Here is a 144,179-nt window from a genome sequence, read left to right on the forward strand (position 1 = left end):
ATGTATTCACCTTTTTGAGACCTTGAATGCATTTTATAGGCCAGTTTCACAATGCTTGAAAATAATGATCTCGCGTTATCTCGCAAAATCTCGAAACTCCAAAACGAGTTGCTCACTCCTGGGAGATTGATATTATATTCTGGCCTTATTTATGCTAGGAAAAAATATACATGTATGCATCAAGCATGTCTTTATATATGTCATATATCTAGTGAAAACACAAAGCATACAGCTTCAAATTTTGGAAGGCTATATATACAGTGCAAAAACCTAGAAAGTTTTGTGAAAATCATTTCATATTCAGCCTTTATTTTAAAGCATCTAAATAGTGTCACGACAATGAATTATTTGTAATAAGAGCAGGTTTTTAATGTATAATGTGGTTTATTTTAAGAAATGGAGCTAAAAAGAACAGCTTTTTGCAAAACGGAATTATTTCCCATTTTTATTACATTTGCGAAATAACTCTTAATTCAGAATTATTGAACATAATTTTCTTGAATTATTTATCTTTTTTTAAAAAAGAAACATTAAAAATATTGTGACCTTTCATGATATATAGATTATAAATACATTTTGTGCAAAATATAAATGCCTTGTATATGAGTTGCTATCAAAACTCTAGAGAAAAAATTAAATAAAAGAATGTATTGCCTAAATTTAAATGAAAGAATGTATTGTTTATTAAAATAATGCTAGATATTTTTTTTTAAATTTATACTTTTTTCATGTAATGTTTTTACGCAAAATTGGAAATCGCTATGCGAGATGGGATCGTAAAATATACATTTTTTTTCAAAAATTATTCCTACTATTTAATGTTATGTTACCTAAAACTTGATGCAAATAATAGTTACGTAATTGTAAATTTAAAAGAGCAAACAGTCATGAATTTCAATCCTGTTGTACATTATTATGTTCAGCAAACTGGAAAATTGGTATGAAAAATGACACTTTAGTGATGGTAGTTTATGATATTTTTACTTAAGAAATCAGTAAAATCGTAAACTTAAAGAATATGTTTGTTATTTAAGTTTAAAGTATACATCTTTTGTTTCAAAATTTTCCTAATTGTTACAAATGTAAATTCGTAATTTGAAATGGAATTTTATGCAGACTAAACAAAGACGAAAATAAGAAAACTGTGCACTGGTTGAGGTCGAGAAAATATTCATATTTATTTTCCAAGTCAGCCCTGGTTTTGGAGCATGTGGAGATAGAAAAGTATTTGATGTTGATGACAGTAGTTAAGAGTGGTTAGAAGTTAAGTCTCCAGAGTAGGAATGTTTATTAAAGAGTAGTTTCTGTTTTAAAGGTTAGTATAGTTTAACTATTTCTTGCGGATTGTGGCAGATTGTTGCATGAGTTGAAACGTTTTTGGAAATGAGATTTTATTTAAAGAAAGAGCTTTTACATTGTTATTGAGTTTCTCCGATTATAAGGCACTGTGTCTCGTGAACAAGTTGGGTGTAAATCAATCACATAATCCAGAGACTGGTTGCTGATAAGTTTTATAAAAAGTGCAGAGATTTTTTTGTGTTTTGTCTCTCTGCTAGAGTAGGCCATGCAGTTTCAACATAAAGTTGTTCTCTTCTGGCAAATCTTGTTTGCCTAGAAACTATTTATTTGATTAAAATTATCGATGGCACAGTTCATTTAAATAGGAAACACCCATTTCTCTCAAACTTGAACAACTACTTCCAACGCCAGTCTTCACTTCATGGTCAACGTAAACAACCTACACCCAGCAGTGAAAGTTACGTGTTGATTTTAAGTGACTAATATCGGGAATGGCAACTCGTCTAACAAACAAATTGTAAAATGGGTCTATTTTCAGATTTCTACTTTATCATGTAGAAATGTATTGTCGATTGATTGCCCATCATGCTAACTTTTATTTGCAAAGTATAATTTTATGAAGAACTTTTGAATGCCAGTTAAATGTATTATTGACCTTTTTATTGATACAACCTTGACTATACTGGATTTCCAGCACTCAACTCCATGATTAGGATGACATAAGGGCTATTAATACCCATTTTGTCTTACGTTATCCGAAAAAGGCTCTCCAGCTTAATTGATTATCGTATGTACTCGCTTATAAATCGAGTCAGATTGCAAAGGTCCTGATTCGATATATCATATAGCTCCTGCAGATGAGGGTTTATGTTGTTTGTTTTAATGATTACTCCTAACAAACAGCACAGAACCAGATCTGCTGGCACATTATGCGACGGCAGATCTGTGTCTCAGTGGTTTTCAGTTGGACTAGTCTTGTAAGCGAGTACATACGGTTCTAACAGTCTTTTACCATTTGTTTATAAGAAGTTATATCTTCTGGTGCTGATTTTATTGATTTTACATTTGATTTTGGATTACTATATAACACATAACTGTTGTGAATACTTCACATTATTTTCATTAGTTCTTTCTACTTCTTATATTTGAACTGATACACCAGTGTCATGGACACATTGATCAACTATAAAACCTCTGACTTTGTTTCCTTCATAAAAGACAAAAAATAATGCAACTGTTGAATTCATGTTTTTATCTGCTTTGATTATTGTACACAGATATATAACCACGATAGATGCCCCCGGCTGGTCTGTACAGGAATTGGATCCTCAACCCACTGGTTGTAAGTTGGGCAGGATAATTGTATTTGACAATTATCTGAAAAGTTATTGTAACATGTAAAGACATTGACAAACAAATTCATCATTGCTGCAGGTGAGTCGCAAATTTTGTCATTTTCCTTTCACCTGTTTTACATGTACTGTGGTAAATTATGATCTCATTTATTGCAAATTAATGCCTTTCTTGTACCAGTTGTCATTTGTTACATGTTATTTCCAAAACCAGACCTCTTTCAGCGAGTGCACACTTTAAATCAACTGCATTAGTTTTAAACAGTCCTGGAGTGGAATTTTACTGCTACTTTTTATGATGTCATTCACGAGTAATTAATACAGTAATGATAGAGTGGAGGGAATGTAGATGGATACGATACGTATCTATCATTTTGATGAGGTTGGTTTTATTCATTTATCATATTTAGGTTTTGTTTTTGCTGACTTGCAGTGCAATATAAACCTTCTGTCACGACATTTATCAGCATTCGTTCCCTTTATTCTCATAAGAAATAATATATGAAACTAAACAACAACAAAAAACAAAACAAAAAACAAAACAAAACACAAACGCAGCCTCGATGTAGCATCGGTTAAAATAGACCAGGAGTGGGCAAACCAAGGTCTGAAATAGACCCATATGTGTTTGTGTGTGTTTATAGATATATATATATATATATATATATATATATATATATATATATATATATATATATATATATATATATATATAGTGAAGCAAATAGTAAACAAATTCCTTGCATGATACACCACATTATTATACTTACTCAAACTTTTTAAAATACATGCGCGTTTTTGGCTCATTCTAATTATATCCTGAAAAATTTTAAATACACCTGTTTACTTTGGAAATGAGTGGATGTACGTGGGTAACGTTCACTCATTTCTTTTCCCTACAACAAACATTGGGTGCTGGGTAGCTTTGTTAACCAACTTAAAAAAGTATCACGAATCGCACAAGTTTGACCGCTCGAAAAATATTAGTATCATCAAAATTTTCAAAAATTCTGACATTTTTAATTAACATATGTAAAAAGTCCTAAATTAAAAATAGGGACAGAAAATCAATTTAATTTAATTTAAAGTCGTGAGTTTCTCTATTTATCTGTATAGCGTTGGTGCAGTGGTACGTACGAACTTGTCAGCGTCGTGTTTTTGTTTTTTGTAAGAATATATGACGTAAAATGATGAGTATTTCTTCATCCCATCCCAAATTTTCGAAACTCTCTGTCAAACAGTCAATGTCTACATCTAAGAATTTGATTATAATACTGGGGAAAAGATCAAGAGAACCAAATTCGCTTAACATTAGCAAACCTATAAATCCTTATGTTAAAATTTATACATTTCAGAAATTATTGACGGTTCGCCTGCAAGGCCAGAACGTATCATTCGTTTAGTTCCCAATCTTGTACACACAATAGACTTTTTTCAGGATATGCAATCATAGTATCCTCGGTCATGTCTCCTGCGCTCGAAACGTATCGAAAACGAAGCTGAGATTGTAACGTCGTTGCCCAAAAGGTGTAGAATGCAAAAAACACGGTGAAACATTGCGTGTTGATTCATATATTTGAGTATTAAAAAAACTTTAGATGATGATCCATTAGTCCATTGGGTCCAATTTTCATTTTATTTTATTTTTTTCCATTTTTTTTTACGTCTTTGTCGACAAACTTGTACTATATATATATATATATATATATATATATATATATATATATATATATATATATATATATATATATATATATATATATAACATGCCCCCCCCCCCTTCACACAGCCGCCATCCATTGCATCATATAGGATATTTGGGTGTTTTTTCCCTGCCCACCCGCAGTCATTGCATCATATATGACATTTATTTAATTTTCCCCTACCCACCCAAAGTCATTGCATCATATATGATATTTATTTATCCCCCCCCCCATTTTCTTATACCGTATAGGATATTTATTACTCCCCCCGCCCATCCCCAGGTTATTGTATCCTAAATTATATTTATTATTTTTCATTGATATGTTGGATATACAGTATATACACTGCATATTTTACTTATTTTGATAATATCCGTGTCATTACTTTGCATTAAAGTCAATCAAGCATTCCCACCAGAATCCATAAAATCTTGCAAGTCACAAAGACAAATGATTGCTCAAAATTCCTCGCGTTTACGTGAAGCAATTACTTTTCCTTTAAAATAATTTATTTCATCATCCTTTCTTTATTCAATGCCAGCTGATAGATATTCTTTATGTTAACAGGTCTCTTAAAATTAACTTTTCTTAATTTCTTCTGTTTCGAGTTTTAATTACTTTTCTATTTTTAGCCCAGCATGAAAAATTGAAGGTTTTGTTTCCAAACAACACTTTTCTTCAAGAGTTCTTGTCTTGAGAGATAGTGCAATAGTTTCGATGTTGACATTTTATAAACAAAACAGAAATAAAATCGAATCCTGGACTACTGTCAGTGGCTGAGACCTCTGTAGTAAATGATTATTATGGATTCACAGCCAGGTTCACGATTCAGTCACAAACTTTAAGTAAAGCTTCCATGTCATTATGTCCCATCGCCCAAGGGGAGATAGCTCCGAGTAATTATTGGAATTGAAATCTCTATCAGATACACCTTGCATTATTTTGACAACTATTCCATTATACATTCATTGGGAGTAAATGTGCAGAACGTGTCATGCATTTTTATTTAATATATATATATATATATATATATATATATATATATATATATATATATATATATATATATATATATATATATATATAGAGAGAGAGAGAGAGAGAGAGAGAGAGAGAGAGAGGTAGAACGAGAATTACAGATTGTTGCTACGCTCCGAAATTCTCAGCGTATCAACAATTTTGTAGTGATTCACATCTAAAAAGCAAATCCATCTGTCTAGAATCCACTGACAGTTGCAATTTAACAGGTAGTTCTTAAGCGTTACAGATAGTTTGTGCAGTTTAATATGTTTGATATATCAACATGTTAAGATATTACTTTATGTGAATCTGATTGGTCCAAATAAGCCCGCGCAATTTTGCGCAATATCCTGATTGGCTGCGATAGTGGACATTTTCCTTGCCGAACCTTCTGGAACTTTCATTTTACTATTACTATCAACATTTATCGGCCTTCTTTTGAACCGATTGCACAAGTAGCATTGGTGGAAGAAAAAGGCTACGTCTGTCGGAATATGGCCAGTATATCTCAAAGGAGGTCGTTACAAACGAAATTAAGGGTATCGTTCACTGAAAAGAGTACGGGGATGGGAGCAAACCTGTAACAGGCACTCCACATCTTTGACAAGCGTAGTTTAAAAGTTAATCTACAGGAGTAAATAAACTCACTTCTGTTTCGTGAAGAATGTCGACAAATGCCAGTCTCTCCACTGACAGAAAGTTATCTAACCACAGCATTCTTCCAAATCGATGTAAATATCTGGTCACAAATCTATAATTATTGCTCTCAACAATTTCAGTCAAGATCTAATATAATTTCTGCATGCATTACTCATCCCATCCCCTTTATATGGATATCCAACAACTGGAATGCAACGTTTTCTACCATATACAATACTGCATCAATAGTAGTGGAAATATCACACTCTATGTGGAAACATTGTAAACATTCTCATCGAACTCGATGGAAATGGCGCGTCTAACCTGATCTGATTGAATCATGTGACATAACACAGGAACTTCCATCAGAGATCCAGTGTTGATAAATTACGTCTATGTTAAATTTCTGTCGATTTGAAAGGTCAGTTGCACTTTGAATTATAATTTGTAAAAATATATATTTTTAAATTTTACTGGTTATATACTGCGCATTATATATTCAGCTAGCATCTGGGACTATTCTTTTCACGGGTAACAATTGAAAGTTGCAGCGTCGACAAGAATAAACAAAATTATTTCTGCTGCTCTTTAAACTATTTCCATGACAATAAAACCTATGTGACAGATATAATCTTAAATAGGTAATGGTTTAATAATGAATTTATGAAATTCGTTGAATACTGTCCAGCTTTTGCGAGCTAATGCTGGCAAAATTTGAAAATTATTAACTTGTTTCAGATATTCAGTATTAAATCATTACTCATTTGAGATCCTCTATATATTTCCGTAGTGGCCAAGTGGTTAGAGTGTCCGCCTCTGATGCGGAAGGCCGCGGGTTCGAACCCCGGCCGAGTCATACCAAAAACTTCTACAAATGGTACTAACAACTGCCTCGCTAGGCGCCCAGCCTTAAGAGGTTAGTGTTAGGAATTGTCGGCCTGCTGTCAGGATGTGACTAGGTGGAACATGATGCTACATGTCTGCAGCATGATGCCCCAGTGCTAGACATCACTAAAAACTGACCGAAAAATTGTTGAAACTACGTTAAAAATCCAAATCTCTCTCTCTCTCTCTCTCTCTCTCTCTCACACACACACACGTTTATTCATCACGTCATCAGCTCATAGCCACATCATATTTAGATAATGAACGCATGCATTATGAGGAAACCAAGAAAGAAAACATCAAGTTGTAACAGATATCTCCCCTTCCCTCTATTTTATGCGAATCCAAGAAAGAAGACATCAAGTTGTAACATAAATCTCTCCTCTCCGTTTTTTTCTAAAATGAGAATTTAAGAAAGAAGACTCCAAGTTATAACTGGGATCATTTTGCTTCAACAACAATCGCTCTGCAGACGAACGAACCTTCCTTTCGTATTGTCAGTGTCGGATATGTTAAGATCAAAATCAAGTTAATAATTAAAATGGACTAATTTATAAGTTATACAAGCAATGTTTGATGTTAAAGTGGAAATATAAAAATAAAGAAGTGGCAGTTACCAGGACTTTTGTATCAAATACGAATACTTCAATAGACACCAATCTCTAATATCAAAGATTACTCGTTAATTTTATCCTCACCTGTTTATTGCTGGTGTTTAATTAACGTCTTTCCTGCAATCTAATTAGCTATATATATATATATATATATATATATATATATATATATATATATATATATATATATATATATATATATGTCCAAATTCAATAACTTTTGCAATAGGAAAGAAAACGACAGTTAGACGGTGCATTTAATGCTACTTTATTTTGCAAAACGTGTATCACAGGTTTAATTACTATGGTCGTAAAAAAGTTAATTGCAAGGTTTTGCCTTTATGGTCCTGAAAAAGGCTGTTGCAAGTTTAACTACTATGGTACAAAAAAGTCCATTACAAGTTTAAGTATTGTGGTCCTTAAAAAGACCATTACAAGTTGAACTGCTATTGTCCTGAAACGCCTAAGAAGCCACATGCATTATAGCATTGCCAACTGGACTGAAAATTGTTGTCGTTGCCTGCGCACCCTCCATACAAGAACTGCTCACATCTGCCTGTAAGGGAGTTGTAATACCAACGCTAGAAAGCAGCACGACACGGCCCAGTAACTGGTGGCTTGAAACATCCTGTAGGAAAATAGATGGAGTTACAACAGCACGAATTTACAAAGATATGTTCAGTAATACAGTATCTAGACAGTTGCTCTATTAGTAGTCAGCTCGTGATAAATTACTACCCAAACGTATCCTCACGGGTTAATTTTTGGCAGACATATTGTGAATTAGCATGAGAAATGAATATATAATATGAAATCCAATCCACGAAATAGCAAGGAACCAAATGGATTTGCACATGAAAACAGATTAAGCTATTAGAGCGTAGTACCTTTATGTTTTCAAGGGTATCGTGCATAGTAACATCATCTCAATGCAGTTTACAATTACCAATGCTTGTAAGTGTATACAATGCAACTGAATGGTCTGCATCAGTTAGTACGATGATAAGTTGACAATATTATTTCATGCTATCTCTGAGACATTGTAGGGCTCACTGAAAATACCATCCAAAGTGATTTATACAGATGAAGCAACAGAAAGATGTAATAGAGATTGGATTTCTCAGTATGTAACTTTAAGGACGCGATGTATTACGGGTTTGAAGTTTTAAATGTGTAAGTTTAAGGAAGCGATGTAATATGAATTTGGAGTTCTCAATGTGTAACTTAATGGACATAATGCAATACCAGTTTGGATTTGCAAATCTTTAACTTAAAGGACATAATCTAATCCGAGCTTATAGTTCTCAATGTGTAACTTTAAAGATATGATTTTGACACGGGTTTGGAGTTCTCAATCTGTAACTTTAAAGATATGATTTTGACACGAGTTTGGAGTTCTCAATCTGTAACTTTAAAGATATGATTTTGACACGAGTTTGGAATTCTCAATCTGTAACTTTAAAGATATGATTTTGACATGAGTTTGGAGTTCTCAGTGAATACCTTTAAGGATATGATCAAGAAAATCACCTGTCACACACACACAGATATATATATATATATATATATATATATATATATATATATATATATATATATATATATATATATATATATATATATATATATATATATAAGATACAATATTAAAGTATGCGAAAACTTCTCACCGGAAAACAGCAAATAACATGAAGTCTTCTCTTTAAATACAGACGTTTGCTAGCAATACCACTCATATCTGAAGGCAGTCATTTTATATCAGTGACTCGGAGATCTCTTTCAAGATAATGCTGTCGATGAAAATCACAATAAAGTTTATTAGCACTGACATGTAGATTATTTAGTTAATAAACTATAAAAATGGTTTATTTGCAGCGTTCACCTCCAACCCCAAAATCCTTTAGGTTTAGACTTCAACTTTACACAGGCTGCTAAAATTTTACTTGGTCAATACCCAATCCGTATTTTTTGCTTTTATTTTTATTTTATTCTTCCAAGATCGATCGCCTCCAATTGGTATGGACTTTTAATTCAGGACATGTTTTGTTTGTGCTTTGTCCTGGTACATGTTTCAATTTAGTCATTGGTCAAACGTTTAGATCACCTTGGTTGTTGGCCTGTGATACTGACCAAAGTGTAAACAAGGGTTTTCCCGACGCAATAGAAGTAAGGAGGTTAGATGGTCGCAATCTTTATTTCTATTTCACCATATTCATTCGTGAACAAGAGGTACTTCTAGTTGACTAATTCTTGTACGATACTGACACATTTGATGAGAACATCAAAGACAACCCTGCTGTTGCACAAAATTCAGTGATCGGAGAGATTTACTTGAAAAAGTATATAGAAACAATTAATTTGCCCTGTTCTCAAGTAGTGACTCAACAATAATTAATTTAACACAAGAATATAGTACATATATTATGAAACTTTTTATTTCAACAAAATATAGAACGGTTAAGGATGAACGTTCTATACTGCCTTGAGAGTCATAGAAATCACGGTTAATATTTGATTTAGTTAACATTGTTAGCTTTGTTCGTTGTCGTCTACCTTAAGGCCGAGTAAAGAGTACCACCTTAAGGCAGAGGGAAGAGTATCACCTTAAGGCTGAGTGAAGAGTACCACCTTAAGGCTGAGGGAAGAGTACCACCTTAAGGCCGAGTGAAGAGTACCACCTTAAGGCTGAATGAAGAGTACCACCTTAAGGCTGAGGGAAGAGTACCACCTTAAGGCCGAGTGAAGAGTATCACCTTAAGGCTGAGGGAAGAGTACCACCTTAAGGCTGAGGGAAGAGTACCACCTTAAGGCCGAGTGAAAACTACAAGTGTAAAATCAGATGCTTACTCTTGATACTTGGTGGGTACCAAGGACGAACAGCTTGTGAAAACTCCATGCAGAGTATCAGGAAGCACAAAATGGATAAAGCTTGGTATTTCATGGCAGGCTATTTCCTAATCTGTAAATAGAGGCAAATAATTAAAAAAAAATGAAGTAAAAAGATACGCAAGCTTGTTACGCTTACATATGTCGCAAGTAAAGAAAAGAATTCTACGAATGACTTTCCGTTGTATATCTAAAGAGGATGTCGGGCAATATACTTGCACAGAAAGATTATATAAGACAATATAGATACAGGTAAAGGCTATATCTGGAAAGACACGTACACAGAAAGAGCATGTAGAGCAATATATGTACAAAGAAAGCGTATGTCGGGCAATATAGGCATAACACAAAGAGTATATCACATTTATAGGTACAAAGAAAGCATATGTCGCGCAGTATGATCCTCAACACTGCAACCTTCCATAATTGAAATGCTCTGGTAATGATTCGTTGTTCTTTTAAGAGTATAATTATCATTACATTTCAGGTCTCAGTAGATCTTATAAATTCGTGGAACAAAAAGAAAAGGAAAATATCAAATCTGTTAAAGATGCTTGCTAATTTATTATAAGAAAACGATTTTTAACATATTTCAGTTCAATTGTTATAATATTATTTGCTTTTTGTGTTTATTTATTCTAAGATGTCTTCATATGAAGGGCATTTCGGTTTTCTTACAACTGTCAACACAGTTTACCATATGAAAGATGCACCTCATATTTTACTCAGAACACATTGCCCATCTTATTCAAATGTAGTTATAGGAAATACGGATCAATATGATGGACCATGCTCGTCCTTCCCAAATATCTTGTAGTAACATTTACTTCCTTCCACTCCAGGCCGCCAGATAAAAGAAAAGATCTTAACATTTTTTTCTCAGATTCAATGGGCACTACATGAGAACGTAATGATGTGTTTCTTGTGTTTTTGTTTTTAAACAATTCTCTTGGTACTAGACTTGCAAGTTTAAGACTGTGTCACTTAAAAGCATCATGCAATTTCATTTGATCGGAATACACAATAACTAATTAAGTGAAAAATAAATCAATAATTATATTTCGTATCCATTTTGGCGATGAAAATAAAAAGAACCATAGTACTTACGTACTGGTATCGAAACAAAGTTCAGTAACCAATGTACAGCGTGTGACGCTCTTTTAATATAGCCCGAACTTTATCTTTGTTCTGCTTCTGAGCAATTAATCATTGAGGCGATTGATATAAAGCAGTTGCGAGGTTGATAGACCATGACCTCTGGAAAACTAGGAACATAAAAAATGACTTTTCTTTAACGTCATACTATTCCAGATGACAGATCATGTTCGAATGACGTATTTGCATACATAAGTACATTTACCAGTGAAACAATCAAAATAGACATATTGTATAGTCTTTATGCGCGATCATGCGTTTCAAATGCAAACTCGATAAAAATCTACTTCTATGAACACTATAATCCATATCGTAGACCTATCCAATCAGCATTTACTTTTACCGTGGATATGTTGATTGATTATAATATGACAAACCGAACTTGATATATTTCTTGTTTACTAGCTTGCTTTTTTTGCAATTTTCATTGTAAATAAAATCTGATAAACTGGTTTATGGGATTCTCTTAAGACTTGTTTACATCATGTCTGAAGAAAATGGTATACAGATAAAAGATTCCTTTGAATTTCGCAAAGCATGAAATTTGGAAAACAGTAATTAAGAAAATGATTTTCAATATTCCATTTGTCAGTAAATACCCATAATATTCAGATTATTTCTACCATAATTAAACACCAAATGAATTTAATGAGTGTCCACTATAATTTAACACCAAATGAATTTAATGAGCATCCATTATAATTTAACACCAAATGAATTTAATGGGTATCCACTATAATTTAAACCAAATGAATTTAAAGGGAATCTAGTATAATTAAAGACCAAATGAACTTTCCAAGTATAGTTTATAGTTGCCTTTTAAATGAAATTAAAATCATTCCTAGCCTAGGCTGCCTCAACGTGTTCTTGGTAAAGGCACTTAAATCCTATTACGTCTGCAACAAATGGTCAAATAAAGTGATAAAAATGCCGTTGAAAACATGCCAAGACAACCAATGTATTTGGACTGCAGTTCTAATGTCGGACCGACCAGATGTATGGATGTTTCCGCATTATTCAATTACGGGTGTACAGGTAGATAATCCCAAAAGAACATATACATTTTTCTAATATTTAATATCACAGTTTTAGTGCCACATTTTTTCATTGTGGATTTCTACATTTACTGCTGAGTTTTGAAATTAAAAAATCATGATAACTGAGAGATAGATAAGGGAAAATAAAAAACCAAAAGTATCTGCCATTAGATTTTTGTCTGTTTCTATCGATTTCTTTATTGATTTCATCTAAATGCAAATTGTCTTTGATAAATACAGACTAATGTAAGATTTCTTTGCAAAATCGGCCAGGCAGCTCTGCGGTGTGCTTTATTCTTTCTCTCCATATTTCAAGAAGTTCCTTTTAAAAGTTTCCAATGTCGCACACCGCGCACATTGATAACAGCTTCGTTCTGTATATTAGACTAGTAATTTAATATTTGAAAGGCAACATTACAGTTTTTTAAAAATGTCCTCATCTTAATTACTGCTACTCTATTTATATGAAATGATCACAACTGTACCTTCTTTGAGTTCTTCAAAATAACCATATTTGTATCCGCTTTGAGTTATAAAAAATTATGCCATTTATATCCTTTTTTAGTTATTAGGAATGATCACATTTATATCCTTTTCGAGTTAGCAGAAATGATCACATATGTATCCAGTTCGAGTTATCCGAACTGTACAAAATAAAACCTATCCTTTCAGAAGAAACATGGTCACCTTCGTTTGTAATAAGTTTCATCTAAAAATTATCCTGGTTGTAACCTACGTGTAAACTAGGATCTGGTTTCACTAAAAGTCTCAAAGGAAAGGTGCACAAATTGTTTTTTAATTAAAAAATTTAACACATGAAAATCTTTTTATTCTTGACAAGAAATGTTTGAGAAATTCCTCAAATTTAAGAAAATTATTAAAATCTCCTCAAAGATGAGGCAAGACCCTTTTAAGGAGATTTCAGTTTTATATCTGGGGTTTATTCCCTGGAGTTCGTCAAATATTATGTAAAAATAATAGCAATACAAATAAGAAAGATATTCAAAACTGTATTTGAGGAAGAAATTAGTGGAATTAGGGGTTGAACATTATGATAGACAGACAGACGGAAAGAGAGAGAAGGAGATAGAGTTGATTGGAGACTAACTTCATGTACTCTCATATGTATACATTAATCGAAGACTAAATAAAAGATACATTAACCACTCTATATATAGCTGTCAGAGACGTTTATGTCAAAATATGTATCTACATAAAAAGCAATAAATGTACATTTTAATACACACCATATCTAACATCTCATAGACACATGTAACATGCTCATATATGAATTAAAATGACAATATCATCTGCTATAATAATAATGATAATAATAATAATAATGATAATAATTGATAATAATAATAATAATAATAATAATAATAATTTATAATAATAATAATAATAATAATAATAATTTATAATAATAATAATAATAATAATAATAATAATAATTTATAATAATAATAATAATAATAATAATAATAATAATAATAATAATAATTTATAATAATAATAATAATAATAATAATAATAATAATTTATAATAATAATGATAATAATAGAGACAAAGAAGACGAAGAATAATCGCTGAGACTTAATTCTCCTTTGGTTTGGTGTTTGACCGTACATCAACACAGGTAAGAAGTTGATTAATTAGTACCGAAGCAATTAGATTACATTGTTTTCCAAATGATGCACCATGGTGGGCGACTCAGGATGATCGAATGGTAGGATTCAAATCCGCACCCTTTCGGTCGGAGTCCGGCACGCTAACCATTCAACCAAAGCGGTTTCTATATCAGGCGCCTCTTGCGATACATACAATGGTGCATAACGCCTGTTTTACATCGCCGAGCGCATATAATACACATAATTGAAAGATAGGAGAATCAGTCATTATTATTGATTTATAACATCGAAACATCAACTTTTCGTTTGAATGATGGATCTACCTTTTCTAAATATATACGCACCAATGATCACAGAAACAATTAGTTAGAATTTATTGTAGTATGGAGTGAAAAGTGACAGCGAAGATATATATGGTTAGAACAGTATTGCGAAATCTCGTATGACTGAGCATCAAAGATTATGAAACCTTCGACTTTTTGAAAAACATAGCTTTTTAATGCGACAGATGTAGTAAACACAATGCATTGGAATGACTTCAAACATGCACGTCATGAGAATTTGTTTTGATCACGAGATCAGAGGGAAACAACTACATCCAAAAAACAGAAAAAATGGTACACATAAAAAATTTGATAAGGCGACTAAACTGTTAGCTGGGTAATACATGACATTTCAAAAGTAAACGAAAAGAATTAAAATGGAAACATATGAGGCTGTTTCAAATAACATTAGCAAGAAACAGTCAAAGTAGTGCTAAAGCCTAAAAATTGGTGTGCAAGAATGCGAACAAAATAAATGGCTATGAAAATCGCATAGATACTGGCGCAGTCACGAGGACATTTATCTGCTTTAAATTTCATTCAAAGACCAAGTCACACAAACAAAGAGTCCACTATGCAATCACAAAGAAGTACGATAAAATTAATAAAAAAATCAGCTAATTTGAGACATTTCTTGTACATGATTTGGATGAATGGAAGCTCAGTTACAGATGACAAGACTCTTTATCCTAGAATAAATGGAGTCCAGATTGAAAGTACTTACTAGTTCAGTACCATACACATGTCCTGCAACACATTTTAATGTACCTAATTGCTTAACTCACCTTCACGATGTAAACATAGGAAATGAGTTTAATGAGATAAACGTTTTCTACACTGGAAATTGAACAGTTTTCAAAAGTACACTATAAAATTTGACGGCGATGAGGCAGTGAAAAGCAACAGAACACTGTGTGACATGACATGTTGTCAAAGTCAACTAAACTGATTGTGTAGATGGCGGCATCTAGTTGTGGGATTTCATACATGTAAGTGACATAAATGTTTTTGAGTTGGTCATTTCAGTTTACAAATTTCACGTTTACTTCCAAATGCGAAAAATGTTGTCTGAATGCAAAATATCCTTATCTGATGAGGATGCATTAAAATTTATTAACAATAACTTCGATTTAAAACAAATTAATTTGATACGCAACAATTTTGAAATTCCACCACTTAATTTTGCTGAAATCCAGTAGGTCGTTTAAATCGGAATATAACCCTACCATTAATATTGTGAATACCAAAGGAGGTATTATAAAAGCTGATCAACAATTAATAACAGTAAAACACTATACTGTATAGGACAAACATGAAGACAAAGTGGGTAACACTTATGTATATAAATGACTATGATGATGATATTTCTACTACCAGGTCTATTACAAATGTTCCACATTCATAAGTTGTCTCGGACTCGATGACCCATGGCGAATTAAAGACTCCGCCAAAAGAAGAGTCTCATAAAATAAATTCATAAAATAAACAAGCTATCATTAATGTTGATGGTCACGGTTGATGGAACTGATATAGTCTGCTATTCGAAATAATTGAATTACCTCTAAATCTTGTACTTGCTTTGTTTGCACCTTTTGCCAAATATGAGAGTAACAAACCCACTGATGACAAAAGAAGTAATGTATTCAGCGAGCAAATGAAACAATTTGTCCAGCAATATTGAATAGCCAGTCTATCACACTACCATCAATTCCAGGAAACACTGATGCTGCTTTCTTTGCCAACTCAAAAAATAATTGGCTAAATTGTTAGATCCCTTTTAGATCATGTCAAAATATGATTTATCTGGAAAAGGTTGGGTTGGTGGGTATGGCTGAACATGGAAGCAGATATCGTTGCACCCATTTCTTTCAATACCTATTCAGCCGATCGCCTGGTGGTATTTTATTCATACCTCCTGAATTGATTTTCCAGCAGTTTGTCCGAAATTGCTCTACATTTGCTTTAAATGTCCAGCTAATTGGGCCTTTGCGTTTCCAACTCTTTACAATTATTCATGTAATGAGCCACATAGTTAGGGTCTGTTTCCTCCCTGTCGTTTATACCAAATTTTTCAGTGTGTTTTTCATACGTTTGAACACCAAGTTTCATAAACTCTACTTCAGAGTTGACCACTTATACAGTATTTGCATTACCTCTTATGTCTCTTTGCTTCTGAGTACAGAATGATCCTATTCACTTCTTTAAGTAAAGCTGGTTTCTGCCTCCCTGGCCTGTTTATCAAATGGTTCGTTTTTGTCATCTGTTCACATCACGATGATCTCAGGCACCTCTGTTTGTTGCCTGATGGAAACTGATGAGTTCAGTAGTATATTTTGATTGTGTCTCATTATCAACAGATTCCTCACTGGGTGACGTCAATTTCTTATCCCACCTTGTCCAACACGATATTGTTAAACAAAACCCTATCTTTATGTTATCGGACATGGTTCTAGGAGCCAACATTTCTCTAATGTCACCTTTCCATGCAACTTGAAATCAGGATTACATAATACCGAGTTCTTGCATATATTTTCCCATAACTGTTAATATATTCTTACTGATCATTATTTATTTTAAGTCCCACTTTTATCCGTTCCTTTTAGTCATCGATGAGTCTCAGTTAAACGATTTGCAAACTTCCATTTAATTGAAATACTGCTGCACTAAAAGTACTAGACTGTCAGTAAAATCCACATTTATAGCCACCACATTATCTTCATTCACAGGATTTTCAAACTTCTTGCAGTTCAACGTGGTAACCACCTACATCCATATTTAAGTTATTTCAGTACCAAAAAATAGATAAGTCACAAAAGTATAAGAATGGGATTGATTGCAGATAAATAAGAGAAAACTTTAAACAGGAATTGATCTCAGCAATAGTAAATGTGAGTTAAAAAGAAATAACCAGTAGACTTATGCATTTGACCGGATGCTTGTCATTCAAACTACGCTTGCCTCTACCTGCCATAAGCACTAATTGATTAAAGTGTGAACATATTCACTTGAACAAATCAACAGTTAATGATGTGGAAATAAATAAATTGATAATGAATAGCTTTTTTAAGATGATCATTCCAAATCCTTTTGTCAAATTCACCATAGACTACCTGATAGCCAATGGACATTTACCTGACAATATTATAGATTTTGTTATTAGATAAATAGCGTGTAAGATGAACAAAAGAGCAACACAGGATCATTGCATTTCTGGAGCAGGCCTTGCCACAGAGCGTTTATGCTTGCAAACAGTAACATAGATGAAAAAGATTTTCTTAAGGACATAAACAGTACAGAATCTTTTGTAAAATATCCTCCCCCCAATAAATACCCAACACACAATCGTTATACAAAGCTTTCAAATGGTTAGAAGCAGACATGGAACAGCTAAGGCTGTTTAGGTGTTTCAACAGCTATATGTTGTTTCTTTGGATTAGCTACTGGTAAAGTTGCCCCACTAAACTTCACCGAATTGGGCACAACAGTCATCATAATTTTTCAAAAGCTGCCAAGAAAACATTGATTCATAAAAAGATTTTGAAATATGATGAAATATTCAAATCATCCATCGTAAGGTTAAAACGTGTAAATGGAGTTGTCACTTTACTTTGTTTCATACTAATATTATTGGTTATTATAAACAATTCATGAGGGATTCGATTAACAGACTGAGTATTTAAATCAGGGATAAAGGGATAATGGCAACATAATGATTTTTACATGTTTGTAACGTGTGAATTCTCTGTGAAGTGAAACAATGTTTACAAAGATAATATGGTTAGGTCCAAGTGAACTTTTAAGTATAGAGAAAAATGGAAAAAGATACAACACTAAGTCAACAATTAACATTTTTCAGACCTCAACAAACTCAACGAATGCAATATTTTATGGCATACAAAGATTTATGGTTGCCTGCATCGTTGAGAAAAAAACAGGATTGAACAAGGGCATCATGAATAAAAAAAATTCGGAAAGTTGAGTACAGAGGTTGCTGAAGCTGTACAATATATTGTATAATGAATGAAGTCTAGAATACCACTTGAATTTCAGATGCAAACAGTTCATTGCACATTGTATATATGTTGTCTCACAAGATTTCAGATTTAATATTAAACTCACCAAAGAGGATGAAGTGACAGAAGATGGTAACCGGGACAATGGACTTGAAAATGTTTGTTTGTGGTAGTATACCGTTACCTCTTAATCAACTGTATATCGGCCAATGACATGTACAGGAATGGAATTAAAGACATAACAGCTATTACATCTTTAACTAGCCTCAACCTTGATTCTCTCAAAATTAATCTAATTGGAGTTTTGATACGGTGAAGAAAGAATGGAGAAAATTATCCTGAAACGTTGTTCAGCTCAGCAATAGAAACAACGTTGTGACAATAAAAGTTTATATAATGTTTATTCCCAGAGTTTACAGATTAGGTAACAGTTGACTGAAGCAACTAAATAGTGTTTGTTTTTATGAGCTACAGAAACACATAAATGAGAAACGTCAGTGTTAAAACTTGGTACACTGATATTGGTCGCATTTGGATTCATTCGAAAAGTACTCACAATAACAGATTACATGGCACTGTTCGTAAACTTGCTAATGTGTAACAGGGTATTCACTCTCAAGTCGACGAAAAAGCAAGTACAGATGACCAGAAAATGTACATGTATTTAATTGTTGATGGAAAATTAACCATTCACAACAATCAATTGAAATCAATTGATTCTCTTTTAAGACGTCCAAGTTCTACAAAGCTGAATCAACGCCGTTGTGGAAGACAGCGGAAATGTATATGAAAGAACTCCATAACATGCTCATTTGTGGTGTGACTTATTGTGGTAAGATGTTTACAATAAATCTAATCGTGACTACAACGATGTCTTTATTCTGCAGTTATCACCCGTCCAAAGTTTATGTTGATGAAGACCTACAATAAAAACTAGATATTCAATGATAGACCTGTAATCGTGATAGACCCCGATGATGAAATGGATAAGTGCTTGAAGTTACTAGTTGATGTTTATCAATGGACCAATACTTTGTTTACGATTTATATTTGTGGGAATCGTAATGTCGTCCAAAAGAAAGTAATCAATTAATCCAAACTATATTTTAGTAGTAGACATTTTGAAGAATCAGTATCAGAGATCTGTCACGAATCTATGGTCTTAAACAAACTAACAGAAAGAAGCTCGACAAATTATTTAATGAAGAATATAAGACTTAAACTTAAAGTATTATGAATTAAATCCAAAGTAAGTCGAAAAGAATAGTGAATACCAGGCCTTGAATGTGCTGATATACCAATAACTTTGAATGTGTTGTCTTGCTGTATCACAACGATGTAATCCAGAGTGTCTTTGAATAAAGGCACAATAATCCCACAATATTTATTAGTCTAAACAGTCATATGAGCACATTGTATTTCTAATAAATTATTTAAATAAAAAGTTCCACTCAAATTAAATCGAAACATAACATTAACTATTTCTGTTGACTGAAATGAAAATAAAAACAGTAATATGAATATCAATAATTGTTCACTTCTCTCTTCACATACATATCCACAATTCTATGACGCAAAACAACCCCAAACTGTACACATATTACTTGTCAAGGCTGTACACAACCTATTTATTGCATCGCTATCCCAAAATAGAACCTACGATCATGGACAAAAATTAGCTATGTAATATGTTGTTTATAAACGATCTTTACACAGAATATAAATATATTTCATAGATCGTTCAGAAGTACAATTCTGTAATCAAAGATGTTAGGAAGAATACGTGTTTTTGATTGTAGTTTACATATATAACAGGAAGGCAATGGAAAAAGTCTTTCATAAAAACCACTTGATGATAGATGAAATGACATCAGATATTGCAGATACTTTGAAACATAACAAAAAATAAACAAAGTTTAATATGGCTACAGTTTCCCTTACAGTTCAAGGTAATGATATGATATTGAAGTAATGTCTTTACGTTATCAACCAAAAAATCTTGTCATCTTAGGAGCTGAGTGGAATTTTGTTAATTTTGATGTTGTGCATCTGGTGAGTGATTGCATGACTTCAATAATTTTGTGTAGTGGTTTACATCTGTTGATTGTTTGACACGAGTAAAGTAATTTCATGGTAATTTTCCTTGTGATTGAAAAGCAACCATTGTGCATGTAAAATTAAGAAATTTGTTTTGAAAACAAAGTTTTGAAAATTCATTTGCAAACTTTCTTTTCATCGTTATTAGTCTTGCATAAATGGATTTTTGCCCTCAAGACATAAAGGTATCTAATTGGTACACCAGGTAGTTCATCTTTGAATATTTCTCTTTCTTTTTCTGTGTACATATTTTGTTTTCGTACAGTGGTGTAATACCCTTCTAAACATTTACCAGTTTTTGTATCGATTAAGACAAATCATTCTCGTCCGCAACAATCTTCTCGGTAGTTCTTGAAATGTCCGTGTAACTGGGATGGTATCTTCAAACCGACCTAAAAATCTACCATGTGGCACTAACATCGTGGATATTTAGCAAGTTTGTTTAATATACAAATGTAATTTGTTTATCATTTTCTCATCTGTAGTTTTAAACCGGCATGTATCGACTCACTGCCCATTCATATGAATTGTTGAAAGTTTGATACATGATATGTGACATTGACCTTGGCATTTCATAGTTACCACCAAATTTTATATTTCTATTAACATCAACATGTGGGATCATACTAAAACCATCTCTTTTCCGCTTTGAATAATCAGGAATATGTCACTGCCTGTTAATAGTTTCAGTTCAACACCTGATATTGTTAAATTGGCATAAACAGTTAAACCGGGTGCACTGTAATAGCATACTGGGTAGAGTTTGTGTTAATTTATACATTCATTGCTGAACTCTTAAAATGTCCTAATGTAATCGTTTAGATCTTTGCCAGATTTTCTAATGACTGACATATGAATTGAAAACTTTCTTCTCAACTATTTGACTTTTTAACGGTTATTACTTTGTTATCCATCATGATGAAGAGATAACTATCATAATCTGTCAGGATATCAATGAATAGTGTGATGTGTTTTGGAATATATTAAATTCAAATTGCGGTCTCTATGAGTAGGGCCTCTGTAAATGTCATTCAAGTGATCAAAGTAACGAACGTTGTCTTTGAAAAGTATTCTGTCACAGATATTACATAGACTTTGCGAGTTAAAATGTTTCTCGTATTCATTTGTTATGACCACAGGGTATACAGTTTTCAAGGTGATGTAGATTAGTCTCGCTATCCTACCTAGCCAACTGTAACACACCTGAATGTAATCAGTACTTCTCTAAACTGTTGGTATCTAACATATGTGAATTGAATTCCCGCACAAGTACAAAACGATGGTGGGTTGTGATTAGCTGCTTTGATTGTCCAAATTTGTGTCGATGATAATACATGTGCTTCATCTGTTTCAACGTGTATACTTCAAAGTTGCATTAAAGACATATGGGATTTTGAAAAGTCGTTGATAGATTTTAAATTGGACAACTGATACTCTTGAGTTGTCTCACTGCAACATAGCCCTTTATGATCTGGTAACATTTCTAATTCACTTTACAAAAAACTGAAAGCAATTACTGCATATATTTTTTCGCCAATTATATTTGCTTATTTCTTGAATACTAATTTGGGAATGTTTTTATTCTGACAGAATATTTTAGTAGTTTTTATTCCATCTAATAGACAAAGTATTTGCCCGACATTTCAGTCTCAATCAGTCACTGCCCTCACATAAGACAAAATGGTATTGGTTTTCTTTCGTCACTTACTTTCCATTCCTTTCAATTGAATAATTTCTCCTATTAGTCCATCTTTTGTGGGTTTTACCTTTTAAAATCTAACTGAAATTTTCTCTTTTCTTTAAAAGCCATATCTCATCTTGGAAATCCGTTCTTTTACGCCCCACTAACTCGTACTATTCATTGTTGGCTAGGATTGTATTTTCGCCCCACCCACTGTTCACAGCTAGATAGTATTGCTTTTAAGCACAACAAATACTGTTCACTGCTGGCTATCATCGTAGGCTAGGACTGTCTTTTATACAGAACTCACTTATACTGTTTACTGTATACGAATATTTTCCAGTATCAGCAACAAGCTGAAATAAACTAGTTGACACATACTAGAGTTAAAAGGTTGAATTCCTGTAGAAACAGCCATGTAAAGTTTCGCAAACATAACCGCTTTTCTGTTTTATTTGTTTCTCTTGCCTATGTTTTGTATTTGCCTTTGAAAAAGACTCATTACAGAGTCGAAAGCGCTCAGTTAGCTAGGAACTAGTTTCGCACTCTTCGTTGTCAGTTTATTGCAAATATATATATATATATATATATATATATATATATATATATATATATATATATATATATATATATATATATATATATATATACTAGTTATTGTTCTGCAAAAGTTACTAGATGTACTTCAATAAGTGTAGGGTATCAATTAACTTTTCTCCCCAGAAAAAAGTATTTAAAACACGACATTTTGACTTACACCCTCACATTTCGTTCTGTTTGGTGATCCAACCATTCCTTGTGATGCTTTTCAAGACTTAATTTATCTTCTATTTCTCACGATAAAAGAGTTCATTTCGTCTCATACAGCACCTACTATTCATGTATATATATATATATATATATATATATATATATATATATATATATATATATATATATATATATATATATATATATATATATATATATATATATATATATTCTTATGTTACGTGTTTCGGCTCGAATAAACAGTAACACAAGAAAGAGTGAAAACAACAAGCCTTTGAAAAATTTAACAAATAATAGATTTCAGTGGAAAAATACTGTAAAATATTAAAATAAAATGACCTACGGTTTCCTGAATCAAATCCAAAAATAATCCAAGAATTATCCACAAAATAAAATATTAGAAGTCCTAATAATGATATGTTCTAAAGATTACAAGTTCGAGTCTCGACGAAGAATCCAAGATGGAAGGCGATGACGTATGCTGTAATTTGTACTGTGTTGAAGTCTACAGTTCCTTGTAGAAACACAATAATTAATCCTCCGGTCTTGGAAATCCAACTAAAATTTTCAAAAAATATCTCTATTCAAGAATTCTTTATGAGCACAAAATATTTTCTGAGAAACGAATTAATTTTTTAAGGATCCGAAAACTTGAAATGAAAATCAAAACTAGTCACAACAGAAAAAAACAGTTTGACATCAAGTGTTTAAAAGCCCCAAAACTCTCTGAGATCTCTCTCTCTCTAAACGTCACTATTAATACTAAGTATTTCGCAATTTTGGAAATGCCTAATTGCGAAATAGAGGATCAAGTGATCATGTTTACAACTCCGAGAATAAAAGATGTTTACTTGACCCTCAATCAAGGCCAGGAACTAAGTCAAAAATAGAAACAAGTGTTTCTGTTATTAGGTATTTATGGAAAGATTCAGGTCAAACTGAATTTTCTGAAAAATATCAAATTCCTTTTAAACAAAATTACATTACATTGAGATGTAAAGAAAAGAAAATAAAAAGATTCCGAAGCCCACAAACAATCAATTGCAATCGAACACAAATTGATTCAAATATAAATTAAATCAAATATACGTAAGACTTCCCCGATAAAGAAAAAGAAAGATTTATATAATAAAGCTTTCTTTTTACCACAGACTAATTATTCATGAGGTTAAAAAGAACTCATAAAGTACACAGTGTATATAAAATAATAAATTGTTATACACGGGAAAGTGCGTCTGCTATTAAATTATCTTTTCTCTTGATGTGCCTGATGTCAAGATTATATTCCTGTAACAAGAAACTCTACCCTAGCAGTCTTTGATTTTTTATTTTTATCTTGCCGATGAAACTAAGCGGGTTGTTGTCACTAAACACAATAATCGAAGAAGGAACTGAACTAAGGTAAACTTCAAAATGTTGTAATGCCAATATCAAAACCAAACATTCCTTCTCGATTGTTGAATAATTTCTTTGGTGCTTATTTAATTTCTTAGAAAAATAGCACAATGGATGATCAATACCATTTTCATCTTCTTGAATCAAAACTGTTCCAACCCCAACATCACTTGCATCAACAGACAATTTAAATGATTGGCTGAAATTTGGAGCTGTAAGAACTGGCGCACTTGTAAGTATGGCTTTCAACTTATCAAAAGCCTCCTGACATTTTTCAGTCCAAAGGAATTTGTTTTTCTTACTCAATAAATTTGTCAGGGGTTCAGCAATTATAGAAAAATTGGACCAAAACTTTCGATAGTATCCGGCCATATCCAAAAATCGCATCAATTGCTTTTTATTTACAGGCACAGGGAATTCAGATATAGCCTTGACCTTAGCATCTATAGGTTTAACTTATCCATGTCCCACGATATGTCCTAGTAAAGTTACACTAGCACGGCAGAACTCACTTTTAGATAAATTAATTGTCAAACATGCATCAGTGAGTTTGTCAAAGAATTTCCGAATTGTTGCTAAATGTTCTTTCCAGGTGTCGTTGTAGATGCAAGCATCACAATTGTCTAGACCAGAGGTAATCATATTCATGAGACGTTGAAATGTACTTGGCGACCCTTTCATCCCAAACGGCTTTACTTTATATTGGTAAATTCCATCTGGATTCACGAATGCCGAAATTTCCTTTGCTCTTTCCGTCAGTGGAATTTGCCAAAATCATTTCAGAAGGTCAAATTAAGAGACATACTTGGCTTTCCCGATCTTATCAATATAGTCATCGATTCGTGGTAATGGGAATGAATCTGTTTTTGTCACACTATTCACCTTCCTATAATCAGTACACATATGGAAAGTTTTATCTGGTTTTGGAACAAGTATGTATGGTGAACTCGAGTCACTTTTACTGGGCTCTATAAAATCATTCTCCAGCAAATACTGAATTTCTTTTTTCAAGTATACCTGTTTGTGAGGTTCATCATGTACGGGTGTTGTTTAACAGGTTTGGAATTTACGATTTCAACGTCATGAAAAATTTTGTTCGTTATTGTAGGAACGTCTGGAAATAAGTGCTCTTACTCAAATAATAACTGTTTAAGTTCATTTCTTTCCTGCTGTTGCAAATGTAAAAGTTTCTTGTCCAGATTTGTCATAATTTCATATTTTAGAAGATTTGTCACTTCAATATCAGTAGAATCCGATGCTATTCCTTCACTTAAATCTTATTGTGTGGGACAGGTACAACTAAATTAATTGCGTGTTTAACCTGGCTATCTCTTTCAACAAATTCGTACTGCTATAATCTTTAAGATCTCAGGAGCACTAATATTATAATTAACTCATTCATTTTCTTCTTAACTTTATAAGGCCCGTAATATCTAAACTGAAGAAAAATTTTAAGAATGAGCAAGAGAGACAGAACTCCATTATTAAAAAACTCAAAAGTTCTCTCCACTGAGGTTCTGTTTTGACGTTAATTGCGGAATGTTAAATTCAAGCATAATAGGCTGGAAAGTTCCAGACCTAAAATTGGACCCTTGACCCGATTGGACAGAGTTGGGAATGCCAAACTGAGTAAAAAAACTTTATCAAAGTTTTAATATTCCTCAAAGGAATTGCTTTTGGAAACCTTGTTGACGCACACATAATGGTCAACATGTATTGTTTACCTGACTTGGTCTTAGGTAATGGGCCAACACAATCTACCTTAATTCTACTAAATGGTTCGTCAAAGGCAGGAATTGGTGATAGATGAGCCTTAGGTATTCTCTGATTGGGTTTTCCTACCAATTGACAGGTATGACAAGATATACAGTATTCACCAACATCACTTTTGATTTTCGGTCAGTAGAAGCGAGTTAAGATCTTGTGATAAGTTTTATTGATCCCTAAATGACCAGCCAGTGGAGTTTCATGGGCCAGACTAAGTATTTCCTGTCTGTAAGGTTTTGGAACTACAATTTGATAGTTCACTGACCATTCATCATCAGCAGGTGCCTCAGGAGGTCTCCATTTTCTCATCAGAAATCCATTTTTAATGAAATAACAGACAGGAACTTCAGTAGCTTCATTTACACTAATGGCTTTTTGAAACAAACAGGATATCTTAGGATCTTTTTCCTGTTCAACGACAAGTGATTGTCGTTTATCACCCTGCTTAGAATAAGGAGAATGAGTCGTTAAAAGAGGATCACTATGATCAATACCTTCTGATTAATTCAAACAAGGAGTGAAAGTGACCTTATCAAAAGCCTGACCAATACATATGTCAGCTAAAGGAATAATTTCCTTATCAAGATCATTCTCAAGAGCTTTCTTTGCCATAGCTCTGGTAACTGTACAAACTGGGAAAAAATCAGGGAATTCTTTTTCAACTGGATCTACTTTCTGATCCAAGCAAGGCTTGTCAGTTACAAGTGGATTAACCACAACCTTGTATCCAGCTAGGTCGTTGCCTAGCAATACAAGAATGACCTCAACGGGTAAAACAGAGACTGTTCCGACTCTCACGGGTCCTGAGACTAAGTCTGATGACAAATTTACACAATGGAGAGGAACATTAACAAAGCCGCGCTCTAATCCCTGAATAAGAACACTCTCATTAGAAGAAGACTTCTCAGAAAAAGGCAAAGTACCTGAAAATAAAAGACTCTGATTGTCCGAATCATCCAAGAGTGATATATAACCCTTCCATATGAAGGGTTCATAATTCTCCATAACAAAATGAGACTTGGGTGTATTAGACTGAACAAATGTATTGCTTTCAATACATGACCGTGACCTTGACCTCTTAGAAATAAGTGCATTTGGAATAGGTCTGTCTTGATTCAGATGCCTATTTTTCAATTTGTAGCAATCAGAAATAACGTGTCCTTTTTTCTTGCAATAGATATACGTAGGAAGAGACAATGATCTTGAATCAAGCTTATCAGAAGCTTGATTTTTAGAATTGTGCCAGTTTGAGTTTTAGAAGGGCTTGTATTAGACTGAAATACTTTTCTGCCAGCAGACTGTTGAGAAGAGGTCTTATTTACAAAAGGAACTTTACGAGTTAAAGAATACTCATCAGCAGCTCGAGCAGCATTTTCCAATGTTTCAATCTGATTCTCGACCTAATGTTACTATGGACACAGTTTTTGAACTCTTCAAATAATATAAGTTGTTTGAGACTTTGATAATCTTTTTCAACTTTCTTGGAAACGCACCTTCTATCAAATAACTGCTCATTTTCTCTAGCAAATTCGACATGAGTCTGTCCAGCTTCTTTTCTATAGTTTCTGAATTGTTGCCGATAAACCTCAGGGACTAATTCATAACCCATTAAGATGTATTCTTTAACCGTATCATAGTCACCACTTTGTTGAAGTGACAGTGAATTGTAAATATCACTAGCGTTACCAGTGAGTACACATTGTAATAATTGAGTCCAATGCTCCCTTGGCCATTTCAATTTTTCAGCAAGTTTTCAAAATAAGGAAAATATTTGTCTATTTCTTTTTCTCTAAAAGAGGCACTAATCTAATATTCTTTGCAAGATCAAAACTTAAATTTGTATTTGAAGTATGAATATGTGCTTTTCACTTGCCAGTTCCATTTCTTTCATTCTAAATTGATATTCCATTTCTTCCTTCTCTGTTTGCATTTGCATTTACATCTCCCTCTTTCTTCCTTTTGCATTTGTTCTTTTTGTAACTGCATTTGTCTTTCTTTCTCTCTTTCTTCCTTATCTAACTGTAGTTGCATCTGTTTTTCTTTCTCTCTTTCCTGTCTCTCTCTCCTCTTTCCCAAATTGTAACTTTCTTTGTTCTTTTTGTAATTACATTTGTTTCTTTTTTCTTTTTCCAATTGAAATTGCATTTGCTTTTCTTCTCTTTCTTTCTGAAGTTCCAGCTTCCTCAACTCCAATTCCATCTTGTATTTTAATTCTAATTCCTTCATTTTCATGTCAGAGTCTGATACAGACTGACTGATCGAAACCAAAACACTTTTATCCAAAACATTCCTTTCTACCAAATGCTGAACTAAAATATTTCTTATTTCTTGTTTCGTTAAGGAAGCCTTTACGTCAGAAAGATCGTATTTTCTGGCAACTTGAATCATTTCATCTTTTTGAAAAGATCTAATTGTTCCTGGGTAGATTTGAAAGAAAGATTTTTTACTTTTGATGACATTTTAGGAAAAGCTTGCCGATTTCCCTAAAGATTTCAAAATCTCGGGGAATTCAAATTTCCAAAAACAAAGTTTTCTGAAATATTCTATCAAAATTCAAAATTATCCCTGACGAGCCCCCAGTTCTTATGTTACGTGTTTAGGCTCGAAGAAACAGTAACACAAGAAAGAGTGAAAACAACAAGCTTTGAAACAAGTGTTTCTATTATTAGGTATTTATGGAAAGATTCAGGTCAAACTGAATTTTCTGGAAAATATCAAATTCCTTGTAAACAAAATTACATTACATTGAGATGTAAAGAAAATAAAAGGCAGCAAAAGTGGTGATCAGGACAAGAGGTGGGTGTCACAGATATCGCCAGTGGTTGAACAGGGAAAGGAAATATATGCCTTGTGCAGTGCCAATGGTTATGAGAGAGCCAACATATCATATCAGCATTTGTTACTTCTCATGGTGCCTCTGGTTGGGAAAGGTGTGTCAAAGAAGAGAAAGTGGATTGTGCATCATGCAAACATTCCATCAGCTATACACCCAGTACCCAACGGAGAAGGACTGCCTGTCTCTGATGCACCAGAATCATTCTCACTTGAGTCAGACGAGAAAGAGGAAGAGTGTGAAACTTCTAGTCCTGAACCATCAATATATCATGACCCATATTTTCTCCAATTCCTACTACTCTGAACCACACCTCATAACACAAAGTGAACTGAATGACTTTGTCATGGATTTGGAACTATTCAATAGTAAGACAGAGCTGTTGGGTTCCAGAGTACAGCAGTGGAATCTCCTGGCAGGTGATATTAGGATTTCCATGTTGAGTGACCGTCAAAAGGATCTTGTTCCATTCTTCTTCATGGCAGGTGATCTTGTAGCTTGCAACAGCATCTATCTCGTGATGACATCCGTCAACATCATTCATGATCCAGATGGGTGGAGACTGTTCAATGATTTATCGAAGACGAGTATTAAGTTTATTTTACTGCTCAACGACAATGTTTTGCCATCAATTCCAGTTGGTCATGCAGTCCATATGAAGAAAACCTATGAGAACATGAAACAATTTTTTGAGGTGCATAAACTATGATCAACATCAGTGGCAGCTTAGTGGCGATTGCAAGGTTCTTACTCTCTTGCTTGGTCTGCAGACTGGATACACAAAATACTGCTGTTTTCTCTGCGAATGGGATATTCGTGCGAGAGATTACCGCTACATCAAGAAAGATTGGCCACTTCGACAGTCATTGGAGCCTGGGAGGAAAAGTGTTCAACATCCACCACTTGTTGAATCAAGGAAGCTTTTATTACCACCCCTGCACATCAAGCTGGGTATGATGAAGAACTTTGTCAAGGCCATGGACAAAACACAAATAGCTTTCATGTACCTCCGTGGAAAATTTCCAAGTGTAAGTGAAGCTAAGATAAAAGAAGGTGTCTTTGTTGGTCCTCAGATTCGTGAAAGCCTTCGAGATGATGCATTTGGCCGTGTACTGCGTGGCAGGGAAAAAACGCATGGAAAGCCTTCCAGTTAGTGGCAACGAATTTTCTCGGAAAAAAACAAGGCATACAACTACAGGGAGTTGGTGAAAAAAGCTCATCAAGGCAGCGAAAAGCAGCATGTCACTAAAATACATTTTCTGCATTCTTGTTTGGTTTTTTCCACCGAACTTCGGAGCAGTGAGTGACGAGCTCGGCGAGCGATTTCACCAGGACATTTCAACAATGGAGAAACGCTATCAGGGCGAATGGATCCCATCAATGCTTGTAGAATATAGCTGGACAGTGACAAGAGATGCCCCATTTAAGGAATGCAAGAGACAAGCCAAGTAGTGCCGAGCAGACACTGAATAAGGACTAAACTACACACACACACACACACACACACACACATATATATATATATATATATATATATATATATATATATATATATATATATATATATATATATATATATATATATATATATATATATTTGTGCTTTTTTGTTTCATAATAAATTTTATTTAAATAACCCTTTTGCTGTTTTTTAAAGTGTTACATAAGCAGGAAATATTATCATGTAAAGCAACCATAAACACACGAAAAGACCTTGGTTTACAATTTATGATTAAAACTCTACTATATACATAACATACAAAGACGTAAAATGTAAAAGCTTAAATATCTTGGAAACAGTAGCCAGTCTGTTGTTTTAATTGTCTTATTTGAATTCATAATAAATAGCACATTTTATCTCTGAAACAGACGACGTCTAAAAAATTGTTGACCACTGAAATATTAATTTTATTACCTGCAGTACAACTTCGACCATTACGGTGGCCTAGTGGTTAGAGCGTCCGCCTAGAATGCGGGAGGTCGTGGGTTCGATCCCCGGCCGAGTCATACCAACGACTTGCAAAAATGGTACTAAGAGCTGCCTCGCTTGGCGCTCAGCATTAAGAGGTTAGTGTTAGGACTGGTCGGCCTGGTGTTAGGATAATGTGACTGGGTGGGATATCATGCTACATGTCTGCGGCATGATGCCCCAGTGCTAGACATCACTATAAACTGCCACATTGCAGACATCGTAGCGATATGACTGAAAAATTGTTAAAGCTACGTTAAAAATCCAAATCACACTTCGTGCATAGTTTTGCATGACAGCCAATTTCACAAGAAAATCATCCAATGTAAGAACTCCAACATCATTTAGTGCACTTATATCTTTCCATGTAAATTTGTATTTAACACATTCATAGCTTTGTATACCATTGTTATAACGAACACTAGCATTGTAAGTTTTCTAAACAACCAAACTCAAAACGTGATGAACAATAAAAAAAAAATAATCCAATATTCTGTGACGCTTATGAAAGGATATTTCAACTGAACTTCTACAACTGACAACTCCCCCAACCCCAACCCCCCAAAAAAGAAAACACAAACAAACAGACAAAGCGTTTACTAAGAGGTGATATTTCTTGGCTAAAAGCAATTGATGTTTTTATTGATTGTCAGTAAGCCTTATTGACCAGGTGCTAATCTTATTTAAAAGAAGCCATTTCATTTTCCTTCGAACCAGGATTTTTTTTATATTTCTTTTACCTCAAGATAATTAATTTTGTTCAACTAATATGGAAATAAATTATAAGAAGAATATTTGTGTCAATCAAGAAATCCCAGGATTCACACCCCGAACTACCACCGGAAGAAAACAAACAAGAAATAAATAATGGTTGGACACTAATCATCTGCTAGATGTCCATTCTACTCGTCACTCTCTAATACGGCCGGCATAAATGTTTTAATGAGATAAAACTATGTTTACCCTGACTGAGGCCGGCAAGAGATAAAACTGTTGTCATATAGTTGACAACATGAGTGTACAAGTAATTGTTTTACGAAAAAACTTGCTACATCAATTAATGTAAGATGATAGTAATTAAAAATGTTATATGTACATGTATGAAAACTTGTGTGAAATTGAAGTATATTTCCTTACTGTAGACATTTTGCTTAATTGAAGTTACTGATTCAAATCGACAGTGAGATTTTATTTTTCTTTATTATGGCAAATAAAGATATAATCATTGTACATATAAAGTAATAAAGCACTCCAACGTATGGTGACTTACACGTGTCCTTCCGTACAATGAAATCTAACACTCCTACTTATTTTGACTCAGATATGTCCCTCCTTATGATGAAAATAGTAAATCATGACAACAAATTGACAGAGGGCGTGCGGTGAAAAGGTCATTATACTTGGTATACAATATAATTATTTAAGACTTAGTCTTATTTCGTTTTCTTTTGTAGAAAGTGATTACAAAATATGTGTTTAAAATATGAAGCACCAATGCTCTGATTAAATTTTAAACTGTTTCACTTTCACGATTTATGTTTTGATGTTAAATTGTTTTTATATGAAATTAAATATTATAGTGTCTTACTATTTTGTTTGCGTATTCCTTTTTCACGTTAAGTTTATATAAAATAAACTTATATTTTGTTTTACACAATAGCGTAAGTTTTGTTTTGAAACAATACGTTCTGTTTATTGTTGTTATAATGGTGTAAATATTATTAACATTGATTACGTGAGTAATGAAACTTGAGTGAAATATTTAAAAAATATGTTCGAGGTTGTTATTTTATTTATTCATGCTAGCTTCTGTTTTTGCTGTTTCTAAGTTTTTTTCGTGGATTTTAAACAACTTCGCAGTTTTCGAACCGACCTTTGTGATCTATGTGGCGTTTGTTTCCTCTGTAATGGTCCTTTAATATATTATTATATAACTATTATATCATGTATGCATATTTCAATATATGTTTGAGGTCACATCACTGTATCTGTAATGTTAACTGCATTCTAATTATATCATATTATGCAAGTTACGTGAATAACCCTAAGGGTTGACGTTCTTTATGATCTAAACCAATTCTGAATTAGATCTGTTTGAATCTTGAATAATGAATATCTGTGTATACAGAGTATATGAATTGCAGTCATGAATACAACGGGGCTGTTCAGAAATCAGGTGATTTATAGCTGCCCTTGGCTTGTCAATCTTAATTATGCTAATTTTCTCAAACTGTCCGCTTTCTCAAGATTTTGTGCACAGTTGCATTGCCTAACAAATAAAATTTTAAAAAAATACCTGAGGCAATGCAATTTAAGTAACTTCTACTGACTTGTCACATATACGGACTAATCGGGAAAAGAAACAAACAAAACAAGGCAGAAAATGATACCCACACTTATTACAGTCATTATTCTTACATTAGTATTCTCTCTTTAAAAACATCATGGTGACTGACAAAGTCTGTTAAGTATATCGTTAAAATTTCATGAAAATTGCATGAAAAATATCTAAGTTAGTAATATTTTAAAGTTACCACAAAACATAACGGTGACTGTCAATGAATAATCACATAACACATATTTTTGAAACAGAATATTCAGACGGAAATAGGAACAAGTTAATTACACAGCTATGTGTTAATGTTTACCTCACCTTATTTTTTTCTGTTGGTTTGGTAGGTCAAGCGTTCAGTCAGGATACGATTGCGTCACCTATGCACTAAATAATATTTAGTTTTCAAATCTCTGTAATTTTAACATCCATATCCCAATTTTTATAACATGTGTACCATATAGTTACAAATTATGTTAATCTCTGTGATTTTATTACCTTTGAGACAGACGGAGATTTAAAAGAAGGTATAATAATTAGAGGAACTTATCTGCGAGGTAAACGGTAAATGGTTTAATATATATGACTCCTGTCTGAACTAATTAGCTTTTCTGCTGGGTCAGTTGTTTATGGTATATTTTGTTAAAACTACATCGACTCATGTCTTTGTTAATTAGTGAGCTGAGCATCTTTGCATTTTCTCTTATATAATGATATCACCATGAGCACCTGATCGACCTGTAAATATGCACACCAGGATTATTAGATTGGCATGTGTCAGTCCAAATATTTTTATGATGATAGCTGATTGATCTCTCTCGCGCTCAGCAAAAATGATCAATTAGGACAGAACCGTGTTTAAATTGATACAGCAATTTTCCTGCTTTTGAAAAGTGTTTATATGAACTGATGATTGGGCAAAAGCTTACTAATCGTTTCGTTCTTTAATGTTTTTTATTGTGATTTCCTTGTAACAATTTGGAATCGACTCAGTGTTACCTTGTCTGACATTGCGTAGGTTGTTTCTTGATTTATTGTGATGTATTAGTCTGCCAGTACCATTCAATAAATCATTTTTCAAACTCTATAAAACTATATAAAATGTGAAATCCAAATGAATAATACCGGTAGATTCAGATCATCTACTGTTCATAGCAAAACTATCGGAGAGGTTAAGAACGACATTTATCAATGGATAAACTCACACACACACACACTGCAAGTCAACACACTGCATTCGAGCTAATATACAAGAATACCATTAATGTACTTTCACTATCGCCTTCAAGATATGTGATATTTACTTTGATCTCGATTCTTTGTGGCACATGCTTTAGTAAATATCAAGTAATCACCAACAATACTCCAACCAATGACTTTTGTTTTATTTTCTTTTACTTCAGAGTTGTGCAATGATGGTCCATGTGTCCAGGTCCATCACGACGTTACCTAGTTCTACAATGTCCAGACAGCATCTAGTGTTATCATGAAAATAAACAATTGAATCCATGGCTGACTTTGAATATTTTATTGCTACACACACACACACACACACACACACACACACACACACACACACATATATATATATATATATATATATATATATATATATATATATATATATATATATATATAGAGAGAGAGAGAGAGAGAGAGAGAGAGAGAGAGAGAGAGAGAGAATTACAGATTGTTGCTACGTTCCGAAATTTCGGCGTATCAACAATTTTATAATGATTCACATCTACAAATCCATCTGTCTATGATCCACTGACATTTGCAATTTATCAGATAGTTCTTACGCGTTACATTTAGTTTGTGAAGTTTAATATGTTTGATATATTAACATGTTAAGATATAACTTTATGTGAATTTGATTTTACATATAAGCCCGCGCAATTTTTGCTATAGGGGATATTTTCCTTGCCGAACCTTCGGGAACTTTCGTTTTACTATTACTATCAACATTTATAGGCCTTGTATTGAACCGATTGCACAAGTGGCATTGGGAATAAAAAGGCTACGTCTGTCAGAATATGGCCGGTTTAGCTCAAAGGAGCTCGTTACAAATGAAATTAAGGTACCGTTCACTGAAAAGAGTGCGGGGATGGGCGCAAACCTATAACAGGCACTCCACATCTTTGACAAGCGTAGTTTAAACGTTAATCTATAGGAGTAAATAAACTCACTTCTGTTTCGTGAAGAATGTCGACAAATGCCAGTCTCTCCACTGACAGAAAGTTATCTAGCCACATCATTCTTCCAAATCGATGTAAATATCCTGGTAACAAATCTACAATTATTGTTCTCAACATTTTCAGTCAAGATATAATTTCTGCATGCATTACTCATCCCATCCCCTTTATATGGATATCCAACAACTGGAATGCAACGTTTTCTACCATATACAATACTGCATCAGTAGTAGTGGAAATGTCACACTCTATGTGGAAACATTGTAAAAATTCTCATCGAACTCGATGGAAATGGCGCGTCTAACCTGATCTGATTGAACCATGTGGCATAACACAGGAACTTCCATCATATATCCAGTGGTTAAAAATTACGTCTATGTTAATTTTCTGTCGATTTGAAAGGTCAGTTACACTTTGAATTATAATTTGTAAAAATATATATTTTTAAATTTTACTGGTTATATACTGTGCATTGTATATGCAGCTAGCGTCTGGGACTATTCTTTTCACGGGCAACAATTGAAAGTTGCAGCGTGGACATGAATAAACAAAATTATTTCTTCTTCTCTTTAAACTATTTCCATGACGATAAAACCTATGTGACAGATATAATCTTAAATGGGTTATGGTTTAACACTGAATTTATGAAATTCGTTGAATAATGCCCAGCTTTTGCGAGCCAATGCTGGCAAAATTTAAAAATTATTAACTTATTTCACATATTCAGTATTAAATCGTTACTCGTTTGAGATCCTCTTTATATTTCCCTAGTGGCCTAGTGGTTAGAGTGTCCGCCTCGGATGCGGAAGGTCGCGGGTTCGAACCCCGACCGAGTCTTACTAAAAACTTATACAAATGGTACTAACAACTGCCTCGGTATGCGGTCAAACTTAAGAGATTAGTATTAGGACTTGTCGGCCTAGCGTCTGGATGTGACTAGGTGGAACATGATGCTACATGTCTGCTGCATGATGCCCCAGTGATAGACATGACTGAACAGTGACTGGAAAGATTGTTAAGGCTACGTTAAAAAGCCAAATCACACACATATTCAGTATTAAATCGTTACTCATTTGAGATCCTCTTTATATTTCCATAGTGGCCTAGTGGTTAGAGCGTCCGCCTCGGATGCGGAAGGCCGCGGGTTCGAACCCCGACCGAGTCATACTAAAAAATTATACAAATGGTACTAACAACTGCCTCGGTATGCGGTCAACCTTAAGAGATTAGTATTAGGACTTGTCGGCCTAGAGTCTTGATGTGACTAGGTGGAACATGATGCTACATGTCTGCAGCATGATGCCCCAGTGCTAGACATGATTAAACACTGACTGAAAAGATTGTTAAGGCTACGTTAAAAAGCCAAATCTCACACACACACACACACACACACACACACACACACACACACACATTTATTTATAACGTCATCAACTCATGGCCACGTCATATTCCTATTAGATAATCAATCCATGCATTATGAGGAAACCAAGAAAGAAAACATCAAGTTGTAACATATATCTCTCCTCCCCTCTTTTTTATGCGAATCCAAGAAAGAAGACATCAAGTTGTAACATAAATCTTTCTTCCCCGTTTTCTTTTATAAATGCAAATTTAAGAAAAAGACTCCATGTTATAATTTGGATCCTTCTGCTTCAACAACTATCGCTCTGCAGACGAACGAACCATTCTTTCTTATTGTCAGTGAAGGATATTTTAAGATCAAAATCAAGTTAATAATTAAAATGGACTAATTTATAGGTTATACAAGCAATGTTTGATGTTAAAGTGGAAATATAAAAATAAAGAAGTGGCTGTTACCAGGACATTTGTATCAAATACGAATACTTCAGTAGGCTCCAATCTATCTATCTATCTATCTATCTATCTATCTATCTATCTATATATATATATATATATATATATATATATATATATATATATATATATATATATATATATATATATATACCCAAGTACAATAACCTTTGCAATAGGAAACAAAACGACAGTTAGACGGTGCATTTAATGCTACTTTATTTTGCAAAATGTTTTTCACAAGTTTAATTACTATGGTCGTGAAAACGTTAATTGCAAGGTTTTGCCTTTATGGTCCTGAAAAAGGCTGTTGCATGTTTAACTACTATGGTACAAAAAGTCCATTACAGGTTTAATTATTAAGGTCCTTAAAAAGACAATTACAAGTTTAACTGCTGTCGTCCTGAAACGCCTACGAAACCACATGCATAATAGCATTGCCAACTAGTCTGAAAATTGTTGTCGTTGCCTGCGCAGCCTCCATACACGAACTGTTCACATCTGCCTGTAAGGGAGTTGTAATACCAACGCAATATATAAGCATAACACGGCCCAGAAACTGGTGGCTTGAAACATCCTGTAGGAAAATAGATAGAATTACAACAGCACGAATTTACAAATATGTTCAGTAATACAGTATCTATGCAGTTGCTCTGTTAAAATAGTCAGCTCGTGATCCTCACGGGTTAATTTTTGGCAGACATATGGTAAATATATGATATGAAATCCAATCCACGACATAACAAGGAACCAAATGGATTTGCACACGAAAACACACTAAGCTATCAGAACGTAGTACCTTTATGTTTTCAAGGGTATCTTGCATATTAACATCATTTCAATGCAGTTTACAATTACCAATGTTTGTACGTGTGTACAATGCAACTGAATGGTCTGCATCAGATAATACGATGGGAAGTTGACACAACTATTTCATGCTATCTCTGAGACATTCTAGGGCTCACTGAAAATAGCAAATAACATGAAGTCTTCTCTTCAAATTCAAATGTTTACTAGCAATACCACTCATACTTGAAGGTAGTCGTTTTATATCAATGACTCAGAGATCTCTTTCAAGATAATACTGTCGATGAAAATCACAATAAAGTTTATTAGCGCCTACATGTAGATTATTTATTTAGCAAACTATAAAAAATGGTTCATTTGCAGCGTTCACCCCAATCCGAAAATCCTTTCGGATTAGATTTCAACTTTATACAGGCTGCTAAAATTTTACTTCGGTAATACCCAATCTATATGTTTTGCTTTTTTATTATCTTATCCTTCCAAGATTGATCGCCTCCAATTAGTTTGGGCTTTTAAATCAGGACGTGTTTTGTTTGTGCTTTGTCCAGGTACATGTTTCAATTTAGTTCTTGTTCAAACGTTTAGATCACCTTGGTTGTTGGCCCCTGATGCTGACCAAAGTGGAAAGAAGGGTTTTATCTACGCAATAGAAGTAAGGAGGTTAGATGGTCGCAACCTTTATTTCTATGTCACCATATTCATTCGTGAACAAGAGGTATTTCTACTTGACTAATTCTTGTTCGATGCAGACACATTTGATGAGAACATCAAAAGACAACCCTGCTGTTGCACAAAATTCAGCGATCGGAGAGATTTACTTGAAAAAAGAATATAGAAACATTTAATTTGCCCTGTTCTCAAGTAGCGACTCAACAATAATTGACTTAACACAAGAATATAGTACATATATTATGAAACGTTTTATTTGAACAAAATATAGAGCAGTTAAAGATGAAAGTACTATACTGCCTTGAGAGTCATAGAAAGTACGGTGAATATTGTATTTAGTTAACATTAGCTTTGTTCGTTGTCTTCCACCTTAAGACCGAGTAAAGAGTACCACCTTAAAGCCGAATGAAGAGTACACCTTAAGGCCGAATAAAGAGTACCACCTTAAGGCCGAATGAAGAGTACCACCTTAAGGCCGAATGAAGAGTACACATTAAGGCCGAATAAAGAGCACCACTCTAAGGCCGAGGGAAGAGTACCACCTTAAGGCCGAGCGAAGATTACCACCTTAAGGCTGAGTGAAGAGTACCACCTTAAGGCTGAGTGAAGAGTACCACCTTAAGTTCGAATAAAGAGTACTACCTTAAGGCCTAATGAAGAGTACCACCTTAAGGCCGAGGGAAGAGTATCACCTTAAAGCCGAATGAAGAGTACACCTTAAAGTCGCATTAGGAGTACCACCTTAAGGCCGAATAAAGATTACCTCCTTAAGGTCGAATGAAGAGAACCACATTAAGGTCGGATGAAGAGTACACCTTAAGGCCGAATAAAGAGTACCATCTTAAGACCGAGTGAAGAGCACCATCCTAAGGTCGAGAAAAGAGAACGACCTTAAGGCCGAGCGAAGATTACCACCTTAAGGCTGAGTGAAGAGTACCACCTTGAGTCCGAGTAAAAAGTACCATCTTAAGGCCGAATAAAGAGTACCATCTTAAGGCCGACTGAAGAGTACCACCTTAAGGCCGAGGGAAGAGTGTCACCTTAAGGCCGAGGGAAGAGTATCACCTTAAGGCCGAGGGAAAACTACAAGGTTAAAATGAGATACTCACTTTTGATGCTTGGTGGATACCAAGGACGAACAGCTTGTGAATGCTCCATGCAGAGTATCAGGAAGCACAGAATGGATAAAGCTTGGTACTTCATGGCAGGCTATTTCCTAATCTGTAAGTAGAGGCAAATACAAAAATGAAGTGAAAACATACGCAAGCTTGTTACGCTTAAATATATCGCAAATAAAAGTAAGAAGTCTACCAATGACTTTCCGTTGTATATCAAAAGAGGATGTCGTGCAATATACTTGCACAGAAAGATTATATAAGACTATATATTTTGGTAAAGAGTATATCTGGAAAGACACGTACACAGAAAGAGCATGTAGATAAATGTATGTACAAAGAAAGCGTATGTCGGGCAATATAGGTATAACACAAAGTATATCACACAATATAGGTACAAAGAAAGCATATGTCGTGCAGTATGATCCTCAACACTGCAACCTTCCATAATTCAGATGCTCTGGTAATGATTCATTCTTTTTTTTTAAAGAGTTCAATTACCATTACATTTTAGATCTCAGAAGATCTTATAAATTCGTGGAACAAAAGAAAAGGAAAATATCAAATCTGTTAAAGTTGCTTGCTAATTTAGTATAAGGAAAAGATTTATAAAATATTTCAGTTCAATTGTTATACTATTCTTTGCTTTTTGTGTTTATTTATTCCAAGATGTCTTCATATTAAGAACATTTAGGTTTTCTCACAACTGTCAGCACAGTTTACCATATGAAAGATGCACCTCAGATTTTACTCAGAACACATTACCCATCTTATTCAAATGTGGTTATAGGAAATACGGATTAACATAATGGACCATACTTGTCCTTCCCAAACAACTTGTAGTAACATTTACTTCCTTCCATTCCAGGCCGCCAAATAAAAGAAAACATCTTAACAAATTTCCCCAGATTCAATGGGCACTAATGATATGTTTCTTGTGTTTTTGTTTTTAAAAATTATCTTGGTACTAGACTCGCGAGCTTAAGACTGAGTCACTTAAAAACATCATGCAATTTCAGTTTATCGGAATACACAATAACTAATTAAGTGAAAAATAGACCAATACTCTAGTTTCGTATCCATTTAAGCGATGAAAATAAAAAAGAACCATATTACTTACGTACTGGTATCGAAACAAAGTTCAGTAACCAATGTACAGCGTGTGTCGTTCTTTTAATATGGCCCGAATTTTATCTTTGTTCTTCTGAACACTTAATCATTGTGGCGATTGATATATAGCAGTTGGAAGGTCGATAGACCATGACCTCTGGAAAACCCGGAACATAAAAAATGACTTTTCTTTAACGTTATACTATTCAAGCAGGTAACGATGTAGAAGTTAAAGTTCACATGACGTTTTTATGATGACTTTTGTTGGGATATACAGATTTTACAGACTGCAGATGACAGATTTATGTTCGAATGACGTATTTGCATTCATAAGTATATTTAACAGTGACTCAATCGAAAAAGTCATATTGTATAGTCTTTATGCGCGATCATTTCCAACGCAAACTCGATACAAATCGACTTCTATGAACACTATAATGCATATCGTAGACCTATCCAATCAGCATTTACTTTTATCGTGGACATGTTGATTGATTATAATATGACAAACCGAACTTGATATATTTCTTGTTTACTAGCTTGCCTTTTTTGTCATTTGCATTGTATAAAAAATCCGATAAACTAGTTTATGAGAATCTCTCAAGACTTGTTTACAACATGTCTGAAGAAAAAGTTATACAGTTAAAAAATGCTTTTGAATTTCGCAAAGCATGAAATTTGGAAAACAGTAATTCATTCATATAGAATAGCTATTAAGAAAATGATTTTTAATATCCATTTGTCAGTAAGTACACATACTATTTAGATTAATACAAAATTCATAGCCAAGGGTATCTACCATAATTAAACACCAGATGAATTTAATAAGTGTTCACTATAATTTAAAGCCAACTGAATTTAATGGGTATCCATTATAATTAAACACCAAATGAATTTAATGGGTATCCATTATAATTAAACACCAAAATTAATTTAATGGGTATCCACTATAACTTAAACCAAATGAATTTAAAAGGAACCCACTATAACTAAAGACTAAATGAACTTTCCAAGTATAGTTTTTAGTTGCCTTTTAAATGAAATGGCAATAATTCATAGCCCAGACTGCCTCAGCATGTTCTTGGTAACGGCACTTAAATCTTATTAGTCTACAACAAATGGTCAAATAAAATGATAAAAATGCCGTTGAAAACAAGCCAAGACAAACAATGTATTTGGACTGCGGTTATGATGTTAGTCCGACGAGATGTATGGATGTATCCGCATTATTTAATTACGGGTGTACAGGTAGATAATCCCAAATGCACATATACATATACAGTTTTAGTGCCGCATTTTTCGTTTTTGGATTTCTACAGTTACTGCTGAGTTTTTAAATTTAAAAATCATGATAACTGAAAGATAGATAAGAAAAAAGTATCTGCATCTAGATTTTTGTCTATTTCTATCGATTTCTTTATTGATTTCATCTAAATGCAAATTGTCTTTGATAAATACAGACTAATGTAAGATTTCTTTGTAAAATCGGCCAGGCAGCTATGCAGTGTGTTTTATTCTTTCTCTCCATATTTCAAGAAGTTCCTTTTAAAAGTTTCCAATGTCGCACTTCGCGCACATTGATAACAGCTTCGTTCTGTATATTAGACTAGCAATTTAATATTTGAAATTCAACATTACAGTTTTTAAAAATGTCCTGATCTTAATCACTGCTACTCTATTTATATGAAATGATCACAACTGTACCTTCTTTGATTTCTTCAAAATAACCATATTTGTATCCGCTTTGAGTTATAAAAAATGATGCCATTTATATCCTCTTTTAGTTATTAGAAATGATCACATTTATATCCTTTTCGAGTTAGAAGAAATGATCACACATGTATCCAGTTCGAGCTATCCGAAATGTACAAAATAAAACCTATCCTTTCAGCAGAAACATGGTCACCTTCGTTTGTAATAAGTTTCATCTAAAAATTATCATGGTTGTAACCTACGTGTAAACTAGGATCTGGTTTCACTAAAACTCTCAAAGGAAAGGTGCACAATTGTTTTTTAATTAAAAAATTTAACACACGAAAATCTTTTTATTCTTGACAAGAAATGTTTGAGAAATTCCTCAAATTTAAGAAAATTATTAAAATCTCCTCAAAGATGAGGCAAGATCCTTTTAAGGAGATTTCAGTTTTATATCTGGGGTTTATTTCCTGGAGTTCGTCAAATATTATGTAAAAATTATAGCAATACAAATAAGAAAGATATTCAAAACTGTATTTGAGGAAGAAATTAGTGGAATTAGGGGTTGAACATTATTTTATGATGGACAGACAGACGGAAAGAGAGAGAAGAGATAGAGTTGATTGGAGACTAACTTCATGTACTCTCAGATGTATACATTAATCGAAGACTAAATTAAAAGATACATTAACCACTCTATATATAGCTGTCAGAGACGTTTATGTCAAAATATGTATCTACATAAAAAGCAACAAATGTACATTTTAATACACACCATATCTAACATCTCATAGACACATGTAAAATGCTCATATATGAATTAAAATGACAATATCATCTGCTATAATAATAATAATAATAATAATGATAGTAATAATTATAATGATAATAATAGAGACGAAGAAGACGAAGAATAATCGCTGAGACTTAATTCTCCTTTGGTTTGGTGTTTGACCGTACATCAACACAGGTAGGAAGTTGATTAATTAGTACCGAAGCAATTAGATTACATTGTTTTCCAAATGATGCACCATGGTGGGCGACTCAGGATGATCGAATGGTAGGATTCAAATCCGCACCCTTTCGGTCGGAGTCCGGCACGCTAACCATTCCGCCCAAGCGGTTTCTACATCAGGCGCCTCTTGCGATACATACAATGGTGCATAAGGCCTGTTTTACATCGCCGAGCCCATAAGGTTGTACACATAATTGAAAGATAGGAGAATCAGTCATTTGTATTGATTTTATAAAATCGAAACATCAACTTTTCGTTTGAATGATGGATCTACCTTTTCTAAATATATACGCACCAATGATCACAGAAATAATTAGTTAGAATTTATTGTAGTATGGAGTGAAAAGTGACAGCGAAGATATATATGGTTAGAACAGTATTGCGAAATCTCGTATGACTGAGCATAAAAGATTATGAAACCTTCGACTTTTTGAAAAACATAGCTTTTTAATGCGACAGATGTAGTAAACACAATGCATTGGAATGACTTCAAACATGCACGTCATGAGAATTTGTTTTGATCACGAGATCAGAGGGAAACAACTACATCCAAAAAACAGAAAAAATGGTACACATGAAAAATTTGATAAGGCGACTAAACTGTTAGCTGGGTAATACATGACATTTCAAAAGTAAACGAAAAGAATTAAAATGGAAACATATGAGGCTGTTTCAGATAACATTAGCAAGAAACAGTCAAAGTAGTGCTAAAGCCTAAAAATTGGTGTGCAAGAATGCGAACAAAATAAATGGCTATGAAAATCGCATAGATACTGGCGCAGTCACGAGGACATTTTATCTGCTTTAAATTTCATTCAAAGACCAAGTCACACAAACAAACAGTCCACTATGCAATCACAAAGAAGTACGATAAAATTAATAAAAAAAATCAGTTAATTTGAGACATTTCTTGTACATGATTTGGATGAATGGAAGCTCATTTACAGATGACAATACTCTTTATCCTAGAATAAATGGAGTCCAGATTGAAAGTACTTACTAGTTCAGTACCATACACATGTCCTGCAACACATTTTAATGTACCTAATTGCTTAACTCGCCTTCACGATGTAAGCATAGGAAATGAGTTTAATGAGATAAACGTTTCCTACACTGGAAATTGAACAGTTTTTAAAAGTACACTATAAAATTTGACGGCGATGAGGCAATGAAAAGCAACAGAACACAGTGTGACATGACATGTTGTCAAAGTCAACTAAACTGATTGTGTGGATGGCGGCATCTAGTTGTGGGATTTCATGCATGTAGGTGACATAAATGTTTCTGAGTTGGTCAATTCAGTTTACAAATTTCACGTTTACTTCCAAATGCGAAAAATGTTGTCTGAATGCAAAATATCCTTATCTGATGAGGATGCATTAAAATTTATTAACAATAACTTCGATTTAAAACAAATTAACTTGATACGCAACAATTTTGAAATTCCATTACTTAATTTTGCTGAAATCCAGTAGGTCGTTTAAATCGGAATATAACCCTACCATTAATATTGTGAATACCAAAGGAGGTATTATAAAAACTGATCAGCAGTTAATAACAGTAAAACACTATACTGTATAGGACAAACATGAAGACAAAGTGGGTAACACTTATGTATATAAATGACTATGATGATAATGTTTCTACTACCAGGTCTATTACAAATGTTCCACATTCATAAGTTGTCTCGGACTCGATGACCCATGGCGAATTAAAGACTCCGCCAAAAGAAGAGTCTCATAAAATAAATTCATAAAATAAACAAGCTATCATTAATGTTGATGGTCACGGTTGATGGAACTGATATAGTCTGCTATTCGAAATAATTGAATTACCTCTAAATCTTGTACTTGCTTTGTTTGCACCTTTTGCCAAATATGAGAGTAACAAACCCACTGATGACAAAAGAAGTAATGTATTCAGCGAGCAAATGAAACAATTTGTCCAGCAATATTGAATAGCCAGTCTATCACACTACCATCAATTCCAGGAAACACTGATGCTGCTTTCTTTGCCAACTCAAAAAATAATTGGCTAAATTGTTAGATCCCTTTTAGATCATGTCAAAATATGATTTATCTGGAAAAGGCTGGGTTGGTGGGTATGGCTGAACATGGAAGCAGATATCGTTGCACCCATTTCTTTCAATACCTATTCAGCCGATCGCCTGGTGGTATTTTATTCATACCTCCTGAATTGATTTTCCAGCAGTTTGTCCGAAATTGCTCTACATTTGCGTTAAATGTCCAGCTAATTGGGCCTTTGCGTTTCCAACTCTTTACAATTATTCATGTAATGAGCCACATAGTTAGGGTCTGTTTCCTCCCTGTCGTTTATACCAAATTTTTCAGTGTCTTTTTCATACGTTTCAACACCAAGTTTCATAAACTTATACAGTATTTGCATTACCTCTTATGTCTCTTTGCTTCTGAGTACAGAATGATCCTATTCACTTCTTTAAGTAAAGTTGGTTTCTGCCTCCCTGGCCTGTTTATCAAATGGTTCGTTTTTGTCATCTGTTCACATCACGATGATCTCAGGCACCTCTTTTTGTTGCATGACGGTAACTGATGAGTTCAATAGTATATTTTGATTGTGTCTCATTATCAACAGATTCCTCACTGGGTGACGTCAATTTCTTATCCCACCTTGTCCAACACGATATTGTTAAACAAAACCCTATCTTATCGTTATCGGACATGGTTCTAGGAGCCAACATTTCTCTAATGTCACCTTTCCTTGCAACATGAAATCAGGATTACATAATTCCGAGTTCTTGCATATATTTTCCAATAACTGTTAATATATTCTTACTGATCATTACTTATTGTAAGTCCCACTTTTATCCGTTCCTTTTAGTCATCGATGAGTCTCAGTTAAACGATTTGCAAACTTCCATTTAATTGAAATACCGCTGCACTAAAAGTACTAGACTATCAGTAAAATCCACATTTATAGCCACCACATTATCTTCATTCACAGGATTTTCAAACTTCTTGCAGTTCAATGTGGTAACCACCTACATCCATATTTAAGTTATTTCAGTACCAAAAAATAGATAAGTGACTTATGCATTTGACCGGATGCTTGTCATTCAAGCTACGCTTGCCTCTACCTGCCATAAGCACTAATTGATTAAAGTGTGAACATATTCACTTGAACGAATCAACAGTTAATGATGTGGAAATAAATAAATTGATAATGAATAGCTTTTTTAAGATGATCATTCCAAATCCTTTTGTCAAATTCGCCATAGACTACCTGATAGCCAATGGACATTTACCTGACAATATTATAGAATTTGTTATTAGATAAATAGCGTGTAAGATGAGCAAAAGAGCAGCACAGGATCATTGCATCTCTGGAGCAGGCCTTGCCACAGAGCGTTTATGCTTGCAAACAGTAACAGAGATGAAAAAGATTTTCTTAAGGACATAAACACTACAGAATCTTTTGTAAAATCCGCCCCCACCTCCAAAAAAAAAAAAAAAAATAAATAAAAAAAATACTCAACACACAATTGGTATACAAAGCTTTCAAATGGTTAGAAGCAGACATGGAACAGCTAAGGCTGTTTAGGTGTTTCAACAGCTATATGTTGTTTCTTTGGATTAGCTACTGGTAAAGTTGCCCCACTAAACTTCACCGAATTGGGCACAACAGTCATCATAATTTTTCAAAAGCTGCCAAGAAAACATTGATTCATAAAAAGATTTTGAAATATGATGAAATATTCACATCATCCATCGCAAGGTTAAAACGTGTAAATGGAGTTGTCACTTTACTTTGTTTCATACTAATATTATTGGTTATTATAAACAATTCATGAGGGATTCGATTAACAGACTGAGTATTTAAATCAAGAATAAAGGGATAATGGCAACATAATGATTTTTACGACATGTTTGTAACGTGTTAATTCTCTGTGAAGTGAAACAATGTTTACAAAAATAATATAATTAGGTCCAAGTGAACTTTTAAGTATAGAGAAAAATGGAAAAAGATACAGCACTAAGTCAACAATTAACATTATTCAGACCTCAACAAACTCAACAAGTGCAATATTTTATAGCATGCAAAGATTTATGATTGCCTGCATTGTTGAGAAAAAACAGAATTGAACAAGGGCATCATGAATAAAAACAATTCGGAAAGTTGAGTACAGAGGCTGCTATCGCGGAAACCCTGTTGCTGAAGCTGTACAATATATTGTATAATGAATGAAGTCTAGAATACCACTTGAATTTCACATACAAACAGTTCATTGCACATTGTATATATGTTGTCTCACAAGATTTCAGATTTAACATTAAATTCACCAAAGAGGATGAAGTGACAGAAGGTGGTAACCGGGACAATGGACTTGAAAATATTTGTTTGTGGTAGTATACCGTTAGCTCTTAATCAACTGTATATCGGCCAATGACATGTACAGGAATGGAATTAAAGACATAACAGCTATTACATCTTTAACTAGCCTCAACCTTGATTCTCTCAAAATTAATCTAATTGGAGTTTTGATACGGTGAAGAAAGAATGGAGAAAATTATCCTGAAACGTTGTTCAGCTCAGCAATAGAAACAACGTTGTGACAATAAAAGTTTATATAATGTTTATTCCCAGAGTTTACAGATTAGGTAACAGTTGACTGAAGCAACTAAATAGTGTTTGTTTTTATGAGCTACAGAAACACATACATGAGAAACGTCAGTGTTAAAACTTGGTACACTGATGTTGGTCGCATTTAGATTCATTCGAAAAGTACTCACAATAACAGATTACATGGCACTGTTCATAAACTTGCTAATGTCACCCTCAAGTCGACGGAAAAGCAAGTACAGATGCCCAGAAAACTTACATGTATTTAATTGTTGATGGAAAATTAATCATTCACAACAATCAATTGAAATCAATTGATTCTCTTTTAAGACATCCCAGTTCTACAAAGCTGAATCAATGCCGTTGTGGAAGACAGCGGAACTGCATATGAAAGAACTCCATAACATGCTCATTTGTGGTGTGACTTATTATGGTAAGATCCTGTTTACAATAAATCTAATCGAGACTACAGCGATGTCTTTATTCTGCAGTTATCACCCGTCCAAAGTTTATGTTGATGAAGACCTACAATAAAAACTATATATTCAATGATAGACCTGTAATCGTGATGGACCCCGATGATGAAATGGATAAGTGCTTGAAGTTACTAGTTGATGTTTATCAATGGACCAATACTTTGTTTACGATTTATATTTGTGGGAATCGTAATGTCGTCCAAAAGAAAGTAATCAATTAATCCAAACCATATTTTAGTAGTAGACATTTTGAAGCATCAGTATCAGAGATCTGTCACGACTATATGGTCTTAAACAAAGTAACAGAAAGAAGCTTGACAAATTATTTAATGAAGAATATAAGACTTAAACTTAAAGTATTATGAATTAAATCCAAAGTAAGTCGAAAAGAATAGTGAATACCAGGCCATGAATCTGCTGATATACCAATAACTTTGAATGTGTTGTCTTGCTGTATCACAACGATGTAATCCAGAGTGTCTTTGAATAAAGGCACAATAATCCCACAATATTGTTTAGTCTAAACAGTCCTATGAGCACATTGTATTTCTAATAAATTATTTAAATAAAAAGTTCCACTCAAATTAAATCGAAACATAACATTAACTATTTCTGTTGACTGAAATGAAAATAAAAACAGTAATATGAATATCAATAATTGTTCACTTCTATCTTTACATAACATATCCACAATTCTATGACGCAAAACAACCCCAAACTGTACACATATTACTTGTCAAGGCTGTACACAACCTATTTATTGCATCGCTATCCCAAAATAGAACCTACGATTATGGACAAAAATTAGCTATGTAATATGTTGTTTAAAAATGATCGTTACACAGAATATAAATATATTTCATAGATCGTTCAGAAGTACAATTCTGTAATCAAAGATGTTAGGAAGAATACGTGTTTTTGATTGTAGTTTACATATATAACAGGAAGGCAATGGAAAAAGTGTTGCATTAAAACCACTTGATGATAGATGAAATGACATCAGAGATTGCAGATACTTTGAAACATAACAAAATAAACAAAGTTTAATATGGCTACAGTTTCCCTTACAGTTCAAGGTAATGATATGATATTGAAGTAATGTCTTTACGTTATCAACCAAAAAATCTTGTCATCTTAGGAGCTGAGTGGAATATTGTTAATTTTGACGTTGTGCATCTGGTGAGTTATTGCATGACTTCAATAATTTTGTGTAGTGGTTTACATCTGTTGATTGTTTGACACGAGTAAACTAATTTCATGGTAATTTTCCTTGTGATTGAAAAGCAACCATTGTACATGTAAAATTAAGAAATTTGTTTTGAAAACAAAGTTTTGAAAATTCATTTGCAAACTTTCTTTTCATCGTTATTAGTCTTGCATAAATGGATTTTTGCCCTCAAGACATAAAGGTCTCTAATTGGTACACCAGGTAGTTCATCTTTGAATATTTCTCTTTCTTTTTCCGTGTACATATTTTGTTTTCGTACAGTGGTGTAATACCCTTCTAAACATTTACCAGTTTTTGTATCGATTAAGACAAATCATTTTCGTCCGCAACATCCTTCTCGGTAGTTCTTGAAATGTCCGTGTAACTGGGATGGTACCTTCAAACCGACCTAAAAATCTACCATGTGGCACTAACATCGTGGATACTTAGCAAGTTTTTTTAATATACAAATGTAATTTGTTTATCATTTTCTCATCTGTAGTTTTAAACCGGCATGTATCGACTCATTGCCCGTTTATATGAATTGTTGAAAGTTTGATACATGACATGTGACATTGACCTTGGCATTTCATAGTTACCACCAAATTTTATATTTCTATTAGCATCAACATAACGTTCTTGACTTAGTTTGTGATGCCTGTGTGGGATCATACTAAAACCATCTCTTTTCCGCTTTGAATAATCAGGAATATGTCACTGCCTGTTAATAGTTTCAGTTCAACACCTGATATTGTTAAATTGGCATCAACAGTTAAACCGGGTGCACTATAATAGTATACTGGGTAGAGTTTGTGTTAATTTATACATTCATAGCTGAACTCTTAAGATGTCCTAATGTAATCGTTTAGATCTTTGCCAGATTTTCCAATGACTGACATATGAATTGAAAACTTTCTTCTCAACTATTTGACATTTTAACGGTTATTACTTTGTTATCCATCGTGATGAAGATATAACTATTATGATCTGTCAGGTTATCAATGACTAGCGTGATGTGTTTTGGAATATATTAAATTCAAATTGCGGTCTCTGTGAGTAGGGCCTCTGTAAATGTCATTCAAGTGATCAAAGTCGCGAACGTTGTCTTTGAAAAGTATTCTGTCACAGATATTACATAGAATTTGCGAGTTAAAATGTTTCTCGCATTCATTTGTTATGACCACAGGGTATACAGTTTTCAAGGTGATGTAGATTAGTCTCGCTATCCTACCTAGCCAACTGTAACACACCTGAATGCAATCAGTACTTCTTTAAACTGTTGGTATCTAACATATGTGAATTGAATTCCCGCACAAGTACAAAACGATGGTGGGTTGTGATTAGCTGCTTTGATTGTCCAAATTTGTGTCGATGATGATACATGTGCTTCATCTGTTTCAACGTGTATACTTCAAACTTTCATTAAAGACATATGGGATTTTGAAAAGTCGTTTAATTGGACAACTGATACTCTTGACTTGTCGCACTGCAGCATAGCCCTTTGTGATCTGGTAACATTTCTAATTCACTTAACAAAAAACTGAAAGCAGTTACTGCATATATTTTTTCGTCAATTATATTTGCTTATTTCTTGAATACTAATTTGGGAATGTTTTTATTCTGACAGAATATTTTAGTAGTTTTTATTCCATCTAATATACAAAATATTTGCTCGACATTTCAGTTTCAATCAATCACTGCCCTCACATAAGACAAAATGGTACTGGTTTTCTTTCGTCACTTACTTTCCATTCCTTTCAATTGAATAATTTCTCCTATTAGTCCATCTTTTGTGGGTTTTACCTTTTAAAATCTAACTGAAATTTTCTCTTTTCTTTAAAAGCAATATCTCATCGTGGAAATTCTCTCTTATACGCCCCACTAACTTGTACTATTCATTGTTGGCTAGGATCGTATTTTCGCCCCACCCACTGTTCACAGCTAGATAGAATTGCTTTTACGCACAACAAATACTGTTCACTGCTGACTATCATCGTAGGCTAGGATTGTCTTTTATGCAGAACTCGCTTATACTGTTTACTGTATACGAATATTTTCCAGTATCAGCAACAAGCTGAAATAAACTAGTTGACACATAATAGAGTTAAAAGGTTGAATTCCTGTAGAAATAGCCATGTAAAGTTTCGCAAACATAACCGCTTTTCTGTTTTATTTGTTTCTCTTGCCTATGTTTTGTATTTGCCTTTGAAAAAGACTCATTACAGAGTCGAAAGCGCTCAGCTAGCTAGGAACTAGTTTCGCACTCTTCGTTATCAGTTTATTGCAAATATATATATATATATATATATATATATATATATATATATATATATATATATATATATATATATATATATATATATATATATATATATAATAGTCCGCCTTTATTGTTCTGCAAAAGTTACTAGATGTACTTCAATAAGTGTAGGGTATCAATTAACTTTTCTCCCCAGAAAAAAGTATTTAAAACACGACATTTTGACTTACACCCTCACATTTCGTTCTGTTTGGTGATCCAACCATTCCTTGTGATGCTTTTCAAGACTTAATTTATCTTCTATTTCTCAAGAAAAAAAAGAGTTCATTTCGTCTCATACAGCACCTACTATTCATGTATATATATATGTGTGTATATATATATATATATATATATATATATATATATATATATATATATATATATATATATATATATTCTTATGTTACGTGCTTCGGCTTGAATAAACGGTAACACAAGAAAGAATGAAAACAACAAGCCTTTGAAAAATTTAACAAATAATAGATTTCAGTGGAAAAATACTGTAAAATATTAAAATAAAATGTCTTACGGTTTCCAGAATCAAATCCAAAAATAATCCAGGAATAATCGACAAATAAAATATTAGAAGTCCTAATAATGATATGTTCTAATGATTACAAGTTCGAGTCCCGACGAAGAATCCAAGATGGAAGGCGATGACGTATGCTGTAATTTGTACTGTGTTGAAGTCTACAGTTCCTTGTAGAAACACAATAATTAATCCTCCGGTCTTGGAAATCCAACTAAAATTTTCAAGAAATATCTCTGTTCAAGAATTCTTTATGAGCACAAAATATTTTCAGAGAAACGAATTAATTTTTTAGGATGCGAAAAATTAAAATAAAACTCAAAACTAATCACAACAGAAAAAAACAGTTTGACATCAAGTGTTTAAAAGCCCCAAAACTCTCTGAGATCTCTCTCTCTCTCTAAACATCACTATTAATACTAAGTATTTCGGAATTTTGGAAATGCCTAATTGCGAAATAGAGGATCAAGTGATCATTTTTACATATAAAAATCACGTAGCTCCTGTATGTCCTTGATAAGAACCAATCATTTTACTCCCAGAATAAAAGATGTTTACTTGACCCTCAATCAAGGCCAGGAACTAAGTCAAAAATAGAAATAAATGTTTCTATTATTAGGTATTTACGGAAAGATTCAGGTCAAACTGAATTTTCTGGAAAATATCATATTACTTTTAAACAAAATTACATTACATTGAGATGTAAAGAAAATAAAAGGATTCCAAAACCCACAAACAATCAACTCAAATCGAAAACAAATTGAATCAAATATAAATTAAATCAAATATACGTAAGACTTCCCCGATAAAGAAAAATAAAGATTTATATAATAAAGCTTTCTTTTTACCACATAGTAATTATACATGAGGTTAAAATGAACTCATAAAGTACACAGTGTATAGAAAATAATAAATTGTTATACACGGGAAAGTGCGTCTGCTATTAAATTATCTTTTCTCTTGATGTGCCTGATGTCAAGATTATATTCCTGTAACAACAAACTCTACCCTAGCAGTCTTTGATTTTTTATTTTTATCTTGCCGATGAAACTAAGCGGGTTGTGGTCACTAAACACAATAATCGAAAAAGGAACTGAACTAAGGTAAACTTCAAAATGTTGTAATGCCAATATCAAAACCAAACATTCCTTCTTGATTGTTGAATAATTTCTTTGGTGTTTATTTAATTTCTTAGAAAAATAGCACAGTGGATGATCAATACCATTTTCATCTTCTTGAATCAAAACTGTTCCAACCCCAACATCACTTGCATCAACAGACAATTTAAATGATTGGCTGAAATTTGGAGCTGTAAGAACTGGCATGCATGTAAGTCTGGCTTTCAACTTGTCAAAAGCCTCCTGACATTTTTCAGTCCAAAGGAATTTGTTTTTCTTACTCAATAAATTTGTCAGGGGTTCAGCAATTATAGAAAAATTGGATCAAAACTTTCGATAGTATCCGGCCATATCCAAAAATCGCATCAATTGCTTTTTATTTACAGGCACAGGGAATTCAGAGATAGCCTTGACCTTAACATCTATAGGTTTAACTTATCTATGTCCCACGATATGTCCTAGAAAAGTTACACTAGCAGGACAGAACTCACTTTTAGATAAATTAATTGTCAAACATGCATCAGTGAGTTTGTCAAAGAATTTCCGAATTGTTGCTAAATGTTCTTTCCAGGTGTTGTTGTAGATGATGACATCATTGATGTAAGCATCACAAATGTCTAGACCAGAGGTAATCATATTCATGAGACATTGAAATGTACTTGGTGACCCTTTCATCCTAAACGGCATTACTTTATATTGGTAAAGTCCATCTGGATTCACGAATGCCGAAATTTCCTTTGCTCTTTCCGTCAGTGGAATTTGCCAATATCCTTTCAGAAGGTCAAATTTAGTGACATACTTGGCCTTCCCGATCTTATCAATATAGTCATCGATTCGTGGTAATAGGAATGAATCTGTTTTTGTCACACTATTCACCTTCTTATAATCAGTACACATATGGAAAGTTTTATCTGGTTTTGGAACAAGTATGCATGGTGAACTCGAGTCACTTTTACTGGGCTCTATAAAATAATTTCCAGCAAATACTGAATTTCTTTTTTCAAGTATTCCTGTTTGTGAAGTTCATCCTGTACGGGTGCTGTTTAAGAGGTTTGGAATTTACGATTTCAACGTCATGAAAAATTTTGTTCGTTCTTGTAGGAACATCTGGAAATAAGTGCTCTCACTCAAATAATAACTGTTTAAGTTCATTTCTTTCCTGCTCTTGCAAATGTGAAAGTTTCTGGTCCAGATTTGTCATAATTTCTGATTTTAGAAGATTGGTCACTTCAATATCAGTAGAATCCGATGCCATTCCTTCACTTAAATTTTACTGGGTGGGACAGGTACAACTAAATTAATTGCGTGTTTAACCTGGCTATTTCTTTGAACATACTCGTACTGCTATAATCTTTAAGATCTCAGGAACACTAATATTATCATTAACTCATTCATTTTCTTCTTAACTTTATAAGGGCCGTAATATCTATGCTGAAGAAAAATTTTAACAATGAGCAAGAGAGACAGAACTCCATTATTAAAAACTCAAAAGTTCTCTCACTGAGGTTCTGTCAAACCGTAATTTCACTTTTGACTTGAATTGCGGAATGTTAAATTCAAGCATAATAGGCTGGAAAGTTCCAGACCTAAAATTGGACCCTTGACCCGATTGGACAGAGTTGGGAATACCAATATGAGTAAAAAATTTTTATCAAAGTTTTAATATTCCTCAAAGGAATTGCTTTTGGAAACCTTGTTGACGCACACATAATGGTCAACATGTATTGGTTATATGACTTGGTCTTAGGTAAAGGACCAACAGAATCTACCATAATTCTTCTAAATGGTTCGTCAAAGGCAGGAATTGGTTGTAGATGAGCCTTAGGCATTTTCTGATTGGGTTTTCCTACCAATTGACAGGTATGACAAGATATACAGTATTCACCAACATCACTTTTGATTTTTGGTCAGTAGAAGCGAGTTAAGATCTTGTGATAAGTTTTATTGATCCCTAAATGACCAGCAGTGGAATTTCATGGGCCAGACTAAGTATTTCCTGTCTGTAAGGTTTTGGAACTACAATTTGATAGTTCACTGACCATTCATCATCAGCAGGTGCCTCAGGAGGTCTCCATTTTCTCATAAGAAATCCATTTTTAATGACATAACAGACAGGAACTTCAGTAGCTTCATTTACACTAATGGCCCTTTGAAACAAACAGGATATCTTAAGATGTTTTTCCTGTTCAACGACAAGTGATTGTCTTTTATCACCCTGATTAGAATAAGGAGAATGAGTCGTTAAAAGAGGATCACTATGATCAATACCTTCTGATTAATTCAAACAAGGAGTGAAAGTGACCTTATCAAAAGCCTGACCAATACATGTGTCAGCTAAAGGAATAATTTCCTTATCAAGATCATTCTCAAGAGCTTTCTTTGACATAGCTCTAGTAACTGTACAAGCTGGGAAAAAATCAGGGAATTGTTTTTCAGTTGGATCTACTTTCTGATCCAAGCAAGGCTTGTCAGTTAGAAGTAGATTAACCACAACCTTGTATCCAGCTAGGTCGTTGCCTAGCAATACATGAATGCCCTCAACGGGTAAAACAGAGACTGTTCCGACTCTCACGGGTCCTGAGACTAAGTCTGATGACAAATTTACACAATGGAGAGGAACATTAACAAAGCCGCACTGAACTCCCTGAATAAGAACACTCTCATTAGAAGAAGACTTCTCAGAAAAAGGCAAAGTACCTGAAAATAAAAGACTCTGATTGTCCGAATCATCCAAGAGTGATATATAACCCTTCCATATGAAGGGTTCATAATTCTCCATAACAAAATGAGACTTGGGTGTATTAGACTGAACAAATGTATTGCTTTCAATACATGACCGTGACCTTGACCTCTTAGAAATAAGTGCATTTGGAATAGGTCTGTCTTGATTCTGATGCCTATTTTTCAATTTGTAGCAATCAGAAATAACGTGTCCTTTTTTCTTGCAATAGATATACGTAGGAAGAGACAAGGATCTTGAATCAAGCTTATCAGAAGCTTGATTTTTAGAATTGTGCCAGTTTGAGTTTTAGAAGGGCTTGTATTAGACTGAAATACCTTTCTACCAGAAGACTGTTGAGTAGAAGTCTTATTTACAAAATGAACTTTATGAGTTAAAGAATACTCATCAGCAGCTCGAGCAGCATTTTCCAATGTTTCAATCTGATGCTCGACCTAATGTTACTATGGACAAAGTTTTTGAACTCTTCAAGTAATATAAGTTGTTTGAGACTTTGATAATCTTTTTCAACTTACTTGGATAAGCACCGTCTATCAAATAACTGCTCTTTTTCTCTAGCAAATTCTACATGAGTCTGTCCAGCTTTTTTTCTATAGTTTCTGAATTGTTGCCGATAAGCTTCAGGGACTAACTCATAACCCATTAAGATGTATTCTTTAACCGTATCATAGTCACCACTTTGTTGAAGTGACAGCGAATTGTAAATATCACTAGCGTTACCAGTGAGGACACATTGTAATAATTGAGTCCAATGCTCCCTTGGCCATTTCAATTTTTCAGCAACTTTTTCAAAATAAGGAAAATATTTGTCTATTTCTTTTTCTCTAAAAGAGGCACTAATCTAATATTCTTTGCAAGATCAAAACTTAAATTTGTATTTGAAGTATGAATATGTGCTTTTCACTTGCCAGTTCCATTTCTTTCATTCTAAATTGATATTCCATCTCTTCCTTCTTTCTTTGCATTTGCATTTACATCTCTCTCTTTCTTCCTTTTGCATTTGTTCTTTTTGTAACTACATTTGTCTTTCTTTCTCTCTTTCTTCCTTATCTAACTGTAGTTGCATCTGTTTTTCTTTCTCTCTTTCCTGTCTCTCTCTCCTCTTTCCCAAATTGTAACTTTCTTTGTTCTTTTTGTAATAACATTTGTTTCTTTCTTCTTTTTCCAATTGAAACTGCATTTGCTTTTCTTCTTTTTCTTTCTGAAGTTCCAGCTTCCTCAACTCCAATTCCATCTTGTATTTTAATTCTAATTCCTTCATTTTTATGTCAGAGTCTGATACAGACTTACTGATCGAAACCAAAGCACTTTAATCCAAAACATTCTTTTCTACCAAATGCTGAACTAAAATATTTCTTATTTCTTGTTTCGTTAAGGAAGCCTTTACGTCAGAAAGATCGTATTTTCTGGCAACTTGAATCAATTCATCTTTTTTGAAAAGATCTAATTGTTCCTGGGTAGGATTTGAAAGAAAGATTTTTACTTTTGATGACATCTTAGGAAAAGCTTGCCGATTTCACTAAAGATTTCAAAAACTAGGGGAATTCAAATTTCAAAAAACGAAGTTTTCTGAAATATTCTATCAAAATTCAAAATTATCCCTGACGAGCCCCCAGTTCTTATGTTACGTGTTTAGGCTCGAATAAACAGTAACACAAGAAAGAGTGAAAACAACAAGCTTTGACAAATTTAACAATTAATTGATTTCCCTGGAAAAATACTGTAGAAAATTATTTAAAAAATGACTTACGGTTTCCAGAATCAAATCCTAAAATAATCCAAGAAGAATCCACAAATAAAGTTTTAGAGGTCCTAATAATGAAATGTTCTAATGATTTTAAGTTCGAGTCCCGACGAAGAATCCAAGATGGAAGGCGATGACGTATGCTATAACTTGTAATGTGTTGAAGTCTACAGTTCCTTGTAGAAACACATTAATTACCCCTCCGGTCTTGGAAATCCAACTAAACTTTTCAAGAAATATCTCTGTTCAAGAATTCTGTATGAGCACAAAATATTTCCAGAGGAACGAATTAATAACTTAGAATCAAAGAAATCAAAATAGAACTCAAAAACTCAAAACTAGTCACAACAGAGAAAAACCCAACCTGACATCAAGTATTTCAATGACCCAAAACTCTCTGAGATCTCTCTCTCTAAACAACACTATTAATACTAAGTATTTCGCAATTTTGGAAATGCCTAATTGCGAAATCGAGGATCACGTGATCATGTTTACATATAAAAATCACGTAGCTCCTGTATGTCCTTGATCAGAACTAATCATTTTACTCCCAGAACAAAAGTTGTTTACTTGACCCTCAATCAAGGCCAGGAACTAAGTCAAAAATAGAAACAAATGTTTCTATTATTAGGTATTTATGGAAAGATCCAGGTCAAACTGAATTTTCTGGAAAATATCAAATTCCTTGTAAACAAAATTACATTACATTGACATGTAAAGAAAATAAAAGGATTCCAAAACCCACAAACAATCAAATCAAATCAAACACGAATTAAATCAAATATACGGAACAATATGTCTATCTATCTATCTATCTATCTATCTATCTATCTATCTATCTATCTATCTATCTATATATATATATATATGTTTATATATGTATATATCTATATGTATATATATGTATGTATATATGTATATATATGTATACATATATACATATATACACACACACATATATATATATATATATATATATATATATATATATATATATATATATATATATATATATATATATATATATATATATATATATATATATATATATATATATCTTTGTGTACACTTACACCTGACGTCATTGCACGGGGATTCTCTTTAATCAGTTTCAGATATATGCGACCATGTTTACCTGTTGCTATTTTTTCCTGACCTCTCCACCTCCGCCCATAATGCCTATCCGTGGGGAATATATATGTTCATTGCTTTAGTTCTGGTTCAGCGCCTTTCAAAAAGATGGTGTGGTGTCGTAGCATTATATGAACGCTGAAAAAATAGGTGACCAGATGTATATTATGTGAACATTTAAAGCCTATATGCACTTAGAAAAGGTAGCGCTTAATTTGTTACATTTATTAAGTGCTCGTGCATTCGTTACGTATGTTTGTAATTGTATATAAAAATCGAATTCATGGAATGACGACTAAGAATGCATATCATGTTCATTGATCTTTCACTTGTTTACTTAATTACATGCCGTTGACATGCATTATACAATTTCTAATGGTGATAGCATTTTTAGAATTAACTAACTCTGCCAGCTTAAAAATATGTGATATCTTCTAAAAACACTCTTCCTTTATTTAACTATGGATTATTGTCCAAAACAAAGTACTATTCATCTGCTGTAATATTACAAAATCTGCAGTTTTCTCTCCTTAAGTGTTCCTCTTCCAGCTTCAGTTTTTAATCCCATTGATGACACCATTATTTTAACCCATGTATTTTTTTAAGTTGTGTATTTTTAATTTTCTTTTACAGTAATATATTGCAAATAAAGCTGAAATTGAAATATACAAATGCTTTTATAAAATAGCGCTCTATTTTATTGTCAAGTCTAATAAGGTAATTTTGAATAAACGTTTCATTAATTCTTTATTTTCAACATGATTCAATAACATCTTGAGCCGCTGTGTTGAACTACGCTTGTCATTGTCTTAGGGTGGGGTCCCTGTTACAGTTCCTCTATCCCTCTATCCATTCACTGATACCATTAGTTTTATTTATAATGTGTGGTATATTGCCCATATTCCGACATCACCTTTTCTCCCAATGCCCCTTGGCCAATCGATTCGAAATATGGCTACCGAAATGTTAATAGTAACAGGAAAACAAAAACGTTCCAGAAGGAGGCGTGCGGAAAATTCCTCCACTCGTAGAAAATCAGTAAAGAGAATAAATTTCATGAGCTTATTTGGACCAATCAGAATCACATTGAGTGATTATAGATTAGAAAGTGTTTGTGGATTATAAGGGTGACTTTTAAAACATGTATTACATATCTAAACTTTTCTGTGATTGTAGAATGTACTGTAAGATAATGTAAACATGTTGATATGACCTTTTCATCATAGAAAGTTCTAGAAGGCTACCTGCTTTTTGTTTTGTTTGTAAGTTATTAACAGTTTGTTTACTGCAGTTTGAGTGCAAGGTCTATTTTCATATAGAAATTTAGATACTTCTGAATGTGAACTTTACACTCATATCCTTGTCATTGTATCATGTTTTAGGTATTTTTGATATTTTACGGCTTTAAAATACTGTTCAAATCATGAAAGCTTGATATTGCAAGGTTTCTTAACAGGATAACTGCTTTAATAAATTCCAATACAATGTAGCATATTTAAAACGCAGAACTACAAAAAAGACTATTAAATCTCTGTCATTTTGATTGTATATGTACATATGGTTGACTTGTACTTTGACAAAACACGTTCATACTTAATCCTATTTTGACTGGATTTATTCCGGCGATATTCAGCACATCCATGATATAACGTCTACTGTCATTATGCTATCAATTACACTACATATATTTTACACAATTATTAAGAATACGACTTTTATTACCACATATACCTTGCTATTAAATAAGTGCGAAACAACAAAATCAATAACATTATTAAATAACTGGAAACAGACACCATCAATAACATTTTAAAAACTATAGTTGTCTACAGCCAAAATATAGATAAACTTTACTAATTCTGGGTCACTGAGTACGAAAATGATGCTTAAAATCGTTGATTGGCTCTAGTTTTAAAGATATGATACTGGGCCAGTATATACGACCCATGGCTTGGGAATGGCGGAGGATAATTGAGTTATAAGAAGGGATTTCAATTTAAACCATAAAATGACTAAACTACATCTTTGACTAAATCTATGAATAAATGTATGACTGTGTTTGGACATCACTTGCTTTTTAGGCAAAACAATGAATGATGCAATCTGATGCTGGTATTGCGTCATATATGATATGAAATGCATCATGTAATTCCTATAAGTCATGGATGATGCAATCATAACTAAGCTTACATCACTCTGCCGAACAAATTGCCCTATATCAGCTCTAGAAATCATACGATTTCGTGCTCACTTATTTTTCAGTGTTTTATTTTTCAAAGAGACACATTTCTGTTTAACCCCAGTGAGCAGAGATGCCTCGTACGTGTGTGAAAAATGTAGATAACTTCTGCTATGTTTGTGGTAAAGTGACTTTTGCATCACAAAAACTCAGTATAACCACTATGGTTAAGAAAACCTATCACCTTTATTTTGGCTGCACAATTGGTGATCAGGACAAGAGGTGGGTGTCACAGATATCGCCAGTGGTTGAACAGGGAAAGGAAATATATGCCTTGTGCGGTGCCAATGATTATGAGAGAGCCAACATATCATATCAGCAATTGTTACTTCTCATGGTGCCTCCTTTTAGGAAAGGTGTGTCAAAGAAGAGAAAGTGGATTGTGCATCATGCAAACATTCCATCAGCTATACACCCAGTACCCAACGGAGAAGGACTGCCTGTCTCTGATGCACCAGAATCATTCTCACTTGAGTCAGACGAGGAAGAGGAAGAGTGTGAAACTTCTAGTCCTGAACCATCAATATATCATGACCCATATTTTCTCCCATCCTCCTACTCTGAACCACACCTCATAACACAAGGTGAACTGAATGACTTTGTCATGGATTTGGAACTATTCAATAGTAAGACAGAGCTGTTGGGTTCCAGAGTACAGCAGTGGAATCTCCTGGCAGGTGATATTAGGATTTCCATGTTGAGTGACCGTCAAAAGGATCTTGTTCCATTCTTCTTCATGGCAGGTGATTTTGTAGCTTGCAACAGCATCTATCTCGTGATGACATCCGTCAACATCATTCATGATCCAGATGGGTGGAGACTGTTCAATGATTTATCGAAGACGAGTATTAAATTTATTTTACTGCTCAACGACAATGTTTTGCCATCAATTCCAGTTGGTCATGCAGTCCATATGAAGGAAACCTATGAGAACATGAAACAATTTTTTGAGGTGCATAAACTATGATCAACATCAGTGGCAGCTTAGTGGCGATTGCAAGGTTCTTGCTCCCTTGCTTGGTCTGCAGACTGGATACACAAAATACTGCTGTTTTCTCTGCGAATGGGATATTCATGCGAGAGATTACCGCTACATCAAGAAAGATTGGCCACTTCGACAGTCATTGGAGCCTGGGAGGAAAAGTGTTCAGCATCCACCACTTGTTGAATCAAGGAAGCTTTTATTACCACCCCTGCACATCAAGCTGGGTATGATGAAGAACTTTGTCAAGGCCATGGACAAAACACAAATAGCTTTCATGTACCTCCGTGGAACATTTCCAAGTGTAAGTGAAGCTAAGATAAAAGAAGGTGTCTTTGTTGGTCCTCAGATTCGTGAAAGTCTTCGAGATGATGCATTTGGCCGTGTACCGCGTGGCAGGGAAAAAACGCATGGAAAGCCTTCTAGTTAGTGGCAACGAATTTTCTCGGAAAAAACAAGGCATACAACTACAGGGAGTTGGTGAAAAAAGCTCATCAAGGCAGCGAAAAGCAGCATGTCACTAAAATACATTTTTTGCATTCTTGTTTGGTTTTTTCCACTGAACTGCGGAGCAGTGAGTGACGAGCTCGGCGAGCGATTTCACCAGGACATTTCAACAATGGAGAAACGCTATCAGGTATCACGGTACCAATTGTTTTTCCATATACCTCAATGCTAATGTTTTGTGAAATAAATATACTTTCTGTCCTACTTGGGCATGCATGTCACACGCTGTCATATAGAACAATGCTAGATTGTCAATTTGACAATGACATAACCAGGTACTCCATTGCATTTAAGAGAGATAACTCTACTGGAACTAGACAGGGGTAAGAGTTATCTAGTCACAACAAGCACATTTTCAGTCATGTGTACCATATTTTAAAAAAATCATAAAAAATACAAAATATGATCTAGATAGAAATTAACACAAACTCACATGTTGCCAAGAGGCTCAACTTTTTTTTAAGCCAAACAGAAAGTACAAGTCTTACATAATGCACCAATCACAGCTAGTTTTGTTCTTTAATTCTGAATACAATGTTCCATACACCTTAAGCTCCGCCCACCTGGACTTGCGCAATTGGTACCGTTATACCTATAGCAAACCTTAATTTTTCCAATAATCTGTGAAATAGTTCGGGACTGTATAAGTAACAAATATACTTAGTCTCACTTGTGAAAAACAATTTGATGAGGTACTAACCTATGTCTTATATGAATGTGTATAGAAATGTCATTGAGCTGTTTGAACTATTGTTTTCATACTTTTGCTTCACCATCAAAATCATCTTTTGAAATAAAATGAATTCTTTCAACTATGAGTTGTATCTTATTCATATCAGCAATTATTGAACTTCACATAGGTGATATGGGATAAATCACATTATATCATATTATGTAATAACTAGGTCAAAGGTCAATGTACCAAATAGTATGCACCTGTCCTACTTCAAAATGTACAATTCACCTAAAAGAAAGGAATTTATATTTGTTTGGTAGGTGCAGAACTTAACATCAGAGACAGGTGGACATGACCCAATCTTATTATAAAGTATAAGCTTTGAACACTTTACACTATCTACAGATACAAGAGGTCACTAACCACCAGTCCTCACACAAAGGTCCACCTACCCATCCTCTTTGTAACACAAATAGTAAGCTTTCCTCCTTTGTAATGTGAATAAAATTGTTTCAATAAGCCAGTCAGTCACCAAATATAGTAAATCGCAGCTTCTAAGTGGTTATGTTTGGATTGGGAGGTGAAATTAGGGGAATAAAATACAGAAAAATGCCAAATATAAACACTAAGTATAGCACATCAAATGGAGTTAAAAACAGGAGGAAAGTGTTTATCTAAAAGGGAGAGGTAGCTTATGATAAAGGAATTAAAGGTGGCAAAATCAGCAATGCAAAAAATGAGAAGTGAAAGTTTGATGACCTTACCTTGGACAAATATATGGGGCAGGGCCCAATAGGTCCAAGGACAGCCCAAAGGCAACTGTGCTATAACATCCCTTACAGGACCAAAATTTCAAGTGAAGTTGTGTTCATTTCCATCTAATATAAAAGGGTGAATAATTTAGATTATATAGATACATATAAAGTATATTTCTTCTACATAAGAATTTAATAATAATTGGCATAAGATAGAGAGAAACTTATCTCAGAGCCAAGCAGAACATACCTTATCAGTTTTTAAACTTGTAAACTTTACTGTGAGAAATTATCAAATTGCTTCTACTTACATTTGCATCAAGATTGAGGGCTAATATAATACTTCACAAATCTTCTCTTTATTTTCATAATCAGTCACTGAAAATGTGAGATTTTATTTCCTTGAAATGTTATGACTGGTGTAAGGGAGATAACTGAATGATATACATAAGGTGTGGTAACCTTGAATACATTATCCATGTAATATAGATGAGTTCATCAACAACCTGTATTAACTTCATTGCAATTAAATTATCTCAAAATACATTACTGACAAAGTGAGAACCTAACATTTAGACTCCTATGTTTAGTGGAGACCTCAAGAGTCATGTAATTTTAATTTCTAAGATGACGCAGCTCTTTCATATCACATAGTTCATATTTTCTACAATGCCGGCATGTAGAGTGCAGCCTTCCATAACCATGCAGATATCATCTCATGCCAATTTGGATTCTTGCGATGGGATGCAAAGTTTCAAGAACAGTGTGGATTTGAATGGAATGAATATGCACTGTGTGACCAAAATGGTTATCATTCTGTAATGTTGGACCAAACATGGAAATTCCACAGGAGCAGCTTGACAGAAAGAAATAGGATTAATTGAAAGTCAATAGTAGATTATAATTGGGCTTATACAAGTGCCAATGGGAAATGCTGACTTAAGGAAACTGTTCTTGTTTGTTGGTATTCACTGCTACTTCAACAAAAGGGAATGCAAGAGAACTGAACTAACTACATGAACAATTTCAAAGCAGGAGAGTGTAAAAAAAAAAGGGACAATTAGAGCAGGACAATTCAAATCAAAATGGGAAGGAATACCAAATCCTTAATAAATTACCTAAAAATTACTCATGCCAGAACATCCCACATGGTACAAGTGATCTATCTACAAGTGTACTTAGAATGTTCTCTATCCTGGTTTATGGCATGCCTTACAAGAACAAGATAGTTGTTTTTGTACACATGATTTTTCATCTTTTGCAGGTACAATAGCCAATATTTGGCCAAAATCAACTATATTATGTTTACATAACTTATTTTGTTGCATGCATTCCAATCTAGGAGGTAACAGCACATACATAAAGGCATCAGGTAACACAAGCCTATATCTATCATAGCTATAGTTATCAAAAGTCCCCATCCAAAGCCATCTTGTGCTATTTTCTAAAGTTTTCATACATTTTATTCTTAAAGAACTTTCAATATTTGACCAAAAGTGTTCAGCATACATTTGTTTTCCTACATCAAACTAGTATAGTTCATAAATGCCGCCCACATGTATGCGTTTCTATGGAAACACTGTGAGGCTATTCTTTCCTTTAGGTATCACGGTACCAATTGTTTTTCCATATACCTCAATGCTAATGTTTTGTGAAATAAATATACTTTCTGTCCTACTTGGGCATGCATGTCACACGCTGTCATATAGAACAATGCTAGATTGTCAATTTGACAATGACATAACCAGGTACTCCATTGCATTTAAGAGAGATAACTCTACTGGAACTAGACAGGGGTAAGAGTTATCTAGTCACAACAAGCACATTTTCAGTCATGTGTACCATATTTTAAAAAAATCATAAAAAATACAAAATATGATCTAGATAGAAATTAACACAAACTCACATGTTGCCAAGAGGCTCAACTTTTTTTTAAGCCAAACAGAAAGTACAAGTCTTACATAATGCACCAATCACAGCTAGTTTTGTTCTTTAATTCTGAATACAATGTTCCATACACCTTAAGCTCCGCCCACCTGGACTTGCGCAATTGGTACCGTTATACCATCAGGGCGAATGGAGCCCATCAATGCTTGCAGAATATAGCTGGACAGTGACAAGAGATGCCCCATTTAAGGAATGCAAGAGACAAGCCAAGTAGTGCCGAGTAGACACTGAATAAGGACTAAACTATGTACACATATATATACATAATAGATTTGTGCCTTTTGTTTCATAATAAATTTTATTTAAATAACCCTTTTGCTGTTTTTTAAAGTGTTACATAAACAGGAAATATTACCATGTAAAGCAACCATAAACACACGAAAAGACTTTGGTTTACAATTATGATTAAAACTCTACTATATACATAACATACAAAGACGTAAAATGTAAAAGCTTAAATATCTTGGAAACAGTAGCCAATCTGTTTTAATTGTCTTATTTGAATTCATAATAAATAGCACATTTTATCTCTGAAACAGACGACGTCTAAAAAATTGTTGACCACTGAAATATTAATTTTATTACCTGCAGTACAACTTCGACCATTACGGTGGCCTAGTGGTTAGAGCGTCCGCCTAGAATGCGGGAGGTCGTGGGTTCGATCCCCGGCCGAGTCATACCAACGACTTGCAAAAATGGTGCTAAGAGCTGCCTCGCTTGGCACTCAGCATTAAGAGGTTAGTGTTAGGACTGGTCGGCCTGGTGTTAGGATAATGTGACTGGGTGGGACATCATGCTACATGTCTGCGGCATGATGCCCCAGTGCTAGACATCACTATAAACTGCCACATTGCAGACATCGTAGCGATATGACTGAAAAATTGTTAAAGCTACGTTAAAAATCCAAATCACACTTCGTGCATAGTTTTGCATTGCAGCCAATTTCACAAGAAAATCATCCAATGTAAGAACTCCAACATGATTTAGTGCACTTATATCTTTCCATGTAAATTTGTATTTAACACATTCATAGCTTTGTATACCATTGTTATAACGAACACTAGCATTGTAAGTTTTCTAAATAACCAAATTCAAAACGTGATGAACTATAAAAAAAAATAATGCAATATTCTGTGACGCTTATGAAAGGATATTTCAACTGAACTTCTACAACTGACAACTCCCCCAACCCCAACCCCCCAAAAAAGAAAACACAAACAAACAGACAAAGCACTTACTAAGAGGTGATATTTCTTGGCTAAAAGCAATTGATGTTTTTATTGATTGTCAGTTATGACCGGATGGATAATATTTAATGATGTATTTTTAAACTTATTTCACATGCTGTATCCTTTGTTTATTTATACAGACAACTTTTGTTACAACAATATTCGTTGTAATGGAATATTCACTTTCTGACAAAATATTACATGGAACGAAAGTGAACACTAATAAATTGGACCGTTACAGCTTAACCATCGAATTCCGTTTCAGACGTTGATTGTTCGTAACAAACATTCAAACTCTCTACGTACACTGACTCTTGCAACGAGACTGCTCGAGGATGGAGTAATAAGCCTTATTGACCAGGTGCTAATCTTATTTAAAAGAGGCCATTTCATTTTCCTTCGAACCAGGATATTTTTTATATTTCTTTTACCTCAAGATAATTAATTTTGTTCAACTAATATGGAAATAAATTATAAGAAGAATATTTGTGTCAATCAAGAAATCCCAGGATTCACACCCCGAACTACCACCGGAAGAAAACAAACAAGAAATAAATAATGGTTGGACACTAATCATCTGCTAGATGTCCATTCTACTCGTCACTCTGTAATACGGCCGACATAAATGTTTTAATGAGATAAAACTATGTTTACTCTGACTGAGGCCGGCAAGAGATAAAACGGTTGTCATATAGTTGACAACATGAGTGTACAAGTAATTGTTTTACGAAAAAACTTGCCACATCAATTAATGTAAGATGATAGTAATCAAAAATGTTATATGTACGTGTATGAAAACTTGTGTGAAATTGAAGTATATTTCCTTACTGTAGACATTTTGCTTAATTGAAGTTACTGATTCAAATCGACAGTGAGATTTTATTTTTCTTTATTACGGCAAATAAAGATATAATCATTGTACATATAAAGTAATAAAGCACTCCAACGTATGGTGACTTACACGTGTCCTTCCGTACAATGAAATCTAACACTCCTACTTATTTTGACTCAGATATGTCCCTCCTTATGATGAAAATAGTAAATCATGACAACAAATTGACAGAGGGCGTGCGGCGAAAAGGTCATTATACTTGGTATACAATATAATTATTTAAGACTTAGTCTTATTTCGTTTTCTTTTGTAGAAAGTGATTACAAAATATGTGTTTAAAATATGAAGCACCAATGCTCTGATTAAATTTTAAACTGTTTCACTTTCACGATTTATGTTTTGATGTTAAATTATTCTTATATGAAATTAAATATTGTAGTGTCTTACTATTTTGTTTGCGTATTCCTTTTTCACGTTAAGTTTATATAAAATAAACTTATATTTTGTTTTACACAATAGCGTAAGTTTTGTTTTGAAACAATGCGTTCTGTTTATTGTTGTTATAATGGTGTAAATATTATTTGCATTGATTACGTGAGTAATGAAACTTGAGTAAAATATTCAAAAAATATGTTCGAGTTTGTTATTTTATTTATTCATGCTAGCTTCTGTTTTTGCTGTTTCTAAGTTTTTTCGTGGATTTTAAACAACTTCGCAGTTTTCGAACCGACCTTTGTGATGTATGTGGCGTTTGTTTCCTCTGTAATGGTCCTTTAATATATTATTATATAACTATTATATCATGTATGCATATTTTAATATATGTTTGAGGTCACATGACTGTATCTGTAATGTTAACTGCATTCTAATTATATCATATTATGAAAGTTACGTGAATAACCCTAAGGATTGACGTTCTTTATGTTCTAAACCAATTCTGAATAGATCTGTTTGAATCTCGAATAATGAATATCTGTGTATACAGAGCATATGAATTGCAGTCATGAATACAACGGGCTGTTCAGAAATCAGGTGATTTATAGCTGCCCTTGGCTTGTCAATCTTAATTATGCTGATTTTCTCAAACTGTCCGCTTTCTCAAGATTTTGTGCACAGTTGCATTGCCTAACAAACAAAATTTTAAAAAAATACCTGAGGCAATGCAATTTAAGTAACTTCTACTGACTTGTCACATATACGGACTAATCGGGAAAAGAAACAAACAAAACAAGGCAGAAAATGATACCCACACTTATTACAGTCATTATTCTTACATTAGTATTTTCTCTTGAAAAACATCATAGTGACTGACAAAGTCTATTAAGTATATTGTTAAAATTTCATGAAAATTGCATGAAAAATATCTAAGTTAGTAATATTTTAAAGTTACCACAAAACATAACGGTGACTGTCAATGAATAATCACATAACATATTTTTGAAAAAGAATATTCAGACGGAAATAGGAACAAGTTAATTACACAGCTATGCGTTAATGTTTACCTCACCTTATTTTTTTCTTTTGGCTTGGTAAGTCAAGCGTTCAGTCAGGATACGATTGCGTCACCTATGCACTAAATAATATTTAGTTTTCAAATCTCTGTAATTTTAACATCCATATCCCAATTTTTATAACATGTGTACAAAATAGTTTCAAGTTATGTTAATCTCTGTGATTTTATTACCTTTGAGACAGACGGAGATTTAAGAGAAGGTATAATAATTAGAGGAACTTATCTGCGAGGTAAACGGTAAATGGTTTAATATATATGACTCCTGTCTGAACTAATTAGCTTTTCTGCTGGGTCAGTTGTTTATGGTATATTTTGTTAAAACTACATTGACTCATGTCTTTATTAATTAGTGAGCTGAGCATCTTTGGATTTTCTCTTATACAATGATATCACCATTAGCACCTGACTGACCTGTAAATATGCGCACCAGGATTATTAGATTGGCATGTGGTCAGTCCAAATATTTTTATGATGATAGCTGATTGATCGCGCTCAGCAAAAATGATCAATTAGGACAGAACCGTGTTTAAATTGATACAGCAATTTTCCTGCTTTTGAAAAGTGTTTATATGAACTGATGATTGGGCAAAAGCTTACTAATCGTTTCGTTCTTTAATATTTTTATTGTGATTTCCTTGTAACAATTTGGAATCGACTCTGTGTTACCTTGTTTGACATTGCGTAGGTTGTTTCTTGATTTATTGTGATGTATTAGTCTGCCAGTACCATTCAATAAATCATTTTTAAACTATATAAAACTATATAAAATGTGAAATCCAAATGAATAATACCGGCAGATTCAGATCATCTACTGTTCATAGCAAAACTATCGGAGAGGTTAAGAACGACATTTATCAATGGATAAACTCTCTCTCTCTCTCTCTCTCTCTCTCTCACACACACACACATACACACACACACACATACACACACACTGCAAGTCAACACAATGGATTCGAGTTAATATACAAGAAAACCATTCATTTACTTTCACTATCACCTTCAAGATATGTGATATTTACTTTGATGTCGATTTTTTGTGGCACATGCTTTAGTAAATATCAAATAATCACCAACAATACTCCAACCAATGACTTTTGTTTTATTTTCTTTTACTTCAGAGTTGCAATGATGGTCCATGTGTCCAGGTCCATCACGACGTTACCTAATTCGACAATGTCCAGATAGCATCTAGTGTTATCACGAAAATAAACAATTGAATCCATAGATGACTTTGAATATTTTATTGACACACACACACACACACACACACACACACACACACACACACACATATATGATCCACTGACATTTGCAATTTATCAGATAGTTCTTACGCGTTACATTTAGTTTGTGAAGTTTAATATGTTTGATATATAAACATGTTAAGATATAACTTTATGTGAATCTGATTTTACATATAAGCCCGCGCAATTTTTGCTATAGGGGATATTTTCCTTGCCGAACCTTCGGGAACTTTCGTTTTACTATTACTATCAACATGTATAGGCCTTGTTTTGAATCGATTGCACAAGTGGCATTGGGAATAAAAAGGCTACGTCTGTCGGAATATGGCCGGTTTAGCTCAAAGGAGCTCGTTACAATGAAATTAAAGGTACCGTTCACTGAAAAGAGTGCGGGGATGGGCGCAAACCTATAACAGGCACTCCACATCTTTGACAAGCGTAGTTCAAACGTTAATCTATAGGAGTAAATAAACTCACTTCTGTTTCGTGAAGAATGTCGACAAATGCCAGGCTCTCAACTGACAGAAAGTAATCTAACCACATCATTCTTCCAAATCGATGTAAATATCCTGGTAACAAATCTACAATTATTGTTCTCAACATTTTCAGTCAAGATATAATTTCTGCATGCATTACTCATCCCATCCCCTTTATATGGATATCCAACAACTGGAATGCAACGTTTTCTACCATATACAATACCGCATCAGTAGTAGTGGAAATGTCACACTCTATGTGGAAACATTGTAAAAATTCTCATCGAACTCGATGGAAATGGCGCGTCTAACCTGATCTGATTGAACTATGTGACATAACACAGGAACTTCCATCATATATCCAGTGGTTAAAAATTACGTCTATGTTAAATGTCTGTCGATTTGAAAGGTCAGTTGCACTTTGAATTATAATTTGTAAAAATATATATATTTTAAACTTTAATGGTTATATACTGTGCATTGTATATTCAGCTAGCGTTGGGACTATTCTTTTCACGCGCAACAATTGAAAGTTGCAGCGTCGACAAGAATAAAAAAAATTATTTCTTCTTCTCTTTAAAATATTTCCATGACGATAAAACCTATGTGACAGATATAATCTTAAATGGGTTATGGTTTAACACTGAATTTATGAAATTCGTTGAATAATATCCAGCTTTTGCGAGCCAATGCTGGCAAAATTTTAAAATTATTAACTTATCTCACATATTCAGTATTAAATCGTTACTCATTTGAGATCCTCTTTATATTTCCATAGTGGCCTAGTGGCTAGAGCGTCCTCGTATGCGGAAGGTCGCGGGTTCGAACCCCGACCGAGTCATACTAAAAACTTATACAAATGGTACTAACAACTGTCTCGGTATGCGGTCAACCTTAAGAGATTAGTATTAGGACTTATCGGCCTAGTGTCTGGATGTGACTAGGTGGAACATGATGCTACATGTCTGCAGCATGATGCCCCAGTGCTAGACATGACTAAACACTGACTGAAAAAATTGTTAAGGCTACGTTAAAAAGCCAAATCACACACACACACACACACAGCCACACACACACACACGCATTTATTTATAACGTCATGAACTCATGGTCACGTCATGTTCCCATTAGATAATCAATCCATGCATTATGAGGAAACCAAGAAAGAAAACATCAAGTTGTAACATAAATCTTTCCTCCCCGTTTTTTTTTTATAAATGCGAATTTAAGATAGAAGACTCCAAGTTATAATTGGGATCCTTTTGCTTCAACAACTATCGCTCTGCAGACGAACGAACCATTCTTTCGTATTGTCAGTGAAGGATATTTTAAGATCAAAATCAATTTAATAACTCAAATAGACTAATTTATAGATTATACAAGCAATGTTTGATGTTAAAGTCGAAATATAAAAATAAAGAAGTGGCAGTTACCAGGACTTTTGTATCAAATACGAATACTTCAGTAGACTCCAATCTCTAATCTTTATATATATATATATATATATATATATATATATATATATATATATATATATATATATATATATATACAATAACCTTTGCAATAGGAAACAAAACGACAGTTAGACGGTGCATTTAATGCTACTTTATTTTGCAAAATGTTTTTCAGAAGTTTAATTTCTATGGTCGTGAAAAAGTTAATTGCAAGGTTTTGCCTTTATGGTCCTGAAAAAGCTGTTGCATGTTTAACTACTATGGTAGAAAAAGTCCATTACAAGTTGAATTATTAAGGTCCTTAAAAAGACAATTACAAGTTTAACTGCTGTCGTCCTGAAACGCCTACGAAACCACATGCATTATAGCATTGCCAACTAGTCTGAAAATTGTTGTCGTTGCCTGCGCAGCCTCCATACACGAACTGTTCACATCTGCCTGTAAGGGAGTTGTAATACCAACGCCAGAAAAGAGCATAACACGGCCCAGAAACTGGTGGCTTGAAACATCCTGTAGGAAAATAGATAGAATTACAACAGCAAGAATTTACAAATATGTTCAGTAATACAGTATCTAGGCAGTTGCTCTGTTAATATAGTCAGCTCGTGATCCTCACGGGTTAATTTTTGGCAGACATATGGTAAATATATAATATGAAATCCAATCAACGACTTAGCAAGGAAACAAATGGATTTGCACACGAAAACACACTAAGCTATCAGAACGTAGTACCTTTATGTTTTCAAGGGTATCTTGCATATTAACATCATCTCAATGCAGTTCACAATTACCAATGTTTGTAAGTGTATACTACGCATCTGAATGGTCTGCATCAGATAATACGATGGGAAGTTGAAACAACTATTTCATGCTATCTCTGAGACATTCTAGGGCTCACTGAAAATAGCAAATAACATGAAGTCTTCTCTTCAAATTCAAATGTTTACTAGCAATACCACTCATACTTGAAGGTAGTCGTTTTATATCAATGACTCAGAGATCTCTTTCAAGGTAATACTGTCGATGAAAATCACAATAAAGTTTATTAGCGCCTACATGTAGATGATTTAGTTAGCAAACTATGAAAAAATGGTTCATTTGCAGCGTTCACCCCAACCCGAAAATTCTTTCGGATTAGATTTCAGCTTTATACAGGCTGCTAAAATTTTACTTCGGTAATACCCAGTCTATATTTTTTGCTTTTTTTATTAACTTATCCTTCCAAGATTGATCGCCTCCAATTAGTTTGGACTTTTAAATCAGGACGTGTTTTGTTTGTGCTTTGTCCAGGTACATGTTTCAATTTAGTTCTTGTTCAAACGTTTAGATCACCTTGGTTGTTGGCCCGTGATGCTGACCAAAATGAAAACAAGGGTTTTCCCGACGCAATAGAAGTAAGGAGGTTAGATGGTCGCAACCTTTATTTCTATTTCACCATATTCATTCGTGAACAAGAGGTACTTCTAGTTGACTAATTCTTGTACGATACAGACACATTTGATGAGAACATCAAAAGACAACCCTGCTGTTGCACAAAATTCAGCGATCGGAGAGATTTACTTGAAAAAGTATATAGAAACAATTAATTTGCCCTGTTCTCAAGTAGCGACTCAACAATAATTGACTTAACACAAGAATATAGTACACATATTATGAAACGTTTTATTTCAACAAAAAATAGAGCAGTTAAAGATGAAAGTACTATACTGCCTTGAGAGTCATAGAAAGTACGGTGAATATTGTATTTAGTTAACATTGTTAGCTTTGTTCGTTGTCTTCCACCTTAAGGCCGAGTAAAGAGTACCACCTCAAGGCCGAATGTAGAGTCCACCTTAAGGCCGAATAAAGAGTACCACCTTAAGGTCGAATGAAGAGTACCACCTTAAGGCCGAATGAAGAGTACACATTAAGGCCGAATAAAGAGCACCACTCTAAGGCTGAGTGAAGAGTACCACCTTAAGGCCGAGGGATGAGTATTACCTTAAGGCCGAGGGAAAACTACAAGGTTAAAATCAGATACTCACTCTTGATGCTTGGCGGGTACCAAGGACGAACAGCTTGTGAATGCTCGATGCAGAGTATCAGGAAGCACAGAATGGATAAAGCTTGGTACTTCATGGCAGGCTATTTCCTAATCTGTAAGTAGAGGCAAATACAAACATGAAGTGAAAACATACGCAAGCTTGTTACGCTTAAATATGTCGCAAGCAAAAGTAAGAAGTCTACGAATGACTTTCCGTTGTATATCAAAAGAGGATGTCGTGCAATATACTTGCACAGAAAGATTATATAAAACTATATATTTTGGTAAAGAGTATATCTGGAAAGGCACGTACACAGAAAGAGCATGTAGAGAAATATATGTACAAAGAAATGTCGGGCAATATAGGTATAACACAGAGTATATCACACAATATAGGTACAAAGAAAGCATATGTCGTGCAGTATGATCCTCAACACTGCAACCTTCCATAATTCAAATGCTCTGGTAATTATTCATTCTTTTTTTTTCAAAGTGTTCAATTATCATTATATTTCAGATCTCAGAAGATTCGTGGAACAAAAGAAAAGAAAAATATCAAATCTGTTAAAGTTGCTTGCTAATTTATTATAAGGAAAAGATTAATACCATATTTCAGTTCAATTGTTATAATATTCTTTGCTTTTTGTGTTTATTTTAAGATGTCCTTGTATTAAGGACATTTAGGTTTTCTCACAACTGTCAACACAGTTTGCCATATGAAAGATGCACCTCACATTTTACTCAGAACACATTGCCCATCTTATTCAAATGTGGTTATAGGAAATACGGATTAATATAATGGACCATACTTGTCCTTCCTAAACATCTTGTAGTAACATTTACTTCCTTCCACTCCAGGCCGCCAAATAAAAGAAAACATCTTAACAAATTTCCACAGATTCAATGGGCACTAATGATATGTTTCTTGTGTTTTTGTTTTCAAAAATTTTCTTGGTACTAGACTCGCGAGCTTAAGACTAAGTGACTTAAAAACATCATGCAATTTCAGTTTATCGGAATACACAATAACAAATTAAGTGAAAAATAGACCAATACTTAAGTTTCGTATCCATTTAAGCGATGAAAATAAAAAAGAACCATATTACTTACGTACTGGTATCGAAACAAAGTTCAGTAACCAATGTATAGCATGTGTCGCTCTTTTAATATAGCCCGAATTTTATCTTTTTCTTCTGAACAATTAATCATTGTGGCGATTGATATATAGCAGTTGGAAGGTTGATAGACCATGACCTCTGGAAAACCCGGAACATAAAAAATGACTTTTCTTTAACGTTATACTATTCAAGCAGGTAACGATGTAGAAGTTAAAGTTCACATGACGTTTTTATGATGACTTTGTTGGGATATACAGATTTTACAGACTGCAGATGACAGATTTATGTTCGAATGACGTATTTGCATTCATAAGTATATTTAACAGTGACTCGATCGAAATAGTCATATTGTATAGTCTTTATGCGCGATCATTTCCAACGCAAACTCGATACAAATCGACTTCTATGAACACTATAATGCATATCGTGGACCTATTCAATCAGCATTTACTTTTATCGTGGATATGTTGATTGATTATAATCTGACAAACCGGACATGATATATTTCCTGTTTACTAGCTTGCCTTTTTTGTCATTTGCATTGTCTATAAAATCCGATAAACTAGTTTATGAGAATCTCTCAAGACTTGTTTAGAACATGTCTGAAGAAAAAGTTATACAGTTAAAAAATGCTGTTGAATTTCGCAAAGCATGAAATTTGGAAAACAGTAATTGATTCATATAGAATAACTATTAAGAAAATGATTTTTAATATCCATTTGTCAGTAAGTAAGCAGCAGGGAAGTTGAACAGACCAGAGTTTCCAGCCAAAATAAACGTTCCTACGCGAACTTTCTCCGTAGAAGCCTCGGATTTCACTTTTACAGCCTTCTACGGGAGCTAATTTTCGCACATTACAGACCCGATGCATAAGGTGGTCACGCCGAGTGTGTCATAAATATAGCATCCGAGACAGGGAAATAAATTATCGGGATAAATTATTTTGGTTATTATTTTTTGTTGCATTGTCCGGCTGCATTTTCATGAATAAATTTGATCAAGACCGATACGATACCGACTTCGTGGATCATGAAGATTTATCGTGATGAAACCATGCGGCGTTGACTGAGCGTGGCTGAATAGATTTTTAAATTTATTTATATCCATGTCACCGTTGTACCAGGTCTGATGGATATTTCTCAGCGTGTGCGTGTCCACGCCATTGAATGCCGATAAAATGTTGCAATTGTCCCTGATCAGCTTCGGAATCTGTGTGTATCTCTGTGTTACGTAAATAACATCGGTATTCTTGTGTCTGCCACGCGAGAATATTCTAGCCGGGTTGGTCTGCTTGTCCAGCATAACGTCATCGAATACAACAAGATTATTAATGTCACCGTCCAAATTATCCACGGTTGGAGCTTCGTTGATATCTGTGATGAATTCGATTGTGCCTTCGTCGGTATTGTCGCTAAATTCCTTTAACACTTGGTAACAACGCTGATCGTCCACTGATGGTGCAACCAAGTACAATTTGTCCCATTTCAGCCATCTCATGATCAAATTCAATAACAATTGCGTTTTACCCGATCCTGATGGGCCGATGATTATCATTCTAATCGAATTCGGTAATGCCGCATGATGTTTTACCTGCTCGCGTCGTTTCGTGGCTGGAAAATCAATTACATTCATGTTACTAAAATATATGGATCTATATTGTGTTAAGTGTCGCAAGCACACAGCTACGATAAATCCAACCGAAATCGTCACACGCAACAACAGGAATGCGATCGCAGGAGAATGCGAAGTTTGCAAGACACGCAAGTTCAGGTTTGTAAAAAAAAAAGTAGAAGAACCGGAGGAGATATCGCAGCCTCCTTGACAAATCTACCTGGATTACCCTGGGCAAAATATCCCGGAGAGAAGCATCTACCAGGGTACAATTATTGCGGTCCCGGAACGAGACTCGATATCAGACTTGACGATAATAACCAACCAAAGCAAGGTGAAAATCCGGTAAACGCCATCGATGAAGCTTGTTACTACCACGACCTCGCATATCGCAGCGGAGATTTACAGCAAAGGCATCTCGCTGATATCAAGCTAATTCACGCACTAGACGCGATTCCTAATAAAAATTTCAAAGAACAATTGGCATCCTGGTTGATAAAAGGCGCGATGAAAGGCAAATTAGTATTCGGCGCTGGTAAATAATATGGAGCAGATATATTATTCTCCGCGAGGATTCTGGCGAGGAAAATCAGCGATCGCCAAACTCGCCAAAGCCGCATCGGTAAAACTATCCGTCGCTGAATCGTGGTTATCAAAACAGGCAATTTGGCAAATATATCTTCCTCCGCCTAAAAAAATACCATACGCGAGTTTCACCGTCAGTGTTCCCAATGAGGTCCATCAAGCGGATCTTATGTTTCTTCCTCACGATACCGTTGACGGCGTTACATATAAATACGTTTTGACCATTGTCGATATCGCTAGCAGGTACAAGGAAGCAGAGCCATTATAGAAAAAAAAGAGCAACGGAAATTGCTAAGGCATTTAGCGAAATTTATTCACGATCCCCGTTAACATGGCCGAATCTTCTTCAGGTTGATCCAGGTCGAGAATATCTCGGTGCGGTTACCTCATTGATGAAAAAAAATAATGTGAAAATCCGTCGCGGTATCGTAGGTGTTCATCGCAATCAAGCTATCGTCGAAAGATTTAACAAAACGCTCGCAGAACGATTATTCGGATATCAATACGCGCGTGAATTTATTCAGGATAATCGATCTCACGATTGGGCATCAAGATTGCCTCATGTAATCAACGCGCTAAATAATGAAATAACTCGAACAATATCGATGAAACCTGCAATTGCAATCACAAAATCGAATATACCACTAAAGCGAGATTCTACAATTCAGCCTGTACTAGGTAGCGTCACGGTCAGGTATTTATATAAAGAAGGCGAGGCCGAAGGAGGAAGAAAAAGAGCAACCGATCCAACCTGGAGCGTTACAACTCACAAAATATCCGCCGTAACAAGATCATCAGGAAGACCGGCAATTTATATCCTAGATTCGTTAGCGCCACAACGCGGATTTACCAAAGAAGAATTACAAATAGTACCCGAAGATACTCAACTACCGCCAGCGTCACTAATGTAGTTTATTCGAATTCGTCCTAGTTGAGATAATTTTCTTACTCTCGATACGGCCAAATATACCAAATTTGACCAAGAAATTCTATCATCGACGATCCAAACTTGACCATCGACGGTCAATCCTTGCGATGAATGTATCGTTGTTGCGTAACCTAATTTCCATGGCGATTTTTCTGCATTTAGCGCGTCATTAACAAGATTAATATCAACGAAGATAATATCATTCAGGACCAAGTTTTTTTCCTCTCCGTATGGCAAAGTAACATTAATATTTTGTCGCCTAGTATTAGCGGGCCTATAGCACAATGGTACCTGCAGCGTTGGAAATTTCTCACAATGCAGCTTGAATAACATTTCCTGAATAATATCACGAATAATTTTCCTACTAGCAACGATCAGATGATCAGGACGCCACAAATTTAGAAAATTGCTCATCGGAGTTTCATCGATTATTTTTCTCATGACGTCACATTGAATCTTGTTCGGCTGTAATCGAATTAATTTTTTAAACTCGGTCAACAAAATATCCGTCGATCTATAATCAGCGTCAATTTCTTCATAATAATCAACGAAGTTTCTGAGCCATTCGTGAGGCGATTCGCCATCAATCGGATTAGGTTGGCCATGATCGTCGCACATTATCACAGCGGTATTTTTCCCTCCCAACCAAGCTAATATCGATTTTAATATATCTAAATTTACCGTGCAAATCTCATCAAATATTATGATCTTGTTGATATATTTATCGCCCATTCGCACCGAGTCCCATGATCCACCGCTGTATTTGAAATAACTGTGATACGTGCAAGAATTAACGCCACGCTGCCTTATTTCTCGCGCTAATCTATGTGTCGGAGTCAACACGATCATATCGGAGTTCGCAAATAAATTTATTACTCGCGTTGTTTTACCGCTACCGCCAGGTCCATTTAGGTAAGCAAATTTACTGCGCGAAATTGGATCGAACGCAGATGCGGCTGTCGAAGATTCCAGAATCGAAGATTCTATCGAAGATTCTCCAAACCTACCTCGGTGGAATTCATCGCAATCTTCAACGTCAGCGTCTTCACAATAATCTAGAATATCTTCGTTTTTTATCCTCCAAGTTCCCCACAAACTACCATCGGTGATTAAATTTTCCAACCTATCTTGGTATTTTTTATCAATATAAAATGAATCCGTCGCGACTCTTACTGCGATATCAGAAAATTTGTTTATCATCGATAGCAAATTTATACTAACATAGGCGAGCATCGATGATCGTAGATGCGTATATTGCGCTGATTCTCCGTCAAGGTAGCTAATCACGGTACCTAACTTTGCTCCATCAATGATAATATTCTCTCTGTTACAAAATATTCCTCGTGATACCGTATCGGCGATTATAAAATCCATCTCGGCGTCATTGATGAATAATCTAGCGTGTCGATGCTTGTGATCAACGGATCCACCCTGAGTAAATTTGCCGATTATCTTTCTTCCTATATCTTTCGCGTTATCACAATCCGTCGGCAACCACACATTGGTCTGTTTCCTGTAAGATATAATCGCCTCACTTACCGTCAACGACACTAACATCGATGAATCTAGCATATATCTCAACAACACCGTAGGGACCCAACGACGTTGGGAGAAATGTTTACCGAACCAAATATAACAAATTTTATGTAAATTTTCAGCAAATTCGAACGACGTAACACAAGCGAATCCGGTCATGACAAAATCAGGCAACGGTCCGTTAATTGCTACTCTTGTCATCTCGCTGGTAGGATGGCCGAATTTAGCAAAATAATCTGCACAATCGCCATATCCAAGGAAACTTCCGGGATAACACGCGCTCATGTCAACGGAAATCATATCCTCGAAATCGTACCTGGTATTCCACAGTCCGCCATGGCCGTATTCGATACAGCTACGTTGAATATCAGTAAGATATTCGTTCCTTGTAGGCTTCCACGAGTTTTTTTCTCTAGCGGCGTGAGCAGCAACAGACGGAATTGTAAAGCAATTCGTTAGTAACTGATCGGGATTCGACGAATATTTCACCGCGAGTTTTCTCATCGACTCGTGTAATATTTCGTCCCTGTAAATATCGCCACATGGTAGGATAAATTGATCATATCTTTCCTCGCTCGAGAATAACCATATCGATATTGGATCAGATGCGCTTAATTTTTTGATAAATCTGAACATATCATCGGAATTATTCTCCGCGAAATTCTCAACATCTACAGGATAAAATTTAACCATACGATCCCGCGGAAATATCATTACCGATTGCGACCACGCGTGAGAATTATGGTCGATAATCTCGATTGGTGCTCCTCGGGATCTATACGGCGACGAGTATAATATTTCCCCTGATAATGTTTTCACCGTGATAGGAAATTTAAGATTTTTACTCAACGCAGCTACGTCGTCCACAGATGCACCATCAGCGACGGTCCTCGCCCACCCATTAATTTTATCCAACCTTAATTGAGTCAAACCAGATCCACGCCGAGCGTTTTTCATGTGCTCGATAACACGCTCAGCCACGCAATTTATCATCGGTGATTCTTTCATCGTAGGTAGATTTTTCACATCCGGGTTGTTATTTAGCCGATAAATTCCATAAACATCAGCGCTGGCTGGGTAAGATCTAGCATAATAAGGGCCATCGATTCCCAATAACAATCCAGGCTTGGAATTTTTATCGAGAATACCATTTTTCTTACCGCCACGCACAGGATCTCGTTTATCGCGAATAATCCAAGTATCGTCAGGCATTTGTGCGATAAATTTTATCCCGAAGATAAATCGCTCTTCTTTGTGTTCGGTTTTTATATGCTCGATTATTTTCTTAGCTCGCTCCAGATTCATCGTAGCATCGATGGAATTTGTTTTCCAGGTCGACCAAGTGTGAACCGCTCCATCATCGAAAAATTCTTTCTTCGCTCGATCAACCTCAGGAATAATATATTCTGCCTCATCAAGATCAAATGCGTCCATTGATTATATTTTAGACAAATGTTTAAATTATAATGTATTGCAAATGGATACTAATCGGTTCAACAAAATTCTGTGACAAATCTTGTAGAGGCGATTATTGCGGCGCTCACATACATGCGATTCGGCGTGGCAGTAAAGGACCACAGCGATGTTTAGTTTGTCAAGTTGGCACGCGAGGAAAAAACTCGATTGTGTTTGGCTTGTGGAGGAAAGAATTATCGAGAATTGCGGCGATATTACGAAAAAAGATCTTCCTCGGTCATAACATGTGAAGAAGATTATATTAATCGATTCAAAGCAAATAACGATTTAGACAAATAGATATTCCTATATGAATCAAAAATCAGCGATTCCCGAATCAACAATGACATACAAGTTCAAATCTCACCCAACAATTACCAAATACGAGGCATCATCGGATGGTATCGTTAGAAATACCAGAACGAAGTATCATGTCGGTAATATTGGTAATACGGGTTATCTTACTTTTACCATCAGCAAAAAAGAAGAAAGAACAAAATGTTATTACAACCATAAGTTTGTATTCGAATGTTTCAACGGACCCATTAAGGATGGCCTTGTTATCGACCATATTACGGAAATAAACTCAATAACAAGATATCCAATCTCCGAGCGGTGACACAGAGTGAAAATTTACTTCACAGTAGTAACGTTGGTAGATCTCCAAAAATTTCAAAGGCAGTCAAATCGATAAATCGAGAGACAAATGAGGAAATTGTATTTACGTCGATGACCGCCGCCGCAAGGTACTTTGCTATTAATTCAGCCTCGGTGCGACTTGTAGCAGAAAAAAAAATCAATGCGACGTTTTCTTATAAATTTGGCACATGGATTGAGTTTTATTATATTCCGATAATTTCAGACTTGGAAAATAAAATCGAAGATTTTTGAAATTAAATATTACAAAATATAATATAAATGAACGAGGAAAACGTAAACAATATCATCGAGGCCATCGAGAATTTGAAAAATAAAAATATAAATTTATCTCCGGATTTGGACGCAGGTAAAATCCGGTCCGAATTTGAGACGATCGTCTAAGGAAAACTCGAATACAGGTACACGCTGCCATCCGAATACAAGTTCATAAAGAAAATCCAGATCGCGATGTATCAATCGCTTGCGACCGTCAGTGATGATCAAATCGAGGATTTCGTTAAATTATCGACACTGGTAGAAAAAGTAAGGTCGAGTTTATCAGACGAATATGAGTCGAGAAAAATTACCAACTCGCGCGTCAGGCAGCTAAAAAAGCTGGTCGATGAAAGTAAAATTAGCGCCGAAGATTCTCAAAATTAGAATCGAAGATTCTGAAGATTCTATCACAAAAAAAAACAAAATTTTAAGAATCTTCGATTCTAATTTTTATTATTTTTTTTTAATTATTTTACCGAAATTGTGCAATTTTCTTAATTTTGACGGGTATTTACCCCAACAAATTTACGAAATTATATGAATTGCACAATTTGACGGGTATTTACCCCAGCAGATTTACTAAATTATATAAATTTCTTAATTTGACGGGTATTTACCCCATCAAAAACATAAAATTACACAAATTTCTTAATTTCCCTGATTTTTATTATTTTTTTTTTTATTATTTACTGAATTATTTTATTTACTGAAATTGTGCAATTTTCTTGTTTCTGATTACCATTTACCTCAGCAGATTTACGAAATTATATAAATTGCACAATTTGACGGGTATTTACCTCAACAGATTTACGAAATTGTATAAATTGCACAATTTGACGGGTATTTACCCCATCAAAATTAATAAATTTTACTAATTTTGAAAATTTCCCTGATTTTTATTTATTTTTTTGGTCATTTTTCTCTGGCGGGCAGATTTTTAAGTCTTAGATTATTTTGAAAATCTTCGATTTTTCACGATCTCACCAGCAAGTTGATACTCAATGTCTCCCCGCGTATATCAAGCAAATTTCCATTCTGATCCGTCAGTTTGAAATTTATCTTCGATAATAATCGATTGTGACATCGCAGGTAAAACGGATTTACTGGTTCTTTTATTATCAAAAAACCCGGAGAGGCGCTAGGTGAAAACGAATACAAGATAAATCCCTGTTGTGCCTGCTCTGACACAGACGAATCCACGTTGTAGCTACCTTCAACAACGTCCGCGTGAAGATAAATTGCGATAACTTCCGTTATATTAACGATACCCGGCGAGATATGCCGCCCTTGTCCGGCAGGATCATTATTGTGTCTGAGAATCGATTCTGATTGTATTTTTTTAGTCCACGCGGCATGTAATTTCGGAAATAAATCATCGATGGTATCAGTGACGGATTTTCTCATTTCATCAACGTTATAATCAGGAAATTTGAAATTTGGTAGCGTTTCCTCGGTTAATCCGAATACTGTCATGAATTTTTGTTTTTCTCCTGAATTTTTGATCAACTTAAAGCTGCTAATAGGAAGAACGTAATCGGCAATTGATATATCATCAATTATCGCCCCAATGAACATGTCGTGATAATATTCAATATCATTTGCGAGTTGATTTAAAATCTTCACGCGTTCGATAATTTCGCTGCATGAACCTGATTTATTTAAGATACATTCATGAAAGGATTCCCGCAGTAAATTTAATTGTAATTTATGTTCTTGATTAAATTCGTCGATGGTTCTTCTTATCAAGATACCGTCTATAGGGGCTATTATCCTGTTAATATTGGTAGCGTCGAAGATTTCCACACCGGGGGGAATTTTGGGAAGAGGCAACCACGAGAGAATTCTTTTGTCCCTGAAAGTAAAAGCAAGCATCGTTAAGTCAAATTTGTAGCTGTTCATGAGATTGATGGCACTGCTGATTAGAGGCTTGTGTCTGATAGTTCCGTACCATCCTTCATCGGTAATAAAATCAGATTTTTTTGGTTCCGGTTGCTCTGGAGGAGCTTCTTCGTGCCAACCTGGAATAATAAAATCAGATTTTTCTGGTTTTACCGGAGGTGCGATTTCGGGCCAACCTAGCACTGTCCTAATCGACGACTGATAAATATCGACGATATATGGTGATTTTACTTCGATCATCGACGACAGTGTTGGTTCGTGCGCGGATATTTTTATTCCTGGTGTAGCATCGCCGGTTATATTCGATATTCTACCAGTAAGTTCCTTGTTAATTTGCTCAATTTCGTAACTGCCTGTTGGTATGCCAACGACGATCTAATCGGGAGTTCCATCGGGACGGTTTTTATTGGCAAAAACAAGCGAATTGTTCGATGATAATCTACCGAATGATTTTGATCTAATATTGGGCCAGCTGTTATAGACGCGTAACTGTGACAGCGCAATTTCTTTGATGCTAATTGGTATTGGGAAATCGATACTAAATTCTGGCCTGGTTGAGCTTGCCGATATCAGCGTTGTTATCGGCGGTGTTGTGTTTGTCACGATCTGAGTTAGTTCGGACATTATTGATATTTATTTGTTCAATCTCAGAGTAGATATTTACCATCATGGAAAATTCGAGATCAGATATAACGCCGTCGTTGAGACTCTCAGAAAGCAGCGATGATAATTTCGAATACGCCTCGTTGACCTGGGATAGTTTACTCGTGTACAGGGACAATTTTTCATTTGTGCATGAGGATATTTTTTTTGCGATAATATTAAGAACACCAGCGATTGTCGTTGTTGATGATATTACTATCGTTGCAACGATTGGCGCGATTGTTGTTACCGCGGATAAGATTATACCTGCACCGGCGATTACTGCGCTTACCGCGTATACAGCAACATCGATGGTAACTAATCTACGCTGGTATTTTTTTATTTTTGTTTGATATTCGTCGAGGAGCTTTTTAAGCGAATCCTGCCATGAACGCGCCTGATTATATCGATAATCCGACGCGGTCATTTATTAGTTATTTATCTAACCAATTGTGTGGCGTGTACTGGATAAATATTCGATAATTACAACATAACTGGTTGGTCCCGTTGTGGTTCTATCTGGTGGTTCTAGCGTAGATGTTTCCTCGATATTTGCAATCATCAAAATATTAAAAAATTCGTCGTGGGTGTAACCCAAGGTTATTATCTTGAATCTTATCACGGAGAGAAAAAATATTCGATATACTCCAGTAATTGGCGCGGTAAAGCTAAATGTGTTATTCTCGGGTGTCCATGTACCTTTGTGTGTTTTTAACACAAATGGTACATGGCAGGGAAGATTTTTTGTTTCTACCTCCGATGGTATTGAAATACGATTTAATTTTTCAAGATTCACTGATGATATTTTTGTGTTAATATCGCTAATTTTTGTGGTTGCGTCGAGAAGTTTCGCACTTAAATCTCGAATTTCTCCGTCGTACAACGATACATCGACCTTTTGACGCGCCAATTCACGTATCGCGTTAATATCATCGTTGATTTTGATAATATCCTCGTTGAGTTTTCTTGTTTTCTCGTCAATGTAATGGTGCAATGTTTTATCGTTTTTCTGACTCATTACGGTTTTTATTTCGGTAATATCGGCGAAAATGTTAGTGATGTCTTTGTTGATTTTTCCTACCTTTTCGCTAAGATCGTCGTGCGATGCTTGATCAGTTTTTTTCTTTGCTAGCTCGTGTGCGGCGGAGGAAGTATCGCCGGATGTTTTTATATCCTCGTCAATTTTTTTACTAAATTTAGCTAAGGCATCGTCTAGTTTTTTAAGATCGTTGTTTAGCCTGTTAAATCTTTTTGTCACTCTGTCCTGAAGATCGTCGTGTAATGTTTTATCGGCCTTCAGAAGCAACGTTGCTGATAATTCGCTATCTCTTCGTTCCACATCTGCGATATCAGCCTTCAGGGGTAACTTCGCTGTAAGATCGGTAATATCAGCGATGGATTTTGATACCGATTCTGATAGGCGAGTAAATTGATCAATACGATCGTTATATTCGTCCCGCCTGATTATATCGGTTATTTTCACGTTACTTGTTTGTAATCTCCCTTCGCTGTTCTGAAAAATGGCAACTTCGCCAGGATCCACTTCTGACAGCGACAGAAGATTATTAATATCATCCCTGGTGGCGAATTTTGATAGATCGACGTCAGCTACTTCCTTCTTCCTGTAGAGGAATCTTCCGTAAATATCAACCATGATACTTATCTACGGCATATTCAAATACGATTCTATGATATGGGCCGGATGATTTTGAAATTGCGTCGAGAACGTTAATTGATTCAGGACCGCATATCGGTGGATCCATCAACGTCTGCGTAGGAAGTGTCGAGTACCAAATTGGAATATTTAACTTTGACACGTAATTGATGAATTCTTTTGGTGGCGCTAGTCCGTACGAGTCAAAGTAAACAACTTCGCGAGGATTAATCGCGTAGGCGACCCAGTGTGTGCCAGGGCCAGTATTTGAATCGAGATTTATTATCCCTGTCTCGGTGGGATTTGGTTTTTCTGGTAGTTGATCCCGCATAAATACGCCTCTGAAAAACTTTATTTTTTTATTCTTTGCTTCGTTGAATAAATCTAAATTTGAATAGGGCGTGCTAATCTTAGGCCGGATCCGTACGGGGATCGTCTTAGATAAAGGCCGCTTCCCTTTTTTTTACCGTATCGCCCTCCTATTTTTTCTAATAGTTTTTTGCCTGCGTATCCAGCCGCGCTTGATGCTAGACCGGTTGCTATCGACGGGGCAATTGCGGCTAATAATCCAGGAATAGCGGCTAGTAGAGGGAAAAATCCACCTGTTTTGACCATGTCTCTGATGGCACCTATACTAAGATTCACATGAACGCCGGAATTTGCTGATTTGGCTTTGGTGAAGCGTTCACGTTGACTCTTAGTTAGCGACAGTTTGTTAGGCCCGCCCTGAATTTGATCATTTTTCAGGGTTAATTTCACACCGCATCGCTTTGCTGTTGCTGTTTGGAGTTTTTTCATCTGACCCGGGGTCAGAGTTACGCTGACGTGTTCGTATGGCATATTAATATCGTTTTAATCTAAATTTAGAAAATCTAGATTTTGTTACATTTTCTCGACAGGCGTGTCGATGACTCTCATTCTGCCGCTGATGCCTTCCAAGATCATTGTTCTATCGCTGAGAATCACCGCGATTGCCCTGGCTGGTCCAGCTGTGTTAATTCTGGCTTTGAAATGGATATCAACGACGGATTGTTTTACTAAATCAAGATGTTCCAGGGAAAAGTAATAGATAGGATAGCGAGTATTAAAATCCAGCTGTGATATTTGCAATCCGGTATCGATATTTTGATCGCGACCCATAAAACACAATAATCGATGATATGCGCGGGCCGTCGAATAATTTTCAAAATCAATCGATATTTCCTCCGATGGTTCTTGTTGCCCGTTTATCCTTAACGACACGTTTGTTGCTGCGAATTTGTCGAATATCATGTGACTGTGAGTTTGATCATATCTGTTTGCGTTTTGAAGAGCCACAAAGATGTGTCTGGGCGCCGAGACGCCTTGCTGTGACGCAATTCGCCAGGTAAATATTCCGTTAATATTAACGTCGATAGAGTCGGTCGTAGTTGTTAGCCAGGACATAACGGACTTACCACCCTGATTCATGAATGACAATAATTTTTCCTCCTCAAGCATCGATGGGACTATTGCTGGCATCAACAATGTAAATTTAGTTAGTAATATTTTACCTTGATCACCTGCTTCTCGCCAGATGGCTCGGTTATTACCTGTGTCATCTCGAACGAAGGAAATCGTGTGTTTCGCTCCGTAAATAACTTTTCTGAAGTGCCTACAAAATCCAAAAATGTGAGATAGCGGAATTGCACAGGAAAATCTTCGATCATCTCCCTTTAACATAGCTCTTCGCGTGGCAAATCCGAGGTTGTAATGATCATTGGTGCTAATCATAATCGGTCCAACGTCAGCGTCATTATTATTAGCGTGATTTCTCGGTCTACCGATATTATACTGGAGATGATCAGCGTGATCAGAATTATCCTTGGCGAACATCATGCTAGGGCCAGCTGATCTGGTAAAATCATCCGAGTATCTAGCTAGGCCTATAATTGTCGTTGCTAAATCAACGTTACCTGTAATTGACTCGATTTCTCTCCCATCGATCATATAAGTGGCGCTCTTGAATAATGCCATGATGCCGTTGTTAACAAATCCGACTTTAAAATCTGCTCCGTAGTTGGTATTATCGTGTTTCAGAAGTTCGCCAGTAAATTCGATATATGCCTCAGACATTAGAAAATATCTTGTCGTATCGTGAACTTGAATTTCAACGCGATTAGGTGCATTTGGTATCACTGCGTCGTACGAGAAATACTGGAAATCACGCACGGATGTGTCTCTACCTACGGGTTCATCCATGTCGAACACTTCGTTTGACACTTGTGCGAACATTTTATTATTAAGAATTTCATCTAAAACGAAGACCGCTACCCGATACGAAACTTGTGTTTGCAACTTCCTGTGCTAGGTCATTTATTTTTTTATTTGCTGCGTCGTTTATAGCTTTACTGACATCAGCGGGCATTTCGCTGGTGCTAGGTAATTTGACAGGCTGATTTTTTTTACGAATTATGTTTGATATTTTGCTTTTGACAACGTCGAAGCCTTTACTGGCCAAATTACCAACGCAGAAATAACAGTCTCGCCGATCTTTCCTATTGCTTTTGATGCAATTTGCTTAGCTGTGGGTCCAATTTTAGGTACCACTCTTGTGACGAAACTTTTAACGATGTCGCCGAATCCGTTGCCGTGGATATATTTATATACGGGCAATCGAGAATTAGCTACGCGGACCTGTCTAGGTCTGCGCTGATGTTTGTGAACTATCATGTTATCTAAATGCGATTGTTTTAATCGATGAGTTCATCAACGAGCTCTTTGTAAATGTAGGAATTAATAACACCGCCGCGAAATAATCGCTGGCAAATATCGGAGGCCTCGTTGATTATTTCAGAAGAGTTATTTCCGGCTCGTTTTCCTCCGATTAATACCTCGAGGCGAGATACGTCGTTAATGACGCTGTCAGGACAAATGGTATATCCGCTTCCTGTTTTTGGTTCGTCATCATCTTCGGGGACATATTCAGGATATTTCTCTATCCTCTCTATCGTTTTTATGTCTTTCATAAATTTTTTATAATCGGAATCGCTGGTATCAGCAATTTGTCTTTTTGAAGCAAAAAATACCGCAGGAGCCCATTTTATTCTTGTCATTGTACCTTGAAATCTTGGTTTTAAATATTTTTCCTTTTCATCAAATCCAAATCTAACAATTTCAATTAATTTATCCTTGTCATCGAACATTTTGAGAGCATCATCGGTAAAGTACAATTCTGGTTTGAAATCGGGTCTTTTATATACAGCCTTCTCTGGCGTGGATTTAGTTTCTTCCAATTTTATTTTCGCAGGAGAAAATACCGGAGATGTATCGATGGATTTTGTTTTTGGTCTTGCCCCTAATTCCCGAGGTTGAATTTCTTCCTGTGGCTCCTCCGAGGATTTAGATTTTATTCTTACCAAAGGTTTTCTCCTATTATACAAATATCTGTCTCTTGCAATTTTCAAAAATCGGTTATAAATCGGGTCAGCGCTCTTCGCCTGGGGTAAATTAAATCTAGCTCGGAATAGCGTATTATACCAAATATCTCGTTTATTTTTTTTTTCTAATCCTTCCCTTGTTAAATAAACTTGCTTATTACTGAAAGAATCTTCCGCGAATGTAGCAAATGCATGAATATCATCATAGCCAGATTTTCTAATTTCATCAAATTTTTTAAATTGTTCCATCAATGAGTTCCAACCACTATCGGTAAATTTTTCCATTAATTTCTCGCGAGGACTTTTCTTCTGGCCTTCTTCTTCTTCTTCTTCTTCTTCTTCTTCCAACCCTTCTGCTTGCTGCGGTTCTTGTTGCTCTTGTGCTTGTTTTTGCGCCCTTGTCTGCTGTAATTGTTCTTGAAACTTCTCCCGCCGCGCTTGTGCTTGTGTTTGTACTCGCGCTTGTGCTTGGTGAATTTGTTCCAGCCGATCTGGCACTAATCGTGTGTGTTCCTCAATGTCTCTCAACACGGGAAGAATTCCGCGTTTCTTGATATCCGGATCTTTTACGTCACCAAGTAAGACTCGCTCGGTTGATTCGGTAACTGGCTTTAACAATTTCGATGATAATTCGGTAAATCCCTGTTCTGCGTCTTCGTGTTCACGAACTTTTTTCTTGAATAATTCTTTTGCTGGAATAAGTTTCCTTACTGCCGCTAATTGTTCTCGCGCTATTCTGGCAGAATGCGGCTCTCCAACTGTACTGGTTCTCGGACTCATATTATTTTTAATCATATTATTTTAATGTGACGTAAAATGGACCAAAGCAGCCCCGCGTTGCAACAAAAAATAATAACCAAAATAATTTATCCCGATAATTTATTTCCCTGTCTCGGATGCTATATTTATGACACACTCGGCGTGACAACCTGATGCATCGGGTCTGTAATGTGCGAACATTAGCTCCCGTAGAAGGCTGTAAAAGTGAAATCCGAGGCTTCTACGGAGAAAGTTCGCGTAGGAACGTTTATTTTGGCTGGAAACTCTGGTCTGTTCAACTTCCCTGCTGCTGTAAGTACATATACTATTTAGATTAATACAACATTCATACCCAAGGGTATCTACCATAATTAAACACCAGATGAATTTAATGAGTGTTCACTATAATTTAAAACCATCTGAATTTAATGGGTATCCATTATAATTAAATTAAACACCAAATGAATTTAATGGGTATCCATTATAATTAAACACCAAATGAATTTAATGGGTATCCATTATAATTAAACACCAAAATGAATTTGATGGGTATCCAATATAACTTAAACCAAATGAATTGAAAAGGAACCAACTATAACTAAAGACTTAATAAACTTTCCAAGTATAGTTTTTAGTTGCCTTTCAAATGAAATGGCAATAATTCATAGCCCAGGCTGCCTCAGCATGTTCTTGGTAAAGGCACTTAAATCCTATTGCGTCTACAACAAATGGTCAAAAAATAATGATAAAAATGCCGTTGAAAACAAGCCAAAACAACCAATGTATTTGGACTGCAGTTCTGATGTCAGACCGACCAGATGTATGGATGTATCCGCATTATTCAATTACCGGTGTACAGGTAGATAATCCCAAATGCACATATACATATACAGTTTTAGTGCCGCATTTTTCCGTTTTGGATTTTTACAGTTACTGCTGAGTTTTTAAATTTAAAAATCATGATAACTGAAAGATAGATAAGAAAAAAAGTAGATGCATCTAGATTTTTGTCTATTTATATCGATTTCTTTATTGATTTCATCTAAATGCAAATTGTCGTTGATAAATACAGACTAATGTAAGATTTCTTTGCAAAATCGGACAGGTAGCTCTGCAGTGTTTCATTCTTTCTCTCCATATTTCGAGAAGTTCCTTTTAAAAGTTTCCAATGTCGCACTTCACGCACATTGATAACAGCTTCGTTCTGTATATTAGACTAGCAATTTAATATTTGAAACTTAACATTAAAGTTTTTAAAAATTTCCTGATCTTAATCACTGTTACTCTATTTATATGAAATGATCACAACTGTACCTTCTTTGAGTTCTTCAAAATAACCATATTTGTATCCGCTTTGAGTTCTTCAAAATAACCATATTTCTATCCGCTTTGAGTTAAACAAAATGATGCCATTTATATCCTGTTTTAGTTATTAGGAATGATCACATTTATATCCTTTTCGAGTTAGGAGAAATGATCACATATGTATCCAGTTCGAGTTATCCGAAATGTACAAAATAAAACCTATCCTTTCAGAAGAAACATGGTCACCTTCGTTTGTAATAAGTTTCATCTAAAAGGAAAGGGGCACAATTGTTTGTTTTAGTTTAAACATTTAACACGTGAAAACCCTTTTATTCTTGAAAGAAATATTTGAGAAATTCATCAATTTTGAGAAAGTTATTAAAATATCCTTAGAGATGAGGCAAGACCCTTTAAAGGAGATTTCAGCTTTATTTTTTGTGTTTTATTTCTCCCTGGCGTCAGTGAAATATTGTGTAAAAATAATAGCAATACAAATAAGAAATATATTCAGAACTGTGCTTGAGGATGAAATTAGTATAATTACTCTTTGAACAATATTTTCCGATAGACAGACAGACCGAACAAGAGAAAACGAGACAGAGTTAATGCAGACTAACTTCATGTACTCTCAGATGTATACATTAATCAAAGACTAAATTAAAAGATACGTTAACCACTCTATATATAGCTGTCAGAGTCGTTTATATAAAATATCTATCTACATAAAGAGCAAAAAATGTACATTTTAATACATATCATATATATATAACATCTCATAGACACATGTAACATGCTCATATATGAATTAAAATTACAATATCATCTGCTATAATAACAACAACAATAATAATAATAATAATAATAATAGAAATAATAATAATAATAATAATAATAATAATAATAATAATAATAATAATGATAATAATAACAATGACGAAGAAGACAAGGAATAATCGCTGAGACTTAATTTTCCTCTAGTTTGTTGTTTGACCGCGCATCAACACAGCTAGGAAGTAGATTAATTAGTACCGAAGCAATTATAGTAAATTGTTTCCCAAATGATGCACCATGGTTCACGGCTCAGGATGATCCAATGGTAGGATTCGAATCCGCACCCGTTTGGTCTGAGTCCGGCATGCTAACCATTCCGCCCAAGCGGTTTCTATGTCAGGCGCCTCTTGCGATATACACGATGGTTCATAAGGCCTATTTTACATCGCCGAGCACATAAGGGGGTGCACTTAATTGCAAGAAAGGCGTATCAGTCATTTATTGCTTTTATAACATCGTAACGTCAACTTTTCGTTAGAATGTTGGATCTGCCTGATACTTTTCTACTTATATACGCACCAATGATCGCATAAACCATTAATTAGAATTTATTGTAGTATGGAGTGAAAAGTGACAGTAAATATATATGGCTATAACAGTATTGCGAAATTTTGTATGACTGAGCATCAAAGATTATGAAACCTGCGACTTTTTGAAAACTACAGCTATCTAAATGCGATAGATGTGGTAAACACAATGCATTGGAATCACTTCAAAACATGCACGTCATGAGAATTTGTTTTGATCACGAGATTAGAGGGAAACAGCTACAGCCAAAAACACATAAAATGGCATACGTGAAAAATTTGATAAGGCGTCTAAACTGTTAGCTGGGTGATACATGACTTTTCAAAAGTAAACGAAAAGAGATAAAATGGAAACATGTGATGCTAATTCAATAAAATTAGCAAGAAATTGTCAAAGAAATAAAGCTAAAGCCTATAAATTTGTCTGCAAGAATGCGATAAAAAAACAAATAAATGGCTATGAAAATGGAAATATATACTGGCGCAGCCACGAGGACATTTTGACGGCTTTAAATTTAATTCAAAGACCAAGTCAAACAGTCCACTACACAGTCACAACGAAGTACGATAAAATTAACCAAAATCAGTGAATTTCACACATTTATTATACATCATTTGGATGAATGGAAGCTCATTTACAGATGACAATACTCTTTATCCTAGAATAAATGGAGTCCAGATTGAAAGTACTTATTAGTCCAGTACCATACACGTGTCCTGCAACACAATTTAATGTACCTAATTGCTTAACTCGCCTTTTCGATGTAAACATAGGAAATAAGTTTAATGAGATAAACGTTTTCTAGACTGGAAACTCTGATTTTCACATATAAGCCACTGAACAGTTTTTAAAAGTACACTATAAAATTTGACGATGACGAGGCAATGCAAAACAACAGAACACAGTGTGACATGACATGTTGACAAAGTCAACTAAACTGACTGTGTGGATGGAGGCATTTAGTTGTGGGATTTCATACAGGTAAGTGACATATATGTTTCTGAGTTGGTTAAATCGGTTTAGAAATTTCACGTTTACTTCCAAACACGAAAGATGTTGTCTGAATGCAAAATACCGTTATCTGATGAGTATACATTAAAGTTAGCAGCAACGAGGGTGAACAGACCACTTGCTTTAAAGTCCATTTATGAATATGAAACCTATACGAAAAGAAAGGAACATAAAAGGTCAATCACGTCAAACCAAAGCCTCTAACTTACCGAGAGTTTCTCTAATTGGGATACTTTATCTTTGTCGTTTGTGTTTTTTACAAATTTGTGTTTACCCACCGTGACACTTATTTGTGGTCGCACCCGCTTTACTCTATTAATGTGTGAGTAATTAAATGGAATCTTACACTAGTAGACTAGCTCGAGAAAGATTAGAAGCAATTAGAAGATATATTCCCGTTCGTGACGCTCTCAAACAAAAACTGCAGGAACGTCAAGAAGCACAAATTGAATATGCAGAAGGTACAGAAAAAGTATTTCAACCTGTTACAAAGGTTACTGAAGGAGTTGCAGAAGCTACTGAAGGACTTCTTCCGGCATTAAAACAAACTGTTGAGCAAAGTGAAAAGACAGCAAGAAGAACCAAACAAGCAAAACAGATTTTAAGAGATCTTCCGGGCGAAATAGTTGGAAGAGAGGAAAAGATACTTGAAGGTATTGGTGAAATAAAAAACGATCTTACATCAAAACCTAAAGTAAGAAAAGAAAATGTTGCAATGATTAATAAATTTAGAGAAGGTGTTATTGAAGAACTTACATATAAAGAAATTATTACAGAGGAAGGATTACCTAGTATAGCAGCGTTGTTTTTGTGTGTGTTGAAAGTCTGAACTTTTAAAACCTGAGTATATTAGCGTAAATGTTGATATTTTTCTTAGAAGGATATATCGTATACATTAAAACAAACAAACAAACAAACAAAAAACAAAAAAACAAACAAACACAAAAAAAACAGGCTAGAAATGATGAACCAAAATATAGATAATATACTGAAGAAATAATTAAATTTTATGCGGAGTAACAAAAACAACAATCTCAACCTAAGTCACAAATTCTTCAACCTGAGCCACAAAGACCAAAATTCATGAGGCACAAATTTCTCAACGTGAACCACACAAGCCAAAAATTCATGAGCCACAAATTTCTCAACGTGAGCCACAAATTTTCAAATAACAAAATGTTCAAAAAACAACCTGAACTACAATATTTTAAACCACAGTCTTTTAAAGTACAATCTCCTAAATCACTATTTCTACTAATTGATATTAAAAAATAAATTTACAACTAGTGGTTTAGACAATATAATGAAATCAGAATATGAAGACGCAGTAGATAGTGCCGCACAGAGATATAATCAAACAAAAAGATACAAAACCTAAATATGTTGGATCTTGGAGAAAAAAAAGATAATTGGGTTAAGGATGTATATTCCATTTATACTAATAAACTTGCTGAAGATGAAGACACGAATTTTAATCAATTTAGAAAGGATGTAAGCAAAGAGAATCTGGCACACCTTCTGGTGCTACTAGAAGTGGTTCTGTTACTCAAGGAACTTGTCGTGACAGTGGTGTTGTCGATGTTGATCGCTTAGAAGTTCTGAGAGGAGGAAAACATTTTCAGCAATCAAAGAAAGATTAACTGGATTAGTACGAAGAAAACCACAGCCAGTAAATTTACACAGTACTGAAGTTATGCCTGCAAATATCAGTAAAATAATAAATCAAACTGCTAATAAAAAACTATCAGAGTTTGATGTTAATAAAGTTGTTCCTACAAAATTGACCAATGAAATTATGGCAGCAAATGCAAGTTTTATTTCAGGTAGAGGTCTTCGTGTTAGACGATATTAATTATAATAAAAATGTTTAAGCATATATCCGATCAAGCGTTTGATATGGACGCACCAGTTCTTTAAGATGAATTTGTGATTATCAATATTATTTTTATGAAGCACGTATACCAAATCAGCGTGGACTAATCGGACTACAAGTTCAAGGTACGAGCAGATATTTCTAGCCTGCTGAAGCATTTATCGAAGTAGAAGGAGAACGTGTAACAGATGTTGTTCATAATACACCATATCATGCTAATGCCATAGCTGGCTTTGTTAACAATGGAATTATGACATTGTTTGACAGCGTTTTGTATATGATTGATGGAAGAATTATTGAAATAATGAAAAAAACACGTTGATGTTACTACAACAATTTTAAATGTGGCTAGATATTCAGATGATTATGCAAGATCAGCTGGTCCATCAATTATGTTTGCTAAAGATAATACTAATTATCCTGATCATAGACCGTATAATATAAGACGACCAAGAAACTTCGCCGATGACGCTGATACTAATGTGTGGCCGGTGGTTCATGGAGCCAATCCAGAATTTAATTTAGGATTTGCTATACGTAAATCAATGTTAAAAGGTGATCGTTGAAGAGTTTCATGCACAATTCTGGATTTTGTAGAAATGTTAGAAACGTTATCTTCGGAGCAAAACATACAGTTGTACTTATAATAAAAGGTAATGATAACGATGTTATTTGGCAACCAGCCGATCCTGATGCCGCTGATAAAGTTATATTATTCAAATTTTCACTGTGGATGCCAGTAATGACTCGAACAATTACTGAAGAAGAAAAGTTAATTAGTTTATGAATTCAGGCGGAAAATCATTGTTATCATGGTTATCATTAACTACAGATAGCACTCAAAGTAATGTTGCTGGATTATTTACATGGCATAGTGCATCACAACAAGGAGTTTCTGCACCAAGGCATATCTTTATTGCTTTACAAGGTGCTGATCGAATAAACTCACAAACACGTAGTCATATGATATTTGACAACTTCAATGTTAGTGAAGATTCTTTAAGGATAAATGGGCATCAAGAACCATCAGAAGATATAACGTTAACTTTTGAAAATGACTATGTAGCAGGTGCATATCATCGATTAATGTCATTTATGGGAAGTGCTCAAAATATGGATACTGGTTTAAAAATATCACAGTTAGATTTTACAACATAATATCTAATCTATTATTTTTCATTCGAGCATATACAATTATTCAAACAATCTGTTGATTAAATTCATTGTAAAGCACTTGTAAATCCTGGTGGTATTAATTATAGAGCAATTGCAGTTATACTGAACAATAAAGCAATGATACTTGAAGGCACTGGCGAGCGAATGCGAGTTATTGACCCACCGATATAAAACATGTAACATCTTCAGTTGAAAATAACTTATTACTTAAAAGAATGTCTTATCATCATGTTAGATCAGTCTGACCCCTGGTCAGAGTAAAAAATCATCTTCAATCAAATTCAGCAAAGAACTGTGAAATAAAAATATCACTAAGAAAAGATCAGATCACAGGTGGTCAAAATAAACTATCATCGTCAGAACATCATCTCAGGCATTTCAATGATGCCAAACAATCAAAACCAGGCGTTAAACTTAATCTTTCTGCTGGTACAGTTAAAGACTCAATTAAAGCAGGTGGTATATTTCCACATCTTGCAGCTATACCAGCATTAATAACCGCTGTAGCCTCAGCTGTCGCAAAAGCAGCTGCACTTAGTGCTATTGTAGCTGCTGGTGAATTAGTGGCAAAAAATTAATAACAGGAAAAGGAATAAAAAAAGGGGAAGCCGTCTATGATTAGAAACTCCTTAACGATACGGAAAAGGTCTGATACTTCCAGGAACACTTTGTTAATCTTTCCAATGTCAAATCTTGATTTACTTGATGCTGCTAACAAATTAAACATAAATTTTTAAGGGGCGTTTTGATTCGTGATCAATTACAAAACAATAAAACAATAGTGAAACTGGTATTATTATTCTCGATAATAGTTCTGGTCCTGGTACTCACTGGCTGGCATACACCGACGGAAAAACTCATAAAAATATAAGTAAACATATTAGTGATGAAATATCTGAATTATTAAATCTTGCAAATGTAGATCCAAACAAAGTTGTGTTTCAAGATAAGCATGGAAACGTAAAAACAAGCAATCTTTCATTGAAAGATATTATCGTTAAAATTAATGGAGTAACTGAAAATAGAATAGCTGTGTTTGATAGTAATGAAAAAATTAAACCCGGTGTTATTATGTCAAACTTATTAGATAGTGTTCTAGGTCGAGTACGAACATCCGCTGATATTGTATCAGTTCTCTTAATATGTCTAATAATAAAATTACTGGTTTTGGAGAGCCAGAATCAGACAATGACGCTGTAGCGAAAAATTACAACCTGCCAATGATGAACTCGTTAGAATGAAACGACTTTATTTAGAACTGATTATACTGCTCATGTGAACACAGTTTTACGTTTTCGTATAGGAATAAACGGGGTTGTTGATGACATTAAAAATGTACAGACAGTGTAATATATACTGTAGCTTCTGGACAAGCATAATGGTCACCACTTAATAAATCTATTAAACATCGCGCTGAGGTTACCGGTAAATACTTGGAGTTATTACATTTACAATATCTACCACAATTTCACAGCGTTATCAACTCCTGAATCCGTCAGGCGGATATCCTGGATACATCTTGGTGATGCTTGAGCAAAACGACAGGAAAAATTTACTGTGGAACCCGAAGAAGAAAAAGAAACTCGGCTTGATTTATTATTGGTATTTTGAATTAGTCGCCAATTCCCACAGAATTGAAATATAATGAGCATTCCAATCAATGTGCAGACCAACATGACAGATATAATCAAGCACGTGAATGGCAAAAGAAACTAAAAATATCTTTGACGAATATACAGTAAAAAATGATATAGCAGACGTGTAGTTGTTGTTGACATAATTGTGTATTCATTATCTGCTTTTATCGCTGTAACCGGTGTGTTATTATCAACAATAACACCACCGCTAGTGATGACACCAGCAGTTGTAACAATTTGTGTTTCAGCTGCAACAACAATTGCTGGTCTTCATGATATTATTGCAACAAAGGTATGCATGTGTACAACACACAATTGCATGATTATATAATACAATTACATACAGCGATACTATCATACTCCAAATTATCCTCGTTATTATCATTAAGCCTTAGTGATGGAAAAATATCAGATTTTGAGCTCACGGAGATAATTAAAATCTACAAAGAAGCAATGACTGTGATAGAATCCACGCCGGATTTAAATAATAATAATAATAATAATAATAATAATAATAATAATAATGATAATGATAATAATGTCAACGCCGATCGAATTACCACAACAGATTCTCATTAATACAACTCCGCCCTCAAACAACGATGATATCGGTAAGCTCAACTAATCCTGAGTTTAATGTTAACTTTCCAACTGCAATTACAGCGAAAGAAATAGCGCTAGCACAATTACGACTATATTACAGCTGGCCAAATGCCTAATCTTAATTATTCGGTGGATTGCCATAAAATAATTCACTTGTATTTTTAAATACAAATAAAGATGATGGAACTACCGATTGGCAAGTTGTCAGAATTCCAACAGGTAATTGTCAAATCGAACAAATCAATGATGAATTCCAGCGCAGAATTAAATCAAAAATAGCTTTCAACGTTCACGAACCAACTTTATCAGCTGCGATAAAATTATATTCACCAGATTATGTTGTAGATATTTATCAATCATCGATCCGATCTGTATTAGGTTGGCCTAAGGTTCCTCCAGACTATAAAAAATACCCACCTGAACCAAACTGAAATGAATTCCTCACAAATGAAAAAACATTACAACAATTCCAAAATATCGAGAAGAAGAATCCCCATTACACTCTACTCTTCAATATCTCTATCCTACTTCTATGGTCAAATCAGTAGAACGATTTTATACTGTTAATGAAGAATTATTCAAATCATTAACTAATAAAATTAGAAATGAAGATATATCTATGTCTGCATCATTAGTAAATCTATTAAAAATTATATTCTGTAGTATCCTAATGGGGATATATTTTACTCTAATAAACAGTACAGTCTGTAAAATAATCAAATCGAGAGCGGAGAATAACAAGAAAGCAAGTCGATATCCAATTTTGAGACCAAATACTCAGTGGAGTAAAAACTACAACTCCAAATATTGAGTTCCAACTCCATTTTCAGATGATTTTGAGATCTTGGGGTCTAATAATATTTTTAATTCACTGAAGAAAAATCTGAGAGCAATTTTTGCATATATGTTTAAGCCTATTATATTTGCTTAATTTTGATATACTAATTTGGATATGATTTCGTTTTTACAGAAAATTTTGGTATTTCTTTATTCCATCGAATAGAAACAAATATTTGTCCATTCTTTCAGTTTCAGTCATTCTCACTGCCTTCACATGATGCAAGAGGTTATTGGTTTTCTTTGGCCACTTGCTGTCCATTACTTTTAACTAAATACATTCTTCTACTAGTCCATTTGTGGATTTTACCTTTTAAAATCTTTCTGAACTTTTCTCTTTCCTATTAAAGCCATATATTACTCTGGAATTTCGCCCATTTGCGTGCTATTCACTCGGTACTGTTCACTGCTAGCTAGAATTGTATCCCCCCATACTTATCAGTGCTAGTATGATTAGTTTTACTCATACTGTTCACTGCTAGATAGGATTGTTTTTTTTTACCATAACGTTCACTGCTAGATAGGATTGTTTTTTTTTACCATAACGTTCACTGCTAGATAGGATTGTTTTTTTTTACCATAACGTTCACTGCTAGATAGGATTGGTTCTTTTTACCATAACGTTCACTGCTAGATATGATTGTTTTTTTTTAACATAACGTTCACTGCTAGCTAGGATTTCATTTACGCAAAACTTACTCGTCCTATTCAATGCTAGCTCACATTGTATTTCTGCCGATTTCAAACATGAAAACATACACTTAACGATACTAGCACTACTTTCACGGTAAGTTAGACAAAATCGGAATACAGGATCGCGATTAAACAAGGATTCCATTCAACACATGTTTTATACTATAACTGAATTGTTTTATTCTATAAATTGTGACAAATCAAAGCATAGATTTACTGAAAATAAACATGGTAAAACAAAATCAAAATCACAAAGTTATAAAATTGGCAAAATATTCGACCGACTGACACGATTTGATGTTAAGATGTGTGTGTTCTTCTTTATTATTGCACGGTGTATTTTGACTTCCAATGAACAAAGCATAACCTAGACGTTGTAATTAATTTTAGCTGGTAAGAGTACCATGATGACAGTATTGAAATTCAAACTAGGTACAAGTATTGCATCAGCTTCAACATAACCACGGAATGTTTTTTTTCTGTTTCTAAAACTTCAACAGAAATGACCATGCTAAAATATTTCTCAACAATTTTTACAAAAAACCCGATATGAGAAAACATGTACAAATGTCTCCACACCATTGTGTCCATTTATACAACTATAGTGGTCCCTGATTAAATGATTGTATGGATGGATAATCTCAAATTTACAATTACATGTTTAGAGTGAACAAAAGTCTGGATCTTATGAACTTCTATATTATTGATGATGTATTGCCCCCTCCCCCTCCGCCAGTAAATTTTGCTTGTTCTAGTAGCGGTTGCTTAGCAACTTATACCTATTATTAATTACAAAAGTGTAATCTAGGTACTCCTAATTATAAGGCATTGTTTATGCTATGTTCATTTAAAGTCATATTGCCAAAATATATGGCGTAATGACCAAGAAGGGCACCTAAGTCTTAAGATTTGTCGGCTCAAGCGCAAATTGTATTGAAAATGTTTGAAAGTCTCCGTCGTTTTTACTGACTTTGATCAACCTATTTTTCTCATCATTCCCTATTAATGATTAAATATGTACCGTATAATGAGGTTGCGCTCTACAGATATTTCGTAATTCTGACAGAGTGTCAGGTGTAAAGTGAAGATGTGGCTGAGATATCTTCACATTTCGTAGCTGTGGAAATCGTGCATGATGCGCACGCATCAAAATGGCTCCTCCCAGTGCTCGAAAAATCAGCCGGAACAAGTACATTACTGTATTAAGACAGAGAAAACGAATTTTGCCAGAGTAGGCATTACTAGGTTCTGAAAATGCAATGAATGAATTACAAAATATCTAATAAGTGAAAACAAAACAAATACCAGCGTGTATCTATCTATCTACCTATATCTATTTATCTATCTATATACATACATATATATATATATATATATATATATATATATATATATATATATATATATATATATATATATATATATATATATATATATATATATATATAAAATTTAAAATATTTAAAATTTATGTTTGAAATCCAAGAATTGAAATTGACCAAGCGGTGCTAGTATTCCTTGTTATACGTTGGAAGTAAGGCCAAGCCGTATGCTCTCTAACCAATATTACACCACTAAATCATGCACAAAACAGAGAGGGAATCACAAGTTATTTTATCAACATTAGACATACAAAGTCATTTTTTTTAAAAGCCAGTATAACCAATGAGGAAAACCTAGGAAGTTATTTTTTGTTTATAAATCAAACCCTGTGCAAAATTTGAAATTGTGGAGCGCAACTTAAACATTGTATTATATGCGCACTCAAGTTAAAAGACATACCTTTGCGCAGTGTTGAATTTGCTCCGGAGACATCAAATATATGATGAACGTGTGAAATGAAAATCTTTAAGATAGTTGTAAATTTGCGCTAGAATCATGGAAACTGTAGAAATAAAAATCCGCGAAGATTGTCAGTTATATGATATGGATAATGTATATTTGAACTTTCATAAGAAGAGAGCAAAGAAGCAAACATTCTAAATTTTTTGAACCAGATTTCTTTTACATTTGTCCTCGCATTGCCTTAATGTTTGGAAGTTATTGTCATTTCCATTACATCCTCCATACATAAATCTTTTACAGCAGTGACAGCTAGGATCAAAGTAATACCGTGACATCTTTGCACGACACGGACCGGTCTCTCTTTCCAGGTAGCAGGCGTCTTTTGCTGGAGTATCTTGGATGCATGTTCCTTGACATTCGTCCAAAGACATGAAATTATTTGCATTACCACCACAACCCCCATAAATAAATTCTTCACATTGTCCATAGATCGGATTGTACAAAAAGCGCCTAAAAGCAGCACGGCAGTGTCCAGTCTCTTTCGGCAAGGAACATACACACCGTCTTTGGCATTGACGCAGAGTTAAGAAATTGTTTCCGTTGCCTTGACATCCACCATAATAGAATAATTCACATCGCATGCTTTTAGGGTCAAAATAATATCTACTCATTCTTGCCTTACATAGTCCAACTTTTTTCGGTAACAGGCAGACATTGTCTGAAATGATAAGAATTCATATCATAAACTCAAGTATTGTCCGAAATGGTAAGAATTCAAACCTAAACATTGAGTATTCTGAATAATGTAAAGGTAAGACTATTCTGAAAATACACTGATTGCTTTGTATGATGAACTTTGTAGTGAAAACAATGTGTAAAATATATAATAAATACATAACAATCTTCCCCTCCTTCTTCTTCTTCTTATTATCATTATTATTATTATTGTTATTATTAAGTCTTGCACATTCCTTGTTCTGTATGCGAGTATTTAAATTTTTTTCCACTAGAATTATGCCTTTATCTTCAAGTCACTTTGAATTTCCTGACAATCAATATTTATTGTTTTGTTAATTAAATTAATTTGTTCGTTTTACCTTCATACTTCATATGTTATCTTAATCAAAATACTTGTTCTGGCACATGCTGCCGTCCTTATTATTATTATTGTTGTTGTTGTTGTTGTTGTTGTTAAGGCTGGTACTTTCCTTTTCTGTATGCGAGTGTTTAAATTGTTTTCCACTTGAAATATGACTTTATCTTCAAGTCACTCTGCATTTCCTGACAATAGTCATGGAATTGATAACAATCCATATTTATGTTTTGTTAATTAAATTAATTAATTTGTTTGTTCGTTTTACCTTCATATGTTGTCATAATCAAAATAATTGTTCTGACACATGCTGCCGCTTCAACAAATAGATATAAGTTCACAAGCAGGCCAAGAGACAAAGAAAACAAACAAACACACTTGGAAGGACGATGCCAACAGTTACGGCGCTTACCTTTAAATGGAAAAGGCTGTTGCTTTGATCTTGCTAGCGGAAGGGATATATTCGACAGTACTAATGATTCCGTTGGATCGGGTTCAACAGAATGTGTCTGACCCTCAGGCAGAATTGGAACATTTGGAAGATTAGTGTCTAGAAGTTGCGGTTCAACGTAGCTACTGACAAAGAGAGTTACCAAAATTGTCAGCAAAAGACGACAGTGTTCACGTTCCATTTTCTGTACAAAAAATAAGACGAGGATAAACTTTATGGATTGTGATTAGCAAAAACAAGAACTTTAGTATCAACGATTTATGATTGCTTTCCATTCAATATGTTCTGGCGCAAATTTTATATTCGATATATTCCCTTTTAGTATCCCTATTATATTCGAAAAACAACTTTAAGAGACATTAATTATTTGTGTGTGTACTGTCATATACTATTATAGTATCTGTCTCATAATAAACCAGCAGCCACCAGGAACTGAAACCAGGAACCTGAGAGAAAATTCCGTCATATACTGTTATGTTATTTGGTTCTTACTGATGCCATCGGCACCCTAGAACAGGACCCAGGGAGCCTAATCTAAACTTTCTCACAAATTAATCTCTTACTCAACCCGTCATCTGATTTATTCTATCTGTAGACATTCAGCATGTCCATGATATAACGTTCACTGTCATAACTTTCTCATGAAGCTATACATCTTTTACACAATTAATAAGACTTCAACTCTTTTTTTTATCACGCACGCCTTGCTCTTAAGTAATTGCGCAATGACACCATTAATAACATTATTAAATAACATCGAACGGACTCGTTCATTAACATTTTAAAAACTTTTATCGTAACTATTAACGTCTTTAACTGCAGTGCAACGTCGTACGTGACTTTGCACGACAGCCAATTTCACAAGAAAGTCATCCAATGTAATTGCGCCCTACTCTGCTTATATCTTTCCGTCTATATTTGTTTTAACACATTCACAGCTCTGTATATCATTGTTATCATCAACACTAACATCGTCAATTTTCTATATAAAAAATACCAAATTCAAAATGTGATGAAGAAAATATAATGCAATATTATGTGACGCTTATAAATTGATTTTTCAACTGACCTTCTACCATCAAAGAAGCACCCACGAAAACAACAGCAAACCCCATTAAATTTTTTTTACAAACAAACCTGCAAAGCACTTACCTACATATGATATGTCTTTGTTACAAAATTGCTGTTTTTACTGATAATCAGTTATGACCGCATAATGATATTTACTGATTTATGTTTAAACTAATTTCGCATGCTGCATCCTTTGTTTATTTATACAGACAACTTTCCTTACAACAGTATTTATTGTAACGGAATATTCGCTTGCAGACGAAAACTTACGGGGAACACAATAATACATTGGAATGTTACAGCTTAACGTGACAGAAACAGAAATACGTTTGCAGAGGTCAACATGCTTCTCCCTCACTTCTTCAATCCGATGTATTTCATGTGGAATTGTTAAATATAAATCCAGTCCATATTCACGAAATTTCGTAGAATCGAAACAAAATACCAAAATCTATTATCAAATGGAAAATTTGTTGCAATGCGCATTCATTTACAATATGACTCCAATTTTCAATTTTAACTCGACACACCATTTTCTTTCGAAAGTTATGTCGAGTTCAAAGTTATCTGGGCGGAATTATGTGCGCAGTAATACTGTTGTTGTTGTGCAATGATGAATCTGCGCTTGTATTTTTAGTCTGAAATACGGTATACATTCAGTTACTTTTTTTCTTATAGTGTATTTTGTTAATATAATTAAGCATTAGGTATGATAAGGAAATGAGCATATAATAAAAAAGGTTACTGCATTTTTACGGGAAAATATGAACTCGTTTTATTTGATGAATATACTGCACTCTTAAGGTCGTGCTTTATTTACATCCGAAAAACTCGTTCATATTTTTCCATACAAATGCAGTAACCTAATGTTATGCTATGTAAGTGACGTGATTAGCCCTAAGGGTTGACGTTGTTTACGTTATAAAACAAATCTGATTACGGATTTAACAATCTTTTGAACCGAGCATGTGATCAATATTTCGTTTGTTTTCTCTTTGTTAGTCTTATTATAATCTATTTTTTAATATATTATGTATATATATCTCTAAAGATGTTTAAGGTCACATCGCTGTATCTGTAACGTTAACTGCATTATAATTAAATCATACTATGCACCTGACGTGAATAGCCCTGAGGGCTGACGTTCTTTATGTTCTAAACCAATTCTGAATGAGGTCTTTTTGAATCTTGAATAAATCGCAGTTATGAATACAACGCGCTGTTCAGAAATCAGGCGATCTATAGCTGGCATTGGCTTGTCAATCGTCATTATACTACTTTTCTCAAGCTGTCCTGTTTCTCAGATTTTATATCCAGTTACATCGTCTAACAAATACAATATTTAGAAAAAATACTTGAGGCGATAAAAGTTATGTAGCTTTTACTGACACGTCAAAAATATACTGACTGATGAGGAAAATAATGAGTTTGTGTGATTTGGATATTTAACGTAGCTTTAAAAAAATTCCAGTCATATCGGTACTATGTCTGCAGTGTGATAGTTTATAAAGATGTCTAGCATTGAGGCATTGTGCCTCAGACATATAGCACGATAATAAGTGTTTGGTATGACTCGTTCGGGGTCCAAGGTGGACGCTCTTACGACTAGGCCACCGGAGCTGTTTAATCTGGAAAATAAAATACCAATGTAACAAAAGTGGCTCTAATAAGCGTTTGTATCATTTTCTGCTTTGTTTTTGTTTGTGTGTTTAATTGGGATAACAAACAAACAAAACAAAGCAGAAAATGATACAAATAAATACCACTATTTGTACATTGGTATTTTATTTTCCAGATTAAACCGCTCCAATATATATATATATATATATATATATATATATATATATATATATATATATATATATATATATATATATATATATATATATATATATATATATATATCAACGTAAAATATGCACACCTGGATGATTAGATTGGTGTGTGGTCAAGTTGAATATTTGTATCATGATAACTGATTGACAGCTGTCACGCTTAGGAAAAACGAGCAATTAGGACAGAACCGTGTATATAAGTTGATATAGCAACTTCCCTGGTTTTCGAAAGTATTTTTATGAACCGATGACTGGGCAAAACATTACCAGTCTCTTTGTTCTTTCAAATTTTTATTGTGATTTCCTTGTAATAATTTCTTGTCTACTCTGTGATACCTTGTCTGACCCTGTGTATGCTATTTCTTGATTTATTGCGAAGTACTAGTCTGCTAGTACAATTCAAACATCATTTTCAAACTATATAAGTCTGAAATCCAAATGAATAATACATGCTCACATCATCTACTGTTCATAGAAAAACTCTTGGAGAGGTTAGGGACAACATTTATCAATGGATAAACACAACACACACACACACACACACACACACACACATATTTTCTACAGGATATTTATTTTTTGTTATTGTGTTGCGCGGACCTACATAAGAGATATTTGAGATACCGAATTACGTTTTAGTTTCATATGCTTGGTGCAGACACAGATTCATAGAGACCATATGGAAATGGAAACAAAATCAGTTGTTTCGGGCCATTACCATTGTCTGGATCAGCTGTTCAAAACATTATTGAAGGGGAAGCTTGTCTAATTGTACCAATATCTATCTATCTATCTATCAAGCCAAACTTCGCTACTGATCTCAAGAATTTATTTGTCAGCTGTTATAGGGACGACGAAGGTCATAATTAATAACCTTGCCATTGATTGTGCATGTTTAACTTGATGACGGTGCAATTGCATTTTGTGCAAGCTTTGTTGGGTCCAAATCCTGGTAAGTAAACATTCTTTTCTGTCTGTTTGAAACCATACATATTCATTACTGTACGAGTTCTAAACAGCATACAAGGTATGTTGTGAAATCTTCTATTTTCATATATAAAAAATAAGAATATATTTTTTATGTGAGAGAATGTAGGAACGAAAAAGACATGAAAATTATTTTGCCAATAAATCTTTATGCTTCACACATAACAAAAGTTGTTATTGGTTGTATTATTCATTATACTAATTTGTACAAGACAATTTTTACTGACAACTAGTATTCATATAATATAAAATGTACCAATGTCATTACAGTTGTGAGATATATATGTATGTGGTTGGATAGATATGTTGGCGTGTCTGTAATCCAATTTTTAACATGTTCCGCAGGTTATGGTCAAAGGCAAAATCTGTCTGATAGATCAACATTAAATGCGTCTTTGGAAACATTAGAAACATGTGATGAGCAAACATCATGCACTTTCTTCACATAATTATCCAAACGGATCCCATTGACCAAATTTGATATTTTGTCGGTTTCTAGGCATAACAGGAGCTTAACCCAACTGCAAATTCGTATTGTATGTGATATTAGAATTACACAACAGGATATTAACCTATTGCAAATTCATAGAATATCTGACAGCAGGTGTTTATTTATATTGGAGATTATTCCTACTGCAGTATCTGAGAGCAGAATTTCATAACGGAAGCTTATCCTATTGCAAAATATATTGTATCTGACAGCAGAATTACACAACGGGAGCTTACCCTTATTGCAAATTCACAGAGTATGTGAAGGCTGAATATTTTCTCGTACACATAATGTAATAAGCATTCTCCTGAATCATTTAAAGTTTTTCTTTGAAGCATCACTTCTGACGGTACACCTTCGCGTCTTCCTCTTGTTTTCTCTGCTACAAATCCCCTCTCTCTTGTTTGATTTATGTTTTGAACTTCTTTGTAACCATTAACTTTGTCCTCCTTTTTTAATATTTCTTCATTTTCTATTCTTTTTTTGGTGCTCTTTTTCCTCCTTTGGCTGGTTTCTCTCATTCCTTGCGTCTAGTTTCCTCTACCCTAAATCTTTATTTTCATGAATTTTATGAGACACCAGTACAGTTTAAAGTACATGTTATATTAGGCAGGCTATGGTAAGTACCAGGACATGCCATACTAAATCCACGTTGGAAACGTTTGTGGCTGTGACTAGATGTTCTGGCATTTCTAAGTCACGGAATTTGACCCTGTGGGGATGAGCGTACAAACAAATTAGGACACCTGGCTACAAGATCCATTTTATTTAAAGTGCATCTTAGATTCGGTGATATGATATTGAGGTTTGTGAAAATGCAATGCTCTTCATGGGATGTATACCTTGGTCACGAAGACAGTGTAGTTGGTGTTAGTCCTGCTTGAGCACAGTGACTGAGTGTGTATTGTTTTCCGCTTACCACTGGTACGCACGATTAGCTATTGCTATTCTCGATTTCTGGTACAATTCTTTTTCTCCCAGGTCATTTAGCATTTGACAAAACAATTGATATTTTGGTCATTTTTCCTCGACTTGTTCAGTTATTACTCTGGTTTGCCTTTCCACGTAAGCTTTTAGAGTTGTAGTCACCGCACATTTGATGACTTAAAGAACGACGTACTCACTATTGGTAATATATATGATACCCTTCTGTAATCAAGTTGTCAATGTTTTGCAGAAATGCCCGTTTCACCTTGGGACCCATTTTCTGCTTAAGTTAATAAGTCTATTAGATTTTACTGGGCCAAAACCCTTTAGTATTTGGAGACCCATATATCTTGCTGTCAGGATATTCATGTACGAGAAAGGCATGTTTGCATAACTTCATAGATATACATAACACAATCACATCACTGTGTGGTAAATGTGCAAGAGAAGTATTGTAAAGTTGATTGCTACAGTAATGAAGCAACGTGGCTTCCTTTTACGATATAGAAGCGATGTGGTCTCAGTTATAATAGAATCAAAATAGCAACAATTATAACATATTTTGAACAAACTATAAATTTATAAGCGGGGTAGCTTATTGCAATGAAGCAACATATTCTCCGATTAGACGTTATTTTAATGATCTGATTGCATGCTGTTGTATCAGCATACATTTATTGATGGGAACAGACAGAAAGTTAAAAATAAATCACCAGATTATTTGTTTATGTTGTTCTTTTTATCAACATATCAAGATGTAAACACGAAATAATATGCAAGGTAATTGTTGCATATTTGTTCAACCTTAGACGGTTGGAATAAAATAGCCATAAATAAAAAAAATATCTGTGTAGGATCACCTCGGGTTCATTTTTTCAGTACTCCACTGAAAAAGTAAAAAATGTTGGACCAATATTTGTGCGTTTTATTTTGTCTATATTACTTTTTCAGTAATGCAATTTTTAAGAATAAAAACAATATACAAAATAAGTTAAAACACATTAAACATACTATTAGGAAACAACAAACCCTCCACAACAAAACCATATCAATAACAAAAATAAAAGCATGGAATACAACATAAATTAATAAATTAAATATAAATTAAACGGCATGCACTGTTGTTTTGTTTTATTATGCTTTTTGTCTTGAGTTTGTTTTGGTTATGAACGTTGCTATTATTTTTTCCTTTTATATTTTTCGGATTTCGATGGTTATTTAAAAGTGATATTAGTTATTATAATTATGTTATTACGTTATGTTTTGTTTCTTTGTTGTGTTGATAAAATGTTTTCTTGTCCTAGTAGTTGGTTTGTGTTGGGGTTCTATTGGGTTGTGTGGTATTTTATATAAACTTAAAGTGATTGTTGTCTTTTTTTTAAATAAAAAATCTAAGTTTTAGTTGTTACTTGTATTGGGTTATTTTTCTTTATTGCTTATATATATATGATGTTTTGGTTTTAATTTCTTTTGGCACCATTATTTTATTCTTATAAAAATATTTCTTCTGTCAATAAATTTTTCAAAAAGGGTGAAGTAGGGATTGTCCAAAACTATCATTATTGCTTTTTGGTAGTTTTCCTGAAATTCTATCGGTAAACGTGATTTCTTTTTCTTTAAAAAAGTTGTTTTATAAGTGAATTTTTAAATACAGTAACACGACGTCATCCAGTCTTCTGTGTATTTTATGTACAAATAAATTTATTGTGGATAAAATGTCCAGAAAAGCAAATGCACGACGTAGTGGTTCCTTTTTTATGGTAGTACTAGGGATGCTAGAGAGAATACATGTTTTTGATTGTAGATTACAGAAAAAACAAGAAGGCGATGGAAAATGTATTGGATGAAAACCACTTAATGTCAGATGAAATGGCATGAGTTTGTAGATACTCTGAAAGAGAACGAAGTAAACAACCTTTAATGAGGTTAGGGTTTTCTTTTCTATTCAAGGTAATGGTGTGATATTGAAGTAATGTGTTTACTTGTCAACCAGAATTTGCTTGTCAGCTTAGGGGCCTGAAGATCTTTTCTTAATTTTGATGTTGTGCTTCTGGTGATTGCATGACTTCATTATTTTATGTTGTGGTTTACATCTGTTCATCGTTACTAGTCCCGCATGAATAGTTTTGCCCTAAAGAGAAAAACTCTCTGACTGGTAGAACAGATAACTCATCTCTGAGTATTTCTCTTTGCGTTTCAATGTACATAATATTTTTGTACAGTCGTCTAATACCCTTGTAAACATTTACCAGGTTTCGTTCCGACTAAGACAAATCATTCTCGTCCGGTACAATCATCTCTGAACCAAAGGGGTAGTCGTTAAAATGTCCGTGTAACTGGGAGAGTATCTAAAAGCCAACTTAATAATTGCACCTTGTGTTACTATCATCGTTAAAATGTCCGTGTAACTGGGAGAGTATCTAAAAGCCAACTTTATAATTGCACCTTGTGTTACTATCATCGTTAAAATGTCAGTGTAACTGGGAGAGTATCTAAAAGCCAACTTAATAATTGCACCTTGTGTTACTATCATCGTTAAAATGTCCGTGTAACTGGGAGAGTATCTAAAAGCCAACTTTATAATTGCACCTTGTGTTACTATCATCGTTAAAATGTCAGTGTAACTGGGAGAGTATCTAAAAGCCAACTTTATAATTGTACCTTGTGTTATTATCATCGTTAAAATGTCAGTGTAACTGGGAGAGTATCTAAAAGCCAACTTTATAATTGTACCTTGTGTTACTATCATCGTTGATATTTAGCAAAGTTTTTCTGCAAGTGCTTTTTGTTTATCATTTCCCATCTGTAATATTAAACCGGCATGTATCAACTCATTGCCCATTCATATGTATTGCTGACAGTTTTATACATGATAAACGATATCGACGTTGGCATTACATAGTTACTGCCACATATTATATTTCTATTAACATAACATTATAGTATTGATTTATCTCTGTTGGATCATACTAATACCATCTCTTTCCCGCTTTGATTAATCAGGAATATATCACTGCTTGTTAATAGTTTCAGTTCAACACCTCACATTGTTAAGCAGCTAAACCAGATGCACCGTATTAATGTTTGTGTTGTTTTATGCATTCAATACTGAACTCGTAAAATGTCCTATTGTAATCGTTTAGATTTTTGCCAGCTTTTATAATGACGGCCGTATTAATTGAAAACTATCATCGCACCTATTTTCCCCTTTAACGGCTATTACATTCTTATCAACGGTGGTGACAAGACGACTATCACGCTCTGTCAAGTTAGCAATGACTAGTGTGGTTTGGTGTGAATATATTAAATTTCAAATTACTTTTTCTTTGAGCAGGCCTCAGTACATTCCAGTCAAGTGTTCAAAGTCGCGAGTTGTCTTTAAAAATATTCTCTCACAGATATTAGATGGACTTTGCGAGTTAAAATGTTTCTCGTATTCATTTGCATAACCACAAAGTTTGCAGTTTTCAGGTTGATGTATATTAGTCTTGCTATGCTACCTAGCCAACTGTAACACACCTGAGTGCAATCAGTACCTCTGTGAACTGTTGGTCTATAAAATAGGTAAATTGAATTCACGTACAAGCAAACATGATGGGATGGGATTAACTGTTTTCGCTGTCAAGGATTGTTGGCGATGTTGACACATGTGCTTCATTTGTTTTTACCTGTACATTTTCAAACATACAATAAATCATACATGGGATTTTCAAAAGTCGATGATAGATTTTAGGTTGGACAACTGATACTTTTGTATTGTCTCACTGCAACATAACCTTTTGAAATCTGGTAATATTTTTAATTCATTGAAAACAATTGAAACAATTGTAAAGAAGCTTTTGCATGTAAATTAGGTCCTAGGATATTTGCTTATTTTCGCTATACTAAGTTGGAATTTAAACATAATATTTCATTTTCAGTCATTCTCACTGCCCTCAAATGATAAAGAGTGTTTTGGTTTTCTTTCGGCACTTCTTGCAGTCTAGTCCTTTTTATTAAATAATTTCTCCCATTAGTCCATCTTTTGTGGGTTTTACATTTTAAAATCTTATTGAACTGTTCTCCTTTCCATGAAAGTCATATCTGACTCTGTAATTTCGTTCTTATATGCCACACTTACTCGTACTGATCACTGCTAGCTAGGGTTGTATTTCCCCCTACCCACTCATACTGTTCACTGCTAGCTTGGATTATATTTACACCCGACTCACTCATGCGGTTCACTGCTGGTTATAGGTGATCCTAGGAATGTCTTTTACGCCGAAGTCACTCACACTGTTCACTGCTAGCTAGGATTGTTTCTATGCCCAAATCACTCATGCTATTCACTACTGGCTATTACTGATGACTAGGATTATTTTTTACGCCGCACCCACCCATACTGTTCATTGCTAGCTACAATTGTCTTTTACACTCCATTCTCCATACTGTTCACTGTTAGCTAAGTTTTATTTTGCTCCCCACTCACTTGTACTGTTCACTGCTAGCTAGAATAGTATTTCTACCGATTTTGAACAAGAACAAGTCAGTCTGAATTGTTATACAGGATAGCGATTAAACAAGGATTGCATTTAACACACTTTTATACTATAATTGAATTGTTTTATTCCATTAATTGTGACAAATGAAAGGCTAAAAATGTCAACCTAGATTTACTGACCAAAACCAAAATAAAACCGTGAAGCAAGAAAGCAAATCAAAATCACTAAGTTATAAAACTAGTCAAATATTCGACCGACAAACTGGATTTGACGTTATTTTGACCATATAACTTCCAAAGAGCAAAGCAGAAACTATACATTGTACATAATTTGAGCTGACAGGAGTACCCAGATTACAATATTGAAATTCAAAATAGGTGCAAATATTTAATCATCTGCCACTTAACCAGGCAATAGTTGTTTGTTTTTCCAAATTCAACAAGAAATTTGACATAAGCACTATAAATGTACATGATGACACATGCACAAAGTGATTCCACACGATTGTGTTCGTTTATACAACTAAAGTGGTCCCTGATTAAATGATTGTATGGATGGATGGATAATCTCAAATTTACAATTACATGTTTAGAGTGTTAATACAGAACAAAAATCTGGATCGTTTGGACTTCTATATTATTGATGATGTTTTTCCCCCTCACCCCTCCGCCAATAAATTTTGCTTGTTTTAGTAGCGGTTGCTTAGCAACTTATACCTATTATTAATTACAAAAGTGTAATCTAAGTACATCTATTTATAAGGCATTGTTTATGCTATGTTCATTTAAAGTCATATTATCAAAATATATGGCACAATGACCAAGAAGGGCACCTAAGTCTTAACATTTGTCGGCTCAAGCGCAAATTGTACTGAAAATGTTTGAAAGTCTCCGTCGTTTTCATTGACTTTGATCAACCTATTTTTCTCATCATTCCGTTTTAATGACTAAATATGTACTGTATACTGAGGTTGCGCTCTACAGATATTTCGTAATTCTGACACAGTGTCAGGTGTAAGGTGAAGTTGTGGCTGAAATGTCTTTACATTTTGTAGCTGTGGAAATCGTGCATGATCTGTGCACATCAAAATGGCGGCTCCCAGTGCTCGAAAAATCAACCGGAACAAGTTCAAAGTACACAACAGTAGCAGTTATTCAGAAAGGGAACACGGATTTTTCCAGAGTAGGCAATACTATGTTCTGAAAATGCAATGACTGAATTAAAAATATATAATAAGTGAAAACATATGTAAACAATTTATCCTTGAAATCCAGCAATTGAAATTGACCAAGCGGAGCTGAAATTCTTTGTTAGCGGTACACGTCGGAAGTAACGCCAAGCTGTGTGCTCTATAACCAATATTACACCAATAAATTATGCACCAAAACAGAGGTAATAACAAGTTCTTTTAACAATATATTTGGTTTATAAAGTCTTTTCTAATTAGATAATATAACCAATGAGGAAAACCTAGGAAATTAATTTTGTTATTAAATCAAACACTGTGCAACATATGAAATTGTGGAGTGCAGCCTACAAATTGTATTAAATGCGCACTCTGGAGTTAAATGACAGACCTTTGCGCAGTGTTCCAGAGACATCAAATACGACATACGTGTGAAAGGAGAATCTTTAAGATAGTTGGAATTTTGCGCTTCAACCATGGAAACTGTAGAAATAAAAATCTGCGATGAATGTTAGTAGTGAATGGGGCCACCCTACGTACAATGGGAATTAGCATTACAGGGACCCCTGGGCCACTCTACGTACAATGGAAATTTAACATGGCGAAAAATCGTGGGCCACTCTACGTACAAGGGGAATTGAACATGGTGAAAAAACGTGGGTCACTCTACGTACAAGGGGGAATTTAACATGGGGGAATAGAGTTTGGGTTTGTCTAGGGACAAGGGGAATTGAATATGGGATTTTTTTTTTAAAAAAAAAATTTAAATTTAAATTTAAATTTAAATTTAAATTTAAAAAAGGGGTAGGCAATGGAAAGGCTATCTCTTTTCGAGAAATATGGCTGGCCCTGAAAAGGGCCTTTGGGTTTTCTTCTTCTTCTTCTGCTTCTAATTTCTTCTTTTTCTCCACCAAGTTCTTATTTTATCTCCTACACTCTTTCTCTTCTTCTCTTTCTTTTTTTTCTCCTGCTCTTCTTTCTTCTTCTCTTCCTCCTCTTCTTTCTTCCTCTTCTCATTTTCTTCTTCTTTTTCAATTTTTTTCGTTCCATTTGCTTATTCTTATTCTTTCCTCTTCATCCTCCTTCTCCTCCTTTATCTCTTTCATGACACCACTAATCTTGTCCTTTACCTTTTTTAAGTTATTAATTTCCATCTTTACACGATGGGGACTATAGGAATAATGGTCTTCAACGAGTCTTATTAACATCTGCTCCATCATTCCTAAGTTGTCTAAAACGTCTTGCAATGTTTGTATTTTGTCCATTTGGTTAGAAGCCATCTTCTTTGTAGAATGGTTTGAACGACGAATACTGTGGGTTCTTATAGTGAAAGCGCGGGCGTGAAGGAAAACATCCCCCTAAAACATAAAATTGATCTTACCTAGATCATGACCAAAGAAACAACAACGCGCGGACGTGAAGGAAAACATCCCCCTACTTTTCTCATTTCATATAATAAAACCCAAACTATACTCTCCACATACGCTAAGAAACCCATAATCTACTATTCACACAAACTTACGTGAACGGTTACAAACACAAACACATACACTCACATTTTTTAAAAATGAGTTAGTGTTTATATTCACACTACTCTACTCCCTATACACACTGGCAAATTAATAGTTATTTCTTTTCTAGAGTATTGGGTTAGCCCTGAAAAGGGCTGTTTTTTTTTAACTTCATGGACACCTGGTTAATGGTGACACCTTCCAGGCCTGGCGCCACATACACATCTTGTCCCCCAGTTACTTTTTACCTTTTTGGGGGAGAGAGCAGATGCAGGATATGTGGCTTCAGAATCCCAATTTTCGGTTTCTGGGATTCTGAAATTTTTTCTTCTTCTCTCCTTTTCCTCCTCCTCTTCTTTGTATCTTCTCTCCTCCTCTTTGTATCTTCTTTCCTCTTCTTCTTTATATCTTCTCTCCTCCTCTTCTTTGTTTCTTCTTTCCTCCTCTTTTATCCTTCCCTCTTCCACAATGGCTTCCGCGGCCAGTTCATTTAATATGCGCCTGGCATATTCCAGATGCACATGAAGTTCCAACAGTTTGTCCAGTCTCGTGTTCATTTTTGGTGTTGATCAATCAACAAGGGTAGCTAGACTGCCGAACGAGTTTCAATTTATGATGGAAAACATCCCCTAAAAACATAAAATTGATCTTACCTAGATCATGACCCAAAACAACAACGCGCGGACCTAAAAGAAACACTCACTCACTTTTTATGCTACCCATCACTATTTTAAAATTTTTTATTAACTACTTCAATAGACTATCCACATACGCAAAGCAATCCAATCTAACCCCAAATATACACCTCAAACACCAAAAAACATGATTTTAATCTACTATCCACACCAACTTACGTGAGCACTTACAAACACAAACACACAAACACACAAACACATACCCTCACATTTTTTATAAAAGAGTTAGTGTTTATATTCACACTACTCTACCTACACACATTGGCAAATGGATAGTTATTTCTTTTCTAGAGTATTGGGGTAGCCCTGAAAAGGGCTGTGTTTTTGTTTGCTATGGCAATCTTTTTTAGTTTCTAAGAATGCGATGTCCTCTGAGGATAGACTTTCTGGCGATAGGTCTGCTTCTTCGGAAAGAGAAGAAGAACTCTTTGGTGTCGATACGACAATCGACAAAGCCTCTCTCAGCTTCAGGTTGCTGCTGCTGCTGCTGTTGCTGCTGTTGCTGCTGTCTCTGAAGTCTGTACTTCTCTGTCCATTCTTCTTTTTCCATGTTCATTTCTTCTCTGAAGAGTTCTTCTATCAGGTCTTCAGTGATTTTTAACATTCTCACATTCTCTATTTCTTCTGGCTTCGGTATCAGACTGTGTCTGACCCTATGAAAATTCACGTAGGCTTCGTTGAGCTTAGCTAGTTTGGAGCACATCTTCTTAGGAGGATGAGTCGACAATGGATGGTTAGACTGGAAACAACCCCGGTTCTTAAAGTCAAAGCGCGGACGTCAAGGAAAACATCCCCCACACGGTTTTCGAGCCGCAACGTTCAGTGAGTGTCATGAGAGGGATAGTAAGAAATGAAAGAGCATCAATCCAACATTCTTATGGCTAAACAAAAGACAAAGGCATTTTTTTTCAAAACACATTTTTTATTCAAAAATCACTTAACACTAAACAACAACTCTAACATTTTTAACAATAATCCAACATGATAACATCAAACATTTTTTCAAATCACAAACATTTTTTTCTCAATTGGCAATCTACTTTAAACAGGGTTGACAACGTTGTGAATGAAATTGTGATTTCCACTGTTGGAAATCATTAGGCCATTGATGGACACTACGTTTCCTAGCTTGAGACAAAAGATAAGCATAATGGTCACAGAACCATCGATCTACTTTCACATCGTTTCTAGAAGAAGAACGAGGATCAAAATGAGTCACTAAATGTTCTAAGGAATAGCCCAGGCTGCGATGATGCAGAAAATACACACAGTACTGTCCACACACCAAGGAATCTGTGCCTTGTAATTTCACATTATTGAATCGGGTGGTTTGAGCATTTCTTCTCATAAAGTCGATGATATCGTCTTCCAAAAGGGGCAATCCATACGAATCGAAATATTCCACACATCCTTCTTGAGGAAAGTAGACGGCTACCCAGTGGGTTCCTGGGAGATGACTGTCGTCCGTGTTGATCACGTAAGCTTGATGGTCTTTAGGTTTGCGATGAGGGAGTTCATCTTTAGCACAGACGACAGGATTCCAAGAAGCCGTATACGAACTGTGGTTCAAAAGGTAATAAAGTTCCCAGGTATCCATGTTTTGTGTGTGCTTTTTTTCTTCTTCACAGGTAATAATAAGTCGTCAATTCGATCCTGACTTTTTGCTTGAAAATGTCTGACGAATAAACGGTTATTCGTTCTGTTTCCTCACTCTGATTCAGGATAGCTTAGATACGATGGATCTCTTGAGTGGTTAATGGCGGACACGAATGTTCACGCAAGTCTTTATACCACTGATGCAACACGTCTTTGTTCGAGATGAGACTCCAAGCATCGTCCAGATACTCGTCCAATTTTTCTTCTTGACTCAACATCAGGCATTTATCGTGTTGAATTTGACTGGGATGATCGTTTTGACATCCATAGCAATTTTTCTTGATTAATTCCGTCATTTTTTCGACCAAGTGTTTGGCAAAACAGGAGACTAAATGGGCTTCTTGTTCTGGCCATCTCGACTTCATCATGATCACTTCTTCTTCCACAGTCTCCTCACATTTCATGTCCAAAGTTTCTCCCCTAGGTAAAGAGGGACAACAGTCTTCCATGGTTTCTAGTAATCTAGGATGACTTCTCTCAAACTGTTGATTTCTATGGTATTATCGAATTCTGCATACAGGATGACGTTCACCGTTTCATCAGGGTCTCGGTCTTTAAACTGAATTTCCACACGATTCTGGCCAGATTTTATAGGGTGGAAATGTCCCTCGTCGCTGCCTTGGTCTGGAGTGAAATCAAAAGCCCACAAAGCGTAGCCTCCTGCATAATCCTCGTACGTAATACCGTGACTGGTATTGGTTCCTAACTGTCCGGTGGCTTCGTACAGGGACAAGTACGATCTCAAGTAATTCTTCTTGGTAAAGTCAGGTTCAAACGGTCGGGTACACAAGGTTTTCCCATCGCGACTGACTTCGATTTTGGACACGCCAAAGTGTTGAAAGTAGAAAGGATTTTTTTCGGCAGCTCCGTTGAAGGCTGTATTCTCGAGGATACCAACGATCAAACGTTTGGGTAACTGTCCTTGGAACAGATGATCTTCGATCATGGATCGCTGTCCCTTGGGAATGGTGAAGGTTTTCACTTCCACGCGTCGTATGGGATACTTGGCGGTCGTTCTGCTCAACGTCTGACTGATGTCGTTTCCCACTTTAGGTAACACTTCCACACGGCGTACGTAGAGTCTGGCTTCTTGGATTTTGGTTTTGTAACCGTCACTATCAGCCAATAAATGGAAAGCGGTACTGCTACGATTCAGTCTCAGGCGGACATCCACCCCGTTCAGCAAATACTTTTCTTGCAACCACATGTCCAAATGCAAACGATCCATCAGTTCTAAACTTGTGTCGACTCCCGTGATTCTCTTTCTTCGTTCTAGAAATCCATCATTGTTGTCTTTCTTTTCATCAGTTTCCAATATTTCAAACTTGGTAGGTTCGTCAGCTTCCCATACCACACAGGCATTGAGATGAGTGTTGTTGGCATCTATTCCGTACGTCAAGAGATTTTCCAGGTAGGCACGATAAGGGTAAGTATCCATGCTGCTACTGACCAGTTTGTTATTCAAGTACAAGTCCACCCAACTGAACAAGGAATGCATGAAATTGTTGACGGGAGCTACTGCTTCATCGTCTATAGCACCTCCAGTCTTATCTAGAATTTTGACTTTCAGGTACAAGTAACTGCTATTCAGATCGATGTAATCTTCGGGCTGTCCTTTGATTTCAAACTCGATGGGAGCGGAATCCGTCAAAGAGGAGACGGGGTGAAATACCACCCACTGGGATTCTTGCATGGTCATCATGGTGGGGGGCATGGCAAACAGATCCAGTTCCGACTTGGAACAAGCGCAAGACTATCGGTGCATCATTCTTCTTTTTCTCAATACTTTAATAATCGAAAACGTCTAAGTCTCGAACGGTTCTTCTTTTCTTGGCCTTTCTCGCTTGAAGTCTGGTGAAAGGGTGTTTTCATCGTCGTCTCTTTCTGCCTTGTCCTTGCTGAATGCCTGAATCGGTAGCGTGCAGGGCATTTATAGGTGTGTCTTGTCGGCCTAAAATGTATTTGCCCGTTTGCAGCAAAACATTTTTGCCTGCCCTCATGAAGGCTTCTTTAGGGTTTTGTTTGTCGATGATGACATTTTGGAGAAATTCTTTGCCTTGCGTCAGTGCCGCATCTTTCAAGGCGTGCAATCCGCGTGTCACCATCGGTTTCAACACCGGGGCCACCGAACGAAAGGCCGATTTCAGCATATCTCCTAAACCGTGTCCTCGCTGTCAAGCAACCCCTCGGTACACTGGATACATGACTTACTTACGAGTCGTGAGAGAACCGTTTTCGAAAATGGAGTTTCACCGTGACTTTTCCTTTGGTGAATGGAATATTTTGTCCCAGATCTCCTTTTATAGCAATGTTGACCGTGTCCAAATACGACTTACTAACAGGTAAATAGTGAGGATGGACAAATTCGCGGTGAACGTGGTAAGTGTTTCCACCTTCCTCGTCAGCGTTCGTGGCAGAATCCACTTTGAAAGGAATGACACGCAGTAACGGTACGGAGGTGTGTCCCACCACGTTGTACTCCACCACATCGGAGTACACAAACATCAAATTCAGTCCTTGGTTCAGTTCTACCGGGGTACGAAATAACTTGCTAAAAGACTCGTTGTCGTAAACGACGGGTAATTCGTTTTTCTTCATCATGGCCATTCTCATGTTCATGTCTCCGCCCAACATGTCAAACAATTCAGGACAAAATAAAATGGACATGATTTTACTCCGTTCAAATTTCATCGAGAAGCGACGAGCTGCTTTGTGGTACTCCATGGTGACACTTTTGTTGACATGCACCAAAGCTTTCAGAAACACGACATTAAACCTGGTGGCTATGGTGCAGACCAAATGTTGACCACTAAAATAATAGCCTGGGGGAATGAACAAGTGATAGGTGGTGTACTTTTGATTTTGTGTACGGGTTTTCTTGTCATATTTGACATTGCTATCCATCCACTGTTGCATTTGCTCGTCATGAACTTCCACATCAAAAAAATTTTGATTGGGAAGGACATTGAGGACATGGGTCGGGTGAATGATTTCTACTAAAGCCACTTCCCAATGGGCTTCGTGATCTAAGGGGATGGCCTAAGGTAATTTGGCCGTGTAACAGCACAACGTGTTGTGGGGAAACACCTCCATGGAACTGTCACCGGGTAAGGTTAAGTAAAATTGGTTTTGGTGACTCATAATTCCAGAGTTCTGTGGCTGTCCGAGGGGTTAGTGGACGTCAGAGGCGTGTCTCCGCCCAAAATGGGGTTCTGGTTGTGGTTGGAGTGGTGACTGACACTGGCACTGGACACAAGGTTTCCGTGGTTCCCGTTCGAGGAGAATTTCAGGGAGGGATTGGGAAGCAGGTAACCGATGCAACTGCTCAATAAAATGGTCCACAATTGTTTGTCTCCTTGTTGCAAACTCAAATTGGCGATGGCTGCCCCGATGACACAATACACCACGAAGATTTGGCAGAAAAAGACGATTTGCGTTTTAGGCACACGTTCTCCACACCACACCCACAAGGGTTGTTTTTGTAAATCTTGCACAGAAGAACTGGGTGAAGGAGGAGTGGTCGACGTAGCTGCGTCTGTGTGAAAGGGCATGATGGTCACTTCTTTTTATAGTCGATGACTTGCGAAGCGTCGATCCAAGAATCAAAACTGGGTGGATATCCTTTCCACTTTGACTTCCTTGACACGTCGTTTGCCCACTTTACGGGTTCTGTGTTCGAGAATGCTTTCGATGTCGTACACGTCGTCTTCTTTTTTGGTCACACGTTGTAAGTCGGGCAAATAAAACGTTCCTTTGAGCACTTCTCCGTTCATGTCTTCCAATTTATAGACGGCAGGATGACGGCCATGCACTCGTCCAGTGACACGAAACAGTTCGGTCGTCCAGTTAGGTAAGTAACCTTTGTCGAAAGTGCGTTTGGTTTTGCCAATGCGCACCCAATCTCCTACGGCCAACATTCCACTTTTCTTGGGGACAGCCCTCGTTGGGGACGTACAGAATAGGCGCTCAAACACCAACACTTCGTTGTCGGGAGTCACTTCTTGCGGGGCACGTCCGATGCATCGATGGTAAGATTGGTTGTACGCTTGCACCAGGTGCGGTAAGATGTCGATGTACTTCAGAGTGTGGTGATGCGTAAAATATTTCCACATGCGTTCTTTCAAAGTGCGTTGAAAACGTTCCACGATGCTGGCTTTGGTTTCGGGATTCTCGGTGGTAAAAAAATGAATGTCACGTTTCTTTAATTCTTTTTGGAAAGCTTGGTTCAGAAATTCGGTGCCTTTGTCCGTTTGCCATCGAAGAGGGTGACGACCGCTTTGTTTCAACATCTGTTGCAGGGCTCGCACTAACTCGCTGCTCGATTTGGAAGTCAAGGGCACGACCCAGGCAAATTTGGAAAAGACGTAGATGACACAAAACAAATATTTGTAGCCACGATTGTAGCTGGCCAAATGAGAGACATCGGCTAAATCGGCTTGCCATTGATGATCGATGCCTTCCACTCGGGTGCGACTTCTGGCAAACTTGCGTCGAATGGGTTTGTGTAAAGTGTAGGTAGCTTGTTCTTGTAACCATCGTTGCACTTGAGGTAAACGGAGACTTTTCAATCGAGTTTTGGCAGCACGATACAATTTTTGAACTCCTGCGTAACCTGCAGGATGCGAGGGATCGTAGTAAATGCTGGCTAAGACTTTTTCCATTTTTTTTTGTTGGTTGGTGTGTTAATAAGGCACCCACTCTTGGAGGATGCTACTCTTTTTCTCTTGGGGTATTTTCTTGGATTGCAATGCTTTGCGTGTGCGACCGGCAATAGGTGTCGAAGAGGAGGATGTCTGAGCGGGGGATATCGGTTCTTGTTTCACTTCTGTCTTCACTTCTGTCTTCACTTTCTTTTTCTCTTGTGATGAAGAAGGGGTGGCCATCATCTTTTTAATCCATCCAATTCTGGAGGTAGGTGGTGTTGTTAACTTGCGTACTTTTTCTGGTGGAGTTTGAAACCCTTCTTCTTCTTCTTCTCCTTTTTCTGTCTTGGTCACGGGTAGTGATGGTACTGGTACTGGTACTGGTGATGGTGTTGGACTTTTCATCAAGGTCTTAAAATCTTTCAAAGTGGGTAGAGCTGTTTCGTCTAAAGCTTTCTGGTGAAAGAGTTGCAGTCGTTGCAAGAGTTGACCGTACTTTTGCGATTTTTCTGTTTCGGACAAATCGTGGCGATCCATCAAGGATTGCAATTCGTGTTGTAACTGGGACATCTCGCTCAAATTGGGATTGGGAGGTAAATGCGGGGTAAGTTGTTCTTGCCACCGATGGTATTCCATCCATCGTTTGTAAGGCACTAAAGCTAGTTTTCGTCCTTCCATGGGGTTGTCAGGGGTCGATTCTGAGATCTTGGGACTTCCGAGGGCCTTTTTATCTTGCTTCCACCAGTCCTCCCAACATGGTTCCCAAGACTCCTTTCAGTATGGGGCCTAACAAGAGAGGTAAAATACCTCCACGTTGCACTAACATCTTCTTTTTTTGACGAATTGGAATTTTCTTTTGAACCATTTGGCGAAGAACGTGACGATGTTTGCCTAAGCATTGTTTCTGGTGTTTGGACAATGGGATCGTGCCTTTCAAGACGTTCAAACAACATTCGCACACGGTATCGATGACCTCTTTGGAGGCCGATTGAATGAGTTTTTTTCGTAGGGGTGGAGAAGCTTTGGACAGGACAGATAACATCTCCCCATGTTTGACTAAACGTGGAGGCAATCCTTTCCTTTTCTTTCCTTGGGGTTTTCTGGAGGGTGACATCTTTGCTTGTGGGTTCCGGGACATTCACCAAACAGACACTAACGTCGATGACTTAACACACACCCTTTTATCTTTTTTGGGACTATCGCTTTGTCATAAAGGTGACAATGTTTTTCCCAAAATCGCCAAGGAATCCTCCCCTTTGTTGACGCCTCTTTTTCTTGGAACGACTGTGTCTTTTCTTAGGGTAATGTCGATGCTTGGCTAAGCGCTTTGTCGGATGACGCGTCTGCCTTTGTCTCTTTCTTTTTTGGCTTCTTGGAGGTGACATCTTTTACAAGTTCACTGATACCCCTACTTGGTCACAGATCTTTTTTATACTGGTACGCGTCGCCACTGATTGTCTTTACGTCGTATTAGTTTGAGGACAGGCATGACACGTCGTGCAGGGGTACGCAACGGACTAAATCGAGCCAGTTCTTGCTTGGACAAATCCAGTAAACTTTGTAACATGCCCGATCTTTCATGGACTTTGATTTTGGGAGAAGGTACTTTGTGAGCAGCAGCCACTGCCGCTAAATGGGAGGGTCCTGCCACTGGGGAAGTTCTTTTGGGTGTCATCAATGGAGAAGTTCTTGGTGTGATCAACGTCTCCAAGTACTCTTCAGTTCTGGGTGTCATTAACGGAGAAGTGGACAAACGTGAGGCTGCCGGAGACGCAGTCACCGCCGTGGCAGGTCGTGGTTTGCGAGTGTAAGGTTGCGTCCTGGCCGAAGTACCTTTCTTGCGACTAGTTTTCTTCTGTGGACTTTTCTTTTTCTGGGGACTTTTTTTCTGTTTCTTTTTCTTGGGGCTTCTTTTCTTTTTCCGGGGTGGTGGTGGTGTCTGGTCAGAGGAGGGTCCTGCCACTGGAGAAGTTCTCCTTGGGGACGTGGTCTTTTTCTTTTTCTTCTTGGAGCTTCGTTGGACTTTTGTCTTGGGGATAACTTTGGGGGCATTAGGATCCCATCTTAAGAGAGAGCGAATGATGACCCCTCCTAGAGTACCGCTCCCTCCAGGTTTCAAAATGATTTGTTTTTTGGTTTGAGTGTCGATGCGGGGATCGGCCAGTTGGACCAAAGCGACTTTGTTTCTATCGAAAAAGCGTTTGGTTTGATGAGGAATCTGAATGATTCCTTGGAGTAATTGACGTGCCGTCACCGTGAACCATCGTAAGACTTCTTTGAGACTAGCTTCTAAGACACGAGCTCGTGTTTGTGGATTTTTTTCTCGACTGATGCCATACAAGGCACGAATCAATTTGACGGGAAGATGCGACTGAAGGGACGTCATGTTCACACTGTGTGAGACAGACGAGAAAGGGTCTGAGGTTTTTATAGATTTTTTTATGGGGAGTGAAATGAAGTCGAGGACGGAGACGTGTACAGGACAGGCCCTCCGTCTTGGCACCAGTGGTGAAACAAGTGGGTACGAAATCGCAAATCCTCGGGGGTCGTAGGTTTCAAATCGACGAGTAAATAGGCGTGTGGCGTTTGAGTGGCATCGTCGTACGCCTGAGTCAGCCAAGGCGTTCCTAACTGTTTGGCTAAGACTTGCACTTGCGATTTATCTCGAGGGCTTTTAAACAAGACCACGTAATGCGCATTGAGACTGATGGTGCGATGGGCTTTACTTTGTTGAAACAAATTTTGGGTGATGTAAACGACACTGGCATTACGGTGATGCCCTTTGCGCGTGAACCACAGTTTAATTTCTTCTTCGTCCTCTCCTAACATGTCGTCGAAAATGACCAAATGGGTTTTGACGGGAGTCAGAGACGATGCCGTCGTCTTCTTTAGGAATGCCTTCCACAAACACGATGGAATCGCCTTGACTTTCTCGCAAGAGGCTGTACGCCGATTGCCACTCTTTGTAACACCACACGATTCGTTGAGGTGGCCGATCGATCAAATGATGTTTATGTTCGATCAAACGTTTGCCGACTTCGGTTTTGCCTGAACCGCTAGGTCCAGCAATGAGCATGTTAAAGGGATGGCGAAGATACAAAGCCTCCCAACTGGCACGATCTAAGTGTTCGTCGATGACTTTGACAGTAAAGGAAGAGGGAGCAGAGACAGCAGAGGTAGCCATTGTGTGAGAAATGTCACTTGTGACACGAAAACAAACAAGACAAGAGTTTATATACTTTTTCAGAACACGTTTATTGAATGTTTTTTTTTTCAAACATGAATACGAAAGACAAAAATACATAAAAGCCAAAGGCTTAAGTACAAGAATAAAAGGCACATGATAACCATGAACGTGGAATAAAAACAAGTGTCTGTACAACAACCACATGTTTTGGGTAAAGTTCTAACCAGTTCTATAGTAGGGGGTAAGGTCACACAAGTGTCCTCCCGAAAGGGTCTTTCAGGCCTGTCCACGACAGTCCCGTCCTGGGTGACGGGTTCTTCTGGCACCGTCACTAACACGGGTTGAAAAGTAACTTTTTTCCTTGAACAACTCTCGTGCATACTGGGCCACCTCTTGGGTCCAAGCCAAACCAATCTGGTTTCTTCTTCGTCAACGACATGGTAAGTTACTTCAATGAACAATGAACTATCGATCTTGCCTAGGGTTCCTTTTTATATACAGACCAATACCGACGTGACCGTACGGCAACGTAAAGTGATTGGAAAGTCGCACTCGCTTCTGGTATACAATTTGATAGACTTTTTCCAAGGGTGGACTGACGATGTGGTGAGTGGGTAAACGTACAATCTTGTTCGGTTGATAGGTGGTCACTTTAAAGTTTCCATCCTCTCCCGATTGCAAGGCTTCTTTCAATACCCCAAAGTTGACCACTCGACTGGTACGATGATTCAGAGTCAGTCCTTTCACTTTGCACGTCGTGTGCACTTCTCCTTGTTTGTCCCTGTATTCGTAGCCGTAATTTTTGGGGCCGCCACTGACGAAGCTTAGAATCTTGTCGTCGGGATGCTCGTCTGTCCAGGCTCCTAAACGGTCTCCTTCGATGTCAGGGTGATGTTGAATCGGGTGATGGATGTAAATGCAACTGTCCGTGTCAAAGTACAGGACGCGTTCTTCTAACAGTTCTAAAGCTTCGTACAATTTTAAGCGAGCATGAGCTGTCACGTAAGCCGCAATGATGACATTTCCAAAAGGGTCGTCTTGTACAAAGTCCAGATCTTCTTCGTAATTGACCAAGATCAAATCCTCTCGAACGACGTCCACGTGTTTCATGTATTTGGTTTTGTCGTGAATCATCTGGAAGTAGCGGGAAGGTTCTGTCAAATATTCCGTCTTGGGTAAACACGGTCGTTGTGCCATTTTACCCCACAAGCAATTTAACATCACTTTGGCAAACGATCGCCTGCCTTCGTTTTTTTCGATGTGGTTTAAAGAGATGCCTTCTTGTTCGTAGTAGTTCTCTTTGAATTATATTTGGTCTTAGGGAGTGTGACACCAGGAAGGATAGCCGCTGGCTTCTTGTTTCAGTTTCAAAAAGGCATCCACGTAGTCGGCGAAAATGCCTTTCTGAGTAGGGTCACCCTTGTGGTACTGTTGTGTCTTGGGAAAGTGGCAAATTTCGTACACTTCTAACAGTTGGTATCCCATGTCCAGAGCTTTGAACACTTCTACGCTGACCCAGGTTCCCGTCAAGGCCCGTTCTTCCTGGGTGTGCTGACAAGGCTGATCTTGGTTGCACGTTTCGGCACAAGTACGGCACAAGGGAAACATCAGTTTGCCTTGACAATGGTGAGGTAAGACGGGATGGTATAGGTTCGTGGGAGGCAAAACTTTACACTTGATCAAGCCTTCGTATTGTCGAATGTTTTTCAGGTCGATGTGTTCCGTTAACAATTGCGGGTGCCCTACAGGAAAGCGACAATATTTGCACACGTAGGGATACAGCGAACACACGTCCAAGTATTTGATTTCTTCTCCTTTCCCTTCGTCGGCTTGGTACAGCAAACAGGTGGCATTGGTCCTTCCTCCGTACAAACTATCCCTCGGGTTCAGGGGGTCCATGAACTGGTAACTTTCCACGAGGCGTTTAAACTCGGGATCGGTTTTCATACGGTGATCGTACTCGTGTTCCCACATTTCCACCACTTGGTATCCTTCCTGTTCTAACTTTAGGCGCCGCTGACAAGTGTCCTGGTACAAGTCTTCCATGGTTCGTTGCAAAAACTGATTTTTAGTGCCACGGTCAGGGTAACAGACGGGACATCCGTGAAATAAGCAACCGTTAAACTCGTACACGATCTTGGGGTTTTCTAAGTCCCAGCCATCGACCGAATACGTTCCGATGGTCTTTTCACCCCCTCCGTTGCGGGCATGCTGAATCCACTTGTCTTCCTTGTCGCACAAGTAATGTAACCAACGTAGGGCTTTGACCGAGTATTGACGTTTGACATAGTGGGTCGTTTGAGGGCTGATGACAGCCACGGTGTTTTCAGGCATGAATCGTTGTCGATACACTAAGGAACACGCGTTGGCAATGGTGCAAGCTTCTTTCAAAGGATCGACCCCTCCGTGTTCCATGAACAGTTCTCGAAATTTTCCACAGCAACGTCGTAAAATGTCCACGTCGGAACGACAATACTTTAGCATTTTTTCCTGAAAGTCGAAAGGGTCGGAGGCGTGAGCCTGGTACCAAGCGTAGAAAGCTTCTCGTTGTTCGGTACGCATGTTGTCGGGGTCGTAATAGTGAGCCTCAGGTAAATGGGGTAGAACGGCGTGTTGATTGGCTTCCGTATTGAAAAGTGTGGAAAGTACCCTTTAGCCATTTCTGTCATTCCAAACGTTTTAGGCATTCGACTCAAAGACATGGCCAAGTAACTCATCGAATCTTTAAACTGCACTTGTCCCACTTGCATGAAAATGATTTTGGCTCCGTTCAAAGTCACTTTAGGACGCTCGGTGCCTTGTTCCGTATAGTATCTGAGAAGAAACTGTCCATCGTATCCGGAGAAATTGTGAGCCATCACTGTGGCATGACGATGACAATCTCCATAACGTTCGATGTCCTCTTTTCTCCACGTCTTGTCGATGGGGTCTAAGACCCATTGGGCAAAATCGGCTAACGTGTTCGGTCCTCGAAAGATTTTTTCACGCCCTCCAGGAATCTTGCTGCAGTGAGGGCAATGACTGAAGATAGGTTCTTGAATGCACTTCTCGCACGCTCGATGAGCCACGCAGAAATTAGGAATGTGAATGCCGGTCTCTTGCATGCATTCGAAATCGAAAAAGATGAAATTGCCTTTCTTCTTGTGACCGTCCTCTTTCTCTGGTGGGGGTTGGTATTTTTGCACGTAACATTCGTGTTCCAAGTCCACGATGTGGTGACAAATGTGACATTTTTTCTTTCCTCGACATACGTGTGCCTTGGTACTGTTGGTACGTATGCATTGTCTACACGTAGGGCACAATCTCAGGAGTTGACAAGCACATTTCTTCTGTGAACCTTGTGTTTTCAAATGTTGTTGGTAACAGGTAGGGCTGACAAACGTGCGCAGACAAGTCGAACAAGGCACTGGTTCTTCGCTCAGACAGGGTGGAGAGGCCAAACATCCTGGGCATTTCCATCCACAATGCTTGTGTTGCTCTCGATTATTATAACCATAGTCACATTTCTCACAGTAATATCTGTATCCCAGGAATCCGGTGATACTGGTAATGGTATCGAAATGGTCATCGTGATGATAAACATGAATGTATTTTCCGTCCTTAAAGTCTTGGCCTCGAAACAACAGAGGTCCGCGCATTTCTTGAGGGTGCACTTTCAAGGTGTAGCGTGGAGCTAGGGCATCTTGCAATTTTTGCATCTCAGGAATGCCACAGGGTGTGTCTTTGGACAGACCAGCTTGTTGCAACAGGAGTTCTGCTTCATTTCGTTGTTTGGCTCGATGGGAACGTTGAATAGTGTTCCAGGCTCTTTTCCATTCTGTCGTGTCGTTCTTGTTGGCATAGGTTCGTCCCACCACGATGGCTCGAGCTAAACACATCTGGTCTTGAGGGTTGTTAATTCGGACGAGACTTGTTTTGGTGTTGCGAAGGTCGTCCATCAATAACATCTTTTTGCGTCCAGTCCCTTGAGGAGGAGAGACGTGGGCCATTTTCAGTGTGGCTTTACCATCGGTGATGTCAAACTGGTCATTAGATTGTTGTACGTGTTGAATCTTGTCCATGACTTTGGAAGGGGTTAGTTCTGCGGGTCTGCTAAACTCGATCCAAACAGGGGATTTCAAACCGTCGTGATCTATGGATAGTGTCAAGCGATCGTCTTCTTTGGGTTGACATTGTCGCTTGAGTGCGGTGAGCAAAGAATCCCACATCTCGGTGATAAACCCTTCTGCTTTCTCTAAGGGTACGTCGGACTTGAAATCTTTAAACTTCACCGTGTAGGTGTAAGCCGTGGTTCTAAATTTTCTAGAGGAGCGCTTTTCCGTCTCTCGAATGGAATAGTACTTTTCAGGGTTGACTAAGGGTGGTGAACTTGGTTTAGAGGGTTCGGATTCTGGTTCACTCATGTCCTCTTCAAAATCACTGGCATGAATTTGTGCCAAGATTTCAGCCCTGGTACGAGGCGATAGATCACGTTTCTGTTTCTTACTTTCTTGTTCTTCTTTCTTCTCGAATGAATAGGATCGTTTCATCTTGAGTGCAAAACGTCAAATGACTCAAGTTTAAACACCATAGACTAATTTATAGTCATGGCAGACCAGCGTATATAAAAGGGTGTGTGTCTTGTCCTTTTCACTATTCATTTCACTCTCAAGCCGAGCACAACGATGGAAGAGACTAACCAAATCGAACGTTTCGTCAGAGCTTTGCGAGGGGTCATTAGAAAATTCTCTTCAGACCAGCCCACGGACTACTCTCCTTCCTTTCGAGATAAAAGTCAAGATACTTGCTATATCTGTAAGAAGAAAGGGCATTGGTCTTCAGAGTGTCCAGACCGTCAAAAAAGAAAAAAAACAGGGGCTAAAAAAGACAAAAGTCAAGATACCTGTTATTATTGCAAAGAAAAAGGACATTGGTCTCCAGATTGCCCAAAAAAGAAACAAGAGGAGTCAGAAGAAAAGAAGGATTCTTCAGAAGAAGAGAGGGATTCTTCGGAAGAAGAGAGGGATTCTTCAGAGGAAGAAGAGGAAGAAAGAAGACAATTCTATTTACAAGAGGCAAAGAAACAGGAGAAGAAAAGAAGAAGGGAAGAAAATGAGGAAAAGACGGTGAAGAAATTCAAAAAACAGAGAGACTAAATAAGGAGAAAGAAGAAGTCAATGAACTTTTAATTAAAGTGTTGTGTTGTGAATTGTGAATTGGATTGTAAAAAATGGAGAAAAGAATATATTAATGATATAAGGTAAGTGTCTTTGAGTTTTGATTTTAAAATAAGAAGCTACACTCACGCACTCATACACAGACACGTACTATAAGGGTAAAATGAGTGTTTTTTTTTTTGAGTTATTGGCAAATTGAAATTGTATTTCTTTTCGAGAAATGTGGGTGGCCCTGAAAAGGGCCTTTTTTGGTGTAGGGGTGAGTTTAACCAATCAACTTTAACTGCCTTAAGCCTTTGCCACGGCCAAGGCCTACTTCTGAACTGCGTAATGTTGATGATGATGATTGAGTTGAAATCACTAAGGGTGGTACGGCAGGCTTAGTCACAGGGTTGACGTGTTTAGCTCGGGAAGGTCGTATTCTCTTCGGTCGTGATAAAGAAGTCTGATACATTTGTTTCAGACTTCTTAACTCCGCTAAAATGTCAAACAGTACCGTGACCGTTTGATTTTCACCCTCTTGTTTCTTTGCTGCTACTTCTTCTTGCTGTTGTTGCTGTTGTTTTTTTCTTACCTCTTCTTCTTGCTGCTGCTGCTGCTGCTGTAGGAGAAAAGCTTGTTCCGCTTCCTTTTGTCGTTGTATAAATTTCTCCAATTCTTCTTTCTGTCTCTGTCTAAAATTCTCCACTTGCGGTAATGAAGAAGGTAACGAAGGTTCCGGAACAAATTCTTGCGAGGTAAGAAAATCCACAAAATCCCAATGTACCTCTTCTGAAAGTAAGTCCGGGTTCCCTTGGGCAGTCTCCCCTGCTGGTGCACCCCAATGGATCGTTTTCTGAGTTTCCGTCATGTTGAATCACTGTCGCATAGATTGACTGCACACAAGCGCTAGCGAATCTATATAGACCACGTGACGTCACAAACTGTTCTCTTCGGATTGGATGCGAGCTGACTGAATTTTGTAACGCGTGTTCGGATTGGTGAATGAACTCAATCCGTTTCAATCCTACCTCTGCCTATAAATAAGCGCAGTTCACTACATTGATTCACCTGTTCTCGTCGCTTCAAGATGTGGACCACAGTTGAGTCATCCACCCTTGTGTCTTCCATGATGTTTAGGACGGACATACCCATGTATGTCCGATCCAAGTGGACCGTTGTCCACAGGACAAACACCAGTCTGTGGATACGTAGGATCTACGTTGAAAGACAAGGATGCCTGAAAAGAGTGCTGATTTACGGACCACCAGTGAGACGCAGCCTAAGAACAAGAAGAAGAAGACCAATGCGGTGCCCTTTATGTTAATGGATACATTAACATAAACCCAAAGGCCCTTTTCAGGGCTAGCCATATTTCTCGAAAAGAGATAGCCTTTCCATTGCCTACCCCTTTTTTAAATTTAAATTTAAATTTAAATTTAAATTTAAATTTAAAAAAAAAAATCCCATATTCAATTCCCCTTGTCCCTAGACAAACCCAAACTCTATTCCCCCATGTTAAATTCCCCCTTGTACGTAGAGTGACCCACGATTTTTCACCATGTTCAATTCCCCTTGTACGTATAGTCCCCCACGATTTTTCGCCATGTTAAATTTCCATTGTACGTAGAGTGGCCCAGGGGTCCCTGTAATGCTAATTCCCATTGTACGTAGGGTGGCCCCATTCACTACTAATGTTGCTTATGTTATAATCTAAATATGTATTTGAACTTTCATAAGAAGAGAGCAAAGAAGCGATCATTCTACTTTTTAGGACAAGATTTCTTTTACACATGTCCTCGCATTGCCTTAATGTTTGGAAGTTATTGTCATTTCCATTACATCCTCCATATATAAATATTTTACAGCAGTGACAGTTAGGATCAAAGTAATACCGTGGCATCATTGCACGGCACGGACCGGTCTCTCTTTCCTGGTAGCAGGAGTCCTTTGCTGGAGTATCTTGGATACATATTCCTTGACATTCGTCCAAAGACATGAAATTATTTGCATTACCACCACAACTCCCATAAATAAATTCTTCACATTGTCCATAGATCGGATTGTACAAAAAGCGTCTAGAAGCAGCTAGGCAGAGTCGAGTCTCTTTCGGCAAGGAACATTCCCACCGTCTATGACACTGACGCAGTGTTAAGAAATTATTTCCGTCGCACTGACATCCAGCATAAAATAATAATTCACATCGCATGCTTTTGGGGTCAAAATAATATCTACTCTTTCTTCCCTTACATGGTCCAACTTTTTTCGGTAGCAGACAGACATTGTCTGAAATGATAATAATTCATATCATAAGCTCAAGGATTATCTTAAATTGTAAGAATTCAAACCTGAACATTGAGTATTCTGAATACTGTAAATACTGATTATCGTCTGAATTGATAATAAATCATACCTAAACCATGAGTATTGCGAATAATGTAAGAGGTAAGATTATTCTGAAATTACACTGATTATTTTGTTATGATAAACATTGTAGTCAAAAGAATGCGTAAAATATATAATTCTAGAACATTGTTCTGGATCCTTAACACATACCCTCTTAGAACGCAATTTCTGCATTTAGAAAATATAAACTCCCAGAAGTCAATGTCTGAATTCAGAAAAAATCACTTAGAAGGCAGTATCAAATAAAATAAAAAATATATCGTGAGTTTATAACGTTTTGGAAACAGCAACAACTTACATAAGAAGTAACTTACACAAGAGTTTTAATAAAATCAACAAGAGAAAGCACAACCTAAGACAGGAAGATGAAAAAAAAATAAATATTGAACTATTTTATTCTTATTCTTCAGCTTATTATTATTATTATTATTATTATTATTATTATTATTATTATTATTGTTGCTAAGGCTGGTACATTCCTTTTCTGGATGCGAGTATTTAAATTGTTTTCCGCTAGATATATGACACTATCTTCAAGACACTCTGCATTTCCTGATAATAGTCATGGAATTGATGACAATCCATATTTATATTTTGTTAATTAAATTAATTTGTTTGTTCGTGTTAGCTTTATATGTTGTCTTAATCAAAATAATTGTTCTGGCACATGCTGCTGCTTCAACAAGCATACATAAGTTCGCAACCTGACCAAGAGACAATAAAAAAGAAACACACTGCGAAGGACGATGCCAACAGTTACGGCGCTTACCTGCGAATGGATAAGACTTCTGCTTTGGTCCTGTTAGCGGCAGGGATATATTCGGTAGTACTAATGCTTACGTTAGATGGGGTTCAACGAATAATAATAATAATAATAATAATAATGAGGACTTTGTATAGCGCCTAATCTTTAGAAGCTCTAAGCGCTTTACAACATTAGACAACACCTATAAGATAAAAAATCATATAATAATATTATTATAAAAACAAACACCATGAAATTAGAAAACGTTACAAAAACATGCTGATAATATTTAAGGTAGGAAACATTATTCAGTCTTTAAGTTTGTTCATGCAGTCGAAATAAGTGAGTTCTAAAGCCCTCTTGAATGTGATCACTGTGTCTTTGTGTCTAAGTTCAGTGGGCAATTTATTCCACGTTGCTGGGCATTGGTATGCAAAAGAACGCTGTCCATATGACTTTGTTTTTATAGTGGGAATAATGAGTATCCGATTGTCAGAAGAGAAGCGTAAGTATCTTGCTGGTGTATCCACATGGGCGAGGTCGGATAGGTATGTTGGTCTAGAGTCCGACAGTGAAACGTAGCATAGAGAACAAATTTTGTGTTTGATTCTGGATCGAATGGATAGCCAGTGCAGGGTACAGAGCAGCGGGGAGGTGTGATCAGATCGTGGTACTCTAAGTATTATCCGAGCAGCTGTGTTTTGAACATTTTTTGAAGATTCGGAAGCAGATATTGAGATGAACCAGACGGAGCTGATTTACAATAGTCCAGTCTTGAAAGTACTAATGAACACACAATTGTTTTAGTGACATAAACTGAATGATGTTTGCGAATTGAGCTGATGCATCTCAGCTGAAGATATGCAGCCTTGCATATGTTCATGACATGTTGATGCAATGTGAGATTACTGTCCAGAGTAACACCTAGGTTTCATACTGATTGTGTGAATTTAATGTTGGTGTTGCTGATATTTGTTGTTTGAGGTAAAGGATGTGAATGAGAAAGTCTTTGTGTTGTGATCAGTTTTATCATCATTCATCTGCAGCTTGTTACATGTCATCCATGATTTCACATCAGAAATGCACCTCTCTACACCTTGGATGGTATCATCAACTTCAGTTGGGTGGCTAGATTTGTATATTTGGGTGTTATCAGCATAAAATTGGTGAGACACTGGATGATGATCTATGACACTTGAGAGCGAATGAGTGTACAGAATGAAGAGAACAGGTCCAAGAACAGACCCCTGTGCAACACAACAACATAGATCAACTGGGGTGGATTATATTCCATTTGCAGATACAATTTGTGTCCTGTTGACCACGTATGACTTGAACCACAGTAAGGCTGTATCATGAATGCCAAATACATGCTGGAGACGGTGAAGCAATATATCATGGTCTATTGTGTCAAATGCTGCAGACACATCAAGGAGGGTGAGGACTGTAATCTTTCCGCTATCCAACGCAGAGAGAATATCATTAACTACTTTTAGAAGAGTAGTTTAAGTACTGTGGGAAGGGCGATATGCAGATTGTACATTGCTAAAATGACCGTTTGAATTTAGATGAGATACAAGCTGGGATAGAACAACCTTTTCTAAGATTTTTGATATGATTGGGAGATTAGAATCTGGGCGGTAGTTCTTTAACTCATTATGGTCTAGTGTTCATTTCTTCAGCAGAGGCTTTATAATGGCAGTTTTGAGAAATGATGGGAATTCCCCGGATGAGAGAGAGGTATTAATAACATCAGTTAGTGAAGGCAATACTGGTTCTAAGCACTCAAGCAGCAGTGATGGTGGAATTGGATCAAGTTCACATTACTTTGGTGCACTCTTCATCAGGATTGTACGTACGAAATCCATAGAGACAGGTTCAAATGCTGCTAATGGTTGTCGCTCAAATTCTGTATCCCAACTGTTTGGTGACGATGAGTCAATTAAAATTGTGGTGTCAATCTTATCTCTAATGTTTTGTACTTTGTCACGGAAGAAATCTGCAAACATGTCCAGAAGGTCGACTAGAGAGAAGGTAGTTGGAAGTGGTGTAGATTTGTTCCTTGACATTTGTTTAGTAATCTCGAAGAGCTCTTTGCAGCTGGAACTTTCCATGATCTTAGTAGTGTAGTGGGTTGATTTCGCTGCATGGACTATATTTGTGACATTCTTCTTAGCCGCTTCATAGATCTGCTTATGAATAGTGAGTCTGGTGGAAAGCTAAAGCCTCTCAGCTTTACGGCGGTCTCTTTTAGCAGTGCGAAGCTGGTCCCTAACACTGCTATACCATGGAGAACACTTTTGAATTGATACACTGCTCTTGGTTGCTGGGGCATATTTGTCAAGCAATGAACGCAGGCAGTTATCGAGTTGTTCTGCGGTATGAGGTAAGCAAGTTGTTAGGTTAGCTTGGATGTCGTGCATTAGTTTGGTTCTATTTATGATACGGAGGTTTCACTTAGTAGCAGATAAAGGTGGAGGGTTAGGGACTGATACGTCAAGATGGCATATACTGCATAGGTGATCTGATGCAAGGTCATAGAATACCAGGGAGGACCGTAGAATGTTATCATCAGGTCTATGAAGAATCCAGTCTAAAATGTGACCATGTTTATGGGTGGGTTGGTTAACTGACTGCTTGAGGTTGAAAACATTAATGGAATCTATGAGTTTTGATGTATTTAGGTTTCCGGGACAGTGAAAGTGAAAGTTGAAATCTCCAAGAATAATCAGGTTGCCACCTATCGAATTTCCATAGTCCAGGAGATTCGGAAACTGCTCCAAATAGAGAGAGCCAGCCAGCTTGTTTTTTCTACAAGGAGGAGGGCGGTATAGGCAGAAAAAATGGACTTACCTTTGCTCCAGTGGGAGTGTGTTTGGACTAGATCAAATAATGTGTGGTCAAAATTGTGTCTGACCCTCAGGCAGAATTGTAACCTTTGGAAGATTAGTGTCTAGAAGTTGCGGTTGAACATAGCTACTGATAAAGAGAGTTACCAAAATTGTCAGCAAAAGACGACATTGTTCACGTTCCATTTTGTGTAAAAACAAGTATTATGTTTATAAATAAGTAGTGACATGGATTCAGGAATTCAGGTGCTTAAGGCAATTAACATCGGTAATAACAGAGTCGTGGTTTAAGAAATCTGGTAGCTGTGGACACCGCAAGAATAAAAGTATTAACAGGTCGCACTGGTTTCCTTAATATATATATATATATATATATATATATATATATATATATATATATATATATATATATATATATATATATATATATATATATATAATCGCCCTCTAGTATTTGTCAGCAAAAGTTACTTGATGTATTTCAGTGCGTGGTGAGTGTTCTTTTTAATTTCTGTACTAAATTCAATTGACTATTGGTCTGAAGAAAAATATTACACTTATAACACGCCATTTTTACTTTGACTCTCACTTTTCGTTCTGGTTTGTGAGCCAAACATTCCTCGCCATGCTGTTCATATTTGTGCTTTTCATGCTTTCTGAACATAAAATGTATGACCCCGTCCCCCCTAGAAAGGAAACATTTTCAAGACATGTATCATTCTCTCTTTTTTATGTTTATTTTGGTAAGAACAGATTCTCTTACCGTTCACAAAGACTGAAAATTATCTTCTAATTCTTCTATTTCTTACAAAAAGGTATTTCTATTGCATTATATAGCCCCTACTATCTCTACATATTTGTCTACTCTTACACCTGACGTCAATACACGTTGATTCCCATTGGTCAGTTTCACATCTATACGACCATGTTTACCTGTTTGCTATTTTATTGACCCCACACCCGTCCATAATACCTATCACAAAGGTATACATTTTCATTGCCTGAGTTCCTGGTTCACCGCCTTTCAAGAAGATGATGCGGTTTCGTACCAGTACATCAACGCTGAAACAATAGCTGACATAATGTCAACATTTAAAGCCTATATACACTTACAAGAAATAACGCTTAATTTATCACAATTATTGAGGGATCGTGCTTTTGTGAGGCGTTTATGTAATTACATATAGAAATCAAATTCAAGGAATGACCAATTATCATGGATATCATGTGTATGGATCATGCACTTGTTTACTTAATCTCATGTTTTTTTGACGTGTAGGTGACAATTTCTAAATGGTGATAACATTTGTAGAACTAATTATCTCTACAAACATAAACATATATGGTATCTTCTAATACTTTTCTTTCAATACACTATATGTGAGATCTCTAAAGCAAGATGATATTTATCTTCTGCAATATTACAAAATTAGCTGCTTAATAACTCCAATATCTGTCATTTTCTTTTTATATGTTTATTTACTTGACACCAAACAAGTACTTGGTTAATCCCGGTATTTATTCAGCATATCCATGATACAGCGTTTACTGTCATAACTTTCTCCATGAAGCTATAGATCTTTTACACAGTAATTACAATTATGACTTCTATTATCACGCATGCCTTGCTCTTAAATAGCTGAGAAATGACACCCGTCAATAAAATTATTAAAAACTATTGATGTAATTATTAACGCCATTACCTCCAGTGCAACTTCGTACCTAATTTTGCACAACAGCCAATTTGACAAGATAATCGTCCAATGTAATAGCTCCATTCTCTACTTATATATTTCCATCTATATTTGTTTTAACACAGTCATAGTTTTGGATATCATTGAGATCATCAACACTAGCATCGTCATTTTTCTAAAGAAAACAAATTCAAAATGTGATGAACAAAAGATAATGCAATATTCTATGACGCTTATAAATGGAATTTTCAACTGAACCTTTGCCATTAAAGAAGACCCCCACCCAAAACAACAGCAAAACCCAGCAAAAAAACACAACATGCAAAAACCCCACAAAGCACATATATTCATGTGATATTTTTTGTTAATTTGTTTTGCTGTTTTATGGATTATCAGTTATGACCAGAGGATGATATTTACTGACTTGTTTAAAAACTGATTTCACATGCTACATCCTTTGTTTATTTATACAGACAACTTTCCTTACAAGTATTCATTGTAACGGAATATTCACTTTCACACAGAACATTGCGGGGAACGAAAGTACACACTAGTAAATTGGACCGTTACAGGTTAACCTTCGAACTCCGATTCAGACATTGTTTGTTCCTAAGAAACATTCAAAACTATCCGCATGCACTGACTGTTGCAACGAGACTGCTTGAAAATGAAGTAATAAGCCATATTGACCAGGTTTTAATCCTGTTGAAAATAAGCCACTAAATTCCCTTCGAACAAGGATATGTTTTTTTTTTTTACATCAAAATAATTAATTAATTAATTTAGTTCAGCTAATAGCATGGAAGTAAATTAGAAGAAGAAAATTTGTATGAAGCAAGAAATCCCAGGATTCACATATGACCCCCACCACAATAAATAAATAATGGTTGGACAGTCATCTGTAGGATTTCTATTCCCATTGTGACTCACTGATGTAATTCGGCCGATATAAAGATTTTAATGATGTAGCAGATACATGAATATATAATGTTTTGACTCAGCGCTTATTCCTTTGCTGCTTCCAAGTAACAGCTTCTTTCTCATCTCCTTCTTTACCAGAGTGGCTTCTAACTGTTTACCCTGACTGAGGCCAGCACGAGATAAAGCTGTTACCATTTCGTTGACAACATGAATGTACGATTACGTTCTTTAAAAGAAACCTTTGCTACATCAATTAATGTAAGATGATAGTTATTAAAATTTTTAAATGTACGTGTGTTAAAGTATATTTTCTTACTGTAGTCATTTTCCTTAGGTTAGTTTCTGGCTCAAATCAACAGAGTGTGATAATTGTTTTTTAGTTAAAACGGCAAATAAAGACATAGCGTTTGTACAAATCAAGTAATATACCACACTTAGTTATTGTGACTTACACGTGTCTTTCCGTACAATGAGATTAATAATCTAACACTCCTACTTATATTGACTTACACGTGTCCTTCTTTATAATGAGAATAGTAAATCATAAAACATTGGTAGCGGGCGTGTGGTGAAAAGGTCACTATACTTTATATACAATATGATTATTAAAGATTTATTATTATTTCTTTTTTTGTGGTAGAAAGCGATTACAAAATATGTGTTTAAAATATGAAGCATCTATGCAGATGAGCTAATCAAATTTTAAACTGTGCTGTGTTTTGATCTTTAATTGTTGTAATATTAAATTAAACATTACAATGCTTACTGTTTTCTTTCTCGCGTATTGCTTGTTCACGTTAGGTTCAAATAAGGTTCAAATAAAATAAACTTATAATTAGTTTGAAACAATAGAGCAAGTTTTGTTTTGAAACAATGCATTGTGTTTATTGTTTTTAAAATGGTGTAAATATTATTGGCATTGATTACTTAAGTATAGGTACTTGAGTAAAATATTTTTAAAAGTATGTGAGAGTTTAGTTATTGTGTTATCGCTGTTTCGTTCGTGGAGTTTAAACAACTTCGCATGTTTTGAACCGATCTTTGTAATGAATGTGGTGCTTATTTCCTCTGTAATGATCTTTTAATATATTATTATATAACTGTAATATATCATGCATGTATATTTCATATATGTTTAAGGTCACATCACTGTATCTGTAATGTTAACTGCATTCTAATTATATCATTTTGCATGTGACGTGAATAGCCACAAGGGTTGCCGTACTTTATGTTATAAAACAATTTTGGATTCGCATTTAAAACTCCCTCTTATGATTGAACAGATCTTTGTAATCTAGAACAAAACGGAATGATGATATCTGCTTCCAAATGACGTGCTATTAAATAAAATGATTTAGTCTAAAATGAAATGATTTGACTCAACAAATGAAATGATTTGACTCAACAAACGAAATCATGAATTTAAATTCCAAATGATCTAGTATTAAATAAAATGATTTAAAGAACAAAAGGGATTGATGGATTTTGAATCCAAATGACGTAGTCTGAAATGAAATGATTTAACCCAAAAAATGAAATGATGAATTCAGATTCCAAATGATGTAGTATTAAATAAAATGATTTAAAGAACAAAACGAATTGATTAAATCTGCTTCCAAATGATGTAGTATTAAATGAAATTATGTTGTCTAAAATGAGAAGATTTTACCCAAAAAATGAAATGATGTATTCAGAATCCAAATGATCTCGCATTAGTTAAAATGTTTTGAAGAACAGAATGGAATGATCAACTCATATTCCAAATGATGTGGTATTAAATGAAATGTATGGAAAGTAAACGGTCTGACTCGAAACAGCATTACAGTTTAAGGTCAAAATGTACATCATCTAGCGTAAATCCAAACAAACACAGGGAGGCGC

General features: G+C 35.6%; 2 non-coding genes and 1 pseudogene across 3 annotated transcripts; 2 read left to right on the plus strand and 1 right to left on the minus strand.

Moving 5' to 3' along the window:
- Nucleotides 1-7,751: 7,751 nt before the first annotated feature.
- On the minus strand, nt 7,752-106,060 carry LOC149795088 (papilin-like; annotated as a pseudogene). The gene is made up of 9 exons (XR_016422040.1): nt 105,841-106,060; nt 104,539-105,053; nt 75,558-75,657; nt 73,851-74,043; nt 41,733-41,739; nt 40,002-40,101; nt 37,800-37,993; nt 10,360-10,459; nt 7,752-8,140 (listed from the first exon to the last, which is right to left on the minus strand). The product of XR_016422040.1 is annotated as a papilin-like (transcript).
- On the plus strand, nt 31,033-31,109 carry Trnas-aga (transfer RNA serine (anticodon AGA)). Its single transcript has one exon. It is a non-coding gene; the product is annotated as a tRNA-Ser (tRNA).
- On the plus strand, nt 67,380-67,456 carry Trnas-aga (transfer RNA serine (anticodon AGA)). The gene has a single exon. It is a non-coding gene; the product is annotated as a tRNA-Ser (tRNA).
- Nucleotides 106,061-144,179: the final 38,119 nt, after the last annotated feature.

Source organism: Sinohyriopsis cumingii, chromosome 7 (genome assembly GCF_028554795.1).
Source record: "Sinohyriopsis cumingii isolate HCF-2022 chromosome 7, ASM2855479v2, whole genome shotgun sequence".
NCBI classification, from domain to species: Eukaryota; Metazoa; Mollusca; class Bivalvia; order Unionida; family Unionidae; genus Sinohyriopsis; species Sinohyriopsis cumingii.